Source organism: Microcebus murinus, chromosome 6, assembly GCF_040939455.1.
Source record: "Microcebus murinus isolate Inina chromosome 6, M.murinus_Inina_mat1.0, whole genome shotgun sequence".
Taxonomy (NCBI): domain Eukaryota; kingdom Metazoa; phylum Chordata; class Mammalia; order Primates; family Cheirogaleidae; genus Microcebus; species Microcebus murinus.
In genome coordinates this window covers 11,314,754-11,436,649 of record NC_134109.1, presented here as the reverse complement: position 1 = coordinate 11,436,649, position 121,896 = coordinate 11,314,754, and the positions used below count along the sequence as shown (strand labels likewise).

At 53.5% G+C, this 121,896-nt stretch overlaps 1 protein-coding gene across 1 annotated transcript; it reads right to left on the bottom strand.

The window, feature by feature from the left end:
• Positions 1-2,170: 2,170 nt before the first annotated feature.
• On the bottom strand, positions 2,171-61,679 carry PRIMA1 (proline rich membrane anchor 1). Its single transcript, XM_012738606.2, has 4 exons — positions 61,565-61,679; positions 54,543-54,678; positions 19,539-19,668; positions 2,171-5,361 (listed from the first exon to the last, which is right to left on the bottom strand). The coding sequence occupies exons 1-4, from the start codon at positions 61,655-61,657 to the stop codon at positions 5,259-5,261; spliced, it is 462 nt and encodes a 153-aa protein (XP_012594060.1). The 5' UTR covers positions 61,658-61,679; the 3' UTR covers positions 2,171-5,258.
• Between the last annotated feature and the right edge of the window lie 60,217 nt (positions 61,680-121,896).

Genomic DNA, 121,896 nt, shown 5'->3' with positions numbered 1-121,896 from the left:
AGTGTTCGGCGTGGGACCTGGCAGCTAGCGGAACCTCTGTAAGCCCCTGGGGACTGACTGATCAGAGAATGAACAAATGATGGAGAGCTGGAGCCAGGAGCCTGAGGTCACATATCCAGGACAGCCCAGGGGGGAGGGGAGGACGGGCCTGGGGGAGTCCAACATATTACTAAGGTGGAGGCGGGGCGCGGTGGCAGAGGAGGGGGAGGTGGGGGTCCAGGGGGGCGTCCCTAGCCGGGTGGGTGGGGTGCGTTCCCAAGGGTGAGGCCGCAGCGAGGCCACATGAGTGAGCCAGCTGCCACTGGGAGCCAGCGCGGCAGCTGGCTCAGCCTCACAGGACCGTCCCCCCTGATGTGGCGCCTCAGTGCGCCTCACGCCATGTTTTCGGGAAGGAAGGAGGGAAAGCGTTGCTGCCACCGCCGCTCCCGTGGGTGCAAGACAGTAATTCTGCCACCCCTCTGGGTGCCAGGCGGGGGTGCCCTGTGGGTCCCACTGTGTCTCACGCCTTGATGGCAGCAGCGGGCCCCCAGAGCAGGACGCGGGGCTCTCAGGTGGCCGCAGCGCAGTTTGTTGTGTTGGCTGGGGGAGATGCAGGAGGCAACTAGGAGGACTCCGGCCCTGCAGCTCCGGACGACAGCTCCCCAGCACCCCTATGGTTGGCTGGGCCCCTCCTCCCTCTCCCAGGCTGGGCGCCTGCGCAAACTGGCAGAGCCTAGCTGACCCCTGCTGTCCCCTGCTGACCTCTGGGCTTGCTGCTGAGGACGCCCGGGCTGGGGTGCACAGGGCTGTGTAGGAGGTCAGAGGGGTCCCTACGATTCCTCACCAGCTCCAAGGCAGGACCCAGGTGGGTGGCCAGTGGGCAGAGGAGCCCTCACTGTCACCCAGATGGCACAGGCTGCTTTCCTTAATGATGGCAGTGACTATAATGACCGCCGCCTTCTACTGAGTGCCTACCTTATGCTCGAAAATGGCGGTTCTCCATAAATGGCCGCTCATAGCATCCGGTGGGGGGGGGATTAGAGGGGGGTCTCTTGGCTCTCGGCGGGAACTTCCATGGTTCTTCTCCACTTCCCTGATGCCTGGGACACAGGCCCTTCCCTGAGCCCTGCGCCGAGCTGAGCCTCCCCTGGGCTGTGGGCTAGGCTGGGGCAACACCTGCCCTAGCTCCGGGCACACAGGGCCCTCTTAGTCGTCCCTCACTGGGTTAACTCTGAAGCCACAGGGGCCCAGGCAGGGGCGGTGGGCCCGGCAGCGCCAACAGTGGGGTCACCTGGGCCGGGATCCCCTCAATCGTGACCAGTGACTGGGCGCCGAAGGCCCCAGGTCTGGGTTCACACCTCAGCCCCACCCCCGTCTCCTGGTACCTGCTTGACCTTGGCCATCACAGTCCAGCCCTGGCCTGTCTCCTCACTCCAAAGATGAGGATGGCAATCCTTCAAAGGCAACCGTCCCTCTCTTCCTCCACCCGCCCTGCCTACCGGCCGGGAAGCTTTTGCCCCAGAAGTGCTGGGGGTGGTTGCCTCGGTGGAGCTTACCTGAGGGCGAGGCCGGAAGGGGAGAATGGCCTCGCAGGTGACCCAGGTGTCACTGCCTTCAGCAAGCAGGTGAGCCTGGGGCGGGGGGGCTGTGCCTTCTGGGCCCCCCCTTGTGGGTTCAGGGCAGCCTCAACTCCACGCAGCTGGCCAGGTGCGGGGGGCGCACCCACCAACCTGTGGGTGCTGACGCTACGCATAGGGACGGACATTGTAGGAGGCCGGACCCTGGCCATCCTCTCCCCTCCAGCCTGGCCTGCTGACTCTTGCTTCCCAGGATTCCTATGAGCACGTTCCACATTAAGGTGACCTGCTTGTCCCGTTTGCCCGGGACATTTCTGGTTTTATCTCTGAAAGTCCCAGGTTCGGGAAAATTCTCAGTCCCAGGCAAACGGGGAAGGTTGTTTGCCCTATTTTCAGTTAAGTCAAGGGTCAAAGTGGTGGGTGGGGTGATGAGGGCCAGCACTGGCCTTAGAAATCCCGGTAAATCCTGACCTTGAGGTGCTGGGACGAACCAATGCAGAAATAGCCCACACAAGGTACCCAGCCCGCCCAGGGACCTCCCTGCTAACCTCGGCCTGCCCTCTGCTTCCCGCCCGCGCCCCGCGCCCAGCGCCCACACGCAACAGCCGACAGCCGTCTTTATAAGTATAGTTTTATTGAAAATAAAAAAGTCATGGTGCTGTCTTCCTCGTAAGTAGCATACAGCGCACCCCGACGCTGCCGGTACCAAAGTCCCAGCACAAAGTCCACATTCACGGCTAGCTGGCGGACGAGACCGCGTCGACTTGTGCACTTGCCCGTTGAGAGAACTCCCAGGGACAAGCGTCATCCCCCCGCACACGGCACACGGCACATGGCACACGGCACACGGCCAAGAAGGCAGACGTCGGGTATTTACACTCATGCATTGCACGTCTTGCACTACCGGGGCGGCTGGACTCACACGCGGTACGGATGCAGAGAGTACGGTGATTACACATATAGATATCTCTTTAAATATATATGTAACTATTTATAATATATATGTTTATATTTTTACACCTATTTGTCTTTCTTCCAAACACTTCCCTTAGAAGCTTCTCGGGAACACCTGAAACCTCTGGGAGACCCTACGTCTCACCGAGTTCCAAACTTGGGCTCAACTACGAGAAGGCTGGGAAAGATCTATTCGAGAGAACGGGGAGGAATGTGCACTTCATTCGCAGCCTCTGAGCTCCAACCGGCCTGAGGATCTCGGTCTGCGTTCAGGGGTTGGGGATTCATTTTAAGTCAAAGGTCTAAGCTCAGATGCTAGGCGGGCGTGGTCTTCAGTGCGATTCAGTCTCCTACGCTAAAAATCTGGCGGGACTCTTGCTGCCCACGAGATGCATCTTGCGAGTATCTGGTTCTGGGTCTCAGGGGTTGGTCCTCAGCGAATCCTTTTTAAAAACCGGTTTTCACCCACCAGGTGAGAAGAGGTTTCACAAACCCAACTGAGTGTACATTTATGCGCAAACTGGAGCCGGGTGTGCCAGTGGCTCAGGGAAGGGGCACAGGCCCCAAAGCATGATGATGGCTCAGCTGTGGTTCCTTGCCAGGGAGCCTCGCCTGGGGCTGAGGATTAGGCTAATGACAAAATTGGAGCCTCCTCAATTTAAGCCAAGGTCGGGTGGGTGGGACCCAGTGGGTGAGCGCGCAAGCTGCCGGCACTCCATGGTTCCTTAGACTGAAGTCTCCCCTCTGGCCGAAGTGGCCCTCTGATCACTCCCGAGCTTCCGACCAGCCAAGGCACAGGCATTTTCTCCTGGTGAAGCCCACAGCGTGTGTGTTCAGGGCCGAGGTCCTGCCCAGGTGTTGCTTGGGGTGCAGGCACGGGGTTCTGCAGGCGCCAGGAGGTTGCAGATTAGGATTAGGCTAATCGCAAACTCTGGGCCTCCAGTGGGGTAGAGTGTGCCCTGGGGCCAGGTCTGCGGGGTTTCCTACCCCTGCCCTGCCACTGACCCACATCCTCTGGTTTGTTTGTCACCTGGCTCTGCATTCCAAGAGCTCTGTAAAGTGCTCACCTGGCTGGGGGCAGGGGTGGCAACAGAGAAAGCCATCGCCAGCACTGTGCCCATGCCAAGGCGCACTGGGAAAGCCAGATCCAACTCCAAACCTCTAAGAAATCCTCAAACAGAAGGCAAAGAAGAAAAGAAAAGAACCCTCTGTGGGAGGGTGTGCCCCTGGCCTGTCCGCAGCCTGTACCCACTGACCCGGGGGTGGGACAATGACACACAGACACAATGACACACAGACATATCTGTGTGTGCTAGGATATTTAAAGGTTCTGCCCAAATGGGGACTGGTTTTCACGTCTGTCAGTCTTCCCTGGGTTTGAAAGCCTTACCTATAGCCCGAACACCTGCCAGAGAAGGACAGGGGGTTTAGGAGGCAGACCAAGTCCACCCAGCTACATCCCTACGCGGCTTGAGGGTGGAACCATTCAGTGCGCTGGTTCCTTTCGAGCAAGCGTGGGTGGTGGGGGAGCCACAGGGTCAGGAGTGTCCTCCTAATCTGCCAGGGCATGCAAGATCACAAGGCTGCTGTCTCCATGGACCCTCTGATGTGTCCCACGGGGCAGGTGGCCACCTGGGAGACAGGCCAGGTGGGCGAGGGTGGGTCCATTGGGTTTACCAAGCCTCGAGGGTTCCTCTCCTGCCATCCCGTTCATTCCCTCATCCTCCAACCGCCCTGGAGGGCTCAGCACTTTCACAGCATACGACCGCGGGAAGAGACATTTAGATCACCTCCTTCTAGGTGAGGCGGGGATTGGGTCTGAGTACCATGGGTCAGGCAGACTCGGCGCCAGCCTAGTACAGGGTGCCCGCGGTGGGTTTGGCACAGTGGTGGCCTCTGCCCAACTAAGGCAAGGCCTGGCTCACACGGATGCTTCAGTTCCTATGGGGTCAGGTGTGGGAATGAGTCTGAGAACAGGTGCAGTGGCCTCTGCCCTTGCCTGGGGGCTCCCAGCTTAGACTGCAGGGAGTCATTTTGCCCATGGAAGGCCAGACACCACCCCGCAGTGTACACGAGCCCCTTTGTCTGCTCGGGAGGGGATTCGCCGGCCGGGCTCGTAGCTCTCCATGGCGAGCAGTCGGGAGCCGAGGGCCCCTGCATCAGTGGGGACAGAAGGGAGAAGGCAGGCCCTGAAGACTGAAGACAATCACAGACGGGGTGGCAGACAGATGGATGGGAAGCACCTTTGAAAGGGGATGTCTGTCTCCTGGCTATGCCGATGGCTTCTGCTGGGAACGTCAACAGAGAAGCAGGTGGGCTTCCTGGGAGGAGGAGAGGGTTTCAGGAAGGGGAGTGGGCCCTGGACCACCTGTCTTTTTGGCAAAGGGGGAGGCCTCCCGCCCCAGCAAATAGCGGCCCCGCCTTCATCAGTGCGCGTGCTCTAGACAGCAGCCGCGGGCGGGTGGCAGGTCAGACGCCAGACAAGGAGGGGTGCGCAGGGTCTCGGGTGGGGAGGCTGCCCCGGTGCCGCATGCAGGGTCAGCCAGGCTCAGCCTGGTCCGAGCTGCCCCTGCCCGGGCAGACCAGAGGCGAGCCTGGGAAGAGGATTGTTTCTCCTTTGGGAGGCTCCAGGCCTGCAAGGCAATGAAGTCCTGGACAAGCCCAGTGTCAGCTCGTGTCCACCTGCTTTCCCATGTCCGCTACGCCACCAAGGTGTCCCTCTGGCTGGCAGGTCCAAGGCTCGCAGACTCACACCACCGCGTTGTTCACATCCACCCCTTTGCTGCTCTGCGAAGAGCTCATGGGATACTCAGCAACGCTGGTGCCGTTTTCGTCCTTTCTCAGTGGTTTCCTGGAAGGCGGGAGGAGGCAGGGAGGGAGGGGGGGAGGCAGGCGCATGGTTAGTTAACAGCGACTGTCAGGGCTGTGACCTCCCAGCTAGCGTCTGTGCTCTGTGAGTCCCAGGAAGCCACCAGGCTCTGTTCTGGGTTAGCATCCTTGCACTACTAGTCCCTGTGGAGTCAGTCAGAAGCTGGATGTGGCCTTAGCCAGGACGCCCATTTAATTTGTCATGAAAACCAGGTTGAGAGTGAAAAAGAACTTACAATAACAAGGCACGGACAACAGGCATGAATTGGGACTGTACTGAAAATTGGGACTGTACTGGGATGTATGGTCAGCCTCTGATTGAACTTTTTGGTTATGAGCAGAGAGATATGAATATTTGGGAGTGCAGACAGTTGGATTTTGCAATCTTGCCTCTGTGTGGTCAAAGGCAAATGGAAACTGATGAAGGGGTTGGTGGTAATGGTGACGGTAGTGGTGGTGGTGGTGGTGGTGGTGGTGGTGGTGGTGGTGGGGTGGTGATGATGGTATTGGTGGTGGTGATGATGGTGATGGTGGTGGTGATGGTGGTGATGCTGATGGTGGTGGTGATGATGGTCATGGTAGTGGTGATGATGGTGATAATAGTGATGATGGTGATGATGGTGATGATGACATTGATAGTGGTGATGATGGTCATGGTAGTGGTGATGGTGATGATGGTGATAGCGATAATAGTGGTGATCATGATGAGGGTGATGGTGGTGATGATGATGATAGTGGTGATGATGGTGATGATAGTGGGTCATGGTAGTGATGATGGTGATGGTGATAATAGTGGTGATGGTGATGATGGTGATGATGATGATAGTGGTGATGATGGTGATGGTAGCGATGATGGTGATGGTAGTGGTGATGGTGGTAGTGATGGTGATGGTAGTGATGACAGTGATGGTGGTGGTGATAATGACAGTGGTGGTGATGATAGTAATGGTGGTGGTGGTGATGGTAGTGATGATGGTGATGGTGATGATGGCAGTGGTGGTGGTAGAGGTGGTGGAGTGGTGATGATAGTGAGGGTAATGGTGATGGTGTGATGGTAATGGTGGTGAATGTCCAGACTAAATTAGCACACATCAGTGGTTCTTGAACACTTCACATTAAGCCATTTGAAGCTCATTCCAGAGGCCATGGAACCCCAAGAACCACTCTTCCTGTTCATACAGGGGATCGGGAGGGTTGGGAGGGTGGCTTTGAGAAGGCTCTTGCTTACTTGCTGAGGTCCTAGAATCACAGTGCTACTTTTTGGCCTGGCTCAAATCCCATTTCCTCCCTCAAGTCAGGCAGGAGGGCTCAAGCCCCCAGCCCGAGTGTCTACATCCTCCAGGTCTGGGCTGTACACTGTGTCGCCCAATCCCAGGCAACAACACTGCAGGCTCTTGGGTGGATCTGACCCCCATGGGCTGTAGCTCAAGGACCTCCCATGTCCCCAGGAGTGCCGGGGCTGAGCTGAGTGCTTAGCTGAACATCTATGCTGTTGTCAAGAGCCCAGGCATTGATTGCTTCTGCCTTCTCAAGTGTCCCCAGAGCGTCCCCAAAGCCATCGTGAGAAGGGCTGGTACTTGGTGACCAGTTTGATGGCTATGGGATAAAGCCCTGACGGAGTTAGTTGAGGGGAGGGAGGCATGTGATGGTTAGCAGTACTTCCACCGGTGGACTACCAGGCCTACTCAGAGACCACACCCCGAGCTCAAGCCCATTCACCAACTGTTCCCTTTGCTCTTGCAGCGGAAGTAGCTCACAAAACACATGAAGAAACCCAAGTGCCACTCATGCTGGGGGTCAAGCCCGGCCACTGTGGCTTCTTCTAGAAATGCAAGACGCAAACCCACTCTTCCTCCCATGGTGTGTCGTGCTCTGTGCAAAGTGCTCTCGGTCACACAGATTTCCTTGTCTTTTCACACAGTGGTCCCCTGAAGAGCTAGGCCTGGATTAGGAGATTCACTTCATGGGGAAACTGAGGCTTAGAGAGGGCTCTGATTTGCTCAAGGACCCCCAGATGGTTTGTGGTGGGGCGGGGACCTCCACCCATTACTGCCATGTCCTGGCCAGACATCTTCCCATGAAATCATCACGGGCTCTTGGGGCCGGCCGGCTGGGGCAGGCCTTCCTCCACCCTCTGCCTCGAGATTCCCAGAGGTTCTGCAGGGTCCTCCAGGAAGCCTGCCTGGTTTTGCTCTGACTCAGCATGCCCCACGCTACGCACTGACAAGCCCAGTTACGTAGGTGCTCAGAGATGCTTTCTGGAACCTTGTTTGTGACGGGCCCCGTGGGAAATGATGGGCTCTGCAGCCAAGCTCTGCACCTGGGCTTCTTCCTTCCTCTGTCCCCTGTCCCCCTTTCTGTCCTGATCGCCCCCTTCCAGGGAGCCTTGAGCAGCTCTGACACTGCTGTGTGGGCTTGGGTGGGCTTGTCGTCCCACCCCTAATTTGCACAGCATGGGCAGTGTGGGGGGCAGCATTTTCTCACAGTGAGGTCCTGCGCTGCCCCACAAGGCCCCTGAAGACTTCAGAGGGATAAATTTAGCATCAATATATTGGGAGGGGGGCGGCGATGGATATCAGCCTCAGGATTCCAGAAAATAGTAACAGGCAAAATACTCTGGGCCCAAGGCCACGCTGCATTTTTCCTGAATAAACATTAAACCTCAGGCTTAGGGCTAAAACATCTGACTACAACAGGGCCAGGTCACAGGAGATCCGGCTTAAGGGACTCCAGGGTGGATAATGCCGAAATGAGGAAGGCAGGGGTGGAGCTCCCATAGAAATGGGCAGAGCCCCGAGGGCTCAGCTTCCACCCTTCTTAGGGTGAGTTAGGAATTAGTAGGGTCCCTTCCGGCAGGAGAAGAGGAAGAAGCCAGGCTGCTGGCTGTGAGACCCCTTTTTACTCTGAGGGGCGGGGTCCCTGGGGGAAGAGGTGGCCAAGGAGGGCTGGGCAGGAGCAAGCCTGGCGGGAGGGCACCTGGGGCCAGGGCAAGGTGGGCAGTATCTGCAAAGGAGGCAGGAGCGGGGCAGAGAAGGCCGCTTTGGCCGGCACTGCCCCTGATGGGAACATTCCACCACCTGCACATGGGGAGGGGGCAGGGTGGCATCTGAGGGCTCTCCTGAGAAGTAGACTTTGTCTGTCCCACCACCAGAGCCGAGTTCCTGCCACTCTGCTCCCAAGGCTGCTGCTGAGTCCACTCCCGAAGCCATTCCGAGATCCCCTGGAGCGGAAGCTGGATTTTACCCAGAGCGGAAGGTGGCACGGCTCTGCAGGGTGACGTTGCGCAAGTGCTAAGAAGTAGATTATCACAACCTCTGCTGTGCCACTTTCTGGCCATGTCACCTCAGGCAAGCTACATAACCTCTCTATGCCTCAGTTTCCTCGTCTATAAAATGAGCACAGTCATGGTGTCCATTTCATAGGCTTGTTGGAAGGATTAAATATGTTAATGCATGTCAAGCACTTAGACAAGCGTCCGGCATACAGTAAGTGCTCCATAAGTGTTTGTTAGGGCTCAGTACTGCTGCTGGAAGGGTGTCAGCGTGGAGCTGCTCCCATGGGGGGCGGCAGCCAAGGTTCTCCCGTGTGCACAGACTAACCCGTGCCCGGCGAGGCTCCGGAAATGCTAAGAGTTGCTAGGACCAGCCTGGCTCTGTGGCCCTGTGGGCCCCCAGGGCTGGTTCCAATGAACCAAGGAGAGGCATTTCCACCCAGGTCCAGGCGGAGATGGTGCAGAGGGCTCCCTAAATGGCATGGTTCCTAGAAGCCAAGAGAAAGGTGAGTGAGCTTCTCGGCCGCGCCCGGGCTGCTGCCTGCGGGAGGCGGGCTCTCCCCCTGGAGCCCTCTTCTCCCCCACCCGGTCTGCGGGCACCCCACCTTCTCTGCTCGGAGTGCGGTGATGACAGCCCCGGCCACACACGCCAGCAGGCATGACGGGCTGCTGCAGGAACCGTGCCTCCACCGGCACCTCTGCCTGGGCGGAGAGGGCCAGGACCCAGCCACCCCTCGTGGGCCTTGCTCACAAGGACGTGACTGACAGCTTCCACCCTCTGCCTGCTGCTCTGCTGGGGAAGCCAGCGGCTGAGAACAGCTCTGAGCCCGGGAAGGGAAGGCCGCCAGCTCTTTTCCTGTCTCGTGCACCCCCGGGGGGGTGGTTTTCAATGAAGATTGAAGGTCCCAGACTTGCCTCTTCTGAAGGCATGCACCCTGACCGCTGCCCACGCCTCACAGACACATGTATGCACATATGCATGTTTACACACAATGCACATATACACATGCATGTACACAATACACACATATACATATATACACACATATACATATATGCATATCCATACATACACATCCAAACACACACACACACACACACAGAGTTCCACAGTGAGACTGTGGGCTGCACACATCCCCAAACCTGGGTCAAGAAGCCAGAAGCCCCTCTGAGCCCCCAAGGGTGCTGCTGTGAGAGGCGACAGCCCCACTCCCAGCCCCCAACACACAGGCGATGGCGTGACAGGCGTGTGGCTGGTGATCACCCCCGCGTGTCAGAGGAGCCAACCGTTTTCCCTGGGCTTGTGTAGCCACCTCTGCTGAGCATTTTCGGGGCACCTGTGAGCTCCGTGGGCCTTCACTCTCCCTGGGAGCTGCGTGCCGGGCGGGGGTGGGGGGGCTGTCACAGACCCGCGCTGTCCCCCTCCCCTAGAGCTCTGTTCTGCAGCGGGGAACTCTTCTAAGGCAAAGCGCTTCCTGGCCTGCATATTGAAGAAAGGACCTCAGGGTCACATAAGAGCCCTGGACAGGGGACCTCCGAGCTAGCTCAGGCCTCAGTGGCTGTCCTTCAAGGCTCTGAGCTGCCAGAATGGCGCTGGGGGTGGAGATGCCTGCTGGAGGCTGCGTGGGCAGAGGCAGCCCAGACTCCCTGAGGCTCCAGGAGCTACGCCTCCCTGCCACCTCCTCTGGACCGGGGCGGGGTGTCAGGGAACACCTCTGGGTGGAGGTGACTTAAGTTGAGGTCTGGTGGGCGTACCAGGCAGCAGAACAGGTGGGGACAGGCAGCCATAAAATGTGGGCACGTGCTTGGATCCAGGAACCAGGTCTTGAAACCTCCCTCCACCTGGTTTTACTGTCACAAAAGGCTTTCACTGGCCGTGGGAATACCCAGAGCCACCCGTTCTTCTTAGAGGCCAGTTTCCAGGTAAGTCCTGGGACAGTCCAGGAGGCCTGTCCCGACCCCTGGGGCGGTCATGCCCGGCCACGGCTCCCTTGTGCCCAGAGGCTGGTGAGGTCAGGGAGGGAAGAGGCCCCACCTGTCCTGAGTCAGCCCATGCCAGCCTGGTCGCCATGGGCACCACCAGGGCCACCTGGCACTGCCTGGTTCACACACGGGCTCCTGTAGCAGACAAGGAGCCTGCAGTTGGGGTCAGCGTCCAAGGACTGGCCTGCCCACCAGCACTCCCAGCCTCAGGCTCAGGGCACTCACTTCACGGAGAGGTTTCCCACAGGTGGTTCCACTCCCAGGGCCCTCTGAGTTTTCATAGAGTGGACTTGTATGGCCCCCTCAGCTTGGCACCAGGTTGGCAGTCACGCAGCTGACAGTGCACAAGCGAGTAGATTGCAGCAAGTTATGGGAAGAACTAAGATGGCAGAGAACTGGGTGTCCGGGGGGACAGTGACAGGAGTCCTGCTCTAGGCCAAGTTGACCCCAAGTGACATGAAGCACTTGGACCTGCAGTGAGCAGGACAGAAGCCAGGATGGAGGCCCGGGGGCTGGAGAGCCATGAACAAGGGGCCGAGAGGAGGAGGAACAAGGCCAGGAGGAACAAGAACAGGCCAAAGCCACGCCCTGCAGGGCCCAGCTGCCGAGGCAAGGCCTCTGGGTTTTATTGTGAGCAGGATAGGAGTCATCTGAGGCCTCCTTAAATCAGGATTCCTGCCCACCCCTCGCCCTGCCCCATGACCTTGACTCTGTATTTGGAGAGATGGGTTCAGAGAGGCATGAATTTCTTGGTGACAGAAGAAAAAGGCCCCAGGAAGCAGAGACCTGTTCGGGTTTCCCATGGGCCGGCCCTGAGCACACTGCTTAGCTTTCTGTCAATGCTAAGTGACAGTGCCACGTGGCCTGGGATCCACGTCCCCTGCACCCGGGACACTAGGCAGATGAAGCAGGCTCGTCCCTGCTGCCGGCCTCACACTGCCAGGATGCGTCTTCATTACCCACTGTGGAGGGCGGGTCTCTGGCGAGGGATAAGTGAGTCCAAATACGCATCTCAGCCCAAGGCAGCTTGGGACAACCCACGCCCCAGCCCCTGTTGGCCCAATCTCTTCTTGCAGGGAGGACTGTGGCCAGGACGGTGGAAGACATTGTGGCATCTGCCGCTCTGGCTGGGGAAAGAGCCAACCCCAGACAGCCTAGAAGGTGGCAGTGAAGCCCAGCGGGAAGTGTGCTGGCCCAGGTGTTGCAGGATCGAGCTTCGATTCTGCCACAAAGCAGAAGAGTCAGCTTCTGGAGCCCAGCCAAGGTGCCGAAGGATGCAGGATGGGCTCTGGGCAGCCCAGCCCAAGCATCAGTGCTCAGCAATTGACCAAAGGAGACCCTTCCTCCGAGCATTGACCCTTGACCTGCTCACAGCACCACCAGGCGTGGCGGCCTGGATTCCCAGGCAGAAAGACTGGATTTGGGGGCCTGGAGGGGTAGCCAGTGCTACTACAGGGACATTCATAAACAGTAGGGAGATGTGACAGGTGGAAATAGCTGGGTCTCAGGTACCCAGTCATAGCATTTGGCCCCTCCTGGCCAAAGAGACTTTGGCCCATGAGATAACCTGTCTCAAGACCCCAAGGATCCAAGCTGCATTCAATATGAATTTCTTGCTCCTGAAAGTTTGTGGTGAGCTAAGGATAGACGAAGAGGTTCCGCTTCTGTCCTGAATTCCTGGTCCTCACTGCTGGCCTCTGGGCCTGGCCTATCTTTTCTTCCCTTGCCCTTCCTCTGGCCCTGAGTCTGTGGTTCAGCTGGAGGCCAGAGCAGGGAGAGCAGGGGTGGGTAGAGAGAGGGCAGGGCTGGCCCTGCTACAGTAGGTTTGGAGAGGACAATATATAAGACCCTCCCCTCTTGTGGTGAGGACAAGGAGGTGGCAGATGGTGGGGGCTCCTCCATGGCGTTCAGAGCCTGGGAGTGTGTCATGCACAGGTGGGAGGGAGGCTGTGCCACTCCGAAGCTTGGAGAGGGGGCTGCTGAGTCACGTGGTGCACTCGAGCTAGTGTATGGGCAAGGCTGGAGATGGGAGTGGAGGGGAGGGGAGACACGGCATGGGGCTGGGAGACAGGAGCTGGCGAAGGGGCGGGGCCGGGCATCTAAAACCGGGGGCACAGTTATTTACTGCAAAAACCGATTCTACTTAACTTACTCAGATAGGGGGAAACATGAATTTACTGAAATTCCAAATAGTTTGTCAATTTAAGAGGTGGAACCCGGCAAGTCTATGGAAACAAGCCCCGTTCACGCCACTGAAACAGCCACTGAACAGTTACCACGTGCCAGGCACCACGCCGGGCGCCGTCAGGGAGAGCGGTGAGTAAGACGCGGTGACCGCTGCCCATCTACCGTGTGCGCCACACAGTCACGCGTACACACGTGCGTGGGCACACGGGCCCGGGAACACCCACATCACACCTACCCACAGCAGAAAGCAGAATCGAAAATCCAGGGAGAGCTACAACGCTAGCAGTTGGGCAGGGAAGGGAGAGCTCCGCACCGGTCCAGGATGACATCTCGGAGGAGGTGGCACTCGAGTCGGGTCTCCAGGGAGAAGCAGCAAGGACTCAGCTGGAAGAGGGCGGGGGAGGGCACTGACCGGGGAGAGCTCCCTGAGTGCTCAATGACCCAAGAGACGGGCTGGAAACCTCTGGGACCTGAGCCATTTCTCTTCCCCATCCAGGCCTCAGTTTCCTCGTCTATAAAGCAAGGGGTTGACCCATGACCCCGGAGGCGTATTCTGGCTCAGAGTCCTTCAGAAACTCATTTCTACCGCTCCCTGGCACTCCTGCTGCCTGGTAACCAGGTCTTCTCTGCAAGCTGCACGTTCAAGCAGAACTGACCTTCCTCTGGGCTACCCCAAAGCTCCAAAAAGAGTAAATTCTGAAAAGAAAAAAATTTCACTGATTAACTTTCTACTAAGTACCATGTTTCCCCAAAAATAAGACAGGGTCTTATATTTATTTTTCCTCAAGAAGACACCCTAGCTAGGGCTTATTTTCAGGGGATGTGTTGTTTTCCCCTCAAAGCCTCAGCTTGCAGCACGCACGGGATGGCCGGGACCTGACAGGGGAGCCGACCTTGTTGGTGGGGCTGCCCGCACCTTTCCGGTCACCTCTGGGATAGTAGCTGTCACAATGGGGCAGATGAGAAGGGCTGCTCGTTGTCTTTACTGCTCCACGACGAAATGCATGGGTTGTGCAGATGCGCTGCGTAGCCACGCCCACCACTAGGTCTTATTTTCCAGGTAGGAGTTATATTGCACAAATGCTTAGAAATCTTGCTAGGGCTTATTTTATGGGCAGGTCTTATTTTTGGGGAAACACGGTATATGATTCAAAAAAGATCTTGAGGCCGGGCATGGTGGCTCACCCCTGTAATCCTAGCACTCTCGGAGGCCGAGGCGGGCGGATTGCTCGAGTTCAGGAGTTCGAAACAAACCTGAGCAAGAGCGAGACCCGTCTCTACCATAAATAGAAGATAAATTAATTGGCCAACTAATATATATATAGAAAAAATTAGCCGGGCATGGTGGCGCATGCCTGTAGTCCCAGCTACTTGGGAGGCTGAGGCAGCAGGATCGCTTGAGCCCAGGAGTTTGAGGTTGCTGTGAGCTAGGCTGACGCCACGGCACTCACTCTAGCCTGGGCAACAAAGCGAGACTCTGTCTAAAAAAAAAAAAATCTTGAAAAAAATCCATGAAGGAATTAAGCTACAGAGATGAAGGAGTGGGGGAGAGAGAGCTGAGGGCAGCAAGTTCCCACAGAGGAGCTCAGATTTGCCATTTTAAACTACAGGATGTGTACGTATTACTTTGATAAAAGTAAAAATTACATTAAAAGTAGGCAATGATTGTGCAAAGCCCTAACAATACCCTCTGATCGTTAGGCTCTCTCAAAAGACATGCACAACATGCCTGACTCTGGGGGAGGGGAAGTGGCCGTGTCCCCTCCCGTCCTCTCTCTTTCCCCTCCCCTCTTCTCTCTCCTCCGTTAGCCTCTGTTACCCATTTGCTCCTACACGGGCTCGATCTGCTTCCTCCACGAGCAGGAGGAGGGCCAGACTCAGTCTTGTTTATTTTTCCATCCCTTCTGCCTAGTCTAGTCCCCAGCACACAGTAGGTGCTCAATAAATACTTGCAGCCCAACACGAACTTACTGAGCACCCCTGGGCGGGTCAGTGGGTTTTCTAAGGCACCATCAAAGAGACTTGAGCATTGGGAAGGGCTGGTTCTGCTGGAAGTGGCTGAACCACAAACGGCTGATGAGCGCCAGAGCCCAGCAGTAATGTGGGCGCTCTGCACACCCGGGGTCACCCGGGCACGGGGTCACCCAGGCACGCACACTGAAGCCACACCCGGGAAGCAGCACCCTTGCTTACTGTCTGCAATTAACGATCTGCAGGATTGGCCAAATTGTCCCATGGTCTTTTATTGGTCTTTTAGCCAATAACACCCTGTAAATACGAAGGAAATGGCTGTCAAATGACTTAATGGCAGATGGAAAGCGGAAGTACAGGTCCCGGGCCACGGACAGCCAGCAGAGGCAGGGCACTTCTCCTGTGCCGGGAGTGTGTGGGTGTCACCTCCCCTCCACACAGGGGCTCCTCTCTGAGTGAAGGGGGCGGCCATCGGAGAAGCTGCCAATGCCACTGGGAGAGCAGCCTCATCCTGGGAGTCCACAGGCCTGTGGGGCTCCCCCCAGCCAGGCTCTGCGATCTGGGCCTCCTCCCCAGGCAGTGGGTGCCTTGCGCCTGGGAGCTTTATCTCAATGACTTCCCATGATCTTGGCATGTTTAAGGTTCACCTCCCGCCATGGGCCGAGACTCTTGTCTCTGCTCACAGAGCTTTGGGCTTCCCTTCAGCCTTTCCTCTCTGACTGCAATACATGGTTCCTTGGGTCTGGTCTGGTCGGATTAGCCTCTTCTCCCGCCCGGAGGGTGTGGGCAGAGTGGGCAGGGACCGTGCCTGCGGCGCCCACCACCGCAGCCCAGTGCCAAGCACGGGGCCTGGCGCCTGGCCCCGCCCTGGCAGCATCGTGGTCGGCATCTACACATCCGAGCAGCCAAATGACTGGGTGGCAGTGGGCCCCCTGCGATCCTGCAGCAGGGAAGCAAAGGCCCGGGAGCCGGAAGGATAGGCGGGGGACCGCCAGTTCACAGGGAGGGAAGATGGAGGCACACAGGGAAAAGTGACACCCACTGAGCTGGGCTGGGGCTGGGAACAGACTCGGGGGCTTGACGCTCCGTCTGGCTCTTACAGCAAGTCCAAGCGGTTCTGTTGGAAATACTGCATGTCCCACCTAGGGACATGCGCCAGGGTACAGAACGCCCTCGGGCTCTGGGATAAAGAGGCTTATTCACAGCAAGCTGGGGCAATGAAGCCACCAAAATCACACTGCACGGACTCCTCAGGGCTGGGAAAGCCCCTCTGGGGTTTGGGGGTGCTGACAGGGGACTTGGGGGCCACCACATGTGCTCATCCCAATTCAGTAACAGCCCTCCCTGGTCCCTTGGCCTGGCCAATGCGCCTCTTCTAAGAAATCTTCCCAGACACCAGGTCTGGGCAAGATGTCCCTTCTCTGGGCTCCCCCAGCCTTGGAGCACCCTAGCATATCGCCCAGCACAGAGCTGGGACTTGGGGAACGTTTGCTGAGTCACAGGATGAAGTGTTGACTCACCAAATCTGCATCTAGCAAGTGCCGATTAGAACCCGGCTCCTGCCAAGGTCCGGCCCCCCTTCAGCCAGGCCTTGCGGCAGCCTGGACACAGATGCGAGGGCACGGCAGGGTGCTCCCTCCCCATCTGCAGCTCGTCCTCTGTCTCCTTCTCTCCCTGCCGAGGCCTGTGCTCCCGCGGCCAACACCCCCAGATGCCAAGCCGGCATCTCCAAAGTCACCTCCTCTCTACCCCAGCTGATTCTAGAACAATCCTCCCAGCAACCTGGCTCCAAAAGGCTGTGTTGGGGCCATTCACAAAGATCTCTTGGAAATCCTCCCCTAGGACTTGAGGCTGTGACATTTAAAAAAAGGGGGGGGGGGGTTGAGTTCATCACTAAATTCTCCTTTTAATGGTTTTACAGTGACATGGATGCTTTTGTTTCCTAAGAGAAAAGGCATGTTGTAGATGAATTATTGACCAAAAACAATTGGCAGTGAGCAAGAAATCCTCCACTTACTCTGGAGAGAAATGCAGGCAGGCAGCTAGCCGGCTTCTGGATGATGCTCTCTTGCAGCCCCGGAGGCAGGGAGGGGCACTTTGCTCTCCTCCATGGGGCTGTAACTTCTGCCGCCGCCTTCTCTCTCCCAAAAGGGGTTAAGTCTCCCTCCCCAGCCTCCATCCAGGTGGGTTCTGGCAGTGCTGGGCTCTATTTCTGCCTCCTCCCGCAGTGAGCACAGCCCTCTCCTGTCACCGAGTGTCTGTCTGCCACACCAGGATGCCCTCTCTGGGCTATGAAGATCTCGAGGGCAGAGGGCTGGGTCTTCTTCCCTGCGTCCCCAGGCCTTGGCCCAGAGATGGACGCAGAGCGTGGTGCCGGGGCAGAACGGGGCCGTGCGGCAGAGCCTCGTGGACACGCATCTGCCCGTTCCACCAGGAGGCCGACTCGCTGCACGCTTCTCCAGGTTCTCCTGCTTCCTGGGTTTGGCTAATGGGAGGCACCCATGGGAGAGCGGGGAGTGTGGAGAGAGGCTGGCAGCATCTCCTCGCCCTTCCTCCCTGTTTTGGGGTCAGCATCTTTGCAATTCCAATCACAGCTCCTGCTGGATAGCCGCCCTCCGAGTGTGAGTCTCTCACTAGTTCTCATGGCACTAGTTCCCTTGCCTATCGTCCTAGGGGTGCTAATTGCTCCCACTGCTGCTAGTCCCTGAGCGCCTCACCAGCCCCATTTGCTCCTTGCACCTGCCCATGGCCCCGCCCACACCCCTGGAAGAAGCCCCGCCCATACCCGGAAGAAGCCCCACCCACACCCCTGGAAGAAGCCCCGCCCTCACCCCTAGAAGAAGCCCACCATCAAAATCTAGTCAACTGAGCTATCTGGATGAATTCTCTTTTTTTTTTTTCCAGGACGCTGGTAGACCCAGGAACCAAGAGCTCAGAGAGAGTGGAAGGGGACAGGGGCAGACAGGAGGCCAAGATGGGCCCCCCACCCCTTCCTTCCTGGGAGAGCCCCAGCCCAGCCGGAAGCAAGCCCAGCGCAGCTGCAGCCCGGCAACACTGCCAGAGTAGGATATTAACGTGAGTTTGTTCTCCTGACGTGTTCCTTTTCCCCGCCTCCAGCTGAAGCAGGAAGCACATTTCTTCAGGGGAGGTCTGGGGCAGGGAGAGGGGCAGAAGTGGTGCCCTGGTGCTTTTGCTCACACAGGGCCTTTGCCTGTGCTGCCGCCTCTGCTCTGCTTCCTAAAATCCTCCTCCCAGCCAGCAGGCTCCTGGCTCAAATGCTGCATCATCCGGGCCGGGGTTCACCAGGACTCCTCCAGCCACAGCAGGCTGCCAGCGAGCCCCCCACTGCCTCTTCGACTCACAAATCAGCCCCTAGCCCCGAGGCCAGGCGAGCAGCCTGCGGGCACAGCCTGCGTCCTACCTGTGTCTATGCCCACCGAGCCTGGCACAGAGGAGGCGCCCACAGGACACCTAGAATTAGACTAGTCACGTCCCCTGGGAGACTCCAGTGCATCCACCTTGGTTTCTGAGGCCAGGCCCCTGTGCAGAGTTACAGGGTCTCAGACCTTGGGCCTTTCCGTCTGTCTGTCCTTTTGGCCTCAGAGAGGCACAGACATGCCTCACACACCCCTGGTCTCCCCTCTTCCACACCCCTGAGGGAGGGCAGACAGGAACACCGAGGTCTGCCACTAGCCCAACACTGTGCTGAACTCGTCTGTAACACTGAGCCACGGTGCTCAGGTCAGGGCTGGCTTTGGAGCCTTGTAATTCTGGGTTCAAATTCCGCCTGCACTGCTCACTGGTGGTGCCATCCTGGGCAGCTCTCTAACTCCTCAGAACCTCAGTTTCCTCATCTGCAAAATGGAGCTGATTGGGAAAAGATGCCGTGGAGATGAAGTGAGAGAACGTGGGTGAGGAGACGAGCCCAGTGGCTGGCCGAGGTATGCCAGACTGTGGTTATTCCCTTGTTATTCAGCACGGCTGTGGAGTCCGCCCACCGCAGGAGCGTTGGGGCAGAGGGGCTCCCGGCTTGGGCTCTCGGCTGGGGGGCAGGTGCCCAGGGCGCGGCCCGTCCCGTGTGGAGCTGCCACGCCCTGCCCCTTGCCCCCAAGTGTCCTGCCTCTTCTGCCCAGTTGCCAGGACGCACTTGGGCTGTTGGCTTTTCATGGCCCTTTGTCTTGCATGCCTGACCATTGCTCATTAAGACTTTTAGCTTTATATTTTACTCTTCTGCTCTCGAATTATTAAAGTGAAATCACAAAAAACAACCGATTCAAAGAAGACAATTAAATATTTCAGGTATTACAATTGTTCTTAACGTGGACCCTCTAACTTTGGGCTTCATGAAACTTTTAAAAAAACTTTCTTAGAAATATTACATTATTAACAACTCCTATTGCCCTTTGGTATTTTGTAACATTTTTGCATACTTTTGTATTGCACTGGGCTTGACATATAATTGGTGTTAATCAAATGCTTGTGGAATCGAACTCCTTAAAAATGAACAGGGACATCATGTCTGATCCACTTTAAAATACTGCAGCAATGAAAAAGATCAGAGAAAAAAGAAAAGAGATACGGCAAATATAGCAAAATCTTGATAACTGTCGAATTAAGGGTAGATGGCAGCTCACTGTATGTTCTTTCTGCTTCTTCTGTGCTTAACAATTTTTATAATTTAAAAAAAGACAGGGTGGGCGCAGGAGCTCCCTTAGGCTCAGAGCTGGGTGCAGCGGGCGGGCACTTACCTTTTTATGGCTTTGTAGCAAATGATGACGAGCACAGTCAGAAACACCAGGGAGGCACAGCATACGGCAATGATGATCACCAGCCCCGACCACCAGCTTTCCTCAGCGGGGCAAGAGGTAGAGTTGGGAGCTGAAAGAGATGGGAGGCAGCCTGAGTGTCCCCTGGAGGAGCCAGTGGGTCTGGCCTCAGAGGTGGGACTGTCGTGGGTGACACCAACGACAGGCAGCGGGAGGAGGTCACCACCACCACCATCCATCAGCCAGATAAGAGCTCTCTGACCTTTCCTACTGTCCCTGCCCCCACCCTGCAGCAGGTGACATCATAGCTGGCCCCCAGCCAGGCTGGGCCCCAAGCGCCTCCATCCCGGGCCTGGTGTGCTCAGTGCAGGGGCTAAGCGTGGCGCCCCGGGCCATCCATCCTCTCTCGGCATGAGCTAACTGACAGCAGGGTCAGGTCTAATTTCCCATGAAAAATAACAGAACATCTCATTCTCTCAGCTGAGGCATTAAATCTGGTTCATTCTGCAGGTGGGGGTGGGGCACGGGGCTCACAGGGGACGCTGGGGGAGGAAGGAGAGAAAGGGAGGCTTGGCCACGTTCATTTCTCAAGCTAATTTCCTGCAAGAGGTAGGCTCTCTCCCTTCTTGGATTTGGCCCATGTGGTGGGGTACCTCTGGCCGTCTCAGTTTGGAAGAGGGTAGCCATGATTTGGAAAAGTTTGATTAACAGTGCAACTGACACTGGGTGCTCCAGGACCGACCCTCCCATCACTATTCAATTCATGGAGTTCACGGGTGAACCTGTCCTCCCTCCCTGGGCACACGCTGTGTTGGGGTGGACCTGAAGGACGGGTGTTGATAAGGCTGGTTCACTTTCCTCCCAGAAAAGCAAAGACACCACACGGCTGCACCCCAGGGGTTCTGGGAAGATTCGGGCACAGCTAGAAAGAAGTGCCCAGAATGGTAAAAACAATGAGAGGAGGGGAGAGAGAGGGAGAGGTGGACATATGGACAGACGGTATTAGCTTTGGGCAGGTCTGCAAAAGAATCAGAACTATGCCCCAGACTCGGTGTCCACTCCATGATAAGCACTTTGAGGGGTGCAACAGGATGTGGGGAACAAGTGGATGACTTCACGAAGGATACCAGGGCTGGCTTCATTATTATGATTCTTACCAAGGTGTAATTTACATCTAGTGAAATGCACCCATCTCAAATGTACTGTCTGATGGGCTTTGTCACATGCATGCGCCAGTGGAAGCCACACCTCCAGTAAGACACAGAATATTCCCAGCAGCCCAGAAAGTTTCCCTGTGCCTCCTTCTAGTCAGTCCCACCCTGGGGGCAGCCATGCTTCTGATTTCTAAAATCGCAGGTGAGATTTGCTTGTCCTTGGCATTCAGATGAATGGTATCAGGCAGTGTGTGTTCTCTTTTCTTGTGTCTTTAATTATTTTTGGGATTCATCCATGTCGTTGCATATTCCCGTGGTCCCCTCCTTCCTACTGCTGGTAGGATTTCATTGCAGGAATACCACAGTTTGTGCAGCCATTCACCTGACAGTGAGCGCCTAGGCTGTGTCAGGGTTCCCACTCTCGTGAAGAAAGCTGCTACAAACATTTGTGTACAGGTCTTTGTATAGACATGTTTCCTATTGACATTCCTCTTGGATCAATACCTCGGGTGGGATTGCTGGGTCGGGTGGTGTGTGTATATGATTAAATTCATAAGGATCTGCCAAGCTGCTTTTCCCAAGCGCTTGTACTTTGTGCACTCCTGTGCAGAAGGAGAAAGACGGAAAGAGGAGAGAAGCTGGAAAGAAGGGAGTGGTTACCGAACTGTGATCGCATTGTGGCAGCTGGATTAGGAGACCCAGGCAGCCACTGCTAACACCCCATTAGCAAATGCAAGGTCCCCAGGGCTGAACCTGAGATTGCCACAGAGACCAGGCAGAATCAGAAACACTGCCTGAGAAATTAGCTGATCCCGGGATGCCCCTGAACTGCTCTCAGCCAGGGCGTCATCAGGCCTTTAGAAACCTCAACACTGAAAAGACACAGAACATAGAACTCCAAGTAGGCGTACACTCTAAAATAAAGGAAAGGGGGCCAAAAGGATGCTCCTGTTCCCCACGATGAACTTGTTCAATGCTTTTTTTGTGAAATGCCAAACACAAAATCCTTCCCCCCAGTTCCTCATTTTGGTGTGCCCCTGACTTGCTTGAGTCTTACCGGGGTGACGCCCCACTTCCCTACACTTCGGGAAGTCGGAAGTCCCTGCTGGAGAGTCAGAAGTGCAACCAGATCATCCAAGGCTGTTCTGTCTACACTGGGCCCCCAAACCCCAAAGGTTTGCCTGCCTATATTCATTGCAAAGGGAAGCAATTTTGGTTTACGTGACTCTGCCTCAGGCTGTAACATCCTGAGGGCCACGTTTGCCCACAAATGGCCCACAGAAGGTCACCCAACACTCCTGTGGCTGGGATAAACCTACCCGTGTGTGGTCTCAGCTAGGGGCTGCTGCCCCCACCCCCCTCCAGCGAACACTTGGAAAAATGGGCGGGGGCTGTCTGTGGTTGCCACAGCGAGTGAGCCCAGCAACCATGGACGTTAATGACACTGCACTGGGTATCCCCGCACAGGTAGAATCACTCCTCAAAAAATGCCAACAGGGCTCCTGCTGAGAAATTCCATCAACCCAAATAATTGCAAGCCTCCCTGGGAATTTGGCACTAATTTCACAGTGCCTCTTTTCTTTACATTCTCTGTTCAAGAGACTGGAATTTTTTTTTTTTTTTTTGATTACTTTTCAAAACATAATTGGTACTGAAAGCAGGGAGCCGGGGGTGACAGTCCTCCGTACAGGGTCCCCCTCGCAGTGCACGATCACCCCACACGTGTGAGGAAACTACCCGACACAAAACTGCTAACATATGAGAAGAGGGAGGTGTTTGGTGGAACCTAGTTAAGGCATAAATCTTGGATTTTGCTCAGAAAACCAGCTGTTGTGTTCGAAGAATGCATCCTTGTTTATCCTTGTTTGAGTCAATCAGAGAATGTCGGGGCTGGAGAAAGCCTAGGAGGTGTCGTCTCAGGAAAGAGAATACATATTGAAGCTCAGGATCAAGAAGGAACTTTCCCAGGGGCCAGCGTCGTGACCCCAGGTCTTTGGGCTGCAGGCTGGGCCTGCTCCTGCTTGGACTCTCCTCCTCTGGAGTGTGGCCAGGACCTCCTTCCAGAATCTCACGTGCACAGACTGATGGCTCATATTTGAGAAGACAGCATCGCGGAGGTGCTCATTCACTCATTCATCCACCCAACACGTACGGAGCACCCTCCGTGCCTGGCACTGTGCTGGGAGCTGGGAGTGCCGGGATGAATCAGACGTACACTGTACCAGTCTGGTGCCAGCTGCCCCACGGATCGTTACAAAACTAAGACTCGATCATCTTGCTGGAGGAGTGGGTGGTCTCCCAGAGAGGAGACCTGCACGAATTGCTGATGTGCAAGGTGAAGGTCATTTCAGGGCTAAAGGAGATGCCTTGTGAGAGACAAGCAGTCAGACAGGGAAGGCTGAGACAGTCAGGGAGTGCCAGGTCCAGGAATGAGGATGCCCCACGCTCTGCCTCCTCTGTCACTCCCTCTTGCTCCCGGCAAACACGACAGAAAGGCAGGAGCTGCCCCGACATCTCAAGGGTCACAATGCCCTGTCTCCCGGGACTCAATGAGGCTTTGTCTGCTGCATCCGTTAAATGCTCCTGACGCCCATAAAGATGATGAGATTGGCAACCAGGGAGAGCAACTTTAATAGAACTACCCAGCTTTGCCGTAGCAGAGGGGCAGCTTTCTTTTCAGCTAAGAAATGCCATCTTTTTTTTTTTTTTTTTTTTTTTTAGAGTCCAGCGGCTTTTATTAGGTTTGTCTCCTATACCACGAATTCATAGGGAATAGATTCTGGCAGCTAAAGGTCCTTTCTTTGCTTCTCACAGGTGTGCCATACCTACTACGCCATGAATTCACAGGGAACAGGTCCCAACACCTCAGGCTCCTTTCTGTCGCTTCTCACAAAGTGTGAAGCACCTATTATACCATGAATTCATAAGGAATAGGTTCCATCACCTCCGGCTCCTTTCCATTGGTTCTCACAAAGTGTGCTTCTCTGGGTGGAGCAGGCTGTCACTTCAGTTGAACCCAGGTAACTTTCTCTTTGGCTTCCTTCTTTTTCTGATCATTTTCCTTCACACACTTCGGGAAGCTATCTCGGTTCTTAGAGTGCTTAATGTGCTCGATACGTACATTGATCCTCTTGGCAAGAATCTTGCCCTTAACTTGTTTATTTACAACAATTCCAACAGCATGCTGGGTAACGTTGTAGACTCTTCCAGTTTTGCCATGATAACATTTGTGGGGCATGCCTTTTTGAACAGTACCCATTCCCTTGATGTCTACAATATCACCTTTCTTGTAGATTCGCATGTATGTGGCCAAAGGAATAACTCCATATTTTCTGAAAGGCCTAGAGAACATGTATCGGGTGCCTCTCCTCTTTCCCTTTGTGTTTGGGTGCCTCTCCTCTTTCCCTTTGTGTTCGTCATTTTGGCGAATTACTGGAAGATGGCGGCTCCGGCCGACAGAAATGCCATCTTTAAAACCTTTGGGACTTCTGCTTCCAGCCAAGATAGAGTAATAGGGACCAGATTTGCCCTCCTGCCTGAAACATCCGAAAACATACCAAATATACAAAACAAAGGGTTTTCTTTCTTTCTTTTTTTAAGCAGTAGATATCAGGCCACAACAGACAGTGACCACAGAGAGACAAGAAACAAATGAGTTTTACCACCGGGACAGCTCACTGCCGTATGAGGGTGTCCAGACAGTGGTGCAGGAAGGAGGAAGCCAGGCAGGCCCAGGTAGCCCTGTGAGTTGGGGAGATGGAGCTGAGAGTCCAGGGAGTGAAAGACAGATGAGGATTCTCCCCAGGGGAGCTTTGAGAAGAGCAGAGGAAGCCAATAGCAAACAAATGCACCGACAAATGTATAATTACATATTGTGGCAAGGGCTAGAAAGGAAATGGAAAGAGATCGAGATACCCCCAGAGGTGTGTCTACAAAAGAAGCATGGGAGCTTCGGATGCGCCCACCTGAATGGGTGTGCAAGGACGCCGAGGGGACAAAAGAGACCCAGGAGATTCCTGTTGGGGGAGGGGCCGTGGACCCTCCCATGGTCCAACCTCACGGAAGAACCACGTGAGGTCAGACAAGCCCTCCAGCCGCTCTTGGTGACAAACCCCTCTCCTATAGGCCTCATGGGGTTGTTGTGACTATCAAACGAGAAAACAGAGGCAGCATTCTGTGGGGACCAGGAGTAGCAACCATCACTTACTCAGCAATGACTTTACGGGACTAGTAGGCATGATGGTGCATAGCCCAGTTATATTCCCCTTTTATTTTATTTAATTTTTTAAAATAGCTCCTCAGTCAACTCGATATATTCCCCTTTTAAGAGTGGGGAAACTGAGGCCACAATGCCGGGGGCCTGGCAACAGTACTCAGAGCCGACTCAACTCACAGGCGAACGGCTGGCCCTGTCAGCCAGCTGTTGGAGAGAAGCGGCCCAGCGGAGATGTCTGATGGACAGGCGGGAACGGAGCCAGCCACGAGTGAATCAAAGGGACGGCAACTAGGCTGGACACTCCCAGTTTTGCAAGGTGTGTTTGAACCAATGCAGTCCGGGTCTAGAAGCGGGCAGAGATAGCCATGTTCTTTGCTTGAAAATCACTTTTCCATCGTGGGACGGAGGCTTTATCGGTGGCTTAGCCTGTTACCTTATGCACGGGCACCTCAAGACGCCGGCCATTTGCTCACGTGGCTCCCCATTTCTGGAGCACGGCCTCAGTGGCAAGCACTGCTGGTGACACCGTGGGCGTGCCATTCCCCTCTGGGCCTGGGGGGGCCTCATCAGACTCTCTCCTAATTTCCCAAGTTTTGGTGACTCATGCCACGTTGCCTGAGTGGTTTCCTGACTGTTCCCAGGAGCTGACAGGGCCGCATGCTGCGTGCCTAATTGGCCTTAATTAAGGTCAGGTGAGGAGGTGCCGCCATCGTCTCCTCTCTCTGCTTCCGGCTTCCTCAGCAGCCCAGCTCCCAGCCCCTCAGGCGGGTCCCAGCCACTGACAATTCAGTCTAGCGCCCGCTTGTCTAGGGCCCCCTGTGCCGGTCTCCGTTAAGGAGCTGCTGTCCATGAATGTGCTTCCCAAGCCACAGAGGACAAATTGAGCCCTTCCTGTGGGAGACAGGAGGCAGAAGCTAGCCTGCCTGGGCGTCATTTCTCTGTCCCCGGGTTAGTATGGGCTGGTGACACCACCAGGCACCAGGCCTTGGGAGCAGAGGCGAGAGGAGTCACAGCCCTGCTCCAAGGGACAGCCTAATGGCACAGTTGGTCCCTATAGTGTGCAGGATCACTTCTCCCTCCCACCCACCTGGAGCGTCTGGAGGAAATTGTCCAGTGCACCCAGGAAAGGTGCACACACGGGACTCAGAGCACTCGCTGAACGGTGGCCAAATGTTTGAGCATTAAAGAGCAGCCTTCCTCTTTGGCCCTGCCTCAGCCGGCTCACCTGGGGCAGCCACTGGGTTTGTCTGGCTCACAAGGACAGCGAGGGGGCCGGGAGTCTGCCAAAGACTTGTGTGACGCTTTGGACAAAGGAGGAAACTGAAGCTCAGAGAAGGGGAGGAGCCTGCCCAGGGCCACCTGGGGACCAGACCCGGGTCCTCAGGTCTCTTAGCCCTGCCGATGTCCTGCCCGCAAAGTACACGTCCCCCAAGGAGGACATGGTTCCTCAGAGTCCCTTCATGGGATGACAGCCCTTCCACTGCCTCGGTGCCCCCAGCTCTGCCCCCATTGGGTTGTATGACAGACCCAAAGTCCACTGAGGCAAGAACCTCCCTCCCCTCGCCCCCACACAGAGACCCATTGTCTCGGACACAAGGGACTGACTCTCAGGCCGCTGCTGCCCATTCACGGGCACGGGGCATCCTCCGGGAGGCCCGTGCCAGGGCGTCCACCTCCCGCCACGGTCGAGGGGGGTCTGCGGAGCCAGCTCGGCTGTGGGGTGCTCACTCGTCTCCCACCCCAAAGGTGCCAGGGCACGTCGGCTGGACTTGCAAACCCCAAGCACAAAATCGGACCTTGGTGCCTTATGCCAGCCCCTGGAACAAGACCCTGCACCCTACTGCGCCCATGTGCGCCTCCACTTGGGGAGCTCTTCCACTCCTTCTCTGTAGATGGAATCTGGCGCAGGCTGTCGCGTTCAGCCGGAGACTCCCTTTTCTCCTGAGTCTACACGATTCCTCCCTCAAACTGCAGGTTCCCCGGCAGGAAGCCCCTGGCTGCCCGATAACTCCCGGCCCACACATAATGGACGGACAGGAAGGTACATTTTGCCTCCCGGAGGGTACAGAGTTCCTGGGGGTGCCTCAGTGGCCTGCCTGTTCCAGAAACAAAGCACACACTTTCTCCCCTGAGCAGCAGGGAAGCAGACACCGAAGCCTAAATGGGGGCCCCTGGGCCAGGGAGGCGAAGCTGTGCACAGCCTGCTTCGGGGGCCCAGCACACCTTCCGCAGTCCTGTGGGAGTCTCACGCTGCCTCCCCCACGCCGTCCAGGGCCCCTTCGTGCCCTGTGAGCTGGGCTGCCGTCGGCTGCTGCAGCCAAGCAGATCCCGCTCTCACCCAACGCAGACCGGAACTGTTGGCCCACGTGTGTGCGTGAAGCCACGGTCAGCCTCTGGCGGGTGGTTCGGCCAGAAGACAGACCTAAGTGTGCCACCAGATTCAGGGCTCCTGAGAGGCCAGAACTGCAAGGGCTGACCAGGCAGACCGCGCTGGGCTTCTTGGGGTGAGCTGCCCCGGACCCCTGGTCCTACCCTCATGCTGAACGAGTGGCCCCAAAATGTCCTCTCTGCCCTCAGCCTCTTCTGAGCCACTGCCCAGTGTGTGCAGCATCCTGCAGCCCCACCCCAGCCCGCTGGCCTCCTGTGCCAGAAGCATCCAGCCAGCAGCCAGCTGGGCCACCTTGTCCAGCCTCCTCCGCACGGCCAGGGGCAGTGCCCTCCTCCTTGCCCAGGTCCCAACCCGGGCACTGCCTCTCAGAGCCGTGCCCCCCTTGCTCTTGAGGGAGACACCGAGGACAGGCCTGTCCTCCTGGACACCAACTGCTGTGTCTTCACTCCAATGCACAGCGGCCATGGGGCTGAGGGTGCTGGGGTGCAGGGCGGGTGGGTCTCCATGTGATGTAGCGTGCGTGGTCAGGGCAGCCTCGGAGGTGACGTTTGAGCAAAGACTGGAATTCGCACAGGAGTTCTCCACGCAGGCATCCGGGGAAGGGACAGCCTCGGCAAAGGCCCCGAGATGAGCTCGGGCCGGGCAGATCTCAGGAGCCGGAGGAGGCCGGTGTGGCCGATACAAAGTAGACAAAGGACACTAAGAGGAGAGGTCATTGCATAAGGCCTGGAGGCCATGAGGACTGAAAAAGGTGGTGGCATTGCAGGGTTGTGGAAAAGGGTGGCAAGGTCTGACTTAGATGTCAGCACGGTGGCTCCGTGTGTAGAACAGACTGCGTGCGTGTGTGTGTGTGTGTGTGTGCACGCACGTGTAGCAGGGTGGGAGAAGGGTGGGAAGCTGGTGGGGGACACTGCCCATAACCCAGGGCAGAGACGGCGGCAGTGGTGGCTCAGACTCAGGTGTCAGTGGTGGAGGTAGAGGGCAAAGGTCGGAAACGCTTTGAAGGCAGAGGTCACGGGAGCATGCATGCGGGGGGCGAGAGACAGAGAGACAGGAGTCAGGGCTGACTCTGCGGTTTGGGCTGAGCATGCGGAAGAGGGAGCATGACATTCCCGCTGAGCCCTACGGGCGCTGTGAAAAGGTCGGCAAGGGAAGGACTGGGGCGCAGGTGCTGGCACCCCGCCCTCTGCCCCCCTCGCTGCCGGTGGGGTCTCCCCAAGGCCCCGGGTGAGGCGCTCTGGACCCCGCCACCCGTGGCTCCCAACCTGCGGCCTGTGTGCGCGGGCCCCTCGCTCCTCTGATTTATCTTTCTCCGCTCTGGGCGCGGAGCCCAGCGTGGTGGCAGAGCGGCTGCGTGTCATCAAGGGCATGGTTCTCAGGCCTGGCTCCTGAGGAGGCATTTTAAAAAACCCAATGCATTATTAATAATTGTCTCCGTCATTCCTGGGCCTAATCAGGAAAGGAAAATAACGAGTTGGGCTTATGTCTCCGCGGCGGGGGCAGACACAGCTCTTCCCGACGGGAGGGAGAGAGAGATCTGGGTGGAGGCCGGGCCGGAGCAGAGAACAGCAGGTCGCTGCCGGGTGCATTAATTACGCTTCTGGTGTCGGCCGAAGAACACATCGCCCCTTGTTCTTTGCCCAAACAGCCCTCTTTGTTGGGCTCCTTAAGGCACGGCCTTGTTACTCAACAACATCTACTTTCTTTTAATAGCTGCACCCGCCCCTTTTCTGTCCTCGCCCGGGCCCCCTCCCGAGACCTGCCAAGCGTCCTGTTCCCACCCGGCCGCGGGCACACTGCTGCAGAGGGTCTGCACGCCTGCCCGCTTTGGAACAGCCCAGAGCTGTTGAGTGGGGGTGAGATGGTGCCACTTCTGGACAGCGGTGGCTGACCACTGGCGCCCACCCTCCCTCAATGCCTTGACTTCTCATGGTTCAAGTGCTGATCCACTCGCTCGCTGAACACATGTCTGGTAAGAGCCTACTATGTGCTATGCCTCATGAATGCCCAGCCAGGTAGAATGTGCTCTGTCTAAACAGTTATAATCACTTGGAAGTGGGGTACAGGGTCAACTTGGACCAGAGGTTGATGCTGGCCAAATCCGGCCCACTGCCTGTTTTATAAATAAAGTTTTATTGGAACATAGGCACACCCATTTGTTTACATGTTGTCCATGGCAGCCTTTGTGCTACATTGGCAAGGCTAAAATGTTTACTCTCTGGCCTTTTATAGAAAGTTACCCCTAACTTAGGGATGTCTTAATCTGAGACTCTTAGATAAGCTGAGATGAGCAGTCTGAGAGTTGAACTCTGAAATTATCCCCCAAATTTGTACTGTGCGAGGAAACATTCAACTCCTCTCGTTTTAGTTTTAGAAGGGCCCTTCACTGCAAATGTCACACCAACACCCTGCTGGGTATCTCCAGGCACATGGCGCAGGGATCTGTCTTGCCCCGGAGTTTTAACAGTGACAATGTGAAAAGGCAGCAAAGTACAGCAGACAGACAGACAGACCTAGCTAGCTCTGGATCCTGACTTGGCCACACAACACCTGCCAAGTGACCCCCAAACAAAGCACTTACATTTTACAAGCCTCAGCTTCCCATGGTCAGGCAGGCGTGGGGAACCTGCAGCCTTAAGGCACATGTGGCCTTCTAGGTCCTTAAGTGTGGCCTTTTGTCTGAATCCAGATGATTTTACAGAACAAATCTTTTATTAAAAGGAGTAGTGCAGCATAGAAGGATGAAGCTTTTCTTGCCTTCTTTGGTGCTTAAAAAAGAACAATCTTGAAATCAGAAGGCCACAGGCTCCCACCCCTGGAAGGGTGACAACATTCCCTTGAAGGCTGGTGGGAGCTGCTTCCCACCTTCTAGCTGGGATGCAGGTCACTGTGCTCTGGATGCTGACAAGTGTCACCTGAAGAAGCCACACGTCTGACTCTCCAGGGACCTGCAGCGCTTCTTTGGGGACTGTGCCAGGGCAGCTGGGGTGGCTCAGCATAGAGCAGTGAGCCCAGAATTTTACCGGCCCCCCCCAACCTGCAGAGCATCCTCGACCAGGGACCGACAGACACCCAGAGTGCAAGCCCAGCCCCCTGCCGCTGGCTGGGGACAACTGGGAGGCTAAAGTTGCCTTTGCAGGACTTGGCCGGAGATGGCCCCTCCGTCCTGCTCCGTTGCCTCCCCAGTCTTCCCCGGGACACTTCCTTTAGAAATCCTTGTGCCGGGGTCTGAGGACAGGTCCTAGGTCAGGAACCCCAGACATGAGGTCACCGAGGTGCTGAGAGCCCCTGCCTGCCTTCCGAAACATCTAACAGAGATGAAATTATATCTCAGCTAGACACACGTGAGCTGCCTACGTTTTGGGTGATTCCTTCCAGAACCACCCTTTGCTAGTTCTCTGGACAGAGCTTAAGTTCTGTTTAAAAGGCTCTTGTTGGGTTAAGCTGAGAACGATTTCAGTCCAAGTTGGGACCACAAAGGGACAATGACGTGGCTGAGAAAAATCACTGCTGCTCAGCTGGTCTTTGTGAAAGAAGGAAGAACCTGAATTGTCTGGGGCTTTGGGACAAAACCATAGTATTTTATAGAAGGAAAAATATGTACACTGATGGTTCACAGCTGCACTGTCCAATGCAGCAGCCACGAGCCACATGTGACGGTTTACATTTAAATTACTTAAAATTGGGGGTATAGCTCAGTGGTAGAGCATTTGACTGCAAATTACTTAAAATTAAGTAAAATCAAGAGTTCGTTTCCTTGAGCATATTTGAGTGCTCAATAGCCACGTGTGGCTAAGGGCTCCCGCACCCACAGCACAGACTTAGGTCATTTCCGCCCTCGCAGGACGTTTGTTGGACGGCGCTGGCCCGGAGCGGTGGGAGGGGGCGTGTTCTGCTTCCCTTCCCAAAGCAGGCAGCCGAGGAGTTTTCTTACCCACTGAAAGCGAATCGACACGGCCACACACATCCTGCCAGTGCTGTCTACTTTCAAAGCACATTTTTCTTAGATTCTTTCCTTTGATTCTCAGATCCCTTCCCGCTGAAGCAGGCAAGGCAGGGACCATTAGTACTATTTATAGGTAAGGAAACAGAGGCTTCCTAAGGTGGGAGAGGCGAAGCCACAGAGCTGCGAGTAAAGCGACAGAGTCAGAGCCTGGGAGACGATAGTAAGGACAGCCCTTCTCCCCACAATCCAAGGCTCTGACGGGCCGTGAACATGCCGGGCACAGTCTATCACACGCTCGGCCCCCCACGCACTCACTTTCTCAGGAGCCGGATGGCTTGGTGAGTAGAACACCTGGGTCTAAAAAGTGGTCACTATGCCTTCGAGATAATACCAAAGCAGACAGTGCCATTCTCCTCCAGATCAACTGTGCCACTGCAGTGGAACGGGGCCAGGCCTGAGACCCATGAGAGCCCTGCTATGGCAACACCCAAGGACAACTGCTGTGACACTGGCCTGTCCAAAGCTCAGGGCATGCTAAGCCTGGGTAATTTTGGCAACCAGCCCCTGCCTGGGAGTTTTATTTTCTACCTGGACAAGCAGCCCATTCTAAAGGTCGAGGTCATGCAACTTGGGTTGTGGCTTTGTCACCTAAGCTCTTTGGACTTTTGCAAGCCACTTATCTTTCTGGACCTCAAAAGCCCATCTGCATAATGGGAGCGGTGACCTTGGGCCAGAGCAGGGGTCCTCAGCCTTGGTGCTACTGACATTTTGGGCTGGATAATTCTTTGTTGTGGGGCTGTCCTGTGCACTGTAGGATGTTTACCACATCCCTGGCCTCTACCCACTTGATGACAGTATCCCTCCCCAACTGTAATGACCAGATGTCCCCTGGGACACAAAGAGAACCACAGGGCTGGACGATCTCCAGGGCTCTTTCCTGGCTCCCACACTTGGTGTAGAGACTAATGCATCCAACGCAGGCACAGCCAACAGTGCAAACCTGACTCGGCCTCCCGGGGTACACTGTGCCAACCCAGCCAAAGAAGGAGTTAATCTCGATGGTCTTCCAGCGGGCCATTCCAGGGCCACTTGAAGATTCCAAGCCAACTGCCTTCAGGATGACCCCAGGCTACTCAGAGGCTGTGCAGCGGAATTGTCCACAGCAAGGTCCAAGAAGAAGCCAAGGCATTATTTCCAAGGCATCCATAACTCTCTCTGCCAAGGCAAGAGACAATGTGCCTTTCCCACCCACAGTCCCTGTTCATTCTAAATCTGAGAACAAGGAACCCATTCACTCTCAGGAGGGGCAGATGGTGTAGGGACGGGGGTAAGCCCACGTCTCTTCCAGGAAACGGTGGCCTTTGGCCTTCTCTGATGGCTGGAAAGGATGGCACAGAAACTGGGGAACAGGGAACAGGCGCTACTCTATTGTCCTGTTTCCGTCTGGTGGAAGCCGGGGGCAAAAGCAATGCATGTTCCTCCCTCCCTCACGCAGCAGAACCTCTTATCTTTCCCATAGAGAAGGTCCAACACTAGGGCCTTCTCAAAGGCCACTGGAGACGCCCCCCTTGCGGAGGTGGGGAGATACAACCCCCTTTCTGGGCAGGCCTCCTCTGACAATGGCAGGAAGGTGCAGGTGAGCAGGGCGACTTTGCCCTAGTCCAGGCAGAACAGCTGCAAGGTGGAGTACCTGCTGCCAAACCCCAGGAAGCATTTGTCCCCAAACGTGAGCCAGGAGCACCTTTCCCATTGCAAGAAAAGATGCTATGATGGCAATTTACACAAAGCCACGGCCACTATTGCTTATGTCCATGCAAAACATCAAACCCCAGGGCTGGGTCTGCCAGGCTGTCTCTGAGCCTTCCCTCGTGTTCATTTGTTACTTGTCGTCTGCTGGCAAACGAGCAAATGCCTACCTGAGGTTTCAGAAAATTTTATGGAGGACAATATTCATATAAAAAACATTCAATTCGCTTAATAAAAATATAATGATAACAGTTTCCCCCCTTTGCTAAGCACTTGTCATGCACCACTACACATGTCTCCTGCTCCACCAGGAGACGCGGGTGTCATTGCCCCACTTACAGACGTGAGAACAAGCTCAGTGAGGACAGATCAGTGCGGAGCCAGGATTCTGGGACAATCTGACCCAAAGTCCGTCTTCTCTCCACCACGTCATACTGCAAACCAGGAAGAGGCCACTGTTGCTGGGTTCCAGGTGCCTCGGTCCAGCCTGGAGAACAGACGTTGACGTGGGGCCGTGGGAGGCCTTGACCTCAGGCCTCTGGTCTCCACAAGGGGTGTCCCTAGCCACACTCCTGGCCTTCTCTGTCCCCCCCCCTCCCCCAGGCAGATGGCGGGACTTGCTCGATTAAAGGGTCTGCAAGGTAAGAGGGCAAAGCTGGCTGTGCCCGCACCTGAGATCCCGGGACAGAGGGAAAAGGGAACCGAAACCCTCGCCCTTTCCTTCCTTATAGTCACGAGCTCCCGAGCGCATCAGCCCCAAATCCAATGGACGTCCAGCCCCTCAAGGACCGCTCGGCTGCTGCTGCCACCCGCTCTTTATTCTTTATGACAGCTGGCCACACAGGTCACCATAATCGACGGCTCCATCATCTTCCTTTGACAGGGACATTAGCGGGGTCTCAGAGGTGAGGCCCGCCTCATACAGACAGGACGACACCTCAGAAACCGGCCACGTCCACCAGCTTTAGAAAACCAAAGTTACCAGAAGCAAATGCCACAGCGGCCAAGGCCTTGAGGAGGGGTCTTGAAGAAAGCTTTTTTTGGCACAGACATTCCCCAATTCTGGAATGTCCTGAACCATAAAATATGACCAACAATCTAGAAGGTTCTAGAAACATCCAGAAGCTGGTCAGTGGAAAGCAATGGAGGCCTAAGGGTTAGCTCAGGTAACCTCCCCACAGACAACCATGACCGTAACCAACTTCCTATGTATGTTTTGGGACTACGTGTATTTATATGTATTCCCAGCGACAGCAGCCATACACACACCTGGGAGGCTGTGACTTGTGGGAGATGATGCATTTTCCACTCACTGCATCTGGCAATGCCTCCCGTCGTCATGACAGGAGCTGCCTTTGCTATTTTTTTTTAAAGAGCTGAATGGATGAAGCACAGTTGATCTAACCACTTCAAGAGAGGCTGCTTTTTAAATACAGGACCTCAACCCTTTATTTGTAATTTCCAAACCCAAAAGGTACTTTGGTGCCAAAACTAATGGGGTAACAAACCCTGAGCCGAGCGGGGATGGGGTTGTTTACGGTCTAGATCTGACTTGCTGGGTGTGAGAGTCCACACCTTTCACCACAGAGCGCTCCCAGGTCCCGGGCCGCCTGGCGGAGCTGCTGAACCTGTGGGCCGCACGCTACCACTGTTCTGAAATCCCAGCATTCTGATTTCCGAAACGCGTGTAGCCCCAGCTTCCCAAGAGGCGAATGGTCTTTCTCCGGCCGGCACTTCCGATAGCTGGAGGTGTGGAAAACATCTTGGATCTTGTCCCAAATCCACCCTGGGGCCAAGTCAGCGTCTCTCATACCCCTCAGGAACCAACTCCCAAGGGTGACGAGGACCAGGCACCTGACCCACGATTTCTGGAGAGGGGAGGACGGGGTTGCCACGCACAGAGAGCAGACACTCCTCCCAGCGCCAGGCAGCCACCCGCCGTCCCCAGTCACCCATTCTCCCCGCTGCTCAACTCAGACATCCCGGGGGCTTCCTGAGGGGCCCTCACCCCTCCCTCCTTTCATCCCCACGCAAGTCCCCACAGTTCTTCCTTCAAAGGCGCCCCCTCCACACAGCCCCCTCCCTGGTCTCCGGCCTGCCCCGCTCAGTGGCGGGCCCTTTGTCAAGGTGAGTTGTTAGATCCGGCGACACTCCTGCTCAGAGCCCTTCAAAGGCTTCTCACCAAAGGTGGAAGAAAACCCAATCTTTCCATCACGGCCTCTGCTCAGTGTTGCTCCCGTTTTGGTCACTCAGGTTCAAACCCTTGTAGGGAAGAATCTAGAAGCTTTCTGAGCAGTGACAGAACTGCCAGCGCCGGCACACAGTGGGAAAACGTCCAAGGGGAGGAGGGATAAACTGTGGGGGGTGTGTTTAAAAAAAGAACGGAAGGAAGGAAGGAATTAGTCTCATGGCTTCACGGTGGCCCTCGGCAACCACAGCGCCTGACGACCCAGCCGCGGCCACCTCCTCACGCTGGCGCCTGCTGCGCCCCGAACGTCAGGGCCTGCTAATCCCACAGGGTTTAAGCGGCCCAGGGAGAGCGTCTCAGAGTTGCACGGGGAGATAAACTGCTTTGCTGGGTACGAGGCCCAGAATGTTTTCAGAGATGAGAAGAAAATCCTGTGTGTATTTCTGGCTGTGAAGGAGGCCAGGGTTCGGGCCGGGGTGGGGCCCGAACTGCGCGTCAGGTCCCCTGCGGTTTCAGGCCCCGTGGTGACAGGTTATCTCTTCCGAGTGGAGTCATTCGAGCCCCCAGGGTCTCTGAGGGGGCGGGCGGTGGGCTCCGTCTTGGTGGAAGAGAAGTTTAGTGGAAATGGGGCAAAAAAAGGAATGGGGGGGAGGAAACTGAGGGAAATATTTAAAAATCTCAAAAGCAGTGAGATAAATTTGTTGAGTCTTTAAGTCACTGGATTCTGTGACATCTGGGTCAAGAACGAGACGAGTCACTGTGCGTGAAGGAGCGAGATTCCCCCGGCTGCTGAGCAGATGTGCAGTGGATGCCGTGGGGCCCACCGCCCTGTGCGGGGCAGCCAGTGATTCGCTGATCCCCGCAGAGCTCCCTGGGCCTCTGGGTCACGTTGCAACCACACCCTGGCGCGTCCCCTTCCCTCTCCTGTCCCACCTCCCTCACCTCCGGGTCTTAGGCGCTGCCTCTAGGGAACCACTGGAGACCGGACGACTGGTGGAAACCATGGGAAACACCAGGTCTTAAAGCCAGAGCCCAGCGTGAGCACCTGGCCACATGAGACTACGTGGAAGTTCGATTTGAATATCAACATTCGAAAGCATGGAGTAGAACAAGAGCCCTGGACAAGGACACGGGGAGTTCCGTCATCCCCCCATGGAGAACGTCAACGGCCACAGCCATGGGGTCCCTGGGTCGACTCGACATGCCGCAGATTTCCTGAGTGAGCCAGGAGCAGGGCACCGTGCGGTGGGCTCTGTGGGGGTGGGTTCAAGGATGAAGGGGACCCACCGTTTACCCTCCAGGGACCTGCCCGAAAGCTGGTGGGGTCATCGAAGTGCACCAGAGACACTTGGCGATGCCACCTGCCAGCTCTCTGAGCACCTGGCCCAGGTCCTGCGTCCTTCGCATCATGTGTGTTTGCATGCTTTGCATAGTAGCCGTTCAGTAACCGCTTCACAGCTGAATCTGGATTAGCCCCAAACTATCACACAACAGTGAAACGGGATCATCAAAAGAGACAGCCATCACCTTCCACGCAGCAACACGGGTCACTGAGATTTCCAAAAATGGAAAGAATCAACTGTCCGCAGGGCACCAGGTCAGGACTTGAAGTCTGGCTGCTCAAAAAGGAGGTCTGATGGCTGAGCAGCTTCTCCGCGGGTCTCTGCGGGCGCACGGGGGGGGGGGGGGGAGTGCTTTGCTGTGCGAGACTGTCCCTCGCAGTTGCGTGACATTTACCAGCCCCAGCCCTGCCCCCGAAATCCAGCAGTGCTCACCTCCCAGTCACTGCGGCAGCAAAAAACTGCACACCCCATTTCCAAATGCACCCGGCGGGGTTGTCCACCCCGACTGAGAAGCACTGGTAGGACAAAAGCCAGCTCAAGGTGAGGGAGGGGAGGAGAGTGAAGGAGGACGGGGCCTGCCCGTGTGTATGTGCGTGTGCCCGTGTGTGTGCGTCTGTGTGTGCCCGTGGGTGTGTGTGGGGAGCACACAGGTGGGGGATTCACGGGAATCTGGACAGAAGGGAGCACCAGGGAGGGAGCTTGCACGGGGGAGGGGAGGAGAAAGAGTAAGAAGACTCCCTGTTGCTCCAGGTCGCTTGCATTCCAGCCCAGACAGAGCTTAGACTCTCCCGGGACCAGCAGTTCTCCAGGTGGACTGAGAAGGCAGTCCTGCCCCTGGCAGCCCAACAAGCGGCCAGAGCCGCCAGTGGCACAGGGAGGTGCTCACCAGGGAGGACGTGGCCTTCACCACCCTGCCCTGGCGCTGGCAAGGCCCCAGTCTGGCCAGCACAGTCTGGGCGCTTCCCAGGCAGGCTGGCCCGAGACACTTCAACCTCTACTGGGCTCCTCCTCTGGGGGCCAACGGGCTGCACGGCCAGGTCACAGTGGCCCTGAGAAGTGGCAGGAAGGCCCGCTCGGCCGGGCCACGGACACCCTCCCCGGGCGCTGCCCAGCCATATTCAGGGAGAGGAGCGGGAGGGAGAGGGGGAGCCGGCATAAATCAAGTCCCCAGACACTAGCCGTGAGGGGAAAAAAAGCAAGGCCAGCATCTTGGCACAAGCTTACGAGTAGACGGTTGCACAGCAAGGGACCGAACACAGACACACAACTGCTTGGGGACTCGGCCTCATTCTCACCTCCGAGGGATTCATGACCCAATGCGCCACTTAGCTCTGCTAACCCAGCTGCTCAGAATCCTTCACCTCTTCCAGAATCATCCAGACTCCTCGGCCCATCCGCCTGAGGCAGCTCCCGCTCCTGTTACCCTCCCCGGGTATCTACACTCCCAAAAAGTGGGGCCGCAGTCGGGTACCCCAAAAGGCCTGGGCCTTCCCTACTGCCCGCCTTTGCTCATGCCATCTGTCCCACCCGGAGCACCTCCTCCATCCACCCTCTTCCCAGCCCTGCACCCGCTCTTCCGAATCCTAACTGCTCTCTGAGGTGCAGTGCGATGCCACCCCCTCCAGGCAGTCATCCCTGATGGCTCGGGGCTCGTCCACAGCACTTGGTGCCCAATGTGCTCCCTGCTGGTGACAGTTTCTTATCCCCTGTCCCCTGGCTGGTGAGCTCCACCAGGGCAGGGGGTGGTTCTCACTCATGCCCAGGCTGCATGGCCCGGCACCTGGGACGTAGTTGGTGTTCAGTACGTGCCAGCCAGGCCAGTCACCACCCCTGCTCAGCAGGTGGCCCCAGGGCCACCAAATGCTTGGTAGACATGTGTTGGCATTAACTTGTCTTTGTGTCTCCACCCTTGAACTCCTTCCTGCCCCTCCCCGCCCTCCTGCATCCCACCCTGCTGTCTCCAAACTGCATCTGGGATCTGCCACCTCTCTCCCCCGCCCCTCAGGCACTGTCCCAGTCCAGGTCCCTCTTATATCACCTGGACAACTGCTATAGCTTCCTGACTGGTCTCCCTCCAACCCTGTCACACCTCCAACCCATTCTCCACTCAGACCCCAGTGACTGTCCCAGAAAGCAAATCTGGAAGTGCCAACCCTGTGGTCAAAATCTCTTTAATGGCTTTCCATAGCACTTTAGAGAAAATGCAGCTCTGCCCTACGCAAATTACACATCACAGAGCCCTGCATGATTTGAGACCAACCTCCCCAGTCTCAGTTTACACCACTCTCCCCTTGATCACTATGCCCAGCAACGTGAGCTTCTCTGGGTTTTTCAAACCCTGATGGTTGTACCACAGGGCCTTTGCATATGCTGTGCCTAGAATGCTCTCCCCGGTCTTCTCCTCTTTCGAATATAGCCAGTTCGGAGAGGCCTTCCCTGGCCACTCCACTGAAACCGGGGTCCCCTCCATAGCCTCCAATTCTGCCCTATGCTCCCAGCCCCCCAGCCCTTCCTGCAGCACCTGGCCCAGAGTCAGTGCTCAAAAGATGCTCGCTGAATGAATAAGAGTATTCACTCGACCTCTCGAACACCTGTGATGGTCTCCCATTGGGCATCTGGATTCTAGTTTCACCTGGTTCTTAACCAAGAAAGTCAGAAGAGCTTTGAGTTGTGAGGGTTTTTTTTTTTTTTATTATTAGCAGAAACCAAGAGTGGTTTCTTGCTTCAGAGCATATCTAACCTCTTTATTGTTATTTTCTATTCCATATGTGAGCACTGATTGCTTCAGGGAAAACTAGCACATGTTTCTTACAGGCTTTGACTGTCCTTCGGGATCCAGAGAAACCACCTCCCACGAGGGTTGGATGGGCCTCGGGCAGGGCCAGGGCCTGGGTGCGCACGAGGCCCGAGAGGCAGCACTGGGGACCGCCAGTCCCCGTCCCCATGGGATGCAGGCGGGGCGGCTCAGGCTTCACAGCCCAATCACGGCACTTAGTGTCAGTGACAGAGGACTCGCGCTGCACACCTGGGAGCACTGATATGATGCAGTTCACCTCCCACCCAGCAGGTGCACAAATTATCTCCTTCTTTTAATTATACCAAATCCCTGGTCATTTGTAGGCCTCCTCCTCAAAGCCCTGCTGGACTCGGAGCTGTCACTCGATGGGCTGGCTGGGAGATGAAGTCAGCGGCTCTGTCCTGGCTCCAGCACAGCCTCCACCCCTGGGGCCCCTCCGGGGAAGACCCCCTGTTCTGCTTGCTTTGGAGCAACTGCAGGGCCGGCGGTCCTCCCTGCTTCCTGTCCTGGTGCCCCAGGATGCCACCCATCAGAAGCCACCCGACTCAGAAGGGCAGTAGGCTCCTCCGGGATCCAACCATTCTCACCTCCCTGCTGATGCCACCTGGCCCCACACCAGTCCTTCATCGCTGACGGTTAGTGCTGTGATTGGGCTGTGAAGCCTGAGCCAGCTCCACCTGCATCCCCTCTCCCTGCGTCACCGCAGCAGGCTCTGCCCGACCCCCAGGCTCTCTTTACAACACAGCAGCCAGAGCAACCCCAGCAGGAGCAAGTCACATGGGATCCCCCCTGTACACCTGGTGCCCAAACCTGGAACTCCGATCTCTGCCTGTCACACTCTTCCTCTGAGAGGGGCATCTGACCAGACACCATCACCTGGGGGTCTTCCCTTTCCCTCACTCCCTGCAGCCACTGCCCGGCACAGACCCCCCCCCAATTCTTCTCTGCCTTGGACCACTGCCTCCTCCTGCCACTGAGCACCCAGCCGGCAACTTACACCGAGGGTCTCCACCCAGACCCCCAGGGGCTCCTGCCCGCATCCAAGTCTAGCGCTCTCTGCAGGCTGCGGGCCTGCCTGCCCTCTGGCTCACCTCTCACCCTGCTCGCTGTGGACTTTCAACCCTGGGACAGGACAGGCTCTCTGCTGCCGACCCTTAGCCCCTGCTCCCCTCCTCCCCTTCCAGCCTGCCCCTGGACGGTCCCTCTCCCACTTCAGCAGAGCCAGCGCCTCTTCTGGGTCACCTCTCCTCTCAGCTGACCCCTGGGACTCGAGCTTCTCCGTCGGCCTGCAACACCTGCCTGTTCTGCCTCTCCCGGCTGTCTGCAGGCATCTCAAACTCCACGTGAGAAAAAACAGAGCCCGCCCTTCCCCCATGAACTTTCCCGGTGGGTTCACTGTGTCTCCTCCACTGCGTCATCCTCAGTCTGTGATCACAATGCGGTGCTTGGCACACTCAGCACTCTGTAAATATTTGTTGAATGAATAAACATTTGTGAGTGATTTGCTGCTCTTTAAATGTATACAGTAGGTGTCCCTATGATAGGAGAACATTCGCTTAAACACTGATGTGCTTTCTTGAGTGGGAAAAAGAGGACACCTAGTCAGAGCCCCAGAGGGTACAGAGCCAAGGGGGTGCGACCAGGGGCAGGGTTGCCCGGGGCAGGCACGGCGGAGGAAGGTGACAGTTCACAGCAGATGCTGCTGGTGGCCTTCCAGGGCACACTGGCTCAGCCTCCAGCTGCCAACACTCATCTCTGCCCGGGAAAGTGACACGCCCACTCCTCCCGGGCCAGCTGTCACGTGTGACTGACGGGAGGCGCTGTGTCAATACGCCAGCTCTCAGGGGCACGTTCCCCGCCATTCCCAGAGCTCTCCAGCAGACGGGCTCTGGTTGCCCACTGGGGTAAGTGGCTTGACACGACACCCTTCACCAGCTGCCATCCTCTCTCTGTCACACCACCTGCTACCCTATGGCTGTGTTCTGGGATTACCTCTCAAACAACCACTTGTACTTGAGCCTTTGTCTCAGCATCTGTTCCTGGAGAAACCAAAACCAAGACAAGGTCCCAAATGCTGCCAGGCAAATGGCAAAGTCCTACACAATGTGAGTCCTTTCCCCAACCTCTTTCTTCCGAGAGTTTATCTCGTCTTCATGATCTGGTCGTGCACACGCTTCATTTGTGCAGACGCTCAACGTGCATGTTCCATGTGTCCATCCCTGTGCTGTCTCTGGGGACACAGATGCACAGACACTCCCTGTCCTCGGAGATCACGTCAGGTATTACTTAATAGGTAAGGCTGGTTGCTTTGTCCTGGACACAAAGGTGGCACCCTAGATGAATTTTGTAATGATATGAAGCGGCTAACCTTGGCAGGTGGCCACCCCGAGCCAGGCCTGTATTAAGCTCCGTAACATATTAACCCATTCCACCCTCTCAGGAGGCGGAAACTGAGGTCCACACAGGAGGAAGGCTCTTTTCCAAGGCCATGCAGCTACGGCATGGCACCTGGGCTCCAAATCACTCCAACTTGGCGGAACAAAGCGCAGGTCTTAGCCCGAGCATGAGGACTGTGGGAATAAGTTTACAAGTGAACGTATTCTTGTTTCAAATTAAGCCCCTTTGGGCATTTTTTTCTCTCTCGAAGATCAATCATTTCGGGGAAACCAAGTCAGCGCCAATCCTAACACCCCCGGTTCCCAGGACCTTTGTGCTGCATCCCTGAAGCTCCTCCAAAAGCCAGCTGGAATTTCTCTTCCCCAGAAATTGCTCTTCCTAAGCAATTGACTTTAATTGGTGATTTTCTAATTTTGCCTTAATTTATAATATATAAAATGAGAGTAGTGACCGAAAATGGAACCCACAACAAAGCTGCTAAGAAAAGGAAAAGCCAGAAGTCCTCTGCACCTGGGGCCACACATTTACCTCCTTATTCCCAGGCAGTGTGCAAACAGGGAACCCGGACACTTACACAAGCCACAGTGGCCACAGAGTTTTTAAAGACCAGATTTTCAGAAGACATTCGTATATTCTTCACTTGATCTTAGCAAAAAGGCCGAGAAGTGATTGCGCGCCTATGCTTGGTAAGAGCAACGTGTCCGCGTGGTTAAGTGAAGGGAACCACGTTCTGGAAGCACCTTCGCCAGAGACACAGCTCAAGGTGTCTGGCATGCTTGGATGACAGCAGAGGCCAGGGCAGCAAGATCCAGATGGAAAAGACCTGGGTCTGGGTCTCTGCTACTTCCCTTGGTGGGGACCTTGGGAAAGTCATTTGGCCCTTCCGAGTCTGACTTGTCTCAGGTCAGGTGTGCTGGGAGAGATGGATGCTTGGATGGCGGGTAACCAGCCGCTAGCCTCTCGGGTGCCAGCAGCAGGGGACACCCAAACAATTGCAGCCCACATCGAGGCTAGCACCTCTTCCACCCAGCCGTGACGGTGCATGGCCGAGCGAGTTTGCTGCTCTTTGCTGCCGACACTCCAGTGAGTCCAACCTTGGGACAGAGCTGGGCATCGAAGGCAGGAGTCTTGCATGGGCCATGGCACACAGAATTCAACAGGCGTTTGGTGAACAAAGTGCAAACTCTCCTTAAGTCTAAAAGTGAACACATCTGCCTACACCCCTATATCCCGCAGGGAACAACTGCAGTTGTCCTGCTTCAATCTTTCCCATTGACGACAAGACTGAAACCGGTGCCTGGGTTTCCTGCCCTCAGTGCAGATGGCCACGTCATGCTCTGGGGCCCGAGAAGAAGAAATGAAGAAGGAAAATAAGATACAAACTGATTAAGGATGGGGACCACGTCTTCTTTCTTTTCCCTCTGCCCAGTGCCTAGGACATAGCACATAGGTTGAATGAATGAATGAATGAAAAACCGACAGGGCATCAAGTCCTGGAGCCCTAATGGGCAGAGTGGCCTACAAGACCTTAACCATCCTCATGTTGCTGTGGCCAACTTCCGTAATAACTAACAAAGTCCTCTGAGCAGAGAAGGCTGTGCTCGTGCCCGAGAGAGAGAAGGGCCTCGAAGGCAGGGGGCTCGCAGAAACAGCAAACATAGCAACAGAACATTTATTAAGAACTGACATATGCCAGGACCTGGGCTAACTGATTTATATCTCTACCTCGCTGCATCTTCACAACAGCCCTACAGAGTAATGGTGAGCTTGTTCCCATTTTACCAATTAGGAAATTGAGATTAGCCACGGCAGGTGACTTGCCCACGGTCGCAGGGTTCTCACTGGAGCGGTCGCCCTGCAGACAGATGCCTGCTGCTGGAAACAGGCGAAACCGGGAAAGGGGTGGGCAGCAAGAGAATGCCCTGCAATGCCAGGTCCCAGGACCGGGAACCAGGGTGGGGCCCTGAGCGGGAGCAAAGGCTTGGCCGAGCCTTCAGCAAACGCAAGCCAAGGAGAGTGATGGCTCTGTGGCTGCACCACAGCCAACGCCGGAATCGCAGGACAGTGACGTCCCGAGGCCAGAGAGTTACAGGGGTGCCAGAACCAGCCCTGGGGCCCGGTGCAACAGGTGGGGCCTTTCAGCCAGGATCACACCCCCCTACCCTGCAGGACCCTTCCATGGGGGGGCCACACTTTCTGAGCAGCAGCACGTGCTAGGCGGGGGGAAACTGCGGCTCAGGCTGGCCAGCTCGCCTGCCCGAGAGCACCCAGGCAACTCCATGGAGACGGGAGGTACAGCAGTGGTCGCCAGGGGTTGGAAGGGATGGGCTTTCTTTTGGGGGCGGTGAAACACACTCTGGAATTAGATAGTGCTGATGGTTGCACAATATTGCAAATATACTAAAAACCCTTGAATTGCATGCTTTAAAATGGTCACATTGTGAATTTTATTTTATTTTATTTTTTATTTTTTGAGACAGAGTCTCGCTTTGTTGCCTAGGCTAGAGTGAGTGCCGTGGTGTCAGCCTAGCTCACAGCAACCTCAAACTCCTGGGCTTAAGCAATCCTGCTGCCTCAGCCTCACGAGTAGCTAGGAATACAGGCATGCGCCACCATGCCCGGCTCATTTTTTCTATATATATTAGTTGGCCAATTAATTTATTTCTATTTATAGTAGAGATGGGGTCTCACTCTTGCTCAGGCTGGTTTCGAACTCCTGACCTCGAGCAATCTGCCCACCTCGGCCTCCCAGAGTGCTAGGATTACAGGCGTGAGCCACCGCGCCCGGCCACATTGTGAATTTTATCTCAATAAAAATTTTTTAAAAAGAGCACAAGGAAGTCCTGGTGTGCACTCCTGCGGAGACATGCTTCCCTTTTCCTGCCTTGGTGTTGAGTCTGGATGCTACGGGTCACTTTGGAATATCCTGGAGGGCAGGCGGCAACAAGGGGTTGGTGAAGAGGTGCTCTCCCTTCCCTACCTCTGCCTGCAAGCCCCCTGGTTTTTGTGGTCCGCTTCAAGTCCAAGTTCCATCAATCCTCACCTGTTGTTATCTTGGCACCTCCAAATAGAAATTATCTCTATCTCAGGCCTCTGGTTTTAACCAAGGGTCTCCACCTTGATTCACGTGAGAATCGCCCGGGGCAGCTGTAAGCTCCCCTGGGGGCTGAGCCCGGCACCAGGCATTGTTCAAGCTCCCAGGTGATGACAGCGTGCATCCGGGCTCAGGTGTCCAGCGAGGGGTGGGGCTCCCTGACAGCAGGGCCGTGTCAAATTCCTCTTTGTAGCCCCAGAACCTACCAGGGCAAGACCTCTTGGTAACTGTCCGATAAATCAGCAAATAAAGTAAGTTTGTTGAGTAAGTTAAAGTATGCATGAATTTGTAATCTTTTATTATTTGCTGGATACAAAGAAATGGAAGACTGAAACAATTTCATTTATTGAATTGGGAAAGAAAATTCAATACTTAAAAAACAAGGTCACTTTTTTAAAAAGGCCAGGAGCCATTAATATAGTATTAAGGCTCACGGCTCTCTGCGCTCAGGCCCATACGCACTGTGCTTTGGAGAGCGTGGGGCGAAAGGCAGAGTCAGCCCACTTGATGGGTGAGAGAGCCGCGGCCAGTGTGGATAAGAAATCTGCTCAAGCGAGGGTCACACTGACAAGGACCCCATTCGCTGCGGGGGGGGGGGGGAGGCGGGCAACACGCGGGGGCTGGGCTAGGCCCTCGCGTGTGCCATGGACACCTCTATCGGCACCTTCGGAGAGCCAGAAAGTGGAAGGCCAGAGAGGCTGAGCGGCCAGCACAGCTGGGGAGAGCCAGGGCCGGGCCAGGCCTGCGGGCTGTCCTACCCGCAGACCAGGCAGGTGGCCCAAAGGTAACAGGACACAAACCCTGCCTCCGGCAAAAGGTGAACACCCAACACCCCAAGGTCCAAATCAACAGGGACAGTGAAGACCACGGGCACACACACAGCCTGTGAAGCAAGGGGACACTCAAAGTGACGCAGCTCGTGTCTGAAGCCTGCAGTCCCTCGTTCCAGGCTCACATTGTGTCCAGCCAATGGCAAGGACGGTGGCAAGGACAGAAGGAGGTCGCAGGATCTGCTTCCACCTGCCGTGCCCATCGCTCAGCTGTGTGGCCCACGAGGGTGGACGGCCTCTGCTTGGCCCAAACTTGTCACAATGTGGAAGATCTGGTTTGCACCGGCGATCGGGACTTCATCTTATGGAGAAGCAGCGTAGCTAAACCTTGGATTCCTACGAATGCCCCAGAGGTTGGGGCCTTAAAACGGCAGCCCCTAAAAAACACCAAGCTGCCACTAACCCCTCCCGCACCCCCAGAGCCAGCTTCATCGTGCCACCTGTGAGATCACCATGAGAGGACCAAGGAGAGGGGCTGCTGGCCTCCGTGCTCGGCCATTCCTCAGAACCTAGCGGCTTCCTTGCTCCTCTCCAGCCTCAGCCATCGCTGAGTCCACCAGCCCTGCCTCCAGATGACCTGGGATCAGACCAGGGCTTGTCACCTCCGCTGCCCCCGAGCTGGGCCCACACCACCATCTCCACCACCATCTCCACCACCGCCATGTCCACCACCGCCATGTCCACCACCGCCATCTCCACCACCGCCATCTCCACCACCGCCATCTCCACCGCCATCTCCACCGCCATCTCCACCACCGCCATGTCCACCACCGCCATCTCCACCACCGCCATCTCCACCACCGCCATCTCCACCACCGCCATCTCCACCACCGCCATGTCCACCACCGCCATCTCCACCACCGCCATCTCCACCACCGCCATCTCCACCACCGCCATCTCCACCACCATCTCCACCACCGCCATCTCCACCACCGCCATCTCCACCACCATCTCCACCACCATCTCCACCACCATCTCCACCACCGCCATCTCCACCACCGCCATCTCCACCACCGCCATCTCCACCACCGCCATCTCCACCACCACCATCTCCACCACCATCTCCACCACCATCTCCACCACCGCCATCTCCACCACCGCCATCTCCACCACCGCCATCTCCACCACCACCATCTCCACCACCATCTCCACCACCGCCATCTCCACCACCGCCATCTCCACCACCGCCATCTCCACCACCGCCATCTCCACCACCACCATCTCCACCACCATCTCCACCACCGCCATCTCCACCACCGCCATCTCCACCACCGCCATCTCCACCACCATCTCCACCACCATCTCCACCACCGCCATCTCCACCACCGCCACTGGCCTGGCCCCCGCAACAACCTCCCCCACTGGGCCCCCAGCCTCCACTCTTCCCCTTCCCCTGCCATCCATTCCCCAGAGCCAGTCTCCACAAGGTACAAACGAGGCCACGCCAGCCACCTGCTCAAAACCCTCCAGAGGCTTCCAGCCACACTTCAGATAAAACCCAAACCCCTTCCCTTGCCTCCGAGGCCCTGTGTGGTCTGGGCACTGCCTCCTCTGGCTCACCTGCTCCTGTCTTCCCTCTCCCAGCAGCCAGCAGCCACGCCGGCCCGTCACACACCCCACGCGAGTGCTTCCTCGCAGGAAGACCTTGCATGAGCTGTTCCCTCTGATGAGAATGCTGTTCCTCGCTGTCCCCCCAGATCTTCCCCGACCCACTGCTCCTTTTAGTCAGCTTTCAGCTTGAATGTCAACTCCTGTCCATGCACTCTAAGCGGCCACTCAGTCACCCCATCAGATCACAGTTCTCGCTGTCTTTGTAGTGCACGTTGTCTTCCATTTTCCCCCAATATTGTTTACTTATTTTCTATCCCACCACCCCATGTCCCTTCCTGTGCATAGACACAATAAACTATAGCCTCTGTGACGGCAGGGGCCCTCTGTCCTTCCTGCTCACCACTGTATTCCCAGACACGAGAGAGGAAGCCTTCGCTATGGCCCAACCCCAGCCGATGGACAACGATCTCGTGAAAGACGCCAAGCAAGAACCTCTCGCTGGAGCCCAGTCGACCCTCACGGCAGTGAGGAGCAAGGCAATCCATTTCTGCTGTAACTGTTGGGGCGGTTTGTTCCGCGGCCACAGATGACCAGAACAGGGACTGGGGCAACCTCTGCAGAAGTCAGGGGAGGTCCTGAAGAAGGAAGGGAAGTCTGAGCTGAGATCTGCAGGAGTTCAGGTTACCTGCTTCAGGGAGATCTTGCCAGACAGAAGAACTTGGAGCAAAAGCTCCAAGAAAGGGGCGAGGCCATCCAAGGAAAGGAGTGGGGACCCCGAAGCTGACGCTCAGAGAATAGCCGGCGTGTTAGGCAAGGGAAGCAGTAGGGAAAGATCAGCCAGCCTTGAATAACCCCTCCTTGCCAGCTGGGCAGCCCGGAACAAGTAACTCACCGTCTCTGAGCCCCCTATAGAAACCGGCGAAAATACCACCTATGACAAAGGAGTGTTTGGGGATTAAATGAGGTGAGGAAAGCAGAGCCTCCCCTAGGAACTGAATATTGGTTTCTTTCTAGTGTCCTGGGGGAGCAAAGGAAAGGCTTCCTAGAACTTCCCCGGTCCTGCTCGTTTCTTTCTCTGTTCAAACGCAGCCCTTGGCACATGGGAGCAGACCCGGGTGACCACATTCCTCGCTCCACCACTGCTGCGTGACCTTTGCAGAGTCACTTAACCTCCGTTCCCGCTTTTCCAAGAGTAAAATAAACGCAAAAATGAAATCCGCATCAGTACCTTGAACTCCTTCAAGGCCGGCACGATGGAAATGCAGGCTCACGCCTCTGCTCTGGCACAGCTATTTTCGGCCCCATCAGCCTTGGAAGCCGGTCTCGCGGAGGGGGTGTGTGCGCCTTTCCTTGAGGGCTGGTGCACGTCTCCTTTGGTGGCCTCGGCCCTCTGAGTCACAGGCAGGGATGAGCAGGCCATCGCTTATGTTTGCAAAGCGAGCCCAGGTCCTGAGCTCCGGCGGCGGCCGAAGGCGGTCAGGCCTGCGGCGTGCTCTTGCCGCTGCCTGTCGCGGTGCACTCCCACCCACGCCTTCCAGAAGTACCCTCGCCCGGGGGCTCCGGTCGACTCTGAGGATCGCGTGCCTGGCAGGGGCTGCCCCAGAAGGGACACAGGTGGAACGCTCTGAAAACGTTTCCTTCTCTGTCGAAGACCTAGGAGCGTCTACGCGCGCTTCGAGACCCCATTTCATCCCGAGTTTCTGACCTGACGCCTCTTTCTCAGCGGAGATGCTTGGACCACATTCAAGCAACCCCCAGTCTGAAGGTTAGTGACCTATCATTGTCACCACTGTCATCATTATTATTACTCATTAGCTGCCATTTATTGAGTGTTCCAGGCTCTGCGCTGTGTTAGCTTCATGACATAGAACCTCACAAGCACTCACACGTGGCAGGTGGAGTTATCAGCCCCATTGTACAGATTTGGAAATTGAGGCTCTAAGCAGTTAGGGGTTCCTGGACCAGACCACTTAGCTAATGAACAAGGGTGGGACCCCAGGTTCCGGGCCACTGCGCTGTAACGTCACCTTTCGAGCACATAGTTTCTGTCCGCAACCGCCTGTGTCATTTCTAATCCTCACGGCAATTCCTGCCCAGGTAGGAATAGTATGAGAGAACTGAGGCTCTGAGAGGAATGTGCCATGCTGAGGGTCACAGAGCTAGGAGTGAGAGGGCTGGGGCTGACGCCAAAGCCACTTGCTGAGACTGTCACTGTCTAGAGCACAGGTCCTCAAAGTGCACCCACGACCAGCAGCAATGGCATCACCTAAGAAGGTTTGAGAAATGCAGGCCCTTGGGCCATGCCCCAGACCTACTGGGGATGAGGTCAGGCGATGTGGACTTAAACAAGTCCTCCAGGGGGTTCTGATGCAGCCTCAAGTTTGAGAGCCACTGGCCTAGTGCCTCCCTATGGCCCATGACAAAGTGCAGCTGCCCTTGGTAGGCGTCACCTTGGCTTAAGAGGGAGAGTCGTGGGCAGGGCTTGAAAACCCACGGGCAGAAAGTGGAGGTGCTATTTGAGAACCTTCCAGTTTGCTAGGCCCCTTTCCATGCCCCTTCCTGGTGGCAGGTAGCACTCAGGACAGGACTGCCGGGAGGGGTGGCACGGAGCTGGGCCCCCAGGGAGGAAGACAGGCTGAGCTTCTCCCTCGAGTAATGAGCTCTAGATGGAGCTTGGGGAGTTAGGGTTCTCGAAAGTTCCATAGTAAAACAGAACAAGCCAAACACCCCCCAAATAAACACAATGACAACAACAACAAAACCTTAAAAGTCACTGTTGCCACTGCCAGCAGACGGGTGGTCTAGCAGTAGGGTGACCAACCATCCCAGTTTGTCCAGGACTGAGAGGTTTCCTGGGACACAGGACTTTCAGGGCTAAAGCCTGGAGAGGCCTGGGCAAAGCAGGACGAGTTGCCACCCTGAGTGGCGGGGCAGCAGCAGGTGCTGTCTGGATGAGGGGGCAGGCCTGCCTGGCCACGTGAAGGATACCCAACAATTCCCACAAATGTTCCTGGTCATTACTTCCAGGGGGGACTTTACAAGTTGCACAGACAGGTGCTTCTCTTTCCCCTCCTCCCCCCTCTGTGCCAGACACATGCAGCAAAGCCCACACTCCTGCAGATCAACAGCACGGCAGCAGGCGTCTCCCGCCTGGCCCCTGGGATCCTCCTTCTGGCCCCTGTTTCAGCCACTCCCCCCAGCCTGTCCAGCCTCCCTCTGCTCCTGCTCATCCCGGGTCTACCTGGCAACTCTCTCACGCCTGCCCAAATCCTCCCTCGCTGGCCCCTTGGACTGCAATATCCCCTCCCCAGCAGCGCCCATGGGCTGCTCTCCTCCAGGAGGATTTGCATGGGCTGATTAGCAGCCAGGGACACCTGTCCAGTTTCTATGGGATCCTCAAGTCAACACCGTGGGCTGGCTGTCATCAGGAACTGTTCTACAGAATAGGTAGCAGAGGCTGGCGTCAACTGGCCCTCTTAAAATCACAGAAAGAAAGTAGCAGGTTTGCACGCCAACCTAGGCTTGTGGAATTGGCCTCTTACGCACCTCTGTGTCCTTCAGTGTGCCCAACACGGGGCTGGACACGGAGCAGGTGCTCGGCAAATCAGGTGAAGCAGGGGCCTTGTGAGTGGCAGGGATATAAGGCACATCACATGAACAAATGGCGCAAGGGCTGACATGAGCCTGGAGCCAGCATATCCAGGAGGGGACACTCCTGTGAACACCTTCTGCAAGTGACAGTCCACCAGACCACGAACTCCATGAGGACAGGAGCTGCCTCTTGCTCACTGCTGGCTTCCCAGCCCCGGCACAGTGCCCCATACCTGCAGATCCATGCACACCTGTTGCGTGATGACAGAGGTGTCACAGCACTGAAGCCCTGTGCCCTCTGGGAGAAGCTGATTCTTTCAGGATTATACAACAGGCATTTGCATTTTATGACTGGCAGAAGGTGTGGCCGTGGCCGTAGCTTTGGCATTTATTGGGCACTGCCCATGTGCAGGGCTCTGGGCTGAGCTCCAGGAGGACCGAGGGATGGATAGCGCACAGTCTCTGCCACATGCTCAAGGCATGCCAAGGCTGTGGGGTGTAGCCTCTGTCTTCCCTGCCCCGTGTTCATGTCCTCGTCTTTGGGTTACAGATCCTCTGCCCAGATTTTCCTTTGGGAAACCACCACTTCCTCAACCTCTGGCCATATATGTTAACTCCTGGGGTGGTCACATGGCCCAGGCCTGACCAATGAGCATAGTCTATCCCTGTAGGCCACCATGATTGGTCCAAGGCTGAACATGTGACCCAAGCTTGACCAATGAAAGTCAGCCCCAAGACTTTTGTTGGATTATTGGGAAGGACAGGCTCTGTTTGTAGGGGGACTACTGACAATAGCACTGATGGAGTCCTGGAGCTCCAGGGACTGAGCCAACCTAAGAGAAAAGCCAACCCAGGAGAAATCAGAAGAGGAAGAGATAGAGAGAGAATGAGAGACAGTCAGATAATCCAATATCATCGTCGTTTGAGACTCTGGATCCAGCAGATCTGGGATATCCTGAAAGAGGAGCCAACAGGCTAATATCCCTCCCTATTTTTTTAATAACACTTAAGCCACTTCAAGATTCGTGTCTGCTATTTGTAACAGAAAAAGCCCTGCCACAGCATCAAACCATACCTACCTCCTCTCACCCAGAAGCACCCTTAGGCCTGAAGCTCGGCGTGAAGACTTCATCCCCTCTACCCACACCGTCACCAGCCTCACTCTAGGCCGTCGTGGGTGGGCTGAGGTTGGAATGATCTCAAGAGCCACCCACTGGGCTCCAGTCTGACATCTCAACCCCAATCCACCTTCCCCATTGTCAAAAAAGTTGATCTTTTTGAAGCAGATGGTGCAAGATCACTGGCTCATCACTGTCCATAGCGAGTCTCCTAAAGTACAGCCCATGTCCCGGCAGTCAGGTGAGCTGATTTTAGATGGTACATGGACCCAGCACCCGATCACATTGAAAACCATAACAGGAAACTTAAGACCCTTTTGATTCTCTTACAGACCTTCTGATTGCTTTGTAAAGAAAGTGTCAGCATGGCGGCACTATGGCTTTGACTCCTCTTACAACTTGCTTCTCTCCCCTTCTAACAGAAAGACAGAGGCCTTGAGCTCAGAACCTTCTGCAGCAGGCTAGAATTTGTTTTTATTACATTTATATTTTTGGTCACCTTCTATTTATGCAAGTGATACTGGTTTCCCATTTACAGTAGTTGAAGCTGTCTTTGGAAATTAATTTGTAGAAACACAAAAGTGAGTCTATTTAAAGAAAAAAAAATAAGGCAAATAAGAGGTGGTGCTTGGGTATGGTGAACGCAGGTCACTGTTTGGCAAACACTGCCCTGCAAGATGAAATGTGATCTGCTTTCTAGGCACACAACACCCTTCAAGGTCCACTCTCTCGGTCACCTTTTTATTTTAATTTTTTTTAGACACGGGGTCTGTCGCCCGGGCTGGAGTGCAGTAGCACAATCATAGCTCACTGCAGCCTCGAACTCCTGGGCTCAAGTGATCAATCGTCTGGCCTCAGCCTCCCGAGTAGCTGGGACTACAGGTGTACACCACCATGTCCAGCCTTGGCCACCACTTTAAACCTACTGAAGACCTTGTGACACCCACGATGAGTTTCACAGAGTCTCCCAGAGTCCTGCCTCCAAGCCTCTGTCCACGGTGCTCCTTTCGCCTGGATGCCTTTCCCCTACAACCTCCATATCAACACTTGTATTTATTCTTAAAGACCCAGATCAACGTTACTACGGACTGGAGCTGTCGTTTTTGCCTGACTACTCAGGAATTCCCAGCATACCTGGCAAACCACATCTGTGTTCTCTTGGGCCACTCTTTGTGGGTTGCGACAGACTGGCCTTTCCTGTGAGGTTGAGAGATTCCAGAAGACCAGAATGGTCCTTCACCTCTGTGTGACACAGGTGCTCAGTGAGCATGAGATGAACTGGAGGGACCCTAGCTGGGGGACGTGGATCCTTTAGATACAAACACACCTGGAGAAAGCACAGCCCAGAGCCCAGAGAGTGGGAGGGCAAAGGGATAGGAGTAACTCCTAGGGGCAGGTACCTGAGACCAGGCCCCACAGCACAGACCCAGGGGCAAGGAGGCCAAAGCATCTCAGGATAGAAGCATCTTGCTAAGACCAGGAAGAGGGGCCCGGCCAGCCTAGGCTCTCCACTCTCACTTGCATCCGAATCACCTCAGAACTTGTAATTGTGACAACTCCTAAGCCCTGCCCCAAAGAATCTGGCTCAGGGAGTTAGAAGTGGGCCCGTGAAGGTACACCTTAAAACCAATGCTCCAGGTGATGCTGAAGCAGGTACTTTGAGGGCCACACTTTGAGAAGTGCTGAGCCACAGGGTGTCAGGTAAGGGTGGAGATAGGTAGGGGCCTTGCAGACAAAATGCAGAAATTCACATAAACTGCAAAGGTTCCTCCCTCCCTGGAACATTGCATTGGCACCGACTGGATACCCAGAGGCTGGAAACGGAGCCTTCCAGAGAACAAGCCTTGCATCAAGGTTATTTAATACACGTCCCAAATAATTCAGTGGAGATGTGTTTAATGAGGTGGATCCAGACAGAATCACAGGCATTCTGCAGGCCAAAACTTGAGAAGGATCCATCTAACATGTCCTTCTAGAATCCATCTAGATCCATCTAGAATCTCCTTTTTAGAGACCTTATCAACCAGCCATTGTAAGCAGGGAACTTTACCACGCAGAAGTCGGGGCCGAGGCCATTTCTGGCTGAAGAAACGCTCCTTTGTTTGAATGACCAGGCAGTCAAATTGTTCAGAGATGAAATCGTCCAAGGCAAACAAGTCAAAGTGAGGATTTAGCAGAATTTGGTGCAAATGTCTAAAAGCCATCCATGTAACTTTGCTCTCAGAGCCTTGACTTTGGTTCTCTCCTAATTAGCTCCTTAAATGTGAATTAAAATGAAAAAATGAACACCATATGGGGGAGGCGGGGGATTTAGGGCCAGTCCTCCAGCAGCTGCGCCCTTTAAAGATCTGGCCTTCAGAACAATGCAGGCCGAGCCTCTCATCAAATGGAGATTGACTTTTATCTGATTAACTGATGGAGAAACATCCTTCTCCCTCTCGCAGGAGCATTCTGTGGGAAAGGCGTTTTGCAGACTGCAGGGGAAAGTTGGGCCTTGGCTTCCCTCCTGCTCGGCCAGTGGAAAATTACAAAGGAGGCAGAGCCGCCCTCGGCCACGCTCACCCGCTCTTCATGGGCCCAGGGAAACACAGAGAAGAACCCAAAAATGGAGTGAGCGGTCACCTACCTGGGGCGGAGAGCAGCCTGGGAGGCGGCGGGGGCGGGGGCGGCGGGGGCAGCGGGGGCGGGGGCCGGCACTGGCAGACGTGTCGGCAGCTGTCGGTCACCTTGGAGCAGGACTTCTGGGGCTCCCCGTGTGTCACCTGCGGACATGGGCACACACACCCAAGAGAGGTACAAGACAATGAGGTGACGGAAGGCGGAGTGGCCCAGGCCGCCCCGCCCCTTGCCAGGCTGGAGCTCAGGAGTCTTCCCTGAGACCGAGCAGGAAGCACAGACAGAAGCCGGCGGTGCACAGGGGATGCTGTGCAGGAGGCTGGCCTGGTGGGTCTGGAGACCAAGCTGGGGGACCCTGGGCAAGTGACCTGGATGTTGATGTGAGGGAGCTACGAACCTGAAGGTTAACTCATAGAAACTCCCCATTGTACAAATGGGGAAACTGAGGCTCAGGCAGAAGGGGCTGCCCAGGGGTCTCACACCTGGACAGTGATAGGTAACCTAAGCCCAGCTGCCTCTCCCGTCTCCCTTGCTTTGGCCCCATCTTGGACTTCTCTCCAGCCATGGCCACTCTGGGGCAAAGCCCCCCTGTCTTGGGGAGGAACCTTCCCAGCAAGGGTGGTGCTCTCGTGTCCTGTGTGACCAAAGGGGGCAGAGCAACCTGCCTGGTTCCCTCCATGCAGCCTCCAAGTGGTCTTGTGGGCCAGACACCCCACCAAACCATCCCATCCCAACCCCATGGCCCGCTCTTGCCCATTGCTCTTGCCCTCTCTCTGCCCTCATGCCCGCCTTTCTGTTCCTGGACCCTGGCCAGCTGCTCCAGTGGCTGGAATGTCCTCCCAGCCCTACTCCTGCCATGCCCATTACTCGGCTTGGCTGTCACCTCCAGCAAGCGCCTCTGACCTCCTTAACCAGGCCGGGTCCCTTTTTATAGGCTCTCCTGGAGCCGGGTTCTACTCTTTGGGGGCAGAAATCTACATTAGGGCGATTACCTGGTTCATACCTGTCTTCGCGGTGGCACCGTGAGCTCTAAGAGGGCAGGGCAGGCCTTTATCATCTCTCCCTCTCACCTATCATAAACCAGCACCCAAGGGAGGGCCTAGTGTTCGATAACTACTGGGTGAAGGAGTGAATATTAGAAACTGGCCCAGATCCACCTGTTGAGGCCTGGCCTGGTGTCCTTCCAGTGCAGTCTCAGGTTCCCCGTCTGTCACCAGGGAAGAGCGGGAGGACTGAGCCGTGCTCCCTAAGCAGTTCCCGCTCCGGCTGCACTCGGGCCTCCCCCAGGCAGCTTTAAAAACACTTGGGCCTGGGCCTCACCCACAACGATCAAATCAGGATTTTGCAGGTGGAGCTGGGCCTGGGTATTTTGCTTAAGCTTTCCAGGTTAAAATTCTTATGTCGAGCCAGCATGAGAACTGCTGGGTGGATTAAGCCAGCTGCCAGTGTCCCTCCCTACGCAGAGTGCCACAAATCCATGAGTCTAGTGTTTTGTGCCTGGCCCAGGGAACAAGCTGATTTAAGAAGAAAAGAGTTGCTGGTCACCCCCCACCTCAACAAGGGCCACGGTTAATTTCTCTGTCATCTCTGAGTAGAAGCCCAGAACCCCAATCTCCCCGCACCCAGCCACGCGCGGCCTGCCTTGGAGGCCCATCCAGCCCCGTTGCTGCAGGGCAGAGACAGCACCCAGGGCTGGGGCGCTGCCTTCGCCCTCCGCAGACGGGAAGAAGGAATGTGGGTAACGTCCACCCGCGCGGCAGCAGGGAGGGGACTGATTTACAGGCCTAACTTAATATCTGCCAGGCCAAGAGGCTCCTGCTTCCCACCTTTTAGTGTTTTTGAAGGACCAAAGACTGTGTGCCAAACCCTGGAAGGCAATTTTGTCTCTCACTGGGAAGAGCACGTCCTCTGATGGGGAGCATTTTCTCAATTATTTTACGGAGATGATGGACCACTTAAGGTGTCGGTGGTAAATCCACCAGCCTCTTCACCCAGGCAGCTGTCAGACCTCCCATCATCGAGCCCCCCCCCAATTCTGGACCGCAACCTCCTGAGACCCTGGGGTGCTGGAAAGCTCCACTTCCGCAGCAGCCTGAGCCCGCGTCTCCTCTGCACTCCACCAAGTGAGTGAGCTTCAAGCAATGTCGTTGCCGGAGCAATTACTTTCCTGCTCTCCAAGGTGCAATTTGCGCGACAGAGAGTTCAAGAGGAGCACGTTTGTTTAACCCAGCCTGACACAATGACCCATTTTCCTGCGAGGATGCGAAGGCGCAGCTGTGTGAGAGTGTTCAATGTGATGAGGCGACAGGCAGGAAAATCGGGGCCAGGTTCCGAGGCCGAGGAGGGAGGGAAGGAGCACGCTGCGTTCTCAAAGTCTGCGGCTCCCGGTCTCCCGCATAAAGGCCCGCTGCCATGTGCGCAGCACGACTGCTGAAGCAGCTATTCTCCGGAAAGGACCAAGTCTGGTCTGGCTGTCCTTCTTCCCGAGGGGCAGGCGCCCCTTGGGGTCCCCGCTGGACTCTCCTGATTGTCTGGTCCCATGCAAGCCGGGGGCAGCTGAGCCTCCCTTGACTGACAGTTGGTTATTTGGACCCTTTACCCACTTGCCAATTTCTCTTCCTCCTTCAAGTCCGTCTCCCCAACAGCCTTCCCGGGCAAAGCCATCCTAAAAGCCACACTCCCCTCCCCGCTGGAGTTACACCCACCAGCCGGTGCTGCTGTTTCACCTTGCACACACTTCCATTGGGGGCACTCCCCCACTGTCTTGCAAAGCCTGTCTCTCCACGCTCAGCCGTGAGCATCTTGGGCCAGACAGGTAGGTGAGTCTGTGCTTTATTAATCCGGAACAAGAGTGACCTTCTGAGCCCTGCTATACGTCAGCCATGGGGACATGCTCTCATTTCACCATGAGAACAACCGAGAGAGGTCGGTGTTATTATCCACACTTAACAGGAGGGACAGCAGGTTCAGCAAAGCTAAGTTAACGCACCAAAGCCGCACAGGACCCGGCATTCAGTCGGTGCTCAGTGAGCCGGTGTGTTGGCGGCTGGTCTGCCCATCAGTGGGGAAACACAGGATCTATCCCGTTCCCCAACTCCGGTTCCGCTCTGGGGTTCTGTTGTCGGGCAGTGTTGTATTTTGGACCGATACAGAGGAAACCTCAAGTGTCGAAAACCTGTCTCAGCACCTGGCTTGTTGGTTTCTGTCTTGGGGAGTTCCACAAGGAAAATGAGCTTGCCCCTGAAGTCACCTGCTCTTAGCTGAACTTGACTAAGAAAGGCCCAGAGAGGTCGATGGCTTTCCTAAGGCCCACAGGCAAAAGCTGTATCGGGGACCACTTCTTATTCAATTTCACAAGCAACCGCCTTCCCGCCCCTGTTCTGAGCGTTCTCCTGGGGCTGGAATGCTGTCAATGCTGCCGTCTGGGAGAGTGGCTGAGGCACAGGTAGGTAGGTCCTGTAGTCACCTGGATTGGGGACCTGTTGCTGGGGTCTGGGGGACACAGTGCTCCATGGCTGGTGGGTCTCAGCATCAGCACCCGCTTCTCCCACCCCTGTCCCACACCTGGCCAGTCGGTGCAGCGTTTGGGTCTGGTGGGTGTTGCCTCCTAATAGTCCTTGAATCCATCCCCTTCTCTCCACCATCATGTCTCTGCTGGGCAGCACTTGCCCTGCCCTAGGGGTGCCAGATAAAATGTAGGATGCCCTGTTAAATTTGAATTTCAGGTAAACAGCAAACAATTTTTTAGCATAAGGATATCCCCAATACTGTGTGGGATACACTTATGCTAAAAAACATTTGTAGTTTATCTGAAATTCAATTTTAACTGGATGTCCTATATTTTTATTTGCTACCTGTGGCAACCCTACCCTCACCAAACTCTTTGCTCCTTCCCTTGTCCCCTCCTTGAATCCATCCTTCGTGCTGGAGCTGGACTGAGATTTCTAAAATGCCATTCTGAGATGGTGTCACCTCTTACTTAAAACTCTCAGTGGTGTCAGTAGCCCTAGGGATCAAGTCCAAACTGCAAGGCATGATGTTAGCGGCTTGCAACAGTGGCCTTACCTGGGGCTTCCCTCCCCTGGTTCTTCCAATGTCCCGTTCTGTCCTCCAGCTCAGGTTGTTCCCTCTTCCTGGACACCTTGCCCTCATTTGCATCCTGACTCCTCATCCTTCACGCCTCAGCTGAAGCACTTCTCTGATGCTTGCAGCACGTCCAAGCTATTTGCTCCTACTGAGTTCCCTTGCCTGTAATTGTTCAAGTGGCTCTATAGTGCCAGACTATCGATGCCAAGAAGGCAGGGACCATGAAGCCCCTCGCACTTAACACAGGGCCTGGGATACAGTAAGTGCCTAATAAATGCTGCTAACTAAATAATCCAAGCTGCAGCAACTGGCCATGGAAGGGGTTCAGCATCACTGGGGTCTGGCGTAGCTCCTCATTAACGCAGAGACTACGAAGGCCGGACGAGAGCCTGTCTCCCTGGTGGTTGCTTTAGGAGGGCGACCACAGAGATGATGCCTTCTGGTATCTTTTATGGAGACAGGCCAGCACCACAGTAACTTGATGAGACACACTCCTGTCACACCTAATAAATTTGCCAGCCTGTCATCCTCTTCCCTTGCAAAAAAAAAAAAAAAAATGGAATCATCTGGAGTGAACTTAGAAGAACCCTAAATCACACTAAAGCTCAAAATCTCAATTCCAGACACATTAAAGCAAAAGGAGGAGAGGTTAAGGAATGCTCCGACCAACCCTTCCAGCAATTCAAATGTCGTATGACTGTAACGATTAAGTTTCTTATCATCTAGAAGCAGCCAGAGGCTTAGGGCCGATTTCAAGGTAGGAATCTGGTGCTGTGGGGGACCCCAGATCTCCTCCCTCATTAATGACCCATTAATCATATGATTTTGTGATGTTTGCCCCTTCTTTCCAAATGGTTATCAATCACTCTGGGGGATTCTTCTGGCAAAATGCTCATGAAAGGACAAATAACTCTGAGTTCTTTCTCTATATTCCAGAAACTCCAGTGACATGACAGATTCTATTCTCTCCACTTAAAGACAAACTCATGGCTTCATGCACTTCCATTTTTCCTCTTCTCGCCTGCGTTCCCTTGCATTCAGCTCTTTTGCTTAAAAGCCAGATGCATGCATTCCAACACCCCTTTTCCTTTGGTTTCTCTGTCCCTATCATTCGTAAATTAATTTTTCCAGAGCCTCAAGCCAAGATTTTACTCATTCTACTTGTCTGGAGGATTCCTTTTCTAATTGATTTTCATGAAAATTGATTTGTATTGAGTAAGAGCATCTGAAACACACACACACACACACACACACACACACACACACAATTGTGTGTACTGCCTGGCCAAAGGACACTGTTAAAAAACGGAAGCTGCTTTTGCAGCAGAGTGTGGGGTGGTGGCGGGTCTTCTGCTTAGACCCTGCTAGTTCACACAGCAGAATTCTAGTCTTGTCTCGTCATGTTGCTCTCCATCCTAGCTGAAGATTCTTATGGAAGAGAGAAAAATTGTAAACAAATGAATATGAAAACTAACTGAACTTAATATCTGAGGTTCAGCTCAAAGTTGAGCAAGGGAAGCTGGTCCCAAACCACCGAAGTGTTTAGAAGTGACAAAATCCTGGTTCCTGAGGAGGCACAGCTGAGTTTAATAACTGCTGTTTCACACATTAAACAAAGCTGTCAATTCCGAAGGGAAAACAATCGTGAGTGAGACAGAGGCAAGCCAGAGACGAGAGCAGAAGATGGGGTCTGGCGCTCGGGGGTGGGGGGTGCTGGCCAGCAGCAGAGCCTTTGTCCCACCTAGGCCACCACCCAAGCAGGACTGACTGAGCTGCTCCCCAGCAGGGCCCATCACTTGGGGCGGACTGGGTGGGCAGTCTTGCCCCATCCCTTCTTTGGTCTGTCACCCCTGCCCAGGGCAGCCATCTGAGTAGTCCCCAATCCCCAAAGTGCCACCAGGAGAACATGAAGCTGCAAATACCCCAGGAGGAGTTCTTCAAAGCCCCAAACAGTAAAAATGTCCTCTGGAGCATTCAAAAATGTCAAACAGCCTGCATAGTGATCAACAGAATAACTGGCAAGCTAGACAGAAGAGCGGCATTACTATTACTCGTATCAAAACTAGCAGTGACAGCTCCTGTTTAGCATTCGTTACGGTCCAGGCACGGTACTAAGTAATCTTTACTTCCATTTATCTCATCAAGCACTTACAATAGCACGGTCAGGAAGAAGAAAACGATGCTCAGAGAGGTTAAGTATATTGCCCCAAGTCCCCCAGCTGGTGAGGGGCAGACAGCTGAGGTTCAAAATTCAGAGCTGACACCAAAGTCCACCTCTTCACTCTCCACTGCACCACGGGCCGTGTACATCTGGGAGGTGCTAGCTAGGGCCTGTCCCATCTGACCCTCTCTCTGTCACCAGGAGGAAACTAACTGCCCGGCCTCTGCCCTGGGGCCTAGGGGGCCCAGGGTGAGGGATTCAGGCAGTCCTGACAGAGGACAGTTCCTTCTTACATTCCCAAGAGTGGCCACCGTGCATAATCTGTGCATGTCCCCAATCTGTGCACGTCCCCAACTCTGCTACCCTTCCAGAAATACGACCCCCTCCTGTGCTGAAGATCAGTTTAAGAAAGCTAATTTGAAGTTCACCATCAGCTGTGGTGGGAAATAAAGAATGTATATTCTTGGGATTGTTTTTCTTTTTAAGTTTGTTTCTTTTCCTGAATTTCTGCGATAGAATGCTATCATCGGAGGGTAGCCCCTGCGCCCCTTTCCATTCCCGGCCCGTCTGCAGCCTTAGGCCACAACAGCAGCCTGGCTCTGGAGTTTCTTATCTTTTCAGGGCCAGAGCACCAGGGACCCTCACAGCCTTTATTTTCCTAAACTCTCCTGAGGACCAACGAGTGGGAAGGCTGCAGGAAGGGAGGGTCTCCGGAACAAAGTGACAGCTCCCTCCTCACCGAGAGCCCCCACCCACCGCAGACAGCGGCGGCCGGCGCGCCTCACCTGCACGAAGCCCCAGAGCGGGTGGAGAGCGCAGTGCAGCAGCAGCGAGGGCCAGCAGCAGCCGCGGCGCAGCACCAGGTCCCGGAGGAGCATCTCGGCCCGCGGCGCCCGCTCCTGGGCGAACTGTCAGGAGAGCAAGGCTCAGCTCACCGCGGGGCAGCATCGCGGCGCTCACCAGCACACGTACCGGCCCACCCAGGTCGGGCGGGCTCGCCCCGCATTCTGCGCACCCTCCTCAACCAAGCCCGCACCTCACTCCAGCTCGCACACGCACTGACCTCTCGTGCATCCTAGACCTCACACCCTATCCTGGTGCACAGGACATCCTGGCAGTATACCCCTTAGTTTCGCGCACACCCCCAGAACACTGCGTGCACACCTTGGCCCCATGCACACTTCCAGAAACAGCCAAGCACACTTACTGAGCCCCGTGCACTTCCCAGAAGCAGTCACGCACAACTCACTCTCGCTGTGAGCACACTTCAAACCCGGTGGGCACCACTCACCCTGAGCGCACACCCACAGAAACAGTCGTGCACACCCACCGACTGTAGCCCGCACACCCGCTGACCCTGCATGCACAGCACCCAGAAACCACAGGCTGCATGCACCCTCTCTGCCCTACCAGCCTCATTGCGCACACTGCAACATATGCACCTCGGTGCGCACCCCCATTTGCACCCCGCAGCCCCGATCTCTGGCTCCCAGGCGTGGGTTTCCCCCACGCCTCCACCTCTGCCCGTACCCCTCCAACGCCTCACGCCACCTTGCCTAGCGGCGGCCCCAGCCGATCCCCGGCAAGGGGAAGACAGATCCGCGTTCCCCCCGCGGCAGCTCTGTTTACTAGCTGCCGGACGGCCCCCATTTAAAGCCAGCCGCCTCCCCTGTCCCCCGCCCTCTAGGCGGGGCCTCGGTCCTCACCCTGGGGGCTGTGCAGGCGCCCGAGTGCTTCACTTGCCCGGGCGGAGCGCCGGGCACTGGAGCAAAAGTTTGCGCGCCGGTTGGGCCTCCCGGGCGGCTGAGCCGGGGACCGCGAGCGACGCCCTCGCACGGGGCGCAGGGTGCGGTGGCTCCGGGCAGCGCCTGGCCGCGCGCGGGGCGGGAGGGGCGGCACCCGGGGCCCAGGGCTGGCGAGGCGGAGGCGGAGGGCGGGGAAAGTCTCCTCCGAGCCGGCCGAGCGAGCCCTCCCTCGGCCCGCGGCTGCTCCCCGCCCTTGCTGGTGGCGCCGCGCGGCTGCCCGGGGCGCGGGGGTGCCCGAGCTCTCCGCGCCCCTCGCGCCGGCCCGCGAGAGGCAGCGGCGGAAGGCGCCGGCCCGGAGCGCCCGCTCGGGTAGCAGAGCTGCGGGCGGAGGCGAAATAAATAATGCACGAAAAAGGAAAACAGACGTGAGCGGAGCCAGAGCCTCGCCCGCCTCCCGCCCGGGGCTGCACTCCCGCCCGCGCTCCCCGCCGCCGCCGCCAGCGCAGCTGCAGTGATTCCTCGTCTCCATCTAGCGAGGCTATTGTGTATTGGGCGCTTAATAATTTATTTATTCACCCTGGAGGCCGAGGATTCCCGGTTCCAGCGGGGGCCTGCCCCTTGCCTGCCCTTCCCCCAAGTCTCAGCCGAGGCTGCGGGAGGGTGGTGAGTACTGACGCGTGGAGACCCCTTTTTGCGCTCCATCCTTGCGGACTGTCCCCGCTCCACGTCCCGCAGGCTCCCGCGGGTGCCGGGGCTGCAAGGTGCAGGCCGCCCTCCTGGCCTTGTCCTCCGTGTCGCAGCCCTGGCAGCCCACCTCCCCTCCAGCACCGTAGCGTCCGGGAGGAGGCGCGGCGGCCCTGGGGGAGCCTTTCTCCCACTGCTTTTCCTCTACCAGCTGCAAGCTCCTCTCTCTGGGGCAAGATTATCAACAAGTCAGTTCTCCGGGAAGTGGCCCGGTTAGGTCTCTTTCGAACAAACTTCCAGGCTCGCCGGCAGCATCCCTGCCACGGCGCTGCCGCTCTGCTCACCCGGCTGGCGCACCTTGCCAGCGCTTTGACCGATTCCTGGGCTTCCCAGAAGGCCCCCAAGGACCTGGAAATGCCATTTTTAGATTGGGCGACAGACCCAGGGGCTTAAAACACGGAGTGGAGGGTCAGACACCACAGCGTGTGCATAGAAGACACCATACAGAGTTTCCTTTCCCAGTACATAGGCGCCCTTGAGTCACGCCAAGTAAACACACTCTAAACTGTCTGCTCTGCAAACCGGCTTTCAGACAGACGTCCTAGCCGCGGCCCAGAGGAGGCCCATCTCCACAGAGACGCCGCAGACCCGCGCCTCAACCAGCAGGAGCAAACGCGAACCTGGGGGCTGTCGGGGAGACGGATAGAACAGGCCATTGCGCTGTCACTGGCATTGCACCCCCAGTCTCAGTGTGAAAGGGGGGGGGAGACTGAGGAATGGAGGGAAGGAGGAGCAAAGCTTCCCTTGCCAGAAGTGGGGGAACATGTCAAGCATTGGTAACCCCTTGGGCAAAGATATGGAGATATTTTGTTCAATCATTCATTTCCCTAGCACCTATGAGCACCTCACATTCTCTACCAGCATAGAAGAGCAACCCAACCTGGATGCCTCACTGTCTGGGGGAGGGGAGGTAGGAAGGAAGTGCTGGGGGGAGGACTTCCTAAGTGACTCATCAACAGTGTGAAGAAAGGGAATGAAGCACAAAACTGAGCCACTGTTGGTCAGCTGAGGTCAAAATATTAATAACACTGGACATTTTAATGCCTTTGTATTTTGCTCAGTACACGATTCCAATCTTCAGATTTAACAGGCCCTCATGTTTATACCTACAGCTCAGCTGCTACTCAAAAATGTTCTTTCCATCACATTTTAAATCAATTCTCACAACTCTGTGAGGCAAATTAATTGTCTTGTTTGAAAAGTTTGGAGACATCTGTGACTTAGCCAGAATCACAGCTGCCACTTGGGACTCAGAAGTACTAACCCCCCCACCAGCGGTTCCAGAGAGAACCTGGGCACGGTTTGTACATTGAACGTCCTGTGCTATCCACTCTGGTCTTCAGTGTTTCTGTACTAGTCCTAATCCATATACCTCTTGAGGGTCGCCTGGCCCCACAGCCTCCTGGCCCTCCCAACACCATGGAATATGACAGCCTCCCTTAGGGTGAACACCACGCTTTGTCATAGGCCTCTTATGCCGTGGGAGACCTGGGGAGGTCCCAGCCCCTCTCACCCTTTCTGGACTCAGACGGCAACCCACACACAGCATGTGGGATCTGCCTACAGGAGCCAGGTACCTCCACTCAGAAATGCATGGGAGTTACAGCGTGGGGTGAATTTTGACCAATGAAAGACAAGAGATGGAAGGGACCCAGCATACGGATTGTAGCAGTTCCATTTGGCCTGTCAGGCGACGTCCAGTAGGCGCGACTGAGCAACTGGCAATGTTTTCTTCTGAAGATGTGGTCAGCTCAGTGACACACAATCTTGTGTTTGCTTCTCTCCTTCCCTGATTCACTTCCCCTCTCCTCTTATTTTTGTCGCTCTCGGATTGTATCCCTCAATAAAGGTGTTTGCAAGCAAGCATCACTTCATGCTCTGTCTCCTGAGGAACAGGGACAGTTGGTTCCACGGTGGCTCTAAAAAGTAGATCTTCCTTCAGGATGGGATGTTGGAGTTGGATTTCCCATCTACATGTAAGCCATAGGGGCCATACCTGTCATCCAATGTCATTACAATGTCTAAAGCTTCACCTGTGCCTAATTGGAATGAGGTACAGGCAGAAAGCAAGGCAGAAAGCAAGAGCATGTGGCTGCTGCACTGGGGTTAGGTAGCTTTTTCTGCCAGTATTGGAGATCTTGCAAAAGGAAAATGATAGGCTCAGGGAAGCTATCTGTGAACATAATACATGTTTTGTGAAAACTTTTAAGGCACTCTTAACATCCACAAAACAGATTGCTCCGAAAATGAAGCTCAGGATCTGATTGTAAGTGTGGCAGAGCTGAAAAGGAGACTAAATGTGCAGCCACATAAGTCTCTTATGTCCAAGTCTGATAGGGAAAGAGTTGGACCTTGTGATCTAGAATAGACACATCTGCGTGGACAAGCCTGAAAATTTTGGACCCCCAAATCTCCATAAATCCTCTGGCAGGTAGAAGCAACTCTCTTTCCCTTATTAGAATAGGACAGCTCCTCCTGGCCTGGGGACCACAATGGCCTCATTGAAGCAGGTACCTTGCAATCTAGCACCTGTTTTCATAACAATAGCCTGTAATAAATAAAGTGAGCTTCCAGAACTTTTTTGGCATAATAAGGAGAAGAGGACCAGAAGGTTCAGAGAGGTGTGACTATCAGAATCACAACACCTGAGAACCCACCACTTGACTATGTTCCCCGGGATGGTCCAGAGAACATTCCCTTCACTAGGACAGAAAGAAAAGTCCTAGCCGGGCGTGGTGGCTCACGCCTGTAATCCTAGCACTTTGGGAGGCCGAGGCGGGCGGATTGCTCAAGGTCAGGAGTTTGAAACCAGCCTGAGCGAGACCCCGTCTCTATCAAAAATAGAAATAAATTAATTGGCCAACTAAAAATATATATACAAAAAATTAGCCGGGCATGGTGGCACATGCCTGTAATCCCAGCTACTCGGGAGGCTGAGGCAGTAGGATCGCTGAGCCCCGGAGATTGAGGTTGCTGTGAGCCAGGCTGACGCCACGGCACTCACTCTAGCCTGGGCAACAAAGTGAGACTCTGTCTCAAAAAAAAAAAAAAAAAAAAAAAAAAAGAAAAGTCCTGGTGAGGGGCATCAGCATCTTTGAGTAGTTCAGCGGCAGCTGTCTTCTGAAGGCAGAGTTCAATGGTGAGAGATGGGGAAACTGGCTCCCTTATACTAATGGAAGCCAATGTAATGGCAAAGGCCAGCTAGACCACTAAGGCATAGAGATGATTACCATAATTGTCATCATGGGCAGCAAGGCAGGAGGGCAGTCAGGGTGCGTTGATACATAAGAACCCATGTCAATGGCCATCAGATCATGATGTACCTAGGAGTGAGACAGGTGGAGGGTTGACAAATGTGTTGTTTATTTGTATAAATATTTAAAAAACTAAGAGCATTAGAGCAGAAAGTTGGCATCTACTGGAATGGAAAGTTACCTAAGTTTGTTCATATCCCAGAGCCCATTGATTGAAGGGAAGGCTGGGTTTCTTGAAGAACTATGCAATATCACTGAGGCATCAGGTTGGTCATGAACAGCAACACTCTAACGTGCAGTAGAAGTGGTATGTTTAGGGCCAGGCTCAAGCAGTTCCAGAAGGAACAGGTAAATTACCTGAACAGCTGGTCCAGATTTTCAGATCACCCACCTTTGTTGAAGCTCTTCATCAACGTCTACCTTTAGCTTCACATGGGAGTTCCGTGTGACAAACCGATGGAGGAGGAAAGGACCAGGGCCTCATTTACATACACGTTGACATAATGTATTGGTCCCAATTGGGGATAGACTACTGCTGCATTATATCACCATTCAAGGGTAGGAGGAGAGGTGGCCCAAGGTGCAGACTCTGGTGCAGGGGTAAATGGCTGGGCTAATCGTTTAGGGACATGGAAAGAACAGAACTGAAAATCCAGGGCGTGGAGGTCAGGTAGACATTGAGTGAGCTCGTGGGAGTGGGCAGAAAGGGTAGGGCTCTTTCTGCCTCCTATTCGTGCTTCCCAGGGAGCATCCATCACCAAGGAGGCTCTCGACAGTCAGCGGTACAGGGTGACCCAGCCTCTGTCTCTGGCCATCCTAGTGCTTTCCCGAATGATGGGGTGGTCTGTTGAATGCTCAGCTGTGACATCAGCTTAGAGGCAACAACTTGTGGGATTGGAGCATTGTTCTCCTCGATGCAGTGTGAGTCGATAGCTGTGTCTCCAAGAGCTAGAACACACAAGGAGTGGAAGTAGGATTGGCCCTTCTAAGTCCAGCTCCTGGTGAGAAACCTGCAGAATCTGTGGTTCTTGTTCCTGCAAACTTAGACTCTGAAGGGTTACAGATCCTGGCTCCCAGAGGGTGAAACCACCACTAATGAACTTGGCAAGAGTTCCACTAAACTGGAAGCTGTGATTACAACCCTGGGCTCCTCATGCTGATGGACCAGCAGTGAAAAAGTTGGTATACTGACAGATGATTGTCCTTGATCACATGAGGAGCTACGGGTGCTGTTACACAGCAGGTGCAGGGAAGAGTATGTCTTGGACTGAATTGTGTCCCCCAAACATGCATATGTTGAAGCCCTAACCTGCAGTATGGCTGCATATGGAGATAAGGTCTTTAGGAAGTAATTAAGATTCAATGAGGTCATAAGGGCAGGGCCCTATCCACCAGGATTGCTGTCCTCACGAGATGAGGAAGAGACCTGTGTGTGTACCTCTGTGTGTACTCAGAGCAAAGGCCATGTGCAGACAAAGCAGCAAGAGAGCCCTCACCAGAAACAGACCCTGCTGAACCTTGACCTGTAACTGCCAGCCTCCAGAAGTGGGAGAAAATTAATTCTGCTGTTTAAGCCACTCAGCCTATGGAATTTTGTTACAGCAGGCTGAGCTGACTCATACACCTGGTGGTCTGGGATTCACTGGGGCTTCTCTGCTCAGAGATGACCACGGACAGGCAATTGCAACATCCACAGACCCTGTAGGGCAGAAGCCCAGACCTGTTGAAGGGCTGGCCATAGAAATCTAGAAGGGAAGTGGGGGCGGGGAAGTTGATGAATGTCAGTCATGGCCGCGGAACTAGAGCTTGGTTTGCTAATCCTTTTATGTCCTTTCAGGCAGTTACAATTGACCACATCAAAAATTGGGCTTGTACTTTCACTCTCAAATTGATGGCATTTTGTTTTCAAGTTAGATCCAAATATCATAGGAGGATGGGGCAACTCTGAATGATGCAAGGGGTGGACTGTATTGGACCCATCTATGCGCTTCCTAGTTTCACTTGGCCCCACCTCCGCCATGGGCTGCCTGCCCGATGGAGAGGGCAGCCAGCGCCACCCTTGTCCCATCTCTGGGCATCACCTGCTGTCTCAGCCCCCCACCCCGGGGGAGAACTGAGCTTCATCCTGGCCCCCATCATGCCCAGCTTGGAAAGGGGCCAAGCCCAGGGGTCGTGCAGGTTTGGGCTTCTACCACCAATCCCATGCTCGGATGAACCCCACACCGAGGGGAGTGAGATCTGGCTTGTCAGGAGGGGCTGAGGAGCACGGCCTGAGGGTGGAGGAGAGTTAACTTCCTATGGGGTGGACTTTGATCAATGAGAGACAGAGTCTGGAAAGATCTGGTAGGTAATTTGTCTCCCCTTCTCCATCCATATGGCCTATTTGAATCTGTCTCATATGACTGCACAGCTGGCTGTGTTCCCTGGCAAAGCTGTGGCCAGCTCAGCACCGCACTGGATCTGCTTTCCTTCCCTGCCTCCCTTCCCTTCGCTCTTTCTACCCTGATATTGCACCCCCAAAACGTGCTATTGCATACGCTTTGCTTCAGGTGCCCTTTTTTGGGGAACCCAGCCTTGCACAAGTTCTTAGAGGTTTCAGGGGCTTTGGTGGTTGCAGCCATATGCACACAATGCAGTGGAACACCAGGACAGCCAGAATATTTTGTACCTGAAACACCTGCATAACTGCGGGGAATTGGAAGGGGTGCTCCATAAGAATCCAGGTGATTTTTCTTGGGCTTCCACTTTTCTACCGGCACAGGCGAGTTCTGGGTGGGGAGCTCCATGCTGGTCAAGAACACGGGCTCTGCAGTCGGACCGCTGGATTCTCACGGGGATCTTTGGGGAATTTCCTAAACTTTGAGGCCTGACGCCTACCCCTTGTCTACCAGAGATTATCGTAGTATTTAGATATAATTAGATCACCGAGTTCTTGGAAGGATTAACTGAGATAATTCATATAAACACTTAGCCTGGCACGGAGTAACTGCTCAAAAAAAAAAAAAAAGCCATCTCTAATTGTTTTGAAGGCTAGGGCGGCAAAAATGCCACCCTTTTGCAAGAATGCTAATTGGCATTAGGGATCTTTTTGAGCAAAGCACAGAGACAACAAGAGGAAATGCTTTGACCGGTAAAGGAGCACTTATTATTGGCCCTTGAAATTATGCAGGCTAATTATGTTTGGAAATGCTGCAAATAAACATACAGCTGTTTAAAAAGACATTGGAATTATCCAAATTGCTCATTACCTCTGCTTGAGTTCAGCAGGTAATAGTCAACGTCACGTTTGGTAGGTCAGCTGTGACTCTGTCCAGAAAGGATGTTCTCCTGATTGTCCAGGTATTGGGGAGGGGAACGCCAAGTCTCCTCTGGGCTCGTCCAGGACTTTACTCATCCTTCTGAGGTTTGTCCCACACTCCTGCTGCTAATCTGAGAGCGGAGCGGGACACATTACTCAGGGTTGGGTTGTGGGCAGATTTGCCTTGCCCCAAACTGTGAGTTAGTTCTTTCCCCAAGAACACACTTCGGTCCAGATCTTTGAAGCTGAATGTTTGGACATGGAGGTAGGGGGTGGGTGCAGTCAGGAAGAAGCCTAGATTTTTTACTTTCTTTTAAAACCATCCTTGTTGCCCCTCCCTTGTCATCCTTTCTTAAACCCTGAGAAAGGACCAACATTTTGGAGGAAGTTGTCAGCATGGGGCTTGCTTGCTAGCCACAGCCTGGCCCAATGCCTCTTTCCTACGTCAAAAGAAAATCCAAACAGATAGGATCCAAGAGAACATTTGGTGGGAACTGCTTGGCGGGCCACTCCTTTGGCCAGAACAGTCACATCCAAATGCCAGCCCAGCTGGGAGAGCTAGCTTCCTCCCCTTGGTTCCGCTGAGCACCAACATGTGTGGGCCAAGCAGAAGCCAGCGGGAGGAAGGAGACGGGTCCAGCTCTCCCAGGCCTCACCTTCCTGTACAGGGAGGAGGAACGTGCCTACCTGGAGGCTGCAGATAGAGCCGTTTCTCTTCTCTGCTTCAAACTCCCCAGAAGACGCCCTAAAACAGCACCCGAGTGTCCCCACCCCTGCTCCATGCACCCTGCCCTTTATACTTTGAGCTTCTGCGGTTTCCCCGCTGGCTGCTTCCCCCTCCCTTCCCTCGCTCTGCCCAGGATCCCTTCTCCTCTTGCCAGCCTGGCTGATTCCTACACTGCCAGCCCAGGTCCCCTTCTCCCCATCTCCCGCATGCCCCCATCACGGCACCTTGTCACGCTGGGCTCTGACTGAGGGCGCGTGCAGTCAGGGAGGCGGCAAGCCCTCTGGGTTAGTGGAAAGAACTCTGGCTGTGGGGTCGCTTGAATCTGAGTCAAGTCTTGGAAGTTCCCTTAGCCTCTCTGAGCCTCAGTTCCCCTGACTGTAAAATGAGGATGCTGATATGTGCTGTGCTGGGCGGCAGTGGGGCATATCAGAAATAAAGCAAGCTCGGAGCCCGGGCCCTCCCCAGGGCAGGTCCACAGACATCACGCCCACCGTCTCTAACTGCACGCCTGCCCCTCCCCCGACTGTGAGGGCCGTGGGGCACCTGGCAGCTTTGGCACTTGAGAGTGGCTGATAAAGCATCACCAAGTGGACAAGCCAAGTGCCACGGGGCCTACGGGAGGGGTCCCCTCACCTCCTGAACCCCATCTTCTCGGCATCTCCCATTCCTCCTCCTCCTTGCTGGTCTCAGACCCTCAGGGCTAACTGTTCCCTCTTCTTTTCCCTGCAGATCATCAGCCCCCCTCCCCTCTGCCTCTCAAGTCTTTGCTCACATGTCACTTTCTCAATGAGACCCACCCTGACCGCCCTGTTTAAGACATCAGCCAACGCCACTGGCTCTCCCTGTCTCCTTCCTTTGTTTTATTTTTCGCCCTAGTACTTACTGTTTCCGAATACACACTTTATTTTACTTGTCTCCTTTGCTTGTGATCTGTCTGCCCTCCCCAGAATTTAAGCTCCTGAGGGCAGGGGGCTGGGCCCTTTGTCCATCGCCTGAGCGGACGCTTTGCATTCCCTTCCGCGTCCCCTAGCCCGGTCCCCCTGGTTCCGGCGGCTGCCATGCCGGGCGGTTCCTCTGTGCGCCTGGTCCTCCTGCACGTTCCTGACGCGGGTCTCCGCTCCTCTGCCTGACAGTGGAGGGGCCCCACTCAGCAGGTGAGACCAGAAGTGCAGGGGTGAAGCCCCGGAATGACCTTAGCAGGGCCAATGGACACAGCTCCGCCTCTGCAGGACCAGCTCTGAGCCTCATTCTTGGCGGTTCCTTCCGGGTCCCCAGGGGACTGAGGCCCGGTGGCCACCACTGGCTCCTTAACACAAGGTTTTAGCTGGCTTCTCCCACTGCCCTGTCTTCCTTTCCCTGCTTCCCCTCTCTTGCTTCTGGGCTCACCCCTCAAATAAACCAAGGCCTGGTCTCGCGCTGTGCTGCCGGGACGACCCAAACTAAGGGGCCAAGCACCACGTCCCAGGAGCCCAGAGCAGGGCTTGACCGGCGGGGCCGGGACATATTTGCTGAATGAACGAATGGAAAGAGAGACAGTTTGCAAAGTTCTGCGTCTCGTGTCTTGCCTTATGAGTAAATGTTTGAGTGACTTTTGATCACACGGAGGACTTGCGGAACTCTGTTTCTTTTTGTTTACAATGGGATTTTCACAGAATGGCTTCTGCCTGGAAACCTGTCTGGCTTTGAACTTTGTAGATTTTTCAGGGAATGAGGGTTTTGTCATTTACTTTAGTCAGAAATGTCAGAAGCATCCGGGCAATTGAAGTTCTGCTCACGCCCGTGTGCCCAGCCCGCACGCAGCCGTGCTTTGTAGCTTTTCACAGAGCAGGCCTTGCTAAGTGAGTGCCGTAGAAGGGTCAGTTTGGTCCGATTGTCCCTGAATTAAGGTCGAAACAATCTTTGCTTATTCAGACACTCAACAAACATGCATAGGATGCAGATGGTCTCCCAGGCCGTGAGCACTGGGGATCGGAATTGCCTGAGACAGGGTCCCTGCCGTCCTTCCAGTTGCTCCCATCTGGTGGGGAAGACAGAGCAGGACAGAGATGATTGTGACACGGTGCGGGGTGGGGGTGAGCACGGGCTGCAGACGTACAGGAAAAGCCCGGTGCTTTCTGTGTCCCGGCACAATCGTACCTGCCGCAGGAGAGTGACCAGACTGAGGTTCCCGCACACAGTTTGCAGTTTCTGCATCCTGCCTCCGCACATGCACTTTCCTCTACCTGAAACGCTTTGCCCTCTGCCTTCCTGGCAAAGTCACCGCCATCCCTCAAATCCAGCTCACATCACTTTGCCCTGGAGGCGTCCTCCAGCCCCGGCCTCCTCTGCGCTGTCTGTAGTCCGCATCTAGGGACTTGGACTCCTGCGCTTTGTAGCCTCCTGAGTGAATATGAAAGTAGTGAGGACTCGGGAGGCTGATGATTTAGGGGAAAACATGTTGACTCTGGTGTCAAACAGAGCTGGACTGGATTCCTGGTGCTGCTATTTCCTGGCTCTGTGTTCTTGGACGTAGCCGGAGGTGAGAGCAGGAGAGATGAAGCAGTGGGAGGGAAAGACTCCACCGGGCTGGGCCTCGGGAGCCCTGCGGAGACATCCAGAGGAGGGATGTGGGTGAGGGGCGTGTGGGCAGATGGGAGGCAGGTGAGCTGAGTGCAGGCCGAGAGCCTGGACTCGAGTCACCCAGTCTAGTTTAGAATAACAGCATCTGTCTAGCTGTGGGATCTTGGGCAATCCACTCAAACTCCCCAAGCCTCAGTTTCTTCATCTGTAAAATGGGAATAATAATATTAATTGCTTTCCTGGGAAGATCACAAGGGAACATAAATGGGAATGGATTTCATAAATTCTAAAATAGCATGTAAATACCAGATATGATCAATAATGCCCAGAGAAGAGGCTTAAACATGGTAGAAGTTTATTTCTCACTCTAGTAAAAGGAAGTCTGGGGCCATTGTGGTGCTCCCCAGAGTAGGGATCTGCTGTCCTCAGCATGTGTGGTTATTTTCACCTCCTAGTCCAACATGGCTACTCAAATTCCAGCCATCACATTCACATTCCAGCCAGTAGGAAAAAGGAAGAGATAAAGGAGGGTACATCCCTCCCTTTAAGAGCACTTTCTGGAAGTCTCAAATGATACTTCTGCTTGCATCCTATTGGGTTAGGCATAAGCACTGGACCACACCCAGCTGCAAAAGAAACTGTGAAACACATTTCCTATTCAAGGCATCCATGTGTCCAGCTTAAAATCAGGGTTCCGTTATTAAGGAAAAGTGAGAAATGGATATTGGGGGGACAACCAGACAGCTAGCAATTTCTGTCACATCCTTTAATGATTTGCATTGTGGAGTTTCGTATGTGGGATTTCTTAAAAGTGAAGTGTGTATAACTTACAGGACATTAGGCAAGAATGAGCCCCCCCAGGGCAGTGTTGCCAGAAGGATGCTTAATTGCGTTACATGAGATGCTCAAAGGTAGCTCTGCTCCCCAATAATGAGGGCCCCTCCTGCTGCTGCACCCACGATGAGTGAAGGCAGAGAACGGCCTAGCATTGCTCAGGCCAGAGGGGCAGGAGGGGAGGGTCCCACAGCAGCAGCTGGCCGGGTGGACCAGTGAAGGCAAAGCCTTCGTACCAGCCCGTTGGGGAAGACGCTGCATTTTGAGAGCGTGGGACAGAGAGCTCCGAACAAGGAGCAGCCACCCCGTGCAGATGGCACGGGACCAGACAGCCTGGGAAAGCCAGGGATGTCTCCCTGCAAGACCGTTGCCTTCCTCTCTGCCCGTCTCTCTTCAGTTCCTTAGTGGGTGGAGCAGGAAGTGGGAGCAGACGCCGCCTGAGCTCCTCGGGCGTCCATGGCCCATGCCTGAGCATAAAGCTTTACAAGAGCCCCGGAGTAAGCAGTTCCTTCCAGGTACTGTTATTTCTAGATCCTTAGAATGCATAGATCCTGGCAGGTGATCAGAATTAAGATGCTGGTACACAGAGTAAGGAAATCAGGTAACAATAACGACTAAGATATACTGGCTGTTTACTAAGTTCCGGGCTGTGTTCTAAAGATATCACAGTGTCGATTCCTTAAATCTTCATGGCAACCTTATAAAGTACCTTCCATTATTGTCACCATTTTATAGATCAGGAAACAGGCAAAGTGGGGTGAGGCTGTGCAAAGAGCCCCAGTGTCTGTCCCTTGCTCTAGCCTTCCTTTTGCCATGTGACTTGGTCCTGTCCCCCACTCTGACTCTGAGTCCCTGGGCCCTGCCCTGGACCCCTGGGATGTTGGTGGGTGTGATGCAGGCAGGGGCTTGGGAGGTGCTGGGGACTGGGCTTGCTTGCTTTTGCTTCTCTGTCCACGGCCCCGTGAAGAACGCGCCTCAGCTGGCATGCCAGAGGTAAGAGACGCGTGGAACAGAGTCGAGCTGCTGGGGCCACCCTAGATCAGCCAACCTCCAGCCGAATGGCTGTGGGCCCTTGTGCGCAAGATCAAGCAAAGCTGCTTAGCCCACCCGGACCAGCAGAGCCAGCCCAGGTCAAGGGCATGCCACCGATTCACCAGCTAACGTGATACTTCTCCTTGCCCACCACAGCAGTTTGCAGCAAGACTGTGCGGTCCATGGCTGATAGCTGATACAAGAGATGCCATAACTTCCCAGCTAATTGTTGGGACACCATGATTTGAACCCCGGCAGTTTGACCGTAGAGCCCTCCCTCTTAGATCCCCTCCTATGCTAGGAGTTGGCAAACGATGGCCTGCAAGCAACATCCAGCCCACTCCCTATTTTTGTACACCTAGAAGCTAAAAATGGTTATTACGGATGAACTCTTTTCATCAGTTTGAGGACACAAAACACTGTCTTTGAACCCCAGTTAGGCTAAATGCTATCCCATAAAAGAAGAATTCCATTCTTCTTGTTAGTAGACCTGTATTATAAAATATCATACTTAATTATTATATGACGTTGTAAATGTCATCAATAATAACTTGTGGAAATTCGTTCTCTCTTGTGTGTATCTACATAACACCCTTGATTTTGCCTCTTGGCCTGCAAAGCCTAAGATATTTACTGTCTGGCCCTTTAGACAGCAAGTCTGCTGACTCCTGTTCTTAATGATACTGGATTGAGATATTTGGTCCTTGAATTTGCTCCTGAAGCCAAGAAGTGGGAAGAATCAGACTGTTAAGAGCTTTGACAGGTCCTCAGAGGTCTTCTAATCTAACTCAGAAGCAGAAGTAGACTCCAGGCCTCTGGTCTCCTTGCCTGGAGCTCATCTGCGGCTCTCTGGAGCGTCCAATAGGAGTTAGATCTGTTGCAAGGCCTCCAAATCTCCCACTAGAATGTCCTCAGGACCCCAAGGCCTCCCCAGGGAGTGCTCCCTGCTGTGGGTGCTCGCCCACGTGAGCAGGGATGAGTCACTGTGTCTTTCTCCAGCTCTGCCCCAAGCTATCTAACATGAATTTGTGCTGTGTGCCTCGGTGATAATTAAAAAAAATTGAGCATTTAAGACGATGTGTACCAGAGATGATGGAGGAATTCTCTCCTGAAGGGTTTCACAAGCTGGCCTCATTAGAAAGGAGAAATGCAATGGGAGAATTGAAGAGAAAACTCATTTCTTCCCCGAGTGTGCTAATGAGCTGAGCCGCAGGAGGCCATGTGTAAGTCGGCTGCAAGCAGCTGTAAATTAAATTTATTACGCGCCAAGGGATTCTAATAAACATTACTTAAAAATAGCAACATACAGTCATTTGTATTATGTCATGTGACCTGGTTATGGCGACACTTTTGCGCCTCTGCTATTAATCAAAGTTACTTTGAGAGGCAGTTGGTAAATTCTTTTAGAGCTACTGGCACCTTCCACTTAATTAAGATTGTTCTGGAAAAAAAGCAGTGTGAGTCAAAAATAGCCATAGTATATATCATTGCACCCTGGAGGCCCTTGTTGCTCATTAGGAGATGTTTATTAGGCTTTCCAAGAGGGATAAAACAAACAAAAAATAATGTCGCTTTCCTTAATAAAATCTTAGACCCTGGAAGGTTAGCATTGGAGGGCAATTTCTTAACGGGGGGCGGGGGGTGGGGGGGATGGCCGAGCCTTGCTGGGAAAACATGGGGTTAATCGCTGCGGCCACCACACTCCAGCCTCATGGGGACACTGCTTTCTCTGGCCCTAGGATGGACAAGGACCTTTCTCTTAGACTCTGGAACCCAGAGGAGTATTGGAACAATGCTTGGAATTGTCTTTGGAAAATAGCAGATCTGAGCCTGCCATGGGTGCCCTTGTTTGAACACCTGCTGCTCTCCCAGCTCTGCCCCTCTCCCTCCACTGTCCACGTGCACCCCTGACCGCAGAAGGAAACGCACTCCGAGGCCAAGATCTTGGGATCTGGAATCGGACTGACCAGAGTTCGAATCCTAGTTCTGCCGTTTCCTAGCCGGGTAACCAGGGGCAAATGATTGAACCTCTCACGAGACTCAGCTTCCTCACCTGCAAAATGGGGATCGCTATCCCTGGCACACAAGGTTGTTAGGAAGATTACATGAAATCATCCGTGTGGGGTAGACACTTGGAAAAGCTCTCGAGAAATGTTAAGGAAACAACGAAAAGCCTGAGCAGTAGTTCCTTGACAATATTATTTTCATTTCTCGCGAGCGCTTCTCTTGGCCAAACCAACCTCACCCCTGCTTCCTTTCATTAATGACGTTTCCTGCTTTGTATCTCTCGGCACGAGCATCAATTATCTGAGAAGACTTCCCAGCCCCCTGTCTGATTTGCAGAGCTCTCTTCCGGCTCCTGTCCCAGGACACTGTGTCCCGACCCTCGTGATGTGCATCAGCTGCTGATGGCTCTGTCTGGGGCGGCCGTGCCAGGTGAAGGTCGTTGTGGGCTGAGCTCATGTCTGCCTCACCCCTGCTGCCCAGCGCCCGCTGCATGCGGAGTGCTCAGCGGTGTCTGCTCAGTGGAAGAAACAGGAGAGAATGATAGGAATCGAGACCACGGGGCCTGTGAGGAAGAGAAATTGAAGCTTCCTGTCTTAGTTTGGGTTTTTCCTGCAAGTAGAGCCCGAGGCAAGGAGTTGGGTGCGCGAGCTTGCTCTGAAGGTGAGGGGCAGGCAAGGAGCGGAAGGGCAGTGTCGCGGGCTTCACCGAGCTGGTTCCTGCTGTGGGCTGTTGGGGTCCAATTCTACTGGGGCCCCCCAAGGAACTGGGAAGGAGTCTCAGAATGTCTGTGATGGGACGAGAGGCTGGGACACGTACCCCTCCGACTCCCAACCCCCTGTTGATGGGGGCTGCGCACCCCATGCACTTCTGGGCCGCCTATGTGTGGGCCAAGCCCTCAGCAGGCAGGGGAGCCAAGACGTGGCTGGCACTGGAGGTGGGACCTGCCACAGCTGCAGCTGACCTTGGAGGTGGCTGAGGGGAGACAGGCTCTGAAAGGGTCAGTGACATTTACTCGTTTCCAGTTGGGGTTCCACTCCTGGGTCCTTTATGTCACCTCAGTCTGACTTCATGTGTTGGGTGCTCCTGTGGCTTCCCCAGTTTAAGAGAGCATGGCTGGACACCTTGATGACTCCATATCTAGAAACTAGAGATGGATGTGGCATCTCCTCTGTGGCCACCAGTTCTGCTTCCACCTTGGGACCTGCTTCCCCTGGGAATGATGTCTATCAGATGCCACCCCATGGTGGCCCTGGTGGTTACTGCCTTCTGGTATACACACACTTGTGCCGTCTCCCACCACACCGAGTCAGGGCTGGCTGGCGTCACCCACGGAATATGGTGGAAGTGACAGTGTGTGACTTCTAAGGCTAGGTCTTAGGAGGTATTGCCTCTGGGCCCCGTGGGAGTCTCACTCCGGGCGGGGGGGGGGAGGGGAGCCAGCTTCCAGGCATGGGAGCAGTCAGACAGCTCCGTGGAGGGGCCTCTGTGGAGGGAACCAAGGTCCCCGACAGCAGCTGGTGCCCACCTGCCAGCCCTGTGCGTGGTCCACCTTAGACGAACCCTGAAGATACCTGCTACTCGAAATAAGGGGGCCACAAAAGGAAAATCTTGTCTGATTCCTTATATGAGGTACCTAGAGTGGGAAACTTCATAGAGAGAGAAAGTGGAAAAGAGGCTACCAGGGCCTGGGGAAAGGAAGGGAAAATCAATAGTTATTGCTTAATGGTAACAGAGTTTTAGTTTGGGGTGATTACAAAGTTTTGAAGTGGTAGTAATGGTTACACAACACTGTAAATGTAATTAATGCCACTGAATTGTGCACTGAAAAATAGTTAAAATGGCTGATTCTCTGTTACATATATTTTAACACAATTTTTAAAATTAATAATATACCAAAAACCACTGAATTGTACACTTTAAATGGGTGAATTTTATGGTATGTGCATTATATCTCAGTAAAGCTATTTAAAAATTTGGAAGAAATAAAGAAATTTTCAGATAAATGAAAGCTAAAGCTGAGAAAATTTATCACCGCCAGACCTATACTGCAAGAAATACTACAGGAAGTTCTTCAGGCTGAATGGAAATGATACTAGAGAGAGATTCAGATCTGAAGGAAGTAATGAGGAGCACCAGGAATGGTAGGGATATGGATAAATATAAAAGATTAGCTTATACTTTCTTCTCTTAATTTCTTCAAAAGATAAATGACAACTTAAAGCAAAAATAATATTGTGATGTTAGGTTTATGATAGATATAGAGGAAAAATATGACAATAATATCACAAAGGATAAGAAGGTAAACATAATTATACTCTTGCAATGTTCTTATCCTCGAGAAGTATGAAGAATGAAAGATGAAGTGTAATAAAATTGATTCTAAGTGGACTGTGATACGTTAAAGATGTATATTAGAATCCCTAGAATAACTAGTAAAAATAATGAAAAGAAGTGTAGCTTAAAAATGCAATAGAGGAAATGAAATAGAATACTAAAAACAATTAATATAAAAGAAAGCAGGACAAGAGAAAAAGAAAAAGCTGAGACAAATAGAAAAAAATTAGCAAGATTATAGGCTTAAACCCAACCATAACAATAATTATACTACATGTAAATGGACTAAACACTCGACTTAAGAAGCAGAGATTGTCAACTGGACAGAAAAAGCCAGCTGTATCTTGCTTACAAAAGATACCCTTTAACTATAAAGACACAGATAGGTAAAAAGCAAAAGTATAGGAAAAGATATACCATGAAAATGCTAAGAAAAGGAAAGCCGATATGTGACCATTTTAATGTTAGACAAAGTAAACTTTACAATGAACCCTATTATTGGGGTGCATGAGGGAACTTTCATAATGATAAAGGGGTCTATTCAACAGAAAGACAAAACAATCATGAATGTGTTGGCACATAATAACAGATTTCCAAATGCATGAAGCGAAGATGGACAGAACTAAAAGAGAAGTAGAAGCATCTACAATCAGAATTGGAGATTTTAATGCTTTGTTTCTCGGTAATTGATATTGCACCTGGACACCCATCTATGGCACTGGGGGATCTGGGGACTGCCCAGATGCTGCTCCTTGGGGTGAACATGAAATAAATTTAATATTATCACGACCCAGGTATGTGCCAAGCACTGTGCCAGGTCAGCCCATTCAATTCTTACCATGAACCTGTGTTATTTTGTTTGCTCCTGCCTCATAGTTAATGGTGCTCCATTTTCCACTTGAGGAGACAGCCTAAAAGAAACAAAGCAACTTGTCCCCGTTGCACAGCCAGGAACCAAAGCTGTCCCTTGAATCGTGTTCTTCTCACCTCTCAAGATGCTCACTTCTCTTCAAAGCTCTCACAAGAACCCCCAGTGGTCACAGGGCAGGGATTTATTGATATTTTATAGGCAGAAGCCCAGAAACATTAAGTAACTAATGACCAAAGTGGTCAGACTAGACACCCTGCTGATGGCCCAGATCGTTTGCCTTTTCAAAGGAACTTCCTGTCTTTATCTTTTGTATTTGTCAATGTCTTGGCCCAGGAATTACTACGTGCCAGCGCTAAGAAGCCCAGGTTGGGGAATGGGGGGAAGTTTCCTGGAGGAAGTGATGCTCCCATGGTCCCCTCCCTGCCCTGCACCTTACTGCTCCCGGATGCACGCACGGTTTTCATCCCAATTTCCTCTATTACAAATCTGGACATATTCATTCAGAAGGATCCATACAGATAGAAAGAACTATGGCTCCCAGCACCAGAGACCAAAGAGATTACAACAAAATGCAGAATATCAAGTCCCCAGGGAAATTCCTTTTCAGCCCATTTTTACCCAGGAGATGTACGTCCGATCAAATGCTCACACACACTGTCACACCACATGCTCAACGTACGCTTGTACACAATGTGCTTGTCACTCACGCATGTGTTCCACACTCAGCAAACACCCAGGAGGGTGCCTGCATACACACACAGGTGTGTACACACACACACACAGACACACACACACACACGCTCACACCCTCACTCACACATATGTGGAAATGTAGGCAGGATTTATTCCAGCTTCAGGAAGACGGTGGGTTGGCTTGACGTCTACCCAACAATTTTTGATGATGTCTTCACCAGCAGGAAAAATCATGAATTATTTATCAAATTATTCAATAATTAATAAAAGTCATCACAAAAAGCTGAGCTGAGATACACTCTGTACATAATCCCCCAACGCCACCAGCATGGGCACGTGTGTGTCTGTGTGCAGAGGCAGAAGTGACAACTTAACAGGAACCCTATTTTAAGTTAGCTTTAAAACATGCTGCTCATGGTCCTGACTCAGTGTACTGGCTTTTTGTCATTTCATGCCATTGCAACTGTCAGGAAAATAAAGAACCGCAAAACCCTTGTCTACAAACCTATCCCCTGCTTCTCTCCTGAAGAGCCGCATGCCCATCATTTCACTGAAATTTACCGTGGAGACTTTTTAAATATTCCACGAAGAATAATCCACGAGAAAAGACAAATAGCTAATATGCTCGAGAAAAAATAGTTCACTCCAACATTAATCAAAGAAATGGAAAATCTGTAAGCACGGCAATGAGATACTACCCTCTGCGATCAAATTAGGAAGGATTTTGTAAACATGGTCACATGGCGTTCTGGTGCCTCAACCCGAGAGCCCTCCTAGGTTACGGGGGCACACACTGTGCCTACTGTTTGGGGGAAGCGACTCGACAACGTGCTCTCCGTATCTGTCACATGTCTTTCAAATGTTCACATCTCTGAACCCACATCCACTTCTGGGACGTGATGCCAGCACAGCGTTACTGACAGCAGGAGCAGCCTGACCACACCGGTGCAGCGGGGGGCCCTGCCTGCCCCAAACCCTCCCACACTCCGCTTTCTTCTCCAAGTTGGCAAGTTCCCGCTTTTCCCTTTGCCCCTGAACTTCCACATGTTTCCCCTGCTTTCCCCCTCTCTGCCGGTAGCCTGGCCCCAGCCAAGAACCCTGGATCGGGATTCCCTGGCTGTGCTGCCCTTAGAGCAAACAGCCACCCCCTCTGTGCCTGAACTCTTTGCCTTCCCTCCTAGTGCGGCAAAGAAGGGGTCCCTGCCGTTCGCTGGGTCCCCTCCCCTCTCGACTATCAAGGACTTTGCGATTATCTCCTAAATATTTGCTGTCTCTCTCTCCATCGGGTCATTCCCAGCGGCACACAAAAGTGTTCCAGCCTCTCCAGACCTTAAAATGTCCTCCCCCAACCCCACACCCCCTTCCAGGGACTATCCTATTTCTCTGCTACTCTTCAGGGCAGAAAATTCTGAAAGCTCAGCTGAGCTTTTTTAAAGCCGAGATTCACCGTCTTTGGTACTTTACTCCAGTGCCCGCCCCACCCCCACCCCGCTCCAGCCAGGTGATGCACCCAGCACTTGGCTGCGTTTGGTCAAGTGACCATGGCCTTCAGAAACTGCGGCTCCAACAGGTGCGATGACAAGTCACCAGGGAGTAACTGGGGGAGCCAGGACCTGATGTGAATTTTCTGGCTCCATCCCATGATGGCCTTTTGTTTTTAGTGATGTGCGATTCACACAACGTGACATTAGCCACTTTAAAGTGAACGATTGGTGGCATTTAGTTTATTTACAGTGACTGTGACCCCCACCTCTATCTAGTTTCAAAAGGCTCGTATTACTGCAAAATAAGACTCCACGTCTACTAAATATGGTCACTCCCCGTTCTGTCCCATCCCAGCTCCCGGCAACCCCAATCTGCTCCCCATCACTGTAGATTGGCCTATTCTGGGCATTTCATATAAATGGACTCTCGCAGTAGTAACCTTTCGTATCTGGCCCCCTTCAGGTCACTTTTGGGGTTCATACATGTTGTAGCATGTATCAGTCCTCCGTTTTTATGGGTGAGTAATCCCCTCGTATGGATACACGCATTCTGTGTGTCCGTTCATCTGCGGGAGCATTTGGGCTGCTTCCACCTTCTGGTTGCTGTGAATAACGCTGCCACGGACACGAGCGCACTCACATTGCTTGAGTCTCCTCTTCAGTTCTCTTGTAGGAGAGTGGAGCTGCTGGGTCACGTGGAATTCTGCGTGGGACTTTCTGCAACACTGCAAAACTCTTTTCCACAGTGGCTGCACGATTTTACATTCCCACAAGCAACGCACCGGGGTTTCAATTTCTCCACATCCTCACCAGCATGTTCTACACATGATCTCATTTAGTCTCTCAATGGCCCGACGAGGTGGACATCGTTACCCCACCTTACATTGGAGGAGAAGTGAACTTGGAAAAGGGAGGGAGCTGCTCAAGGCCATGCAGCTGAGAAAGGGCAGATTCCAACGCAAACCTGGGAGGATGCCGGGGCTCTCTCTTCTCTCTACCACTCGACGGCCTGTCTCCGAGGGGACCCTAATAACCAGCCGTGGGAAAGCCAGCACCATCCCAGTGCGGCCAGAGCCCTGGCATTGGGGCCTCGAGTGCCCCCACAGAGTGGGCGGGCCCTGGCCTTTCCCGACATTCCTGGCGCGGCAGAGCCGCTGGGGCTGGGGCGTCGGAGAGGAGACCACAGGCCGGGCTGAGGCCAGGGCCCCATGCAGGGTGGTTTGGGAAGGAAACCCACAAAGGCGGAGGGGCAGTGAAGTCCATGCAAAGGGCGCCAGGCTATGGGGTCCCCTTTCTGTCTAGCAGGCTGCTTGTCACTTGTGTCCCCCGAGGGAGTCTCACAGATCTGAGGGTTTTAAGAGTCTGGGCTCTACAGGACCTCACCAAAGGCAACCATTTAGGGAGTACCCACTGTGCCCGGGACCCTGGCACTGCGCCTGCTGCTTCGGGTACGTTGTCTAATTCTACCCTCCCGAGATGGCATGAGGTCACATCACGCTTCCCGTCTTCCACGTGGGGAGACAGGCTCGGGGACCTTCTCAGGCACCCGCAGATAGTACGTTCCATGCGGGGATTTGAACCAGCACTGGTTTCCCACCTGCCCTGGGCAATGCTGCTCCCCTGCCAGCTCTGCTCCCGCATAACCCGCCCCTTGGGCCTGCAGCCTCCTCCCTGGCCTGAGGGTTCCAGCTTCTCCTCCTCTCCGCTCTGCTCTTCCTGCTTGGCCCAGCGACCGGCCCTCCCTGTGGGTGCCTGTGCAGCGGCCCGTCCGCCCACACCTTGCGCACGGACTATCTGCGAGGGGCCTGCCTCCAGCTGGGTGGCAAAGCCGTGCTGGGGCCAGTGATGAGCCCGGGGATCCTCTCCCCGCCCAGCTATGGAGGGGTGTGGCCCCACGGCATGGGGCGCCCTGCAGTGCCGCCTGTGGGATGCTCAGACGTGGGGGCTGGGACCCCGAGAGCCCAGCGGTGGAGGAGGAGCCCGACCTGGCATCAGACCTGTGTGGATTCCAATCCAGTCTCTGCCACTTGTCAGCCGTTTGATCGGGGCTGAGTGGTTTTGCCTCTCTGAGCCTCAGTTTCCCCACTTGTTAAGACAACATCACTTTTGCCATCTCACGGGGCTGTCCGGAGGACCGAGGTGGCACTCAATGTCTATGCACTTATGTCCATCCACTTGGCCCACCAACCAGTGGGGGCCATGACCGTGATGACTCAGTCTTGCTGTGGGGAAACCGAGGCCTGGGGAGCATAGGGAGCCCACCTGTGGTCTGGGGGAGCCAGAGTGGTAATGAGTGCTGCTGGACTCCAGGGCCGGCTTCTTGTCCACTGCCCTGGTACACAGCAGGCACTCGAAGGGGCTCAGGAGGCGGCTGCTCCCTTCTCGGCAGCCTCCGGGCGTCAGCTCCAGAAGACAGCTCCTCCCAGCCAGGCGGGGTGCCTGACACTCAGGGGGCGGTGGGCAGGGCGGGGGTCACGCCCCCAGAGCCCCAGCTCAGTGTTCGCTTCCACTAACCCTGCTGCAGCTGTGGGACTGTGACAAGCCAGGCAGCTCCTGACTCAGCCGCCCGCCCCTGGGGGGCCTCCAGACCCACCCCCGAGTGGGGTGCCCGCGGGTAGGAGCTGTCACGTGGCCACTGTCGGCTGTGGGGCGTGGGCGAAGTCTCTGCCTGGGAGCCTGCGGCGCTGCCATCACTTGGGCTTGGGGGCAGGGGGTGCTCGGCAGTGCCAGGGTTGAGGGGTGCGCTCCAGGGGGGACTGAAAAACAGCTCTTGTAGCTTCAGAGACAGGAACCAACTGACCCTTGGGTCATCCCCAGGGAGCAGTTTCTACTTCTTACATACCTCCTGAGACAAGAGTCTCACTACTTGCTCCACGCGCGGCCAGCCCTGGCTTTTAGAAGTTCTTTCCTGGATTGAGACAGAGACTTCCTCTCTGTGACTTCCCTCCCCCAGGTTCATTCCTGCCCTGGGGAGCTGCTGGCCTTTTATTTATTATTTTGTTTGAACTGTAGGGAGGTGGAGTGCTACTGTGATCACAGACCTGCCTTGGCCTCCTGGCTCCCTTCCCTGCCAGCATTCCGACTTCCAGTGAGGGGGCCTCACGTCTCAGAGCCTCTAATCTGTCATCTATAAAATTGGGATGAGAAGGACTCCCTCGCGGAACAATCCCTTGAAGTGTGTACTGCTCTCACGTGCCACCTAAGTCTCGTTTCCAGGTCAAGTGCCTTCCCTCTATATGCTGGGTTTCCAGACCTCCCACCTTCTTGTTTTCCTTTTCTGAAAAGACTCATTTCGTTCATGTCATTCATTCATTCATCGCACAAATGTGTGAATGGGTACCTGTCGTGCACTAGTACCATCGAGAAGAAAATGACACAAAGCTGGGTGTCATAGGAAACCCACGACTCGGGAAGGCGAGGCAGGAGGATCACTTGAGCCCAAGAGTTTGAGACCCTATCTCCAAAAAAGCGGGGCTCACTGTCTAGAAGGGGAAATTGACATAAAATAATGCAAGACAACGTAAAGTGTAAAACAGAAGAGTCCAGAAACGTGGTCTAGAAGCAGGATGAGGGGCCAGAGGAACATGGCCTGGTCGTTGAGGGCGTCTGCAAGGAAGTGGCCCTGTCTGCTCTGTTCCCCGCGGTGGCCACAGAGCAGGGGCTCGGAACGTGGTGTGGATGTCTAACGGGGCGCTAGCCAGACAGCAGGAAAGAAAAGATCTAGAGAACACAACGAAAGGCTCGTTGATTTCAGAGACGTCTGCAGCTCTGAACTAGATCCCGTTCTAGTCACTACGTGCAGCTCCAGTTCGTTGGCAGAGGTGCTATGATTCCATCGGCTTGCTCCGTGGTTTCCAGAGTGAAGCCGGGGAGATCAGAGCCGGCAGACTCCTCAGCCATCTCAGCCCCGACCTCAGGCGACTGAGGCCCCGCCAGGGCCAGGCGCTGAAGCTCACTCAGGTCCGCTGCAGTAAGAAGGGAGGGGTCACTGTGAGGACACAGGGCTGTCTCACAGCACCAGAGCAGCTTGACCTCGAGATGTCCTAGAACCAAGAGCCCAAGTCCTTTCTCCGTGCCTCCCTTGCAGACCAGCTCCCTCTCCTCTTCCTGCATGGGGGGAAGCCGGCAGCCACAGCGCTGTGCTCACATTGCATGGGAGCAGCCACCAAGAAGGGGCAAAAGTGACTCGTTTTCAGTGTCAACTACAAATTCCTAGAGAAGAAACTGATTGGCTCAGCTTCAGGCATGTGCCATCCCAGGCCCAAGCAACCATGGGCAGGGGCAAAAAAGTCACTTGGAATGAAAATATAATTTTGGCAGTCACATGGATTGTGCCCTTATTATTATATATGCCAGGCACAGGCATTTTGTCAATTACATCCTTCAAAAACCCTGTGAAACAGGTACGATTCTCACCCCCATTTCACAGAGGAGGAGACTGAGGCTTGACACAGAGCTAGGAGATGGGAATTTGAGGCTGAGCAGTCTGACTTCAAGCTCACGTTCTTAGCCGTCAACCTGGACTGCCTCCGTGGCTACAGTCTGTTGCAACTACATGCAAGGGAGCAAGGAGGAAACTTCTGGAAGAAAAGGGGGCTAGGAAGAGAGTTCAGTAGTTACCCACTAAAACCACTTGGTGGGTCAGTGGCAAAGCTGGGATTAATTACCTCATTTTATTTTATTCTACACTCACGTGGCACTCACTGCGACCAGAAGATACTCTTCTAGCAACCTGAGAGGTGAGTGCTGATATTGCACCCATTTTCAGGTGCGGAACTGAGGCTTGGCGATGTTGGGGCACTGGGTGCATCGGGGCAGAGCTGGAATCAGATTCCAGGTCTCTCGAACTGAGCCCTGGAGGGCCCCTTCCCTGCCATCAGGCAGTCTGGCAAGAGTGTGTGTGCGCGCGCGCCTGTGCTCACGTGCACCTGTGCCTTGCGTGTGTGCACGTGTGTAGGCGCTCAGTCACGACTAGCGGTGCTCGGCGCCCGTGTGCGGTTTCCTGGCATTTCCCTGCCCACTCGCCTGAGCCTACTCCTCCCACCCCTCCCGAGTTTGCTTTATTTTGTCATTAGCATGGCCTTGGGCTTTGAAAGCAAATTTCATTATAAAAATGACAGCTGGCAGCCCTCGCGAATGCCTCTTCGCTTTGAAATGGATGATCCGGCGCTCTGACTAAGGCTGCGTCAGCCTCGGCACCTGTGCGGGGTGGGGGCGGGGAGGCAGCTCTGGCTCGGGGTGCACCAGCCCCCCTCCCTGGCTTACAGACCGAAACTCCAGTCTGGGGCTCCATTCTACGTCCTGACACTGCCCCTACCTTTCTCGGCCCACAAGGGGCTGTGTTTCACTCTGGCTACACTGGGAGATGCCACTTGGGATTTTAATTGTACCCTGCTTCTGAGTCACATCCCCAGAAGGGCGGGCTGGGGGATCGATCAGTCAGGAACTGAGGTTCACCTTCCTGCTGACAGTTGCAAACTTTAGGAGTCAGCTCAGCTGCCTGGAGCTCTGTTTTCTTATCTGGGGAAGGGGAGGAAGATAATGTCCCTTCTGGAGGTCTTCAAAGGAGAAAGGTCCGGGAAGGCGGGTCCTGTGGCAGAGAATCGACAACTGTTAACATCGGAGCCACTTTGGTCCTGTTCTCTGGGGGAGACCGGTCTTCAGCGGGGACAGCCCACGTGGCAGGCCGGTCAAGGTCAAGCCTGAACCAAGGCTTCCCACAGGGAGGATTTGTCATGCCATTGTCTGAGCCCTGTTGTCCCAGCTTGCAGCTGCAGAATCAGGGACTCTGCCTTCATTGTTAGGTGCCCTCAGGGATTAGGAATAACAGAAAGGAATAACCAAAGGTTCTGTGGTTCCTGTGATTAGGAACCACAGAAAGGTGGTCCAGCAGCCCTGCCCGGCGGGTGAGTTTATTCCCCATCAGATGTCCCCCAGGTTTCTCCCCTCTGGCCTGTCCGTGGGCTTCCCTGACCACTGTCTTTGGTTGGTCATCTAGAGATGGATTTCAGGGACCAGGAAATATGGATCAAATCTCATCTGTAAATTACTGTGCTGGTTTTCTGGAAAGGCCCCTGCAAACAGAGAGCTTTTCACGTCAAAGAAAGGCCCCATTCCCCTTTGTTTAACTCGGGGTCTGCCCAGGGTGGTGCTCAAGGAAAGTAGTTGGATGCACGGATGGATGGATGATGGAGGATAGATGGATGGGTGGATCGAGAGAGGGAAGGAGGAAGGGAGGGAGGGACAAAGAGAGGAAGGGAAAGGTGGTGGGTGAATGGATGGATGGATGAATGGAAGGAGAGGTGGATAGAAGGAGGGATGGAGGGATGATGAATGAATGGATGGAGACAGTGAGGGAAAGAGGGAGGAAGAGAGGGTCAATAGGAGGGAGGTAGGGATGGATAGATGGATGATGGACAGAAGGAGAGATGGACGGAAGGAGAGATGGATGGAAAGGGGGATGGAGAGGTGCTGGCTGGATGGATGGGTGAATGGATGGAGGGATGGACAGAGATTCAATTCATGGGAGAGGCCAGGCTCTGTTTTTCTTTGCCCTGGTCTTCAGGAAGAAGCACCACCTTTTCAGGTGTGCAGTCACTCACTTAACAAGTGTTTTCTGTGCCTCTACTACAGGCTGGGTCCTTGGGAGCACAGCCACAAATGAGACATCACTCCTGCCTTTAAGGGGTTTGTAGTCCCGTGGAGAAGACGTTGGAAGAAGCAATCGCGGTGCAGTCGCTGACGTTACGTGCAGGTGAGGACACAGGGCATGTGGTGCCTGGCTTGCGCAGTGGGGGCCCCTGGCCCAGCTAGAGGGGGCAGAGAAGGCTTCCTGGAGGAAGGGGAAGGGGCTGAACCTCAAGCAGAGACTCACAAAATTGAACCTTCTTCGCAAACTGTCTTGGCTCCACATTTGATGTCCATGTTTATGCTTGGTTATATTTCCTATCAGGCTCTTGCTCTTTTTGTTTGTTTCTCTGTGTTTTATAAATACTTGAGGCCCCCCGGCTCCTGCAGAGCATAAACTCTGCCGTTTTCCCCGTCTGCGAAGTTCCCGTTCCCCGCGCTGGCTGGGAGTGGAGACGCCTGCTTTGAGTCCCGGCTCTGCCACGGGCCTGCCGGGGAGCCGTGGGCTAGGGGCTCTCCTTGCACGGGCTCGAGGTGCCTCCTCTGTAAAACGACTCAGGGAACCCCAAAGTCATTTCTACTCCGATGGTCAAGCCCCACCGCGTGAAGCTGATCATGTCCCGCAAGACCCGCCCCAGAGTTGCAGCCGGTCTCACCCTGAGTCCCGGGAGAGCCTTTCTCCAAGCCACACTGGGTCTTCCTAATCCCACAGTCATCATGGTGCACTGTAGGGCCTCAGGCTTACGCAGGAATAGGCCACACAAGGGTGGCAGACGGCCACTTTCTTCCAACTGCCTCAGGCAGCACTGAGATGTGAAACTCCTGCGATGAAGGATAGGAATGAGTCCGCATGGCAGGTTCCACTGCTGACTCTGCTCCGACCCTCCAGAAGCTCCTACACATTCCTCACACCCAGACCAGACATCACCTCCTCTGGGAAGCCTTCCAGGATCACCTCTCATCCTTCCATCCTTCCACCTTGCCACTGCCAGCAGGCCCTCTGATCCCTCCCCTGTGTCCACTCACCCCAGGCTGACCTCTAGCCTGGCACTGTCACCCCCACTCACTCTTAGCCCCATGGGTGCCAGGACTGTTTCTTCTTCAGCTCTGTGTGCCCAGAATCTGCATGAGATCGGGACTAGCAGGGGCTTAGTAGGGTTGTTGAATGGTTGGAGGAACAAATGACCAAATGACTGAATGAATTGAATGATGATTCTTTGATCTCTAAATGGAAATCTACCCTGAGCCCCCACTCTAAGCCTCAGTTTCCCTGTGAGTAAATGATTTGACTGGATGGGCTGAGATCTTTTTTAGTTCTGACATTCTATAGTTGGATATAAATTTGTCAACGTGGGAAATCCCTGGCCCCTGGGCTGTCCCCATCTGTCCCCGACCCCAACCTGCCTAGTATTTGGCCTCCCTGGCCTCTTGGGTTTGGTGGGGTAACTGTCCACGTGACTATATTCTTTATTTCCCAGATGGCAATGTTGGGGGAGGGGGCAGCTGTCAGCTCCTCGCCAGGAGGCACTTCCCTTTCCTTGTGTCCTGTCTTCCTTGGCTCTGTGCCCTGCTCCGGAAGACCCTCGCACCCCAGGGCTTGGGTTTGGCTCTGGTATGAGTGAAGACTGACAAGGGCTAGGGAGGGGAGCAGTCGTGAATGGTTCCAAAAAATCAGGACAAGCTTCCTGGAGGAGGCGGCATTTGTCTTGGGGAAGGGAGGCCTTGAACGCAGGGATGGGGACAATGCAAGTACTTCTTTAGGCACTGGGGAGCCACAGCAGACTTTTTGAATGGAGAAACAATTTGACCAGAGCTGCAGTCTGGAGAGGCCCATCTGGCAGCACGCTCAGGGCAAGGTATGGGCGGGGGCGAGTGCGGAAGGGGAGGAGACAGCAAGGAGCCGTGGCAGGGTGTCTGAGTTTGAAGCCAGCACTGATGAGCTCCAGTTTTTTTTTTTTTTCATTGTTTTTTTTTTTGTTTTTTTTTTTAAGCAAACCTTGCCAGGCTCCCAAAGGACCTGTTGGCTTAATACCTCCTGCCGTGTTGCAGTTTGACAGGTAGACGCTGGGCTCACATCCCCTCCCTGTCCTGCCAAGACATCACCTATTTAAGCAGGAAGATGGTTGGTGCCAGGAGATCTGGGGACATTGGATGCCTGCCAAGGCCAGGGGCTGCCAGGCTGCAGAGTGGGCCTTCTGGGCCCAGGATTGGATTCCAACACACTGTGTCACAGCCCTCTATCCCCAGGCTGGGGCTTTGCCCTCAGCCCATCCTCTGTCTGCTTGTCATCTCTGGGGAGACAGAATGACGTCGTGGTCCTGATGCCACGGCAGCTGTGAGAGAGGGGCACGTCCAGGAACCCCTGGCTCAGACGGGATCTGCCATCAGACAGCTCTGGCCCAGGGGACGTCCAAGTCAACCATCAACCCGTCGCCACCTGGAAGAAAAAACCCTTCTCCAGCCTCTCCCAGCCAGTGGGCCCCGTGGGATGTTGGGGAACTTGGAGGGGCAGGAGAAGGCTTCTGGGGGCAAAGAGTAACATCAGCTCCTACCCGTGGTTGGCGATTTTTAGGGAACATCACTCGCAAGACGCTTCCCAAAGGCTGGGCTCTATCTGGCCGCCTGAACGTCAAGGTTCTGCCAGCTCCTTTGAAATAATTTACCCCCAGGTTTCCCACTCCTCTATTTTAACGGAAACTCAGACTTTCTTGCTCCTGCTGTGGGTTGGGCCCTGTGCCAGGCCTCAAGAGTCATTGCTGACACAGTGATTCCCTCCTCGAGTACCGTTCATGTGACACTGAGGACGAAGGAAGCACTAAGCACACGTCACAGCCTTCTGCACGGTCTCCCGGAGGCAGACGGGACCCAGACGCTGGGCAGTGGGCGGAGAGTGAAAACAGAGAGTCAGAACAGACCCATCTTTGCCCTGAACACCTCAGGACTCCGTGCCACTGAGCCAGCCCCCTGCCCTGCCTGGACTTCTGCCTCTCATCCTACCCCTCTGGACTGCGACCTCGGTCTCCCACCTGGCCTCTCTCTCACCTGGGCACCTTGTAATATTTGCTTTTCCTGATACTGTGCTTTCCCCATACAATGTCATGTCATCTCTCAACAGCCCTAGGTGTGTGTGTGTTGGGGGGGGCATATCTCCAGTCCCATTTTACAGATGAGGAAACTGAGGCTTCGACAGGCCATTTGACTTGTCCAAAGTGACCTACTAGAAAGTCTCATAGCTAGAAAGACAGACAGACCAAGGATTGATTCATTCATTCATCTCCTATTTACTGAGTGCCTAATATGTGTTGACCAAAGCAGAGTCGGCCCCGCCCTCCTGAAACCGATGCCTGGGCCCCCAAGCGAGCACAGGGCTCTGCCCTGAGGCTGGGAGACAAAGGGACCACGTGCCTCCCTGGGGTCTGACTCTGGTTCCTGCCAGTGATATATGGAGATTCGTGCTTCCTGTCCCTGTTTCAGGCACTCGATCCATCACGCGTTCCGGCATTCAGGGCCGCCAGCGGCTTGGGCTGAAATCGGACGGAGCCACCCTTCCTCCCGTTTGGTCTCCAGGTGAGAGCCGAAGGGCCTCGGATCACTTTCCGGAGCGGCAGGAGATGATGGCGACCTGAGGGGCTGTCACTTCCCAAGCTCCTGTCCCCTCTCCCCTCCTGCAAATTGATGGGACGGGGCTGTTTGCCTTCAGGGCCTGCACTCCGTCACCCCGGTGGGTACACAGAGGCGGCAGTGGCTGCTCACGGCCATGCCCGTGGCTTCCCTGTGCGCAGCCTCCCTGTGACCAGAGGTGGGACGATCTGGGGGACCACGCTGGGCTCCCAGGAGGGGCCTCTGAGGGTTAGTGCCTGGAGCAGGGGAAGGGAGTGTGGGGGAGGCCAGCAGGGGCTGTCACTGTGGTCCAGCTCCCATTCCCCAGCTTTGCGGGAGGCGGGGGGAGAAATGAATAATATCGGCAGTGAGTTTGTTATGAGTCATACGCTGGGTTAGACCCTTCACAGATGGTACCTCGTTTCACCTTCATGACAACTATATGAAGGAGACATTCCTGACTCAATTTTACAGATAAGGAAACTGAGACTCACAGAGGCCAAAGAACCACCTAGCCCAAGGTCACACGGTTATTAAGCAGCAGAGCTGGGATTTAGACCCTGGGCTAAGATTCAGCCCATGATCTCGTCACGCTACTGCTAAGGTGGTCCGGAAGTTTAGGGCCTAACTCACACATATCAAAGTCACAAGAGACTGATGTACAAACTGGAAAGGCAAGTTATTCGTTTACAGAATTGATCTAATTTCTCCAGGGCCTAGAATATCCCTGGCCATCATGATTAAATCAGTCATCTATTGGTTTTCAAGAGGTGCAAAAGGAGAGGAAGTACAGTTCCACGTTCTTGGTGGATATTGTACTGAGGCTGCAGAAAAGCCTGGTAAATTCTCCCAGCCCCATGCAATGTGAGGCTCCTCTAGTGGAAGAGGGGGTGGGTGGATGGGGGCCTTTTATCAGCTGCTGGAGGAACACTGATAGATCTTCCCTTTGGGGCTTCCTCCCTCACCCCGCCCTAGATTCCTTCTAGAACCCTGTCCTGGTTATCAATTGCTATGTAGCAAAATAACCCGAAAGGTAGTGACACAAAACACCCATCACTGTCGCATGCTCAAGTACTGTGGACCAGGGATTTGGAGAGGGCACAGAGGGGATGGTTTATCTCCATCCTGTCTGGGGCCTTGACTGGAAGACCCAAAAGGTGGTGGGAGGTGACTTGAATCACTGGGGTCTGGAATCATCTAGAAGCTTCTTCCCCTCATACATGTGGTACCTGGGCAGGGATGCCTGTTTGCATCTGTCTTTCTACATGGTCTCAGTGCCTTTATGTGGCACATGGTCTCACCAGCACTGTGGCTTCAGGCTTCGGGGTATTAGACGACTGATCAGTGATGGCTCAGGGCTCCAGGGGCAAACACAGCGGAAGCCACGTGGCCTGTGGGCCGGCCTCCGGAGCCCCGTGGCATCGCTTCTGCCCTACTGGATCAGTTGGAGCAGTTGGAAGCCCACCCCGATTCCAGCTAAGAGGACATAGGGCCATCTCTTCGAGAGAAAAATGTCAAAGAATGCGTAGCCACGTCTCCAAACCTCTGCAATCTCCGGTGTTGCTGGCACACTTTCTTTAGAAAAAAACACCACCAAATTAATCCTTATGTGAATTTCTTTTTTCAAGATCTGGTCTCACTTTCCCAAGATGATGGCTAATAAAAAAAGTAGCAATCACTAAACATTTACTTTGGGCTGGCGACTGCACTAACTACTTGGCGTGAGGCATGTGTTGTGTGCTAGTCTGTCTGGGCTGCTGTGACAAAGCATTGTAGACTGGGCGCTTATCAACAGCAGAAGTCTATTTCCCACAGTGCTGCAGGCCGGGACACCCTCCATACGCTAAGGACACCTAGTTCTCCTCTAGTGCTGGCTACCGCTGGTGTACGTTTGGCAGCTTCCTAGATAGAAATGCATTAAGAGATTGCAAAACTTAAAATCGGGATCAACCCAAATTTATTTTCAGCTGCAAAATGGATGAACCAACTGTGATCCAGCCGTACAATGAACTATTCCTCAACAATCAAAAGGAATGAACCAGCGATGCTCACAGCGACCCAGATGAATTTGAGGTGCATTAGGCTGAGCGAAATAAGCCAGATTGAAAGACAACACACTTAGGATTCCATTTGTGTGACGTTCCGGAAAAGGCAAAACCACAGAGATGGAAGAAAGGTCAGGAGGTAGGGCTAGGGTAGCCGTAGACTACAGAAGAGCTTAGTAGATACAACGGAATAAAATGCAAATATACTTAATACTACTGAACTGTACACCTAAAGATGGTTAAGATAGTAAATTTTATGTTATGTGGGGTTTTTTTTTAAATCGCCATTTAAAGTTAAAAATTAGTTAAAAAGAAAGGCATGGTAGAGTTTTTTGAGGTGATAGAACTATTCTATATCTTGATGATGGTGGCTGTCCAACTGTATGTGTTGGTTAAACCCATAAAACTGGACACCGAGACAGGAGAGTTTTGCTGTATAGAAATTATACCCCCATAGACTTGCATTTTAAACAAAAACAAAACACGGTTCTGGTACAGACATGGTCCACTTTATCATTCAGCATGTGTTTCTTGCATGCTGTGTGCCACACACCATTCTGAACAGTGAGGCAACTTTTATGGAGTTGACATTTTTATGAGAATCTAATCAAATGCAATGATCAGACAGACTAATGGAATAAAAGAGACAATGCAGAAATAGACACAGATATATATATACATATATATCTGCATATAAATCTGTATTTATCTATTTATATATCTATATGAATTTAATAGAGGATAAAGATGGCATCCCAAATTATAGAGGAAATTTTGATTATTCCATAATTTCTAACCTTATACTATATCCTCAAATAAATTCCATATAAAGATTGCAATGTATAAAAAGTCAGTATTAAAATGTGGCTGGGCACAGTGGTTCACACCTGTAATCCCAGCACTTCGGGAGGATGAGGTGGGAGGATTGCTTGAGCTCAGGAGTTTGAGGTCGTGGTGAGCTATGATCACAGCTACTGCCCTGCACTTCAGCCTGGGCAACAGAGCGAGACCCTGTTACAAAAAAAAAAAAAAAGAAAAAAAGGAAAAAAAAAAGGAAAAACTATAAGGAATACAGAAAATATAAATATTTATGCAATCTTGGCCTAGTGAAGAGCTTTCTAAGTATAAGAGCAAAGGCAAATGCATGAAGAAAAAGATTAATAGACTTAACCACATATAAATTGAGAAGCCTGACATCAAAAACACTATAAATAAAACTAAATGTCAAACCACAATGAGAAAATATTATTTGCAGCATATATTGTAGAACAAGGATTAATATCCTTAATGCATAAAGTAGTGTTATGAATTGATAAGAAAAAGGCAAATATTGCAATAAAAATGGGCAAAGAACATATGATCTGACATTTTAATTATTTTGGCTTTGTATTTCAACAATTCACAAAACAAGTAATAAACATAATGGCCCCAACGTACAAAATATATTCCACACCGCTAAAAATCAAAGAAATGCAGAGGAAGACAAGGTATAATTTTTTCCTATCGTACTGACAACAGAGTTTGAAATTATAATCTTAGGTGTTACAGAGATTTGGGCACTAGACATTTCCATGCCCTGCTGGTAGTAGCATAAATTCATAGAAACTTTCTGGAAGACAACGGAACAACACACAGCAAAAGGCATATCAATAATACATATCAAACATCTGCCGGGAGTCTACCCGGCTGTCAAGGAGCAGAATGCCGTGTCCCTTCAGGACATGGCCAGGAAGGGTTACTGTTGCCGCTCTAGTCTTCACTCCCTGCCCCCCATGTCTTTTCTGTAACGCTAGGGCTGGAAGTCTGCAAACTTCCTTTTCCAGATAACTCTCTGCTTCTGGTTGGACAATGGGAGGCGGTGGTTCAACCCGAAAGGTGAGAGGAGGGGAGACGGGACTCTCTTTTGACTTCTAACTCTGGGCTCCATCCCTTCGGCAGCAGCTGAGCCACCTGGACCCTGGGGAGGTCCAAGCCGTAGCCAGGGGTCCAAGCCCCAGGCACGTGGTGCTCCCTTGAGACAGTGTGAATGAAAATCCCCAGCACTGATCTTGCAGTGTCATTTGTTCCCTGGGGGTCTGAGCATGAACTTTGGGGGCAGCCTCCTCCACACTCCTAAATTCTGGCGGTATCACCTCTTCTCTTTTGTTTCCCCAAATCCTGGGGGTGGCAGCTGCCTCCTGCAGTTGTTAATCTCCGGGTTACCTCGGCATCTTTTTGCTTTCCAACCTCTCAGTACCTGCGCGATCAATTCCCTATGTTAAATCCTCTCTGTTTGAAAATACCTCTGAGTTTCCTTTTCCTAGCCTAACTCTGACTGCTGTAGTCTTATCCTAGGAATTCTACTTCTAGGGATTTATTTTAAGAAAACAATCATAGATGTGTTAAAAAAAATTGTGATGTGATTTACTGATAGCAAAAAAGGGCAAAAACCTAAAAGCTCACCAATAGGAGTAAGAGTAAGTTTGAGTTTAATTTGTGTCCCCCATTTGCTCTGGTCCTCACAAGGGCCCTTCAAGGGAATCAGCAGTTACCGGCACACTTAATGTTCTGCGGGGAAACTGAGGCCCGCAGAGAATGGTCAGGGAAAGGCATAGCCTTCCAACACCACGATCAGAAGCTGAAAGAGCGTTTGTTCAAACGGGGGTGGAGGGACATTTCTCTCCTTGGAACCAAGCTCCACCCAGGACATGGAGAGAACAAACTGAGCAAACGTGAGTACGGATGATAAATCACCATAGATGTCATATAGAGAAAACAAATCAATCTCTCTGCTATTTTTAGCACGCTTGTTTCCACTGACTAACTCCTCAGAACCTTAGGCAGCTTCCCTAGGAGGCTACGTTGTTATTTATTTAGAAATTTATTTTACATTTATTTTTAATTTTTATTACACGATTTTAAAACACGCCAAAGTAGAGAGAACAATGAGCCTCACGCAGCTTAAACAGCCACCGAAACTTGGCCATGCAAGCTTTCCTCCTTCCTACCCTACTCCTCTTTTTCCCTGGAGTATTTGAAAGCAAATTGCAAACTTCACGTCCTTTTCGCTCACAAATACCTCCATTTGCATCTCAGAAAAGAGGGCAGTGTGTGGCTATTTTCTTACATAACCTGCATGTTGTCACCACAATTAACAAAGTGCATTATAATTCCTTAATATGGTCAGGTGTTCCGTCCATAGTCAAATTTCGACTGGGGGTTTATTCGGGCTCAGCTCATTGTCTGAAAGACCCCGTGTTAAAACATCAGTGGGGTGGTGGGTCCCACATCCCTGAGAAGTCTGACTGGCTTCCACTGCTCTTTCCTGGGCGGGACGGACGTGATGGGGCTGTGGCTGGAGAACAGGTAGGAGAGGGACGCAGCACAGCCGGGTGGAAAGATGACCGCACAAGAACCACCTGGCTCTGCTGTGTGACCGTGAGCATGTTGTTTAGCCTCTCTGTGCTTCCATTTCTGCTTCTGTGAAGCGTGGCAAATAATCCGAGCCAGGGATTTGCCTGTTTGTCCCCAGATCCATTCCCTGCCTTTCGCCACACGTGTCTCAGGGTGGCAGCTTAAGGACCAAAGTCTTACCCTGAGGACAGCCCCCCGGAAGGGCTGGGAAGAATTGGGGCTTTCAGTGATGCTGTTGGACAACAGGATTAAATAACCCCGGGACCTCCCACCTCTGGACTTCTTGCTGTGAGATACAGAGGTGTTCACAGCTTAGCCAAGTGATCGAATGGAGGGTTTGGGTTACTTCTTGCAGCAAATTCATCCTAATTGATATGAAACTTACAAACTCCATTCAGAGGGGGCCTAGGAGCCTAAACAGTGCCGGGGGGGTCTCCCCTTCTCTCTTTCCCCCAGACTTCACATTCACCTGTGGGTCAGGAGTCTGTGTACGACTACAGAGAATGGCCCTGCTTCCCCACAGATCAACACCCCAGTGCGTGTGAGAGCCATTGAAGATCACACAGAGCAGGGGGGCGAGTGGGCGGAGCAAGTCCCCACCCCCGAGGGGCCAGGGCCATCCCTTGAAGGATGCTCGCGGGTTTCCTCTTTGCAAAGCCCGGGTTTGACACAGTGCCTGAGATGGTTAATTTCATGTGTCGGCTTGGCTGGACCAGATGCCCAGACTGTTGATCAGACATTCTTCTGCATGTTTCCGGGAGAGCGTTCTCGGTGAGATGTACATTTACATTTACATCTGTGGACTTCGAGTAAAGCAGAGGAAGGCCCCCACTACTCTGGGCGGCCCCACCCAGCCCCCTGAAGGCCTGAACAGGACCAAAGACTGACCTCCCCTAGGAAGAGGGGGTTCCGCCCGCGAGTGGCCTTTGGACTTGAACTGCAACCTGGGCTCTCTTCCTGGGTCTCCAGCCTGCCGCCCACCCGCCGATTTCGGACGAGCCAGCCTCTATCACCATGAGTCAATTCCTTAAAATAAATCTATTTGTATGCACATGCCATTGGTTGTCTCCCTCTGAAGAACCTGACTAATACAGTGCCTATATTTGCAAAACGAAGTTGTGGCGATTCCATGAGAAAACTGGGGCAAAGACATACTCCTGCCCCCATATTATCAGGGTCAACTGGGAGCGTGCTCAGGGCCTGACTTAGCTCTTTCCCACCATGTCCCCCGGGAGTGTCGAGGAGGAAGACCTGGGCAGCCAGTAGCCATTGCTCGGCACTGCAGGCATCTGGGGCCCAGAGAAGCCATGCATGTGCCCGAGGGTTCTCCTTGCCCTGGAACAGCGGACATGCAGGGCGAGGCCGCCCCCTACCCGCGACCATCCCCACCTGCTCCAGCACTTTTCTCTGAGCATCTTACAGAAGGGAAGACTGAGGCCCCAAGAGAGCTTTTGTGTTGCTCAAGAACACACGGCTTCTAAGTGACAGAGCTGGTCTAAAGCAGCTAAAGGTGGAGTTTCCATGGTAGGGTGCTGCCTGCAGGTACCTGCCTTTATCAGTGTCTGGAGCAATTCTTTTAACCAGAGACTTTAAAACAACAATTTGTCGAGAAAAACTTAACCACTATAAGAATTATTATTTTTTTTTTGAATTTTTTTTTATTTCAGCATATTATGGGGGTACAAATGTTAAGGTTACATATATTGCCCATGCACCCCTCCCACCTACACTATAAGAATTAAACAGGCCGGGCGCGGTGGCTCATGCCTGTAATCCTAGCACTCTGGGAGGCCGAGGCGGGCAGATTGCTCGAGGTCAGGAGTTCGAAACCAGCCTGAGCAAGAGCGAGACCCCGTCTCTACTATAAATAGAAAGAAATTAATTGGCCAACTAATATATATAGGAAAAAAAATTAGCCGGGCATGGCGGCGCATGCCTGTGGTTCCAGCTACTCGGGAGGCTGAGGCAGGAGGATTGCTTGAGCCCAGGAGTTTGAGGTTGCTGTGAGCTAGGCTGATGCTACGGCACTCACTCTAGCCTGTGCAACAAAGCGAGACTCTGTCTCAAAAAAAAAAAAAAAAAGAATTAATGGATATGCATTTATACATACTTTAAGAAAGAGTCCACTTGAGCGTGACTATGACATAGCAAGTTACAAAGTAATAACTGATGGGAAGTAATAACTAAAGTATGATTCTGTGGTCCACCACTAATTCCTTAGCCATAGTTCACTGACACATTTGTTTGTGCATCCATCCCATGAGTATGTATGGAGCACCAGCTAGGTATAGACACCGTGCTAGGCACCAGGAGTACAAAGATCAAAGGCACAATTCCTGCCTTCAAATAGCCTTGCGTGGGGAGACAGGTCTGAGAGCAGACAGTCCTTGCAGGGTGTGGTGTGCAGATGGGTAGGGCGGCTGTATGGCCCCGTGTGCTAGGGATACACTCATTCCATGCTGATCAATAATCTTTTCCTCTCAACCACCCTGTTTTGATTATTGGGTTATTAAGTATGGAAAGTCCAATTTCCTTAAGCACTAAGTTTGACAGTTGATATCTCTGACATTTCACTTTGGCACTTCCGGTTTTATTTTTATTGTGAAGGTACATCCTCAGTCTTTCAAATGGACATTTTGGCTTGTGATTATCTTTCAAATTGTTTTTTAGAGCAATTTCTGTGAAACCACGGATAAGCCAAAATTTTGTGTTATTTTTGAATGAGTTCCGTCGTGGAACCAATGCAGTGCAGACAGCTAGAAATATCAACGAAGTGTGTGGGAAGGATGTGGCTCATGAACCCACCATACATCAATGGCTTGAGAAGTTCTGTTCTGATGATTTTAATCTTGAACATGAGCCACGTGGGTGACATGAGACGAAGGTGGATAATGATGAGCTGAAAGCTGTAGTGGAAGCGAATCCATCTCGACCTATGCGTGAATTAGCAGCGAGGTTTGACATTACTGGTCTAACAATATTAGGCCATTTGAAACAAATCAGCAAGGTAAAGAAGCTGCATAGATGGGGACTGCATGAACTAAGCCATCATCAGAAGAGAAATCGTCTTGAAGCTTGCCTTTCTTTGCTGTCATGACATAAAGGTGAACCATTTGTACACCATCTTGTTATGTGTGATGAAAAATGGATTTTTTGACAATCGCAAGCATTTTGTACAATGGTTGGATAAAGATGAAGTGCTGAAACACACGCCAAAGCTGAATATTCATCAAAAAAAGCTAGTGGTGTCCGTTGGTGGTCCAGCACTGGTATTATTCAATACAGCTTCATGAAACCCGGTCAACTGATGATGGCAGATGTCTAGTGCAACCAAATGGACGAGATGATGAGGATGTTTTTGATTAAGCAGCCGAGATTGGTCAATAGAGACAGGCCATTGTCCTCTTGCAAGACAATGCTGCTCAGACTGCAGAGGCTGGACTTGGAAACTCTCTGTCATCCACTGTATTCACCAGACCTTGCACCCACTGACTACCATTTCTTCCAGGCTTTGAACCACTTCTTGCAAGGAAAAATATTCAATTCTCAACCAGCTGTGGAAAACACTTTTCACGGTTTCATCATCACTCGCTCTCCAGGCTTCTTCTCTGCTAGCATAAACAAGCTACTGTTAAGATGGCAAAACTGTCAACAGTTTAGGTGCATACTTTGATTAATTGTACTGTTTCTTGTTTGAGATAAAATAAACTAAACTTTCGATTTTAAATCAGACATTTCATATTTAGTGACCAATAATTATATGGTCCCTCTAACAATGAGAGAAGCATGAATTAAGTTCGGTTTCGGTAGCAAAAAAAGAAAAGTCGTGACTCTTTTATGTCCTCCTGGTCCTGTGCTGTGTGCTTTTAACCCATCCTGGGCCAGGCTGGCCCACACGCCTGCCAGGGAGACCACTGTGTTACAGATACAGGCTTCATCATTGCACTTCTTTTGTTTCTTTTTTCTCTTTCTTTTATAGTTTTTATTTTTTTATACCTTGCATGTAGTATGAAGAATCAGATGCTATTCTTTTATTGAAACTAAGATGATATCGATTGTAAGATACATTATATTTTTATATACCAGCTGGGTGGAAAAAATGGTTGTAAGCTGCCACTGATGGTCAAAAAAATTAATTTCAGAGATGTTAACCTGTGAAAAATAGGTGTCTTAGAATCTGTGAAATGAAGTAGCTTTAAAAAGCTTGTTTTATGGAAATGGCAGGTCCTGGACACCTCTCGTCACCATTTCCAAATCCCTAGAGGTGAGCATTTGGAAGTCCTGGCCCATTTTTCCCCAGTGGTTGGAATCTATTGTCCATCTCTTTAATTGCATGTTTCTGTTGCTGCTTCTTGATTTTTCAGTTTTAGACAATATCTATCGACTTCTGTACATGAAATATGAGGGTCGATCTTTCTCTCTCTCTCCCTACACTGCACCTTCTTCTCGCACTCACCTATACATGCTTCTTGTTCTCCTTAGTGTCTCAACAGAATTCTGGGGTGAATTATGGTTAGATGGTTATTCAGTGCCTACATTATGATGACTCTGTTGGGCTGTTTACAGCTGAGCCATGCAGAATACTATGGATATTTTCCTCTGCTGCACACCATTTTTTTTTTTTTTTTTTTTTTTGAGGCAAGGTCTCGCTCTGTCACCTAGGCTAGAGTGCAGTGGCATCATCATAACTCACTGCAGCCTCAAACTCCTGGGCTCAAGCGATCCTCCTGCCTCAGCCTCCTGAATAGCTGGGACTATAGGCGTGAGCCACCACACCCAAGCTAATATTTATATTTTTTGTAGAGATAGGGTCTCGCTCTTGCTCAGGCTGGTCTCAAAGTCCTGCCTCAGCCTCCCAGAGTGCTAGGATGACAGGCATGAGCCACCTTGCCTGGCCTACTGCACAACATTTTATTTTTCCTAAAATTAATAGTTATCTTGATTTTTTGTTTGTTTGTTTCAGTGCTCTTCTCTGTACTTATCAATCATATAGTCCTAAACCTTTAGTATGTTTGAATACATTGTAAATTATGTCAGCTTAACTTTCTTCTGGAAGCTTCTCCTGGAGCCCTCTGAGTTGCTCCAGTCTGCACTGGTTGCTCCCGAGACCTGCCACGCGGCCATCCTGCCGGGAGCTCCTTCCCCAGCATCCTGGGCAGCTCCCTCCACCCCCTCTGCTGTGCGGGGGTCTGGCTTCTTGAACCTCACATCTTCCTCTTTCTTGCTTGCCCTGTTACTGTGGTGGAGCACAGCTTCCCAAGAAAGCACGTATGGGAGGCATATTCGTCACCTACTGCTGTGTGCAAAATCACACCCGAATGTAGTAGCTTAAAACAACAAATATGCATTATCTCACCCGGTTTCTGCATTTCGGGAGTCCAGGGTCGCTCAGATGTGTGGTCCTGGGCCCGAGTGTCTCAGGAGGCCGCAGGGAGGCTGCCGGGCAGAGCTGCGGTCGTCCGAAGGCCTGGGGCGGAGGGGCCGTTCCACGACGGCCCAGGAGGCCTCAGGTCTTTGCTGTCTGTGACTGAAGTCCCCTCAGTTCCTCGTCACATGAGCCTCTCCTCAGGGCTGCTTGAGTGGCCTCATGACTTGGCACTTGCCTCCCCCAGACTGAGGGAACTGAGAGAGAGAGAAAGGCGGAAGCCACGGTGTCTTTTACAGCTCTGTTTCGGAAGAGACATGCCATGAATTTTGTTACTTTACAGAGACCAGCCCTGATGCGATATGGGAGGGGGTTGCCCACAAAAGAGGGCGAATACGGGGGTCCTGGGTGCCATCCTGGAGACTGCCACCGCAGGAGGCAGGCACTTTGAAGCCCCGCGTTTCGGAGAGTCTGCTTAGCAGTAAACTCGCTCGCTGGTCTACCTGCTGCGGACTTTTGCATCAGAATCATCTCCCCTAACCGTATGGAAGGCATTCCTCCCTTATCTCCTGGGCTCTGCCGTTGAGAAATCCAGTGTAGTGCAGATTGCTCACCTTTTCTCTCTGGAAGGATTTTATGTCTTCTCTCTGTCCCTGCGCCCTGGAGTTTCACGAGGATGTGTGCGGTCTGGGCACAAGTTTATTCCATCTGTGGGCTGGGTGCTCCTGGGTCCTTTCTGCCAGGAAACTCATGTCCTTCGGTTTTTCCTTTCTGTTTCCTCTCCTCTTTCCTTCCACTCTCTCTGGTCCTTCTCTCTCTTTCCTATTATGTGGATATCGAACTTCTAAGTTTCTGATTTTTATTTTCTTTACATTTTTCTCCACTTGCTAAGAGATCTCTTCATGTTTATCCTCCCACCCTTCTGCTGAATTTTCAGGAGGGCTGCATGTTTTTCATTTCCAAACACTCTTATTTTTTTTCCTAGATGCTCCTTTTTTAAAAAAAAAAAATAGCATCCTGTTCTTGTTTCAGGGATGAAGTCTATCTTGGTGGCTAAAAGTCCACTGGGGACAGTTGCATTTCCCACAAAGTGTCCCTCGTGGTCCTGAGCTGGCACGTCACTCCCGCCTTCCCAGCCGGGTGGGCCTCAGTCCCTCATGACAGGGAGCCCCAACATGTACCTGTTGGTTTACCCAAACCCAGAATCCTAACTCTCTGCCTTTTATTGTATATGTTTGCAAACATTCTAAGAGGTCCATTGGCTTTGCCAGATTATGGTCAGGTGTCCGTAAGTCAGACTCTCAGAGTCCCCACCAACAGGGGTCTTGCTGTCTGGAGCAGGTCAACAGCTCCAGGCTCTGAGTGAGGGCGGGGCTCCTCTTCCACAAGCCCCTGCGGGACATGGCTCAGGGGAGCAGTGGGCAAGAGGCTGGGTACGAGGCTTTAGCTCTTGGCCTCCCCAGACACTCGGGACTCTGCCATTTATAGTACTTCTACTTCACAGTGTTCTTAACCATCACGGTGCCAAGGAGCCCTGGACATTGTGTGCTGAAGCCTATGGTCCTCTTCTCGGGGTGATGTTTGTAAGTGCATAAAATAAAATACAGAATGTTACAAAAGAATCCATTGATATTGTAATAAATATATCAAAATGTTTTATTAAAATGTGTGATACAGTAATGTATGTGCTTCCTTTTCAGTGCAGTAATAATAAGATATGGCAACAGTGACCTATATCTAACAGTAGTTAATAATGATCTCAATGTCAAAGTAGTGATGGACATAAATGACATTTTGTGACAACTATAATGCGATATAAAAATATTCAGATTTTTCTTGGTTTCAAGGTTTTACAAATATTATTGTGCTTTGTTTCTGTGATATAGTTTTTCCCATCCAAGTTTGCAGGCACCGCTGAATACTGTCCACAGATCATTTAAGGGTCTGTAGAACCCAAGTTCAGAACTCCTGTTCAGTGAATTATTAGTTAGAAGAAGCTGAGCAGTCCCAGCTGCGGTTCCTTCCACCTCTCTATGTGCAGCTGCAAGGCTGGGGACCGGCTGTAGCATTCATCTGGCGTGCCTCAGCATGCGGCCTGGGTTGGTAATTTCTTGTGTATCCATCCATCCGTCCATCCGTCCAGCCTTCCGTCCGTCCATGCATGCATTCATTCAACAAATGTTTATAGAGTGTGGCTTTGCACTGGGCTGATAACTCCAGTGGGTTCTAGGCTGGTGGAAGGGAAACATACAGACAAACCACGGTGTGGTGCTGTGAGTGCTGGCGCAGGAGCATGAACCAAGTGAGGCAGAAGCAAAGCTGGGGCTGGAGGGCGTCCCCGGCAGAGGGAGCAGCCTGTGCAGGGGCCCGGAGGTGCGAAGGGCTTGGCGTGTCGTGTGGGAGTGATGCGTCTGGGTAGATGGCGAAGGGTGGCGTGGGGCAAGGTAGGGGGTACAGATTTCATCAGCCACTGAGGTTTCTAGGCAAGACAATGACACGCCTGGCTTTAGCGAGGCAGGGATGTGGACCGAGGAGGGGAAAGGCTGGAGGCAGGAAGACCAGTGAGGGGCTTTGGGAACAGGCCAAGCAGGAGACATTGAGACCGGAGCTTGGGTGCTGGCGGTTGGTGGTGGGAGCAAGAGGACAGGCCCAAGAGACATTTCTGAAGTGGGGCAAACAGGAACCGCCGGCCTCTGGGGTGTGGGGAGTGAGAGAGAAGGGAGCCAGGAAGCCCCCCAGCCACCCACACTGGAAACTGGGAGCCTGCTCGCTCCACTAATCCAGATTGGGGACCCGGGGGCAGAGTGGGGAAGGGAAGAAGTTAATGAGTTTGACTTTGATTGAGCAAGTTCTTGGAGTACACTGGGGTGGCCACGTGGGGAAGGGAGCTGCCTCCATGGGCCTGGAGAGTTGGGGATCTTGTCCCTGTGTCTGAGTCTCATGTCCCCAAAGAGGGAAAGGAGGGCTGCAGAGGCCTTGGGCCTTTCCCAGATGTGCCTCTCGGTACCGGCCAGCAGCGGGCAGGCCTGCAGGCGGTCCTGCCGGGAGTCTGCTGGGTGAAATGCCGAGCATGAGCAGCTCCTGAGGTCAGGAGCAGAGCAGGGTACAACTCAGCTGGCCAAGCAGAGTGTCACACCAGTGCTGAAGAAAAGTCCTGAGTTTACTGGGGACATGGCAGATGCTGGCCTCATGACTGTGTATGTAAGAGAGCCCAGACAGGGCAGTGGGGCTGAAGGACGACCAGGTGGGCGATGTAGCAAACGGGAGCCATGGAAGGCGTTTGCGCAGGGGAGAGGCCCACTCGCATCTGTGCTTTGGGAAGATCTCTATGGATAGTGACACGTAGAAAGTGAATTAAGCTGGTCTAGAGGGGAACAGATGTTTGACCGCTATAAACCTTCTCGTACTTCTTGCCTGGAGCAGAAATCGAGACAGGTTGAGCTGCAAGGGACAAAGATACACACAGATCTGCCGTGGAGAGGGCTTGAGTGTTTTCCAAGAAGTCCCTTGGGACTGCTCTCTGTCGGAACAGGCAAAAATCCAAGGGATTAGAAGGAGGTGGTGGCTTGTTGGCTTGAGTCAGCGTTGACGCCGGTGAAATACAGCCTTTGAAGTCGCCCGGCTGATCTTTCATCTTGGAAGCTCTTACACAACCATAAAATTCATGGCAAATCATTTAAAAACAGCTCAGCGGCTCTCGGAGCTTAACTTCGGCCTCACCCTCTGGAAGCCGAGCCCTGGTTGCCGCGGCATCGCGAATGCTTTGTCCTGGCTCCGCGGAAGCCGGAAGCCGAGAGGTGCAGAGACGTTGCTCCTCCGGTGGCCTTCGCTCTGCCTCTTGGCTGCCGCGTTTTCCAGGCCGCTGGGGGGTTACTTCACTTGTTTGTGCTGCAGATGAAGTGTCCTCCCCCAGGGAGTTTGTCCTCTGGCGTTGGCACAGCTCTGGCCTGCTGAGAGAGCGGTGTGCTCGGGCCAACTCAGGAGCAGTTGTTGGATCTGGATAACGAGCCAGGGCTTCTCTGCATTTCCATCCGGGAGGGTCCCTGCCAGCGCAGGGCGCTCTCTCTCGGGGTCTCTGTCTGTCTCTTGTCCATTATTCCTGCCTCAGTCGGTCTGGCCCTCTCTGTCTGTATCTGCCTTTACGCTTGCCTCTGCCCGGCCTCTCTGCACTGAGTTCTCCATCTCTGTCTCCCCGCCCCCGACTCCCCTGCCCCCCAACCCTGTCCTGCTTCCCTGCTCCCTCTGGGTCTGTCGCTCCGCGTCCTTCAGTCTGTCTGCCACGCTCTCTTATCTCTAAGGAAATAAACCTTTTTTGTGCCTGTTCAGCCCTGTGCTTTCCACCTTACTTGTCTGACCACATGACTATTCCCCCCCCCAAAAAAAAACACCTCTCTAATGCCCTGTGGAATGATCCTCTGCAGAATTTGCTGCTGGGAATTCTGCTCTGTGCCTCAGTCCTGCTTGTTCTCCCTGTTTCAGTCTTTCCTGTTCTCCTTTTCTTTCTGCATCTCCAGCGTCTCTGTCGTGTGTCTCTCTGTCTCTTTCTCCCCATCTCTCCCCTGGCCCTCTCTGTCTCTCTCTGCCTCATCTCCTATGAGGCAGGGGTGGGGTGGGGGCTCTGGGGCTTCCAGGGGCAGGTGCTGGGGAGCGAGGTGGGGGCGATGGGTCGGGGTGAGGCCGGCGTGGAGGAAACTTTTCCATCAGGAGAGTGAGTGAGGCCAGCGCCGCAGCCCTGAGCCTGCGTCCAAGCCCCGGTGGCAGGTGTGGTTGGAGGGACGTGGGACCAGCGCTGCCGCAGGACCAGGGAGTGCCTGAGCCCCGCTGACCCCCAGAGACACCACCAGGAATCAGCCGGGATTCATATGAACTTGAAAAGGAGAGAGGAGTGGAAATGAGCTTTGGAGAGCACTTTGTTATTTTTCTTCCTGTCTATATTTTTCCTTCTCCTCCCTCACTTCGTTGCCCTAGAACACCCTCCTTATCTTCTGCCTGAGGCCCCACTTTCTGCGCCTTGATCTTCTGAGCAAGATGCTCGCCTGTTTCTGCCCCCCAAGAGTGCCTAACAGTGAGGCCCGGCATTGGTCCGACGCTGTAGCTGTTACACAAGGACTTCGCGTGACCGGCTGCACTCCGCGAGAGAGTCCCAGATCCATTTCCCCCGTGAGGAAGCCCAGCCCCAGAGAGAGGGGAAGCGGCTTGTCCAACATCACGCAGGAGAGAAATGAAGCTCGGGTCAGCCAACGCCAAGTCCACCTTGGGACCAGCCCAGGTGCCTGAGGACTCCCGAGGGCATGACCTTTACTACGGACACTCATTCCCAGCTCTCTTCCTGGCTCAGGGCCTCTCTGGTGTGACTTCTGGCCAGGATGGCTCCTTGGTGACATCAGAGCACCTGGGATTTCTCAGGCTTGCGGCCCCAAGCTTCCCAAGGCCCCGTGCTGGGGGTGGGGGGTGGGGGTGGGACTGCACCTGCGCCCTGGCAGGTCCCTTGCTGATCTGTCTTCTTTCCCTCCAGCACTGGCTCCGCCACAGCGGAGGAGCTGCAGGGACGGAGCTGGCTCCGGTACAAATCCTTTTGGATCCTGGAACACTGACCGTCAGCGACTTTGGCGGCAGATGAATTTGCAATCCTCTCTTACATAAGGAAACACGAAGTTCATATTTCCAAACCTACCCCAAAAGCCATTCCTCAGCTGTCACCTGCCATCAGCAGGGGCAAAAGGAGGACTTGGGGGGTTGGTGGGGGGCTGGAGGAGGGGCTCGCGGGGGCTGGATTGGCCCTGTATGTAGGTTCCGGCAGCTAATGGCTACGGGTGGTAAGGACAGGAGAGGTCAGGGCCTGCGAGAGCTGGCCCCGAGCCAGGCACGGTGGACATTTTCTCTCATTTAATTCTCACAGTGGCCCCGGGAGGGAGGGGCTATCGTCCTCAGTCTATAGGAGAGGAATGGGAAGTTCGGACCCCACATCCTGAAAGCCCCTCAGCCTGCAGTGTCTGAGGGCCAACCTTGCTCCCTTTGCCATGGAGCGGCTCTGCCTGGGAAGGTAATGGCACTTGTCACTGGGGCTGTGAGGGTGACTCGGTGAGCACTTGTCGGGGCACCGTATAAATGGTGAACAGCGACTTTGGTCTCAAGGAATTGAAGACTCTCGCCATCCCCGGAACAGCACTGCGCCCAGAGCCCAGACTTCTGCTGCGCACATTGGCTGCGGAGAGACAAGAAATGACCTGGGGCTCACTCGGGAATCAGAAGGTGCCACCTGAGGAAGGGAACCAGGTGGCCAGAACGTGGCACTGCAACGTCACTTGCCAGGGAAGACGGAGAAAGCCTCAGTGCCCACCAAAGAAAGTCTAGGTAAAGAGACAGTACATCAGCAACTAAGAAGGCCCAGGGATCTCTCTGGGACTGACGGGGAGAGAGGCCAAGAAACAGCGTTTGTGATACAAGCAAGTTGCAGAGTAAGATGTGCAGTGGGACACCACTTATGTGAAAAGACGTAGTTATAAAGATGCAGTTATAAATGTATGTCGGTGCATAGCAAAAGGTCTGGAAGGAGACACCCCAAACTGATAATGGGGTTCCCTCCAAGGGCAGGACTGGAATGAAGGGTGGGGGATAGGGTGGTAGGCAAGGAGGCATTTTGATGGATCTGTAGTCTTTGAATTGCTCCCAGAAAAAAATATAATTATGTGCTTCTTGGGTCATTAAAAATAAGTGCATAAGTAAATAAAAAGAAAATGCACATCTGGGTTGTGGATAATAAACACGTGGGGTGGGGACTGGATTTGATTGATGGATTGACCCAGCCAATAAACATCAAGGAGGGAGTGTCCTCTGCGGAGGGCCCTGTGCTAGGGGCTGGAGCTGCAGAGATGACAAGTGGAGACCCTGTCCCCAAGGAGCTCAGGGTCCAGCGAGGAAGGTAAATGGCAACCCCAGAATGACAGTCCCAGGAGCTGTGACTGCCCCAGGAATCACATAACCTAGCCTGCCTGCTAGCTTCCTGGAATTTGTGTCTAGAAGGTGACGTGTAGGTGGGGGTCTGAAGCATGGCGTGTCCCCTGAAATTCATGTTGGAAATTGAATGCAACAACATTGGGAGGGGCCTTTGGGAGGCGATTGAGTCATGAGGGCTCTGCCTTCGAGAATGGATCAGGTGCCTTTATAAAAGGGTTCGACGGAGGGAGTATGCCCCCTTTTCACCTCTTCCGTCCCTCTCCTTTGGAGCAAGCAGCCACAAAGTGCCGTCGTGGAAGCCAGGAGCAGCCCTCACCAGACACCAAAACTGCCGGCGCCTTGATCTTGGACTTCCCAGGCTCCAGAACTGTGAGAAAATAAATTTCTGTTCTTTATGAATTACCCAGTCACAGGGACTTCGTTATGGTGGCACTAATAGACCAAGACAGATGCGTAGGAGCCTGACCAGGAGGTAGGGAGCCGGTCCCCGCGGAGGGCGCAGGTGATGTAAGCAGGTGTTGTGCTGCAGTGGAATCCAGAACTGTCCACGGGGTTGGGGGTGGAGGGTGGCTGCGACCAGTCCTCTGGGAGCCAACACATCTGGGTGACAATATCCACAGTGGGACCTGAGTGAAGACACCCAGATTCCAGTCGGACTCTGTCCTCTCTGCCACGTAATCTCTCTGATCCTGTTTCCTGTCCTCCTGCCCTGCCAGTTTCCAGGGTTATCATGAAGATCAGGTGGGATGATGCTTGGAAAAGTATTTCCTAAACCAACAAGCACCAAACACATTTTACTGAGGTTCCAGTCTTGCTTCTAGAGGCTGTGCCAGTTGCCTAAACAGAAAAATCCAATTTATGAAGAAGATGTGAATTTCCCTCTCATGTCCCCAGGCCTGTGTTAATGGGGGCAGGCGAGCCCTCTCAGCCTACCTCCTTCTAGAGAGGCTGGGTGCAGGGGAGGAGGGGGGGAGGCTGTAGCATAGGGAGGAGTGGGCTTCGTCACAGCCAGGGGTCATGAGGACAGTTGTCCTTTCCAGCCCGTCTGTGGTGGGGTCAGGCCAGGCTCAGGCCCAGCTATGAAGTCACCAAATAGGATTTTCTCTGTTCTCTGACTTGGCTATTTTCCATTTGTTATGCATCTTGCCAAGGAAACTGGCTCTTGGAAGATTCTGGGTCCTTTCCATCCTGCAGAGGAGAGTTCTGGTCTTCCTTCCAGGAGCACCCAGGGCCCCGTGTGCTGCCATGGGCACAGTCAGAGCCTGGGGTACAAGCAGGAATGCCACTCAGAGCCCCGGGGGCCTCTGACACTGACAGGGCTCAGACTGTCAGGTGAAGGGAGGGGACACAGCCAGCAGTGAGCAGACGGGTGGGAGTTGGTGGGGATGGGGGCAGGAGTTCCGAGACTCGTAGAGCTTGCCCAGCTTAGCGCGTTATGGGATTTGAGGGTGATCCATGAAAGCTGTATACAGAGCTGTTATCACAGACAGCAACCCGCAGGGGTCTGCGTGGGACTGTCACGCTCGAGTGTGTCTGCCCTTCATGTACAATGTTGGCCTGAGAAACTCAAGTTTATATTTTGTCCAGAAAAAGTGGAAAGGAAGTTCAGGGAACATCTACACAAAGCTAGAGGCCTGGCTGTTGTATTCAGCTCAGGTAAAAGGGAGCAGTGTGCGTGGTAGGAAATGGGGACAAAGATCGGGACACCTGGGGACCTCGCTCAGGGTCTCAGGGTATGGGGGGACGGACATGTAACAAAGCAAGATGGGTGTTGTGGTAGCAGATGTGTTTGCAATCCACCAGGACCACCCTCAGGTTTGATGGTTTGCTAGAGGGACTCATGCAACTCGGGGAAGTTGCTGTACTCATGGCCATGGTTTACGGCGGTGAAATGATGCAAATTAAAATCGGCAAAGGGCTAGGTGTGCAGGGTGGAGTCCAGGAGGGACCAAGCCTGAGAGTCCAGCTGTTCTCTCCCGGCCTGGGGAGCTAGGCACAGTGCTCAGTTTGTCTGGCAGCAATGTGACAGCACATGCAGAGTGGAGCCAGCCAGGGAAGCTCTCTGAGCCTTGGTGTCCAGGGTTTTTGTTGTGGGTTGGTCATGTGGGCATGGTGGGCTGTCCACGTGGCTGCCATTGCTCAGTCTCCAGCCCCTTCGGATGTCAGACTGATGCTGTGTGCTCCCAGACCGTACCATCCATCTCATTGTTATTCGTTGGTAGCATGGGCTATCTGGCATGGCCCAAAGACACTCTTGTTAGACAGGATATTTTAAAGGCTTAGAGGTTATCTCCTAGAAGTTGGTTAAGGGCCAGACCTTTCTTTGGAATGTTCAGGGTGTGGACAACCCAGGCCTGCTGTGTCAACCCTTTCCTGCACAGCTGAGCTCACGGAGAACTCACAGGGAGACTGATTTCTTTGCCCTGGAGGGCAAGACTGAGACTGAGTGGGCCGGAGAGCAGCTAGTCCAGCTCGTGTGACATCCACAGGGCTGGCAGGAGAAAGTTGCTTACCTAGAACTCAGACTGCCTTCACTTCTCTTCTCCCTTGGTTTTGTGCAATCACCACTTAGGGCAAGCAACCTTCCTGTCGGTGAAAGACGGCCCCATGAACCTTACACCCGCTATGCCAACGTCACCCTCCCCCACTCCTTACTTCCACCAAGCCCCCAGCACCCCCAGGGGCAGAGTTTGGGTAGTCTATGGTGCTTACCCTTGTCCAGTGCCCTGCCTTGTTGCATGTCCGTCCCTCCATACCTGACTGTGAGTTTCTGGAGGCGGGGATTGGATTCGTCGCTGCATATCCAATGCCCAGCCCAGACGATGGCATACAGCAGGTGCTCAGAACCTAAGTGATGCATCACACTGTGGGTTTCCCAGCTCTGATCTTGGCTCAGGTGGGCTGCAGCTGGCTGCCCCTCCCATGCCTTTCACCAATGTAGAACATGTATTCAATTAATGAACTAGCTCTCCCAATGCTAGGAAATCTATTTCACTTTAATGAAATCCAATTAGTGCCTTCACTGTGGAGCCCTGGGCCCTTTCAGACTAGAAGATGCTGAACAAGGGGACGCCTCTTCCTGTAACCCAGATGTGCCTTCCACGCCCCGTCTCCCTTCCAGGAACAGCACTGCCAACAATCATTTTTCAGTTTCTTTTATTTCCAAATGCACATCTGTTTCCAACATTTCCCTGTCTCAGGATTCTTCAAGTGTTACTCTGCAGAGTAACATGAGGAGGATATTCTTTCACTCTTATCCATTCACCCATTTTCCCATTCTTCCACTTACTCATTCTCCTGTCCACCCACTTACCCACCCTTCCAACAGAATACTTATTTGTTTACCCATCAGCTCTCCCAAAGACACATCCACCTAATCATCCATTCACCCATCAACCCATCCATCCATCTGCCAACCCATCCAGCCATCCCTCAACGCATCCATCCATCCATCCATCAACGCATCCATCCATCTATCCACCCATCTATCCTCTCATCCATCCATCTATCCACCCACTCATCCATCCACCCACCCACCCATCCATCCACTCATCAACCCATCCACCCACCCCGGTTTTCTCATCTGTACTGTCAGGGTGAAGTGAGCCCCTGTTCACAGCGGGGCAGTCAGCGGAGATAGTAAGGTGAAGACACTTGGTGATTTGCAAAGATTTATGCAAATTCTAAAGTTAATTCAAGAGTTCATGCTGTAAAGCAATGGTCCCCAAATCTTTCTGGCACCAGGGACCAGTTTCGTGGAAGACAATTTTTCCAGGGGGGTTGGGGGTGGGGGGAGGCGGAGCTCAGGCGGTGATGCAAGCGATGGGGGCAGAAGGTTTGCTTGCCCACCACTGTGCGACCTGGTTCCCAGACTCCTAATTTTCCCACAGATAAGGCATGGGGGGTGCAGGTCAGGCAATGCACAGCCTGGTTTCTAATAGGCCACGGACCAGTATGGGGACACGGCCAGGGGTTGGGGACTGCAACTCTAAAGGATTTGGCAAAATGAGACTTTCAATAGTCAAAAAGTGAGCAAAGGAGTCTACTAATATTTTAAAATTCTTTTTAAAAACACTTTCTGTATGAAGAGAGAGCCGCTTACTTTTCAAAATGGCTCCCACATAAATAATCTCTCCTGTCGCCTCCCAGAGCCCAGGAAGGAGGGCAGAACAGGGATTAGTTGTCCCTATTTTACGGATGAGGCTCAGAGCTGCAGTGTGACCTGCTCAGTTATAGAACCAGAGGTGGACTCCAAGCCCCTTGGCTTGGATTCGGGGTCTCGCGGTGTCCTCGCGGATAGGGACGGAGGAAGGAGGGGTAACAATGGGGTGTCATCTGTTCCAGGACGTTCTGACCTCAAACACCTACCAGGCACAGTGCTGGGACAGGAGCCAGGGGCTGGCGTGACAGGTGGGCAGAACCCATCCTTGCCCTCAAGATGCTCGGTCACAGGCAGAGAGAGAGAGAGAGGAGACAGAAAGGGGAAAAGAAACTAGGGGGTCCACAAGGAAAGGGCAGGGACCTGGTGTCCTCAGGCCCACAGAGCCAGAGCCTGGCCCCTGGAGGTCACTGGCACTTTCTGGGGAAGGAACAGTAATGTCTGTGAGTTGCAGGTGACAGTGGCTGGCACAACAGGGGCACATGCTCTTGGGCCCAGATGACCCTAAGGTGGCAGGCCCTGCCACTGAGAGGGCCTGGCTGGAAGGGCAGTCCAGAATCCATCCTCTTTGCTAGGGTTAGGCAGGAACTGTTCCCACTGAGATCTTCCCCATGCCCCAAAGGAAGCCAATGCCTCCTCCTCCAGGCAGCCTTTCCAGACCCCCCACCCCCCCCACCCCCCGCTGGAGAGACCCACCTTCCTCCAGTCCCCAGGGCAGGCCACTGTGCATCTCTTGCCGCTTGAATTCCACCCTGTGTGGCGTCACCTCCCTGTGAGTCTCTAAGCCGACTCTGGAGGGAAGCTGTCTGTGTGACTCAGCTCTGTGCAGCCGCCCGCCAATAAGGGAAGGGAGTGGACATGTGTTGAGCTTCTATGTGGCGCCTGCCAGCTGCTTTCCAAAGATCATCTTGTCATCCAAAGTGTGGCACTTGTCCCCGAGGCCGCATCAGAAAAACAGGACAAGTGGTTTGTGGAAAAGAAAAGAGGAATTTATTAATTGGTCATCAAATGAGGAGGATGGAGACTCTTGTGTAAAATGTCATCGTCCTAATCATAAGCAGAAATACAGAGCTTTTAAAGGGAGGATTTTTAGTTTCAGACTATTGTTTAACTGCAGTTGATGATTTCAGTTGTCTCATTTTTTGCCATCTCATCTCCGCCCACAACCCTTGTGACCTTCTCCCAGGACCTCTCTCTGCCCGGACAGTTTTGCCCGAGCAGTTTCGTCCAGCCATCTCTTGCAACACAAAAATAAAGGACATTCCCCGGTCCCTCCCGAACACTGGCCTGAGACAAAAATGGGGATTCTAGTTCTCTAGAAAGAGTAAAAAAATGTTTTAAAGACACAAAAAATATTGTAGTCATTTTTTCAGGCTGTTTTCTCTGTGACAATCTTGTTTCATCCCCGGAGCTCTGCTCCTTCTGCAGCTGCTGCGAGGCTGTGCGCCATTCCGATCCCAGGCTTCGAAATCAGGGTCCTGGCCGAACCTTGACCCCAGGGCAGGTGGCCTCGCAGTCGCCACAGAGCCTCAGAGCCTGGGTCTCCCCGTCTACGGTGGGACCAATCAGTGCCCACCGCCTGGGGTGCTGTGACGGCTGAGGCAGGGTGCCCGCACCTGGCTCGGGGAACATCGCTGGCCTCAGCGCTAACCGTTATTGTCGTCAGGAACCGGGCTCCGAGTAGGTGGGAACCAATGTGTCACTCAGTGAATGGACTCGTGATTGTGCAGATGTGCCTCAGCCCTGAGCAAACTTTTTGCAACTGGAGGGAGGTGGGAGACAGGGGAAACTTTTCCCTCCCCCGGAAATCCTGATGATGCTAATTGGAACTCAGATGGTGCTAAACTGCTCGGGGGAGGCAGCCACAAAGACATCCGCCTTCTTGCTCAAGGTGAACCGTAATCCAGGGGATGGGGAACCGGGGCAAATTGCGGGCAATCGCTCCAACACAGAACAGGAGAGGGAGCTGGTGGCGGCGCAGGGCCAGCGGAACATCCCTGCCTGCTGCACCTTGATGGAGTCTCTAGGCTCTTCCATCCCCCAGGGGGAGGTGGGCAGGCTCTGGGGCCCAGGAGTTGCTGCGCAGTGCTGGTGTTGCAGCAGTGTGTACAGCTAGTGTTACAGCTCTTATTCATTTGACTGGGGAAAGAACTGAGCGGTACACGAAGAGTTGGAGAGCAGCCTTTATTCTTCTGCAGCAGGCTCAGCACACCTAGCGTTATAGCTCTCTTCACGTCTTCCAATGTTCTCCCCTTCCTGCCCTTCTGCCCCTGCTTTTATACCCTTGGTAGGGCTCAAGAAGCGTCCAATCAACTACAAGCTTTAACATCCAATCAGCAACAGGCTTTAACATCCAATCAACAACAAGCTTTAACATCCAATCAAAAACAGTGGGGTTCAAAAATTACCCAACCAGGATCACACAAGCAGCGTGACTAGAACGGCAGCGGCACGTGGGCCTGGGGGCATTCCTGCACGTGGGTGTCCGGGGCGGCTGTGTTCGGGGGCGGCCCCAGCAGCTGCCCTCTAACTGGCCACATGCAGCACTGGCCCTCGGAGGTGCGGAACTATGGGGAGGCGCCAAGTGGCCGGGTCCCAGCGCCTGCCATTTTCCGCATCACTGGGTCCCTGGGGAAAGACAAGAATCTCTGCTCTTGGTGCTGTGAGGAGGATGAATGGACGAACCCCCTCCAGCTCCAGTCCTATCAGAAGACCGCCGGGGACAAGCGGAATTCAGCTGGGAGTCCCTCCTTCCCCGACCACAAAGTATGCAAATCCTAATAGCTAGTGCAATTCTGAAACGGCCTTTGGGCATGATGGGAAAAGTTTACACGCTTTTCATCCCAATAAGGATGGGGGATGGGGGGGTCACGATCCTTGCTAAGAAGGAGAAAGTCTTTCGTCTAAATGGGTTAAACTAATTCAAGATCTGTCTTGGAAAATGAAGGGTTCCCTGGTGAGGGACTCCCCCACCTGTGACAAGACCAGCCTTCCCTGGGGGTCCCCATTTGTACATGTGCCTGGCCTGGGCTCCCCCTCTCCTGGGAGCTTGCATGGTGCTCCAAGGGCAAAGAGCCCAGGACCCTTCTGCTCACGGCATGGCGGCAGCAGGCCCCTCGATCACCTGGGTTGCAGAGGTCACCCCCTGGGAGAGCCAAGCAGCACTGGTCAGGGCAGTGCTCCTCTCTGGGTGAGGACACTCCCCCCGTGAGTCCATCGGGCAAATTGTGGGGAGTCAGCTCTGAGATCTTGAAGCCTGGTGGCCCTTCCCACCTTCCCCCAACTTCTGGGCGTCTCTAGGAGACTTAGAAACCTCCATTCCCAGGGTCTGGCCCACAGCTGTGGCCCAGAGTCCCAGGAGAATCCTAGGACAGTCCCCAGGGCTTCTGAGCCCCATGCACAGGACACAACCTCTCTAATCACTCATTTCTTTTTCTGCAGGAGCCTGTCTGGAAAGGTGTTGCAGGCTGGGGCGTAGGGACGGGCCCTCTGTGGGCAGGATGCTCAGTTCAGGTCCTGGCAACAGGTGTGCCAGATCCTGGGAAGGGACAAGACTTTCACTGCTTGGTTGGATCCCAGAGGAGGGCAGGGCCCCTAATGTAGCCCCGAGGGGAGACTAGGGGACTCTCAGGATGGAGGCAGGCCTTTTCCTAGCTCAGGGGACACTGGCACTCAGCACAGACTGAGAGATCCTGTGCCGAGAATGATCTGAGCCACCCGAAAGCAAACAAATAAAGACCTAGTGGGGGAAATTCCGGCAGGATAGTAAGCCATGGGCAGTTCTGCCCTTTCTTCACATGGTAACCTTGAGCCAACCCCTAAGCTTCAGTTTCCCCAAGTCTGGCCTGAGAAAGTGGAACTAGCTGTGCCCAACTCAAGCCTTTCAAGAAAATGCTTCTGGGAGGGGCCAGGGCATTTTTGCCTCTTCCAGGCCCCCAGGGGTTCATTTGCATCCTTGGAATAAAATGTTGACTGTACCTCATGCTCAGCCACACATTTAAATGCTTAGGCAGGTTTATTTTGGAGAAGTAACTCTCTGCCACGCTGGCCCCTGGGAGAGGCAATCAGCCCCCTGCTGAGGCTGGAGGCGTTGAGGGGCTGAGCCTCCCAGCCTGGGAGGCAACGGCCAATGAGAGCCGCACCCCGGGGGCTGTCTCGAGGCTGTTGGGAAATGTCTCATTTTTATATGTAAATAAATCATTTCCAGAGATTGCTCTGAGCGCAGCAAGCTGCTGCTAAAACGCTTTAAGTGGGTCCTTTGCCACTGTAAACTTTGCCAAGTGTCATCATCAAGTTTGGTTCCGTCTGCTGATTTCACAGAATGGCCAACTCCTGAGGCTCTGGCCTGTCCCACCCTTGCGCCCTGCTCACATACCTCCCGGGACGGAGAGCTCCCCTCGCCCACGCCGCCTGTTCCATAGCTGGACGCCATGGATTGCCACGTGAGCGCGAGTGGACTTCTCCTCCTGTGGCTCTCCCTGTCCCACCCCGAGCCGCACATGGCCGTGGCCTTGAAGAACACACTTGTCTCCTCTTCGGTCGGCCGCCCTGCCCTCCACGGCTGCTGACCTGGGCCAGTAGTCGCTCCTGCTTTGGCCGAGAGAATCCAGAACGCTATGTTAGGGGACATCGAACGTGGCTGAAAGCCACTGCTCTGTGTCATCCCACAACTCAGCAGGATGCGCTCATGCTGTGGTTTCTGCTAGCTTGCTTTCGTGGGTGACAATAATAACAGCTTTCGTGTCCTTAGCAGTTTCCAGCTTTCATCAAGTTTTCAGAAGAACACCACGAAAAATAAACTCTGTGTCTGTCCTGTAGATGAGGAAACTGAAGCTACAGGAGGGTGAAGGACTTGCCCAAAGGCACCTTATTAATGAATAACGGAAATGCTCCTGCAAGACTTGTTCAGGATTTATGGCAAATAGGACAGAAATGGATTCATATTTTAACTGCACTAAGAACTTACATAAATTGCTACATAAAACAAAATACAACAAATAGAAACCATTTCTTAGGAGATAAATGAGCAAGAAATATGAACAGAGAATTCACAAAAGTCATTCAGGAAGTAAGTTTAAAAATGAAAATAATATTCAGGCTCACTAGTAATCCAAGAAAGTCAAATTGAAACAAGAAAAAATTATTTTTCTAGTTTTTTAAAATGTGGGAAGATTAAAGCAAACAAACAACCGTACCCTGAATGCTGGCCTGGATGCAGGAAAACCCATCCTCTTTCACGATGCTGGTGGGTGATGTAAATTAATACCATATTTTCGGAAAGCTATTTGGCAAAAATGTGTTTAAAACGGGTTGGCAAGTATTTCTGAAAAGGGCCAGATAGTAAATATTTTCGGCTTATTGAGCCATATTGTTTATGTTGAAACTCCTTGCTGTTGTAAGGAGAAAGTGACCACAGACTATGTGTCAATGAATGGGTGTGGCTGTGTTCCAATAAAACTTTATTTATAAAAACAGGTGACAGGCTGGGTTTGACCCACAGGCCACTGTTTGCCAGTCCCTGGTTTTAGCCACTTATTAATAAACTATTATTAAAATGATGATTGTAAAAAGCATGCACATACATGGAAACATACTTAGGACATAAAGTTAAGTGAAAGATAGTAGGCTACTCAGTTATATGTAATCATAATCACGCCATGAAAACCCCTGGGCATAGATGAATGCAAGAGAAAGCCAGTATTTCTGAATCGATCTGTTCTCCAAAAGGGAGCGGAAACGGCCACGGCCTCCTGAGGCCTGGGGTGAGGACTGGCACAGGGTCACTTCCCCATGTTCTGCTGGCCAAGGCAAGTCCCACAGCCAGTCCAGACACGCGAGGGAGGGAAGGCTCTGCTTCCTGAGGGGAGAGCTGCGAAGTCCCGTAGCCAAGGCCGTGGGCAGGCGGGGCCGGGGTGTGTGGACAGCCTGCAGCACCCAGAGCTGTCACAGAGGGACAGACATCCGCCCCTTCCTCTCCCTGCAAATCAGATATGCCTTGGAGGCCCCCCAGGCACTACTGCTTCAAGGCCAGCATTTTCAGACCCCTGGTCCCCCAGACATGCTCCTGCCAAACGGCTGTCCGTCTGTCCCAGGCTGTGCCCGCTGCAAGGGGGGAGTTAAGCCACAGCGTCCTGTCTTCCTCTCCTCTTGTCCAGGGTCCTGCCTATTCCTGTTATTTACCTACTTCCTGACTCCGCCTCCTTCCCGTTACGGCAAACCCTCAGATCCTTCTCACGAGGAAGGACCTTGTGTCAGGTCCTGCCTGCCGAGGGCAGGCTCCACGACTCTCTCCAAGAGCAGAGAGCAGGAGGGATTCGGACCCCTGCCCTGGCGTTCTCAGAACTGAGAAGACGCCCAAGGGCCAGCACCACCCGCAGCGCCTGCCGTCCGGCGTGAGATGACGGTCAACCCCAGCGCCAGAACTGACTTTGATGTGGGCTTCGATGCTTGATGTCACGTGGCCACTGTTACAGTATCGCACAGAAGTAGTGTCACTGCCCTGAAAATCCCCCATGCTGCACCCGCCCACCCCTCCCCCCAATCACTAATCTTTCTAACGTCTCTGGAGTCTCGCCTTTTCCAGAATGTCGCATACTTGGCATCATGCAGTATGCAGCCTTTTCAGATCGCCTTCTTCACTAAGCAATAGTCTGTGTAAGATTTCTCCGTGTCTTTCTGTGGCTTGATGGCTCGCTCCTTTTTCATTGCTGAGTAATATTCCATCACATGGCAGTGTCACGATCTATTTCTCCATTCACATTTTGAAGGACATCTTGGTGGTCCCCAGTTTGGGGGTGATTATGAATCAAGCTGCTATAAACATGCACATGCAGGTTTTTGTGTGGACACGTTTTCATCCCATGTGGGTGAACACCCAGGAGCGCAGTGGTCGGATCTATGTTCCAGCTAAACATAAACAAAGACCATGTTTAGCTTTGTGTCTGGCTGTCTTCCAAAGTGACCGTGCCATTTTGAATGTCCCCCAGCAATGAATGAGAGTTCCTTGTGCCCCACACCCTCTGTCGGCATTTGGCTGTGTCAGCGTTCCAGATTTCGGCCGTTCTAATCGGTATGTGGTGGCATCTCCGTGTTGTTTGAGTTTACAGTTTCCCGATGACATGCGATGTTGACCGTCTGTTCGCGTGCTTCTTTGCCACCTGTGTATCTTCTTTGGTGAGGGGTCTGGTAGGGTCTTTGCTCACTTTCTAATTAGTTGTTCATTTTCTTACTGCTGAGTTTTAAGAGTTCTTTGTGTATTTTGCATGCAAGTCTTTTATCAGATACGTACTTTGTATAAATATTTTCTCCCAGTCTGTAGCTTGCCTTTTCATTCTCTTAAGAGTGCTTTTGCAGAGCAGAAGTTTTTCATTTTAATGAAGTTCAACTTAT

What these genes read in the sequence shown, in the direction of transcription:
- PRIMA1 (XM_012738606.2), bottom strand. Translation starts at nt 61,657, where the DNA reads ATGCTCCTCCGGGACCTGGTGCTGCGCCGCGGCTGCTGCTGGCCCTCG. An exon ending in CGCTCTGGGGCTTCGTGCAG is followed by an intron (nt 54,679 to 61,564) that starts GTGAGGCGCGCC and finishes CCATGTCCGCAG; the next exon opens with GTGACACACGGGGAGCCCCA. An exon ending in CAGGCTGCTCTCCGCCCCAG is followed by an intron (nt 19,669 to 54,542) that starts GTAGGTGACCGC and finishes CATCTCTTTCAG; the next exon opens with CTCCCAACTCTACCTCTTGC.